Source organism: Colias croceus, chromosome 16, assembly GCF_905220415.1.
Source record: "Colias croceus chromosome 16, ilColCroc2.1".
Taxonomy (NCBI): domain Eukaryota; kingdom Metazoa; phylum Arthropoda; class Insecta; order Lepidoptera; family Pieridae; genus Colias; species Colias croceus.
The window spans coordinates 489,085-609,607 of record NC_059552.1 but is presented as its reverse complement, the minus strand read 5'-3'; the positions used below and the strand labels follow the sequence as shown (position 1 = coordinate 609,607).

General features: G+C 35.8%; 2 protein-coding genes across 4 annotated transcripts; both read left to right on the top strand.

The window, feature by feature from the left end:
• Positions 1-7,653: 7,653 nt before the first annotated feature.
• Positions 7,654-79,768, top strand: LOC123698762 (fibrillin-2-like). 3 transcript variants are annotated; one of them, XM_045645521.1, is made up of 54 exons: positions 7,654-7,763; positions 21,127-21,281; positions 24,404-24,486; positions 25,542-25,658; positions 26,216-26,320; positions 26,659-26,766; positions 28,910-29,088; positions 29,590-29,751; positions 30,123-30,210; positions 30,590-30,745; positions 34,471-34,633; positions 34,988-35,125; positions 35,706-35,822; positions 38,877-39,093; positions 41,401-41,611; positions 41,961-42,065; positions 42,322-42,581; positions 43,193-43,307; positions 44,361-44,468; positions 44,943-45,112; positions 45,427-45,559; positions 45,885-46,046; positions 46,627-46,949; positions 50,690-50,840; positions 51,259-51,411; positions 51,742-51,922; positions 52,405-52,597; positions 59,752-59,925; positions 60,375-60,541; positions 60,933-61,072; positions 61,469-61,585; positions 62,038-62,184; positions 62,447-62,563; positions 62,860-62,963; positions 63,862-64,120; positions 64,650-64,974; positions 65,177-65,294; positions 65,437-65,552; positions 67,445-67,614; positions 67,742-67,943; positions 68,313-68,432; positions 68,922-69,079; positions 69,342-69,442; positions 69,747-69,986; positions 70,386-70,605; positions 71,969-72,142; positions 73,141-73,249; positions 73,762-73,989; positions 74,441-74,733; positions 75,027-75,233; positions 75,534-75,688; positions 75,948-76,178; positions 77,472-77,562; positions 78,056-79,768. In XM_045645521.1, exons 1-54 carry the CDS (start codon positions 7,761-7,763, stop codon positions 78,415-78,417), a joined length of 8,901 nt encoding a protein of 2,966 aa, XP_045501477.1. In that variant the 5' UTR covers positions 7,654-7,760; the 3' UTR covers positions 78,418-79,768. The 3 variants fall into 3 exon arrangements, with proteins under 3 accessions (XP_045501477.1, XP_045501476.1, XP_045501478.1); XM_045645520.1 differs by having other exon boundaries at positions 43,193-43,382; XM_045645522.1 differs by lacking the exons at positions 7,654-7,763; positions 21,127-21,281; positions 24,404-24,486; ... (5 more) ...; positions 30,123-30,210; positions 30,590-30,745 and adding an exon at positions 33,147-33,265 and having other exon boundaries at positions 43,193-43,382.
• A 607-nt stretch (positions 79,769-80,375) lies between these two features.
• On the top strand, positions 80,376-81,380 carry LOC123698545 (phosphate carrier protein, mitochondrial-like). Its single transcript, XM_045645204.1, has one exon. It carries the CDS (start codon positions 80,402-80,404, stop codon positions 81,347-81,349), a length of 948 nt encoding a protein of 315 aa, XP_045501160.1. The 5' UTR covers positions 80,376-80,401; the 3' UTR covers positions 81,350-81,380.
• Positions 81,381-120,523: the final 39,143 nt, after the last annotated feature.

The following is a 120,523-nucleotide window of genomic DNA, read 5'->3' as shown; positions in this document are numbered from 1 at the left end:
AAATGACTATGAATAATAAATGAACTATAGAGCTCTATGGTCTCATTCATTCAGATATAGTCCTTTTGCCAGTGTGTGCCGTCATTTTATAGTATAAGTTATTGCACATTCTCTATCCGTTAGCAGTTCCCAACATTGATTCCATCTAATAGCCTAAAATTAAGTTGTTGTAAGTTCAATGTAACCTACATTTAAATGAAGTAGGTTAAAATACAGGAGCGTTGTGTCACATGGGCAAACATGTAAACAACCTTAAAATATTATAATCTTTAATGCATCATGGAGATAAAGAATGCACATTTTATTTTAATAAACTATTATAAGAGAAGAAAGTATGCTATAATACGGCATTATCAATAAAGTCTGGATTACGCAATCGAATATTCATATCAGATAGATAATTAATCCAATTGAGCCTATCTTACAATTGTATAATGTGGATCGTAACGCCGATTGGCTTATCTGAAACCTTGGATGCCTTTTAACCATCTCTAGTTAAGGTATTCCTAGTTTATGTAATACGTACTGTTCGATACTCTTAAGGATAAAGATAGTTATGGGGCCTTAAATACAACTGGTACAATTTCTGCTTATTTTGTGCTATCACAAATTCATTGTGCAATTCTGCTGGTAATGTTTAGATATCAGGAAATAAAGATCCAAGACAAAATGTCTACCCTAACGAAAACATTCGGAGCATTTTAGTTATTCGTTTATTTTAGTTACATGGTATGCACTCTGAAAATGGAACACATTTTATAATTTTTTATCTAGGTACGTATCAAACTAGTGACTGAAATTCATATTTTTAGACGAACCATTCGATGATGACGAACGCCATCGATCAATGGCACTATTGTTCGCGTTTTGGGCAGATTTTCCGAGTAATAAATCTTTTAATAGTAACAATTAACATAGTTTTCTATAGCACAACGATAGCTTCAACTAATTGGGTCACGTTGGAAGGAGGCTGCGGCAAACAGAGATTAGATATCTCTCGCAAACAGCCTGTGTGATAATGTTGATATAGCGCCGCCGAATCACCATAAATAGCATTTCGAAATGAAAATCTTGAAAATTCTACGATTGTTCCAGTTGTGATCTCATGGAAAGTTGTAGAACATTCGAGAATCACAAAACATAGTAATCACAAGACTCAGTGTAATTATTCTAATTTCTAGGTAGCAATATAACTTCACTCTTAACAAAGATACTCAATTTAGGTGTGGGAAAGAGTTGGAAATTCGTACAATATTTTCGCTAGAGGTCGTATTATTGTCTTATTGAACTATTTGTGGTTATATGAACATTTTTGTAATGTAAAAAAAAATCAAAAATGTATAGAGGGAGCAGCCTCGCAAAGCAATTGCTTGCAGGCTAAAGCTCGGTCAGTGTAGACGTAGCTCGCGGGAAAACGGCGGCACATACGTTTGATATTTACATACAAAGCTTCGTTTGGCGTGCAGTTAAATATTAAAACAATTGTTTATTTATTCAAATTCTCAATTAAATACCATCATATCTCTCTAATCCCCACGTATCACGGGATGTTTACAGTCGGTAACTTGAAACAGAGGAATGTGTTTTGGTGCGTTGACGCTGAGTTCGATGTTCGAACGCAAAGTGTGCCAAAACGATCTCGCATGGCAACCGATCGTAATCTTATCTCGCATTGTCTAGTAATCCCAGAGGTGCGAATTCTTAGCGCTCAACGTAATCAGAGTAATGAGTGCTAATTTGTGTATAAATACGAAGAGCTTCAATCAAAATCAAACCCTGACACGTTATATATGAATTTTACAACACTCTATATTGCTCAGTTTCCCAAATGAAATACATAAATAATATTTTTATATCTTGAAATAATTGGTTTTGTATCATAAAGTATGCAGACGATTTTTGCACGTTGTCAGCAAATGGCATTATTACGGAATTTAAAAATTATGTTTTCAAGTCTAATAAAATTAAAATAATAGTTCAGGATACATCGCCCATTTTTGCAAGTGACTATTATCAAGCTGATTTTCCGTTTGTAGCTTTATTTTGATGAGACACCGAATAATTCCGTGTACGAAACTCTTGATTGTGGTAGCTAACAGAGATAACAAGGATAAAATTTTTTGATTTGATGGTTCTCAAATATTTATTACGCAATTTGTAGGACAATATGTCTGTTGAATTATATAAACATTAACTAAGTGAAAACAAAAAAATCAGCTTGTTAGTAATCGTTTATGATGACCTCGTTATCGATACACTTTGGAAAGGGGGACTCTTTGAACAAACCATAGATTTTGTAGGACAAATATTTTTTCGAATAATTTAGGTAATTATCTTGAGATTAAACAAAAAAAAAAATTTATTCAGTTAGTAATAAATATTTGAGAACCATCAAATCAAAAATTTTTATCCTTGTTATCTCTGTTAGCTACCACAATCGAGACTTTCGTACACGAAATTATTGGGCGTCTCATCAAAATAAAGCTACAAACGGAAAATTTGCTTGATAGTAGGCACTTTCAAAAATGTGCGATGTATCCTGAACTATAAATAAGTAGTAAATATCTACTTCTTATTTTCATGTTATGACTTATGAGATTTCTGATTAGGTCAAATTAATAATCTTTTTTAAATTCCTCTCGAAACATTTGCTGACAACGTGCAAAAATCGTCTGCATACAATTAATGAATGAATGATTGAATTAAATAAGCCTTTATGTCACAATATGAAAATAAGAAGTAGATACTACTTATTTATTTTAATTTTATTAGACTTGAAAATATAATTTTTAAATGCTGTAATTAGAGAAAATAAGTAAAAACGTGGCACAATATTTGTTTCTGATGCTAATATTAAATTCATGGATTTCCCATGCCTGTAATACAGATGTGGACTAAGTACACAAACAATATTACTAGTATGGCTTTGTAACATATTTATGAAGGAAATATCTTGAATTTCATACGTTAAGATTAATAAATCATTGTCTCTACAAAAACTCAGGTCGAACGTTTTTAATAATTCACAATGTATGCTACTTTTCCGTGTTGGGGTTTAGAAGCAAAGAATTGTATTGGTTTATTATTTAACCTTTTTCTATACGCCTTTTATTGATACAAAATTATTATATACACCTGTTCAGGTGTCCGTGAGACGAATCGTCAATAATAATAATGTGGGTCAAATTGTAAGAATAGCTATTAAAATAATACGAATGCTTTAATTATGAAACAGTTGTCACTATATTAGATAGAACCTAACAATTGGCTTACATTAGTTAACATGCTTTCCTTAAAATTCTTCTCAAGGCGCTCTTTTATAATGGCTCTACATAAGGTTTAAAATTATTACATTCCCGAATTTACCTATATTAAAACTATAAAAAACGGGTCACGCAAACGGATACGAGTTATTTCAATATAAGAGGGACTTATATATGGGTCAATCAATTTTTAAAGGTCCCGATCATAATTTTCTCGTATTTTTTTTTTTACTTAATTTTCAGCATTTTACTATTTCATTTAGAAGATAATTCTTCGTAGATTAAGATTATATAAGCAGCAGTGATGTTGATTAAATACATTTGTGGATTTAACTTCATGAACCGATCTATTCACGGGAAATAATGTCCTTTGGACAACTTACACAATAGTACTTTTTTAAATGTTAAATTCCCTTAAGAATTAAAACAAATTCTTCTAATATTAAATAATAAATAATATTTTGATATTTGTTCTATTTACACCCAAAATACGAAATATTTTTATTAAAATTGAAACGAATGATGTCTTTTGAACAACCAAATAATGTTTCATACATAAAAAAGTTTCAGTAAAGCGGAAATAGTGATATTTTTTACAAAAAAACTATTAAGGCGAGGTTGTTACGTATCGTATTATTGATTTTACTTAATTAAAATGAACTGATTCTCGATAAAACTGAATGAATGAAGTTTAATGTGATTTTCATATGGGGACATCTTAGTTGTAGTAGTAGCGTCTTGATTTTTGAAATGTTAAAATTACAATTAAACTAGACATAAAAACGCGTAATAAAAATGTGTTCCCGAAACAGCCGAGTAATAAACAAAACATGAACTATTTAACTGTTAAAGTATAAGTTTTATATAATAATTGTCCTAGGGACAACCAAATTGTCCATGGTACAACCACTTTGGTTGACCAAGTGACTGGTTGTCCGCGGGACATTTTTAAAATTTTGAGCCGCCAAGCAAATACTATTGTTATTTTATATATTAATCTCAGCTCACACTAAAATATAGATGAAAGCGCATCTCGTGTAGTATAATTGATAACAATGCATCAGGTTCTTACGTTTGAATCACAGTTGTCTGACGGACTGACAAAAAAGCCACCCCACACTCACCAACGTCGCTCGGATGACTGTTGCCGTGATTTTATACAAATCAAAATGGCGTTTGAGCCCGACAGTTAATTATAGTGTTTAGCTTGTTGTTTAGGAATCTACCGTGCCATCTGTGTTTTGGTTTCATAACGAAATTACGGTTGTCTGTGAGACCTGTGCCATGTAGATGATTTATAGGGACAAAAGTAAAATGCCTGAAAATCGTATTATATCCAATAAAAAAAAATTGTTTGTATGTTTTTATGTCAATAATTATGTACTGAAACAAGGAATGTATTTGGTATTTATGGTCGTGATAGTATGTGTTCGTGATGCGAAGTTTGTTAATGCATAGTGGCTTGGGGACAAATGTGATAGTACTGGAAAATTGCATTTAGTCTCTGGACAACCATGAAACTACGCACAAATTAATAAAACAAGTAAAATATTGTTCACGATAATGTTAGAAAATATTAAAAGGAATATAATTAAAACCAATTTAACTCTTTAAGATTTCATGTTTATTAATTATCGTTCAGGGACATGATGCGTGTACCGTCGGACCAATAAAAGTTGATCGACCCATATAATGTTTTCAGAATATTGCAATTTTTAGCTTTGTAGTCGAAATATGTGACGAATGCTGCTATGGGGAAATGTAATAAATAATAATTTAATATTTTAATCTGAAATAAATCCATTCGATCCTTACAGCATTTAGAAGAGCACACAAAAAGCTTTAATTGCACGCCTCATAAGCGAAGCGTTGAGGTGGGTACTACTGTCACTTCGCGCAAAACATCTGATTTTTCAAACTTAAAATGTCTTTATGTATCATACATTGCACTTGTAAGATAATACATACACACACATATTAAGAAAAAACACTATTTTTAACATTCATGATATTTTTGATGTCATTTTTGTTATTTAAACTAGTTAAAAAACAGTTTAAAAAAGTTCTGTCTTGGACGTCCGTGTGTCTGTATGTGCGGAGGATTTTCTTGTTAACACGATAGCGACCGAAATACTTTACTAATCGAGTCTTTTTTTTTCTCTTACGCTTGAGTATGCTCAGGAATAGAACCCTTTCATTTTTCAGGGTCTGATTCGATGTGGTTTAATTGTTATTAAATAAACAAAAAAAATATCTTTACTTTTTTTATATTTATAGTGTACTCAAAATTCACCGTTATAAACTCGATTCTTTATACTATAAGCCAAGGTTTAAAAAAATAAGTTGGTAGTCAGTCCCTTAAACCTGCGCAGTTTCACATCTAGGTGGGGCCACAAGAAAAATAGCTCAATTATTACGGTACCGCTTTCTTTACTTTTCCAACTGTTTTGAGACAGTACAAGAGCATTGGCACATGAGAACAAGTGTATCTACATACTTATATTATATACACCTTTATAAATAATCAATTTTATTGTAAAGGATGAGATTATGAGGCGTTCACTTTTGGATTTTCCAAACTTTTTCTTATTCTTTTTATCGGAGGATTTGAGAAAAGAAAATTACTAATTATAATAAAAAATATGTTTAGTTTCCAGTGTACAGTGCACATACATGTTAATTGTCGTGTTCCTTTCATCTAGTGATGTCTTCTGTATTGCGTTTCGTGATTATAATAATCTAGCAATAGCTCGTCAACATTTTACAAAAGAACTACTTTGTTGCGTTTCATACACAGTGCATTTCATATACAATGACACAATATTTGTCCCACAATATCATGTATAATACCTACATGTAAATGTAGTATTAAATGTAATTCTTCCTGTGTTTAAACTAAATACATAAATCAATCTCAAATCACGGTGATTTGTCGGCAATATATCTATTTATAATTGGTTAATTACAATTATCTGCCCACAGTTTAATCTATGCCCAAAACTGAAACAAATAGTTGAAACGTTGACGTCATTCGCACAACATGAGAAGGCTGTTTCAGGGTCGTCATGAATTTACATTGGTACATGTGCATCTGTTATCAAAATTTTGCAAAACAAGAATTTTTACGATATTTATTTTGTGAATAACTGGCTCGAACATATCAGCTATGTGGTATACAAATAGTTGGTTTATCGCGGTTGTTTAATGATATTACTTTGAATAAAATACGAAATTGTGTCGAATTGTTTTTAATTAGATGTAAAATTTTTGTATCATTATAATATTTTAACTAAAATTAAAATTTCAACTATTATTTAGCTATATTAATTATTATGAGTTAAATTTGATAGGTAACGTTTATTATTCTGTTCATTTTTATAGGGGAAAACCCTAGCCTAGAGTTAAAAGAAGAGCTTTTCGAACTCTCCTAAGTGAATGCGTCACTATTTGCAATATTATTCAGGCATTAGTAGATGATATTACAGGATTTGGGAACTTTATTAGAAAATATCATATACAAGTGTCGTATGTCTACTGTGTATCTTGACAACAAAAGTTCAGAATATTTTGAAATTAAGTAATACGTATACGTAGTATATTATTATTAGTCTGTGGTAATACTTACTATAGATATAGAATATGTACATTGAACTTTATAATGCTTCCTAATATCTCTCACTATTTTTGACATAGGTATTTAAGGGGTTTTATTTATTTAAATTAATATTCGATTACAGGAATTTCATAACTTAGATAACTTGATTTTTACTTTTCATTAAACACTATTGGTTACTTTTATTGAATCCAATAACTTGTTCTAGTATTTTTATATGTTAAGGTAATTGTATAAGCAAAGGGTAGAGAAAGTCCAGAAAATAGAGTGAGTGGAAATTGTAATATTAATTTATCAGAAGTAGTATCAAAAGATGTTATTAAATGATTAAATAGTTAGTGAAGTTCTCTATTTGCTCAGTTATCATTATTTATTTTATTTTTTGCAGACATTGAGGCTGCGATAACTCTACATAGTACATACCTACTTGCAGTCAAATAATAATGGATAAATTTATTTAAAATTTGCTCTATATTGATTTGTAGAGCAAACACTTATATTGCTCTATGTTCCAATAGCTAAAACATATCATAGTAGAGTTTATAGAAGTTACTCCCAAAACCTGTTTTACTTGACCCATATCATCAATCAACTTAATCTAACTTATCAAGAAAACAAATGCATCATCGATCGAGATCGGTCGCAATAAACAAACATTAGGTAAAACTGTAATAGCGTAACGGAAGCCCAAGATCTAAGTGGTTGGGTATACGTGCGCGCGCGCTGTTTGCCCATTCCATTGATAAAGCTCGCAATTTCTGCCAGTCGAGAGCGAGTCGCGGTCGCAGACGCTCGCCTCGCGTTACCTCCGCGTTCTAACGCGGCCTACCCTCTGTTTTCGTGACCTAAGAATTATACCCGGATCGACAGAACAACGGAGTGGCATGGTAATTAGTGTTTATTTTAATTTTTTTGGACTTTTATTGTATTGCAATGTGTTAAATTTAAAATTTTGGAATTTATTGTGTGGTTATTATATTTTTTCAAACTTTAGAAATTAACCAGTTTTAAAATTTATTTGGTCCATGTTAAAATTTTCTTAATAATAATCTTATAAGAGTACGTTTTTATCTAATAGGCAAATAAAACAAACAAAAGCAAAGTGTGAACTTATGACGCGAGCGTAAACGACAAGTTAACTATTTGCTCTTATCTCAGACAGCTTTCGCAAATTATCTTTACACACACGTCAAATAACAATATTTGTTAAAATCAAACAATATTGTACAAGTTAATTTATTAGAGCCCTGTTTTACATACCTTGACTCTATCTATGTGTGTGAGGTTGTATTCATATAAATATTTTTTTACAATTAATTATTTTCGAACTGAGAAGAACATGAAATTTACTAGCATACAGAATTCCTAAACTTAAATTAATTGACGATGATAACCTCTACAAGTGCTTAACAAGTGCTCTACAAGTATTACGTGTTTTGTCTCTACATAATTGGCGGCAGAAAAATATCGTTACTTGATTGTAGAGGGTAGAGTCTGTGGTAGAGCGCAAAGTTTGGAATATTTTAGCGAATAATATATAACAATAATTAGTGGTACATCCTCAGTAAATAGGGCCAGGGTTATGTCTGGTTTGTCATGTTATCAGTAGGAACAGCAGAAGGCTAATGTTTTGCGCAATCGTACGTATCGCGTCCGCTAAATTCAGTTGTGTGGGAACTGGGAATTTTCATCTTATATCATTTATTTTAAAGGTACTTTGTCCTTTGTGGCTGAAAATTTCAGCACGTTTTAATTTAAAGAAAAGCTAGAGTCATAAATCTAGTCTGGTAAGTACTTATTACTTACTGACTCTATATACAAACACTTGTAGATAATGTTATAGGTTATAAAAATTATCATTTCTCATGTGTGTATTTGACAATAACTGCAAAATGAATTATCATTTCAGTTAACAATGAAAAGGGATTAGAATTTCAATTTAAACCTTCTTTTCTTTGAAGGTGACTTTTAATTTAAAGCAGCGATGTAAAAAAGCTATTGTTGAAACAGAATATTTTATAAGATCGTCGCAAACATTTGCGAAATCCAAAAAAGTCGTTGAATGGGTCTATTTTAACTTTTTTGGTGTGATCCAATTTTGGCTAACGACGCATCTACATAAAGTTGAGAGAATATCAAATTTGCTATTATTTAATGTATACTAAACGGTCGTAAGAAAATATGATAATGTTTGCAAATTTACATACATATGCATAAATCCATTCATATTTATTTCTGCAATAACAGAATACAGATAGTTTTCATGCATGGTATTTTCTGCCATCTTTGTGACTTAAGAAAAAATATACCGGCCGAATTGAGAACCTCCTCGTTTTTAGTAAAAATATTGAAATATATCCTTTTTCACACAAGCGAAGCGAGCGCAGCCGGTATTTCTTATAGGACTAGATACATGTAAAGGACTGATCCTTAACATTCAACACATCCAAATTAAGCACCTTATAAAACGTGTAGTAAAGCTATATTTTATAAGGTGCTTAATTTACTTAATTAACTTCGATACAAAAAATAACTTTCAGGATAATTATTAACAATTAGGTACAGAGTTGAATCATCCATCATTTTAATTATAATATTTAATCCGATACCGTTATATCTGCTGTAACAATTATTCAATTTGTCTATCAGCTTCCTGTATTAGCGTGTGATGTTCATTATCTAAATGATTCATGTAATTATCACGTCCAGATTCCACAGCAAAGCTCCACTGTTTCACTGAAGCCTTGCTGGAGCATCGCAGATTTATAACTGAATAATTCTGAATGTCTCGGATTCTAAAGAATATGTTGTTTCCTATCATATTATAATCTAGACCATAAAAATGTGCTAATGTAGAGATGACAAGATGTGTATTTAATTGTGAATATTGTAGTAAAAACATTCCGTAATTTAATTCATTTATACTTATAAAAATAATAATGATTTTTATCTCCTTCGTTAATTTAGATAAAAGCTATTAATACAGCGGTTATTAATAGGTAACACATGACAATCAAAACCTCAATTTGCACATTGAGGTTCCAGATCCACTAATCTTCTCTAAACTTTATATTTAACTTGTACAGCAGCGTGAATAGAAATAAAGTAAAGTACGAAATTATCAGTATACTCCCAACAAGAACCTGGACTTGACATATTTCCATTGCTTCGCAAGCTCTACATTCTAACACTAAATATTTACATTATTATTAACATTAACAGAGATGTTGTCATTGGCCCTACACCTTTCCGAAGATAATTCACTATTGTATGCATGATTTTATTGCTTTTCGTATCCATAAAAGGATCTAACAACCTGTAGCTCGGACATCAGAATTGAGTTTTGCATCATGATTGTAAGGCTTAGTTTCGATTGTGTTGAAGTTTTCAGGTGTTAAAGTTGGAGTCGTTATGAATTACAAGTTAACAGTGTCATTGGGTCTATTGTCACAGTGATATAAAGTGTTGGGACAAAATTGCTATTGCGTTAGTGTGTCGGGTGTACAATACCACAAGAATTGATGGTTAAAAAGCAGTTTTAATTTTATTACTTCGAAGCTACTTTGTCAGGTGATTTATCATGAAACAAGTGAGTGCGACAAGTTTTTCAGGTAGCCTTCGTAAATGGAATTTACTTTTGTTTTCATTAATTGACAATTGTTTTCGGGAGTTTATCCAGAAATATTAAGTCTTGGTGTAGTAAGTTTTATTTTTCAGTAGTTATATACGAAATTTTATCACGAATTTGGTTCTTATTTGCCCGGCGTGTGCTCGTTAAAGCTCCTCGGTGTAGCAAGGCAAACATGTAAGATAATTGTGCTATCGTTGTTTGTTCGATCATCAACGTTACTATTTCACGTCCTCCACATTCCTCCTCTATTTGCGTTTGTATGTGTATCGTTATGTCAGTGTTAACTAATTTGCTTGCCTGTTTTAGTTATTTAACTTGGTAGTTGGACAGGTTCTTATCAAAATATATTATAAATAGTATAAAACAGTCTCTTTCTGCCCTCTGTGTTTCTGTATGCTGATCTTTAAAATTACGCAACAGATGTTGATGGGGTTTTTTAAAAGAAAGAGTGGGTCTAGAGGATGGTTTACGTATATAATTTGTCTGTGTGTGTGTTTTTTACAAAGCAGGCGAAGCCGCGTGCGGAAAGCTAAGTAGTAAAAATATTTTTTTCTTCGTACGGTCTGTCTATTAAGCCTTAAAGTTTCGTTCCAAATCGCATAGTGGATTTTCCTTTATCATCCAAAGTATTAATGTGAAAGTGACAAATATATTTGCAGACAAGTCATAAAAACATGGCTAGTGTAGGCTAATTACTTGGATGATGATGGAGTAAATAATTTTGAGTACTTCAACAGCAGAAGTATGCTCAGAGCATTAGTCTTTTTAATATGTTTTGATCTACCTAGGTTGTGCTCTATATTGTTAAACAAATATGTTCTGTTGCCCAGTTTTAGTTTGCTAAGATTCCGAATAATATAACATGCTTATTCTCTTTTTCATTTTTATGTTTTGATTATAAATCAGGTTTTTGGTTTAAATATTTTATGGCTCTATTCAATTCTAATCTCAAAGTCCGTTCAGATGATTCTATGAAACATATTATTACTTATTTTAATTTAATTAATATTGTAATATAATACCACGTTTATTTTTTTCTAAACTTCGTATTAATTTAATAGGTAGGTCCTCGTTGGTAATAATAAGCTTCCTCTTAAAACATAAAATTTTAAGCAATGGCATCAGGGTCTCAGATAACACATGATTTGTGCAAAATATTTTTATATTTATAATTGTTGTACATATTATAAATGTTATTTTTATTTTCAAGGTAACATCGATTAGATAAGATGCACTTTTCACTCTGCACTCAGATTTAATTTATCTAATTGAATTAAGGAAAAAATTATTATTGATGCTATGCCACTCAATATTTATATTATATCATCGAAATAATGTACTTTTTTATTATTATTAAAAAAATGAGAATCATCTGGCCGTTTTTTCGAAAATAGACTGTATACAAATGGGCACAGACGATTTTTAGGTATTCAGGTTCATATACACCAATTTATACACCAACTTTATTTCACCTTTAAAATATACAATATTGATTATGAGGCTCTGGCTCTCTTGCTAGGCATAGCCTGTGTTAAGAAAGCCAGTCCCTTCCCTTAATACATTGTGGTCTAGATAAAGGTTAAAACAAAAAGAAAATTTATACAAAGGCAAAAATTAAAAATAAAAGGGGGATAGCCAACCCAATGAATGTGTGGTGTGAGTGTTTGTGTGTGTGTGTGTGTGTGTGTGTGTGTGTGTGTGTGTGTGTTTGTGTGTGTGTACGTGTGTGTGTATGTGCACGTATGTGAGTGAGTGTGGGTGGATGTGTGTTTGAGTTTTTGTGGGAGTGTGTGTTTAAATTATTTGGGTAACGAGTGAACATGTTGTGTAATCTGTATTATTACGGTGAGTTGAGTTACATTAATAATTTATTTAACTTGTGAGATAAGGAGATTTTCTATGCCATCGTAATCATAGTCGTCTAGCCATGATAAAACCGTTTTCTTGAAGGCGTTCCTATTTAGCTTTTTTACATTACATGTTTAACTTGTTGTATATACGGATTTCTTCAATATTATTTTGTCATAACAAACAGAACTTTAATTTTATCTATTTGTATAGATTACACAGACAAACACGTCGTTATCCAATAATAACCTCGCTACAACCAAACACCATATATAACAAACGGCCAGAACAGGTTCTGTCCTATGAACCCATAATCACTAATTAAAATAATGAAGATGATACAGCCACGAGATATAACACTAAATCAATTACAACATAATCATAAATCCAATATGGCGACTTCATTCGCGTACCTTGTAATATTATAAAGCGGGAAACATACAATTAAATGCAAGTTGTTAGCCGATAGAAGCGCACCGAAGTCCGAATGGAACTCGTTGATACGCCACATACCAATAAACAAAGCACTTCATAACGAAAGCTCGTGTTGCGATGAAAGCTTTGCGTGGATATGCTCATTGCAGGATATAAGTCGTTCACACCATGAATCAAATACACATAGAGCTATTTTAACTAGTAGGTACTAAGATTGTTGTCTAATTGTACATTTATAAAGATGCTTATATTCTTCAGAACTTTCTTCATATTCTATTTAGGAAAATGGTTGTGCAAATACATAATTTTAACGGGGAAATTTATACTGCATTTTTATGACTATATTTAACGTGCAGTTAAAGATACATAAAACGCATTAAACGTCAAGTCTTTTGAATACTTTGCAGTAAAAGATAAACACATATCATTAATAATTTATCTTCCTAGTCATTAATCATAATTAATGAGTACATCCACAAGTTTCGAGCGGGTAGCGCCACGTTCGCGAGCATCTCAAATCACGCTAAGTAGGCCTTTGATCACTGAAACACAACCGCTTGCACTTCCTACTCGCTATCAATGGCTTCTATCATCGCTGTTATGATATCTAATATTGTATGGATTCCGTTATCCCGTGTGTGCTTGCGGGCTGCGGCGGGCGGCGGGCGGCGGGCTGCGGGCTGCGGCGGGCTGCCGGTCTAGCATTGTTGTCTGTTTATGTGTACGGGGGCAAGGGTGCCGATTAGTTTCTTTGATTTAAAGTATCCTATGAAGGTGGAAAATGGTCCTTTGTTTGTATTTTGCCTACTGTAGATAAGGTAGGCACTACATGTATGGGTTGGGGTAAACATCGCGAGGAACATGTGATATTTGCTAAACCGTACTGTTACGGAGATGACAATTCAAATAATCATTTTATAGCAATGTTGATTACAAGTTGTTCCCATTTTTTGTGCGTAACCCATGTGAATAAATTCTGTAATGACAGTTATATAATATCAGCTTCAAACAAGTCGACGATTGAGCTCAAAATATGTGTCCAAATGTAACTCGACACTACTATAGCTGGTATTCAGCAAGATTCACACGTCATTTATTTCACCTGTCAATACAAATATTAGTTCAGTGGACATGCCTCGAGTGCTATTTTTAGCTGCCATTTTATCTTTTTTACAACAGTTTTCATGTGTTCATAATATTGAAAAAGATATAATGATTATCATGTTGTTAGCATACAGTTTTCAATCATGATAATAATTAAAAACAAGTAGGTATATGTAACAAGAGTAAATGTAACACCGAGATAGTTTCGTGTAAAATTCGTGAACGCATTTTGTTTAAAGCCGACACGTGTTATCAAATGTGAAGCTCAGATATCTCTGTACGATTTACAGGAATAAGCGAAATGTGAGATATTTGAGATTGTAAAACATTTGTCTCATAGGAGCAATTTAATTTAAATTTTATGAGAGTTCATTTCCTGTCGTGTTTCTACTCGTGTTGTTGAATCGAGTTGTTGAATATGAATGTGAAATTATTTTTCCATAAAATAACTTAAATTATTCGTGCTTCTGTAAACTATGCCTGAGTCAGTCGGTTTCCTACTCTTACAAAAGTTTACTGCTAAATTATAATAATATTATTATACTTAGCTCCCAATAGCTTTTGCATGGCTCTATCTCTCTGGGCAGTGGGCAGCCATGCTAATCAGCTCTATCGTAACTATGCATATGATTTGGTAAGATCGCGGTTCAATGCCTGGACAATTCTACATAATAAACAAACATTATTAATATAAAAATATCATATAGAAAGCTATTTTGTCCGTCTCCCAAAATTATATTATGAAATAAAGTTAGCAACTGACTACATTTTCGTAGGTAACCCTTGTGATTACGGCCACTAATTAAGAGGGATTTGTAGGTACGAGTGTGCCCTCTATATAGTCCTCTTGAAGTCGCCTTAGTTGGAGTTTGGTCGCCCGTGAGGCCGTCAGTGAATCCGTACAAAGTACCTAATTGGAATTATTTCGTTTTCGGCGATGTGCTGTGTTCACAGGTATAATGTAAGTGCATTAAAATTTACAATATGTTGTCTTTTTTTGGTAGAAAATTTTTAAATTTTTTGGTTGTTAAAATATCAAGCAGTTCTTCGCTTTTTGATAGAGCAGTTTTTTTTTTGTTTTTCCAATTGTTTTTCTAACGCTCTTAGACCAACTCTATCCTAACAAAACAAATCATTTTTTTTTCAAATTTAAATGTAACATGCCTCGTTTTAACAGAATTTGAACATATCTAGAATACGCAATCAATTAATTTATCTATCAAATGAACCTAAAAAGTGAGGTTATCTCTAGCCGAATAATAGGCGACTGAATTCGGTCTAGTTCTAATATTTATCAAAGTCATAATGCACAATTATGTCACGGCCACTTTGCAAAATGTACACATAATTACTGAACCAAATATATAAGAAATTAATTATTAATTTGAAATAAGTTCAGTGATAGCAAGTTGTTTAAGAATTTTTCTTGAGGAAAACATGACTGGATGTCAAAGGCATTTCACCACTAATGAAGTAGCTAAACTAAATAATAACGCGTAATTAATGTTTGGCTTGTGACAATGATTAGTATAGTTTTTGTTTGCAAACATAATATTTTGTTCATATTACACTCTGAATTTTTTATGAAATTAAAAGCTCTATTGCCACCGTATTTTTCTTCTATCTTTAGCATCAAATTTAGCATGTTTCTAGTATAGATATATTTTCTTTAAGCTCTATTCTTCAAAATATGTCCCAATCACCTTGTCCCAGTAAAAGGTTTACGTCACATGTTCCTAACCTATAATCACAATCGGGGTCGTCGTACGTTAGTGTTTGTGTGAGATAAGGGTTATCAATCATCTTGATTGATGCTGCGTTCCAATGCTTTTTTAATTCGCGATTTAATGAGGCCGGTGGCGCTAGTACTTGACAGTTTTTGTTATAATTATTTATCCTTGTGTGTAGTTTTAGACCTATTTGACGGCCTGTTCAGGACTCTAGAAAACATAATCAGTTTCTAATAAGAACGTGTCTGGTTAATCACTGGTTATATAAATTTAATTACGCAGCTCGTAGATATCTTCTCTTCACCATAGTTTTACTTTAGACGGCTATTTCATAGTATCTTGTTATTGTCCTAATCTTTTATAATATTGTCCCCCATGATTTTACAGTATAAAGTTATTCCTAATTGTGGAATGGTGCAGAACTAAAAAATATTGCAATAAAGAACTCATTCATGTTTCTGGTATCATTAAGATTACGCAATCAAATATAAATGGTTGCTGATTATTTATTTATATTAAGCTTTACATTTTAGATGAGGTCATCTTTAGATTCGGTTTGTGGGTTACATCTGGATCTTTCTTGACCTATCTACATGGTAAATAAATTCAAACTATAATATTATTTTGCCTCATAGAACATTTCTTTTATTGTAAAAATGTTTTGTCCTCAGTTTCATTTTAATGTTATTCCTAATTACAATAATTTATCGTTATATTTTTGTCTTTATAAAATGAGTGTGTTGACACACTCATACAAGTTATAAAACAAATTTCACTGATTAGTTTAATCATTAAAATCATTTATTAGTACCTACGTACTATCGACACGCTGCAAGTGCGCATCGATTAATTACTTTATCTCAAAGAAAAACGTCCGTTGCATCGGCCTTACACAATTCGTAGCGGATACAAAGGGTCGGCCGGTTTATCGGCTCAGAGACGATCGGATTATCGGACCATCAATCATTACGTCGATGCGCTGGCGCCTTACCGTCTGTGAGTTCGATGACTTTTGAACTATGATCAACATTTTTGGGAGTCTATTCAAGCCTTTCGTCGGTTAAGTATGGTGATGAAAAGCTCTGCTTAGGATGTAGAGTTGAGATTCATTGTGCATTGGCTGCAATTTGAGTTTATTTCTACGAATTGTTTAAATTGAAACCACGCACGTTTATTTTAATGTCTTATATGTTAAAGTTGAATCGTCCGAAAGCTGAATTCATTCCTTTGGTGTTCTAGCATTTATTGTAGATCTGTATGTTTCATGTTTTTACCATAGTTTAGTAAATAGTTACTTCGTCTTTCAAAATGAACATTTCTAGTACGTATTTCAACTTTTCAATGTTCTAAGAGACTCGAATAAGGCACATTTTTCATGGTTACACGTGCAAATGATGCTCTGCCCTATTAACAAATAACAGGAAACTTATTATTGACAAAGTTAAAGGTCGGTTCCACGAAGATGCATGTCGCTATATTGCCAATATTTTCCATACTAAACTGTTTGTGGAGAAGAATAAAATAAATAAATATTGTTTTTGTACCTCGGAAATTTATCTACGAAAATGTAGGTTTGCTCTACATTTATTTAAGTCTCATGTTCTTGACAAGAAACTAAGTGCATTCCTTAATATTCAAAACATACATGTAGCCATTATAATATTTCGGGAACTAAAAAATAAAATAAATCCAAAAGTAAAGAGGCCGATCGAATAATCTAGTTCTCGGAGCGATTAAGTAACTGGACAAATGGGTGTCAATAAATTTTGTTACAATAATGAATGCACTTGGACAATTAACATGAAAAATAAAAGAGCGGTTATTAATAGCTTTCGAGTGGAATTTAATTAATTTGTCGGGTCCTGTGGAGCTTGAGGCTTGAGCTCGAAGTTTAGGGTTAGAATTTGATTCAAGGAATTATAATTGGATTGCATATAATTATACTTTTGGTCGTATTATCAATTAATTGTTTTAGATTAGAATCTAATGATATTTTGTCGATATTTTTAATCTCAGTAGTTTATTTAGGAATTTAAAATAGAAATTATTTTAAATAATGGTGGTATTAGTTTTATAAATAAATAATCTAAAGTAAGAGCTGTCGCATTGTCAGCATTCAATACTTATACAATCCCTTAACATAAAATAAAATGAGCTGTCATATAAAGTGTATCGGCAGTCAGGGTTGCGCCGCTCTAACAAATGTGGTCGCGGCGTGTAGCCGGCGCGGGCGCAGGCGCATCGTTATTAACCGATCAATTGAGGATCATTGCCGGCTCAGTTTAATATCTAGCTTGAGCTAGCAGTCTAGGATCGTTGTAGTGTGTGTGTAATGACAATGTTTTTGTATGCTGTTTAATCGTAGAGTAACTTTGCACGGATAATATAGTATTTTGACGTAAAAATTGAATGTACTTACCTAAAGTGAATGATTTTTTAAAATTTTAATTTAAATAAGTAAATTTTGCTGTAATTGAAAACCTACACAATACAAGAATATTATATAACTGCATCATATCAATTGCCAAAACTAAAATTTATCTAAAATGGATAAGGAAACTAATTATGGTACCATCTATACTCAATATTACCTTACCAGCAAAAAGACAATCGACTCGCGTGACGCGTCCCAGTCCCTAGATCAAACGGCGGTGTATGCGCGCGCGCACCAGCGGCCAGCGATTAGACATTAGCAGCGCACGCACTTCGGATATGCTCCGTTTTAGTTAACGAGCCAATGCCCACACATGTTGCACTCTATCTGCTCCATATGTTGATTCTATTTTGCTACATTTTTTCTTAAGTTCGTAAACTATTAAGTATAGAGATAAAATTGTTGGCACGTTGATTGTTAACGCTAATTCTGTCCACTTCAATAGTATCATACATAATAATATCTAAACATTTTTTATATTTGGATAGCAAATACATAAGATAAGAATTGATTACTATTATTATCATTTTAAAATATAGTATGCTTTGGCTACATATAAACATACATGGATTTATAAATAGCTCCTTATAAAGCACGCGTATATCATAAATCCGTGATATGAATTTTAATCAAAAGCCTACGAGAGGTTTTGCGGTTTGCATTAAAATAACATGTATAAGCACCTTTTCTATTCACTAAGCTAGTAGCAAAACAACAATATGTCTTGCAAATAAGGTACCTACTCCTAGTATTTTTTTTCCTAATATATAAAATTTATCGTGAAATCTCTTACACTATCTCTATAGGCGCTGTTTTAGTTTTAGTGCCGTACCTTGATGGGTTTCTTATGAACGTTTAATAAACTCCGGTGCCCTATTTAGTGAATCTTGGAACATCGTGAGTGTTTATAACTCGTATATCCTTATCTGAGGTCACTGTTACGAGACATTGTCACTACTATCGGCCTTATTGAAATTATGTATTACGTCGCTGAGATCCGCTATGATTGTAATGTACTAGGTACAAACACTTATTTTTAAAGTTAAATTTGCTATCTTATTAATGTCTGTTTTGTATTGTAATTCTACGTGTATAATAAAGTGAATAGTGGTCATGTGTGTGGGAAATTAAAAAACATATGTTTGAATTTGTATCAATGAATTTCGAGATAGAGTCAATTGAAAATATTATCTAAGCTATTGATAACTTAGTATGCATTTGGTTTTAAGAGTTTGCTTATTTAACTGCAAGCCATTGTATGATAATCATGAATGAACACATACGCAGGATTATTTTTCTTCAATATTTATCTAAAAATGCTTCGAAAAGCACTTGGCTCGACTCTCTAAACAGCGTCCTGCATCAAATGAATGCATTGTAATGAACTTGATTCGGGAATGTAAAGGATTCTAATGCTGTTTTAGGGTCAAGCAACGGTACTGCTTTGTTATGGTATTATATATATCTTTTTACTAACTTCTAAAAAGGTATGCGGATATATTTACGGAATATAAAAGTACTGTTTTAACAAAAATTTGCTTTTATTATTCATCGATGTTCTATTATGCTTATCTTTGCGAAATCGATGATAATTTAATTAAAAAAACTTCATCTATCATAACGTAAAAATATAGAGTTCAAGTTTTAAAGAACTCATAGGCATGATCCAATGATAGCGAAAGCCAGGAGATAAAGCGCGTATAGATATAAAATCACTTGGCCGCGCGTGGCGGGCATTGGACAGTGAATCAGCAGCAGCCCGCCCACATCGCCTTCCTTACTACCGTTGTGACAGAGCAGCTAGTAATATCGCCAGCACAGTATCACACGACCTTGGCCCTAAATATCAGCATTTGTAGCACCCCCTTTAAAATCTGAAGTGTAGAAGATCGGAAAATATAAAGACTATTATAGAATCAAGGATGATGCTGATAACATTTAAAGATGTACTTTCTACCAAATTTATGAGTAATTAAATATCGTAAAATAGTTATTAAGTAGGTATAAGGATTTTTAAGTAGCATTAGAAACTCTTAAAGGAAGTTTATCCACTAAAATAGAAGCAATAAATTTTGCTTAGAGATGACCTGCCATAAATTCATCAATTTGATGTCTCCGTAACGGTGTCTCTTTAATGATCCGAGATCCCATATGCAGGACCGTCGTAAAAATGAGATTGTTTACTAAATATAGAATATGTAATATGGTATTGGATCGGGTCGTCGGCCCTTCTTATCATTTCGGCACGGATTCGTCCCGCGGCGCCCACTCCCCCAGCTCTAGGTCTCTACACTATTGTTTTGTTTCGTGATTGTTCTTTGATATTGTCTCGCAAGATAAACTCGCAGCTTAAATGGCTTAATTAGTATGGACCGGTTAGCGGTTAACAAGTTGAATTTATGTTATGGATACCCTTAGCATTTCATTGTGTAGCAATGATGATGATTTATTCATATATTCGTTATTGTATTAAATAAATAGTTTAATCATATAAACAATAACTAAAGGGATTGTTTAACAAGCAGCATTAACATAAAACAATACTGCTCATGTAACTTATGAGGCGTTTTTTATACTATCTAATGTTTAAATCAACATCAGATACTATACTCGTAATTTATTTGGTTTTAAGTCCAGGTAATCAATGCCTGGATATATTTAAAAGTTCAAGTTCGTAATATTTCTTACTAGAGCCTATGATATATAAAAGAGCTAGATACGTTACCCGCTCTCTATTTTGGCAAGAAAAAACTCAGGTAAGTGCCCGAGTTTCACTTAGTCACGCACCATTCAGCGTCGTGGCTGGACGTTCTTTTTGTATTTTAATCGGCAGTTGTTATTACGAAGTACATGAGTGAGACATGTATTATGTCTCGTGCGTGAGAGTGAAAGAGAGAACAACTGTATTGGTGATAATGCGTTAGTAAGTAGGTATGTATTAATTACGCTGTTTTTTAGTGCAATGATGTTGGCGTATGCCGCGTCTACTAGTATAATAGGTCATTGACTAGAGCTGTCTTTTTTGTACCATAAGATGTGTCGTAATGCTTATACACCGTTTGTTGCAGGGTGATGGTGTCGCAATGAGCTTGCGGCTGGCGACGCTGGCGCTGCTGGTGTGCGCGGCGGCGGGCGAGCCTCGCCTGCAGAGCACGCCGCGCCCGCGCCACTGGCAGCGGGGCGTACGGACCCTCTCTGATCGATCGCCCACACAGTTTGTTGGGTGAGTATCGGTGGAGTACTCTATTTTAATTGAAATTAAGGCTAAAATGAATAAATTGACATGAAAAGGAATCCTTAATTTACGAATTATATGCCCCACTAATCTGACTCTAGGCTATTGAATACGACATGATCAAAGAGCGAAAGTCAAGCAATTAGTTGCAAACAGTCTTGCACGATATCTAGGTACAAAATTATCTTCTAATATCCCATGCCAACTAAGTATGCACAATGCACATGGAATTTACACATATTATGTAAACGTATATTACAAGAAGAAATCGATTCAAACAAAGTTGCCGCTTACGAAGTACTTTTCTTCCAGCTATACTGCTTCCTAGTTGTTTTTTAAGCAAAAACAAAGCTGGATGTCATCTGGCATGAAATCAAACGTGAGTCACTCAATGAGTGCAGGAATGTAGAAGCTCGTGCGAGTGCATCGTTCCCGCTCCGCATATTGACACTTGATGGAATCTCCTGTTTACGTGATAATATGTAATGCTAAATGATGCTATTCAGATTGTATGCTTGTTGCTAGAGGCGGTACTTTTGTGAGATTTATGGTTGTAATGCATAGTAGGGTAGGTTACTTTGTCGGACAAAAATATGTATTTAATAAAGACATAATTTACTTACAATACAGTACATAATTAAATCGATGTACGATTAATTTGTCTTTTGAAAACATCAAATTTTCAATATCCAATTATTAGCTTATAATAATATTTTCACAACTAGAATATAAGATTTAAGCAAGAGCTTATAAGAAAAAACCTCAGCAATCGTACAGATTATGTCCTTATTTGGTAATCTTATAAGCGTCAGCCTTAAGTAGTATTTCAGGTGTGCCCAGGATATGTAATTAGTGTAAATCTATTTTAATGTCACCGTTGTAGGGTTTCTTTTGAGATGCTTGTCGTGTTTAAGTATGTGTTTGTTAAATCATAACTTGTTACTCTATTCAAGCGAAAGATAATTCCATCTACTTTACCGTAAATGTGCCATATTTTTATTTTGGTTTAGAAGACACCAAATTCAATGTCATTTAAAAAAATCAAGTTTGTATGATAAGAAATAGACTGAACCTTTTGACCTTACTCCTGCTGAAAATAACATATGTAAAGTACAAAATACTCCTTAGTACACTCATTCACACGGAGGCGTAACTAGTTCTGAAAAGGCAATTATACTATGTCAGGTTGTCCTTGAATTAAGCCCAAATGGATTGTCCCAGTGAACCCGGGGTCGTTCCGCGTCTCGCCGTGAAACCTAACCGCCCGTGTCCTCTGCGGAGCCCCGGCTTTGTTTGTTAATGTGTGAGCTGCTTTACTGTGGAGAAAATTTTGTCACGAAATTATTGGATGATCTCTGTTGTGTTGGAAAATAGTACTATAGCAGTAATGTGGCGTTCTATTTGGCATTTTTCTTTATTCTGGCTCTCTGATCAATTTGCCGATAAATCTATTTCATCTATTTTTTTTTTAGATAGATTCGTTTGTTTTTGTCTCAAGCTTTACTGCTTAGAGATGTTTACGCACGTATTTGAATATGGGGGATAATTAAGTATAAACATTTTTTACTAATGTATGTTGACTTCTTTCTACGGTCTACCTTAACGCTGATTGCTCGTTCACATCTTACGTAAATAGATCCTTAACGCTCAGCCGAGCAAGAACTAAACCATCTTATTGTTTACAATTTACATACAACATCGTAATAACGAAACAATTACTCAGCATAAAATAATAGGATGTGTGACCCTCTGACCCAAATGCAATTAGTTGAACATCAACAGGCATGGCGAATCGCCTTTGATATGGACGTGAGACCGACAATTACAAGGTTGTACTGATCATTAGTTGTTTCACACTTGTTGTATTTGTGGGTCAGTCTGGTGCGCAGGGATGCAATCTTGGAAAAAGTTATGAGGAAAGACAGGTGATGGAGTTGTACATTGACATACACGTACTATGTTACACCGGAATAGGTATTTGATAATATCAGTAGGAAGTCTTTATTTTATTTGTATATGGAATACGGTTATTACTCTTTTTAACCGACTTCAAAAAAAGGAGGAGGTTCTCAATTCGGCCGGAATATTTTTTAACAATATAGTATAGAAACGTGATTGCTTCTAGTAATCGCGTTCATAGTAAGAGCTAATCTGTGTTACAGGCATGAAAATATTTAAAATTTTCACTGCAATATTTGTTTATTAGATGTTGTGTTAGTCAAAATATGTTATGGTATATTTGTAAGGTATTTCTAACCGCTAGTCTATCAACACAGTTAAGTTAGGCCAGTGATACGGTAGTGATATTGCGACAGGCCGGTGCGGTCACGGGCCGCATTAGAGACGCGTCGGTAACTCCGATCCAGCCTTAATTAGGACATTAGGCTTTGTAGAGCGAGCTTTCGTACCATGAGTTATAAGGTTTCTGTCTTGTGTGGATGATATTTTTTATTATATCTGTAGGGTGTGTTGGGAATCGTACTTGTGATGGGTGGAGGAAATGATGATGAATAACATATCTCATTGATCGTACTTTTAATTCTTGAAGGTTTTTAAACTCAAACTCAAACTCAAACATTTATTATTTATTTATTGAAACGTCAATACATATTTTTAACATTTACCACCGATTCGGAAAGCAGTATCTATGGAGAAGAATCGGCAAGAAACTCCATAGTTGCTCTTTTAAATCATTTCAGTATTACAATTTAATTTTACACGATATGTAAGTAAGTAAGTAGTGTACAAAGTATTAAGTAACAGAAAATATCTAATATATAATAATATTAAATAAATGATAATAAATGTTAAAGATCAACGTGATGATTGTTCAGTAGTAATGATTTTATTTTTGCACATGCATTTTTGTATATCAAGTCGAATTTAAACGTGACGTGAAGGTCAAGAAAATATGTTAATCGGAATTTAAATGTCTATATAATATTGCACTAACAAAATATACCACAATGCTTTATTGTACAGTTGTAGAGTCACAGAGTAAATATTCAAGTGCCCAGATTTTTCGAAAAAAATAGAGCGTACTTCTTGTTCTTTATCAAAATTATAAACCAAATAAAAATATTTGTTAACAATGTAACATTTGTTTGCAGCCCACACGTGTGTCGGAGTCGAAACAGCACGCATTGCTGTCCGGGGTGGACCTCCAGACCCAACTCTTTACTTTGTGTAGTTCGTAAGTATATCTTTCATATGTTATGATAACTCTTTACTTTGTGTAGTTCGTAAGTATATCTTTCATATGTTATGATAACTCTTTACTTTGTGTAGTTCGTAAGTATATCTTTCATATGTTATGATAACTTTAAAAGCTAATACAAGATTAGCTATTCATTGAAATGTTTTATGTAGATAATTTCCTTATGGTACTATTCTCTGTGGTACTACTAGTTTCGAAACTAAATAGATTGAGTTTACATGACATTTTGGGAGTATATAATAGTAGTCATCGTCCATATAATATGCATAGGTAGATTTTTTAATAACTTTCTAAATAGACAGCTATTTTTCAGAATGATAAGAATTAGATATATTTATCAAATGTTATAAATATAAACATGAAATACGAATCGTTTAATGGTAGGATGTATTCGTTAAACCGATTTTAAAAATTATTGCAATAATAGCATTATATATTGTATTTAACATTACCTGTTTTACATTGTTGAGAAAATAAACATAGACAAGTGCATCAAACTGCGTGGGTATTGGTGTCTAATTAAATTAATCACTTTAAATTAGCTTCTTTCGAGGAAAGTAAATATCACAAAAGTCACATAAATTTTATTCAGTTAGATATATTTATATAGGATTTGTTTTGTTAAAAGTTAAAGTCCCCATCTATAGCTAGATTTAGATGTTATGTGTTTATTAAATAATTAAGCATGGTTATAAGTTTTAGCTACGAATCCTTATCACAACTTAGTTTCAAGTTTATTTGTGTGTTAGGAATACATATTTATTATTGTCAAATATGAAAATAATTCATGAATGATTTTGGATTTCTTCTTTGAAGTGAAACTTCTTTAGGCGTATTGAGAGTAAAATTTAGAGTAAGACTGCGATTTTCGTATCTTTGAATCTTGCCCAAGAAGTTTGACTTCTGACACGTGTGATCGGCACACACGTTCTTTTTTATGTTTTTGTTTAACTTTTTTTTATAGCTCTTGTTTCCAACGATGTTCGTTATCGTCGTTTTTTTATGTTTTTTAATAATGATACTTGTAACAGCGTTATGTCGCCCGGACTGCGGGTCCCCGGGCGCGTGCATAGCCCCGAACATGTGCCGCTGTCCCGGCGGCACCGAGGCGCCATCTTGTGCGGGCGGCGGACTCTATCCCTATCCTGGTAAGTTATATTTTATCATATACGGTGTGTTGTTTTGGGAGTTTAATAAAAAGTGTTTGAAGTGAAACCACTTCGAAAGAGCGAAGTAGAAAGATACTATAGATGCAATTTCATTTTTTTTTATCAAAATAGTGATGGACATTCACGTTACCTCATTATTACTGACGTTTTGTGTAAAAAAATGTTTTTTTATATGAATTAATACACCAACAAGCAATGTTAAAATTAATTACTAGAAAGAAAATGGAAATGCAACATCTTATTGCAGAAGTTTTGTGCAATATACAATTAAAGAGACACAATTATATTATAATTTTCATTTCTATTTCATGTTTAAAATGTCTGCAATTTTAAATTAATATTATTCTCCAGCTGTGCAAGCATTGTAATTTACGTAATGCACAACGTGTTTAGATAACCAACTTAAAATTATTAAAATGCACATTACATTTCCAAATATAATCCACATGTATGAAAGAAAAATGTCATTTTTATTGTATGCAAAATATAATATATTTACACAACCATACATATAAACAATAAATAAATATTTGCAGCTCGAACGCGTGGTGGTTGTCGCAGGATATGTATGAACGGCGGCACTTGCACGAACGGCACTTGCGCCTGCGCACCCGGATGGTCCGGCGAGTTTTGTACTGAACGTAAGTGTTTAATTATATGAATTTCATTAAATTCACGTTTCATCTTTATGCCTCTGACTAGAAAGTGTGTTGAATTTAAAGAAATATTTGTGAAGTAGATTTTTATTATTAGTAACTTTTTAATATAGATAATGATCAATTTATTACTTGTAAACATTTGTTAGTTTTGCAATCCACGTGTTGTTGGCAACAGTGCGTATTGAAGAGTTGATAACGCAACATTGTTTAAGAACTGTTTAACAGTCTGAGAAATGTTTATAATGAATGCGAGAGGATAAACAAGAATTTATTTTTGCACCTAATGATCAAGTACTAAATGCAAATATAACGTATTGCAGCGATATGCCGCGAGCCATGCTTGCACGGAGGGCGCTGTATCGCGCCCGACCGCTGTGTCTGCTTCCACGGCCTGTCCGGGACTAGGTGCGAGATTGACAGACGGACTGGTGAGATTTATTCTGTATTGCTTATTTTTATTTTGTGATCATGTGCCTGATAGCCAATGTAACACTTCTTAAGGTCTATTTTCATATCTTATTTCTAACTAGCTTCCGCCCGCGACTCCGTCCGTGCGGATGTCCGTCTTCGCGTGGAGTTATTTCTCCATTTTGTAACTCTGACAATGACATCTTATAAAAAAATAATCCACTGCGGGTAACGCAACTTGTGTTCGCGGTTCTATAGAACAACGTCTATAGATAAAACTGAAAAATTAAGATTTATTTTTTCCACGTATTTTTCCAGGATAAAAAGTATCCTATTTTATGCCCAGGATGATAAGGTTTATCAAAAAAAATTTTAATCACATATTTGGGTTTGGTATCGATCCAGTAACACCCCCAACTATTTATTTTTTCAATATTTCAGAATTGACCCTTCCACAGATTTATTATATATATAGACGATTTTATGCTAACTGGAATATATCAGAAAGTTGTGTTACCGACCCTTAATATTTAGAAGTAGTAGGGGAAACACAATACTTTTTTTTAAGCTCAGGTAGAACTCAACTTTAGCGATATACTACAGCACAACGCTCGTATACTTTAATTGTTAAAAATAATGACACAATATAGATAAAATATTTGTTTAAATTACAAACTAAGGAAGATACATTAAATTTTAAATAAAGCTCTACTAGAACGCAATCAATAAACTTTAGAGGCAAATCAATCAAGTTAAACCATACCTGAATCATACAATTTTGGCAAATATAATTAACAGTTCCAAACGCTAACTAACCTACATTAAGATTTTTGCTAAAATTAGCACTTCCCTCATTATCAGCGATTTTCGCAATTAAAAATGCAGTCATAATTTGCAACTACAACCTTGACACAAGTTTGGAGATTTACGTGATCTCGATTAAACATTATGATGTCATTGAGTGACGTCATAAGTCTTGATTTGTATACTGAAATAAATTTGGGGTATAATAATAATGAAATTCAGTAATTAATCTATAAAATATAATAAAGATAGTAAGAACACGTAATAGGAATTGCGCAATGTTTGTCGATTTTCAGGAAGTCGTCTTGCGTTAAACTATTAACGACGTTTTATGAAAATAAACAGTAGAGTTTATTCGGTGTTTTCATTTCATATTTTATATTGTATATTTTACTCTAGGTCGACGTAAAACCATGAAATAGTAGAATTTTCGTTACTCTACTACATAGTAGAGCCATGCCAAACTGACACTTGTTTTACTCTATCGCAAAGAAAAGATATAGAGTCATGCAATACTAATATTTGTTTTACTCTACTACATCGTAGAGCCATGTAAAACAGTCACTTGTTTTGCTCTACGACATTGTAGATCCATGCAACATTGACACTAGTTTTGCTCTACGACATCGTGGAGCCGTGCAACACAGTCACTTGATTTGCTCTACGACATTGTAGAGCCATGCAACATTGACACTTGTTTTGCTCTACGACATCGTGGAGATATGCAACACTGACACTAGTTTTGCTATACGACATCGAGGAGACATGCAACACAGTCACTTGATTTGCTGTACGACATTGTAGAGCCATGCAATACTGACACTAGTTTTGCTCTACGACATCGTGGAGACATGCAAAACTGCCCTAGTTTTGCTCTACGACATCGTGGAGCTATGCAACACAGTCACTTGATTTGCTCTACGACATTGTAGAGCCATGCAAAACTGACACTTGTTTTGCTCTACGACATCGTGGAGACATGCAACATTGATACTTGTTTTACTCTACGTCATCGTAGAGCCGTGCAATACTGACATTTGTTTTGCTCTACTACATCGTAGAGCCATGAAACACTTTACAGGTATCGTAGGGTGCCTTGTGTCCACCAAATTTACTATACGATATAAGATAGAGGTTACATGGACATATTTTTATTATACGGTGTTTTCAGTGATAGGGTGATGGTAAAGGGACGTCATTTTTATCATATTGTGATATTCTACCTCCATGCTACACGGACACTTACATTACAATACTGCGTATATTATAGTTTTTAAGTTTTATTCTTGTTTAAAGTCTTCAAGAGGGCATTTTTGCTTTGTATTTGTTTTATTATTGGGATTCGATATCCATTTTTAGGCCCGTGCTACACGGACACTCGCGGCGCGTTGTGCACGGGCGCGCTGGAGGGCGTGGTGTGCACGAAGCAGCTGTGCTGCGCGACCGTGGGCGTGGCCTGGGGGCACCCCTGCGAGCGCTGCGGGGACCTCGACTGCCCCTCGGGGCACCTGCGGAACTTGGCCACTAAGGAGTGTCAGGTTCGTGTTACCACAGTATATGGGCACGGACAGTATGGTAACGGCAGACAAAACGTTTGAAACGGTTCACTTGAATAAACATGCATATATTCGAGAAACACACTCATCGAATTGTAAGTAGCGTCGAGTGCCGTCTTCAAAGCGCGAGAAACGTCTTCGCTGCTGCGTATCGCATTCAAGGTAACACCAATAATGATAAATTAAACATGCCAAAGTAATCATAAATTGAAAAGGCTTAATTGCCCTACTAATAATATTCTATTTACTGTGACAATACCGATATTTTCACCAAGAATTAGTTTTTTAACATATTACATTAAAAATTACATTTGCTAGCTTCATGAGATAGCAAAAAATAAGCATTTTTCAAACGACGCGTTTCAACAGCGCTAATAGCACGCGAACGAATAAAATTTTACTTTTAAACATTTGTTGCGTGCCATTTCATTTATAACTTTGTATAAAAAGGAATAAAGTTGAAATATTGATATCTCCATCCAGGACATAGACGAGTGTCTAGCAGTCCCGGGGCTGTGCGAGGGCGGCAAGTGCGTGAACTCGGTGGGCTCGTTCTCGTGCGAGTGTCCGCCCGGACAGCGCAGGCATCGGACCACTAATAACTGCGAGGATATTGATGAGTGCGAGGACCCGGATATTTGTCCTGTGAGTTGTTATATATATTTATTTATTGACCTGAGTATCTTTATCTTGCCTGTTATGTATTACTTTGTTGTGTAAGCCAGTCGAAAATATTGTCCATAATGATTATTTTGTGTCTCGATGTGGTAGTGTTAGGGTAAAAAATTAGCTATGTGGTATTTTTGCGTGTGATTTTCACAATGTCGTGAACATTTTCTTTTAATCCATAAGACGTTGTAAGCTGCTTATAGAATTTTTCAGATTTTCAGTACCTGTAACATGTATAAATGAGAAACGAAAACTTCGATTTTCCGATTTTAGTACAGTTATTTAAAAATGTATTTGTATTAATAATTTAAACCTCACAATAATTCGATTTCAATTTCACATTACAGAATGGAAAATGTGTAAACACAGAGGGTGATTACTACTGTTTATGTAATCCACACTTCATTCCGAGTCCGGACAAGAAATTCTGTATAGGTAAGAGTTTTCAGATATATAACATCACATCAGCAACGTCGTCATTTTTTATAATGAGTTGTAAATTGTAATAAATATTATCCTTTTCCTTTATGAGAGATAATTTTAGAATTGATTCGAAACGAATTTGTTCTTTTTGAAATAATTCGTACTTAATCGCTTTACAATATTATATTCAAGAGCCGTTCCACAGGGACACTTACTTTACATTATAATATTAAGAGCCGAAGGGATAAAATATTTGTACGACTATTAAACATAATTTTACTTCTTATTAATGTAATGATTTTAATTCATAACGAGTGTATATTTTTTTTTAAATTTATAATGCAGTTTCATTAAAAGTGAATTTTTAATTCATGAATTGTGTTCCCCCCAGACGGTCGCGTGGGCAACTGCTTCACGTACCTGAGCGAGACGGGCTCGTGCGGCGACAAGCTGCCGATGGCGCTGTCCAACCGCGACTGCTGCTGCGGGTACAACATGGGCCGCGCCTGGGGCGAGCTGTGCGCGCCCTGCCCGCCACGGGGCTCCAGTTAGTGCTGCCTTTGTGTACTAGATCATATTGTAACGACAAGCTGCCGATGGCGCTGTCCAACCGCGACTGCTGCTGCGGGTACAACATGGGCCGCGCCTGGGGCGAGCTGTGCGCGCCCTGCCCGCCACGGGGCTCCAGTTAGTGCTGCCTTTGTGTACTAGATCATATTGTAACGACAAGCTGCCGATGGCGCTGTCCAACCGCGACTGCTGCTGCGGGTACAACATGGGCCGCGCCTGGGGCGAGCTGTGCGCGCCCTGCCCGCCACGGGGCTCCAGTTAGTGCTGCCTTTGTGTACTAGATCATATTGTAACGACAAGCTGCCGATGGCGCTGTCCAACCGCGACTGCTGCTGCGGGTACAACATGGGCCGCGCCTGGGGCGAGCTGTGCGCGCCCTGCCCGCCACGGGGCTCCAGTTAGTGCTGCCTTTGTGTACTAGATCATATTGTAACGACAAGCTGCCGATGGCGCTGTCCAACCGCGACTGCTGCTGCGGGTACAACATGGGCCGCGCCTGGGGCGAGCTGTGCGCGCCCTGCCCGCCACGGGGCTCCAGTTAGTGCTGCCTTTGTGTACTAGATCATATTGTAACGACAAGCTGCCGATGGCGCTGTCCAACCGCGACTGCTGCTGCGGGTACAACATGGGCCGCGCCTGGGGCGAGCTGTGCGCGCCCTGCCCGCCACGGGGCTCCAGTTAGTGCTGCCTTTGTGTACTAGATCATATTGTAACGACAAGCTGCCGATGGCGCTGTCCAACCGCGACTGCTGCTGCGGGTACAACATGGGCCGCGCCTGGGGCGAGCTGTGCGCGCCCTGCCCGCCACGGGGCTCCAGTTAGTGCTGCCTTTGTGTACTAGATCATATTGTAACGACAAGCTGCCGATGGCGCTGTCCAACCGCGACTGCTGCTGCGGGTACAACATGGGCCGCGCCTGGGGCGAGCTGTGCGCGCCCTGCCCGCCACGGGGCTCCAGTTAGTGCTGCCTTTGTGTACTAGATCATATTGTAACGACAAGCTGCCGATGGCGCTGTCCAACCGCGACTGCTGCTGCGGGTACAACATGGGCCGCGCCTGGGGCGAGCTGTGCGCGCCCTGCCCGCCACGGGGCTCCAGTTAGTGCTGCCTTTGTGTACTAGATCATATTGTAACGACAAGCTGCCGATGGCGCTGTCCAACCGCGACTGCTGCTGCGGGTACAACATGGGCCGCGCCTGGGGCGAGCTGTGCGCGCCCTGCCCGCCACGGGGCTCCAGTTAGTGCTGCCTTTGTGTACTAGATCATATTGTAACGACAAGCTGCCGATGGCGCTGTCCAACCGCGACTGCTGCTGCGGGTACAACATGGGCCGCGCCTGGGGCGAGCTGTGCGCGCCCTGCCCGCCACGGGGCTCCAGTTAGTGCTGCCTTTGTGTACTAGATCATATTGTAACGACAAGCTGCCGATGGCGCTGTCCAACCGCGACTGCTGCTGCGGGTACAACATGGGCCGCGCCTGGGGCGAGCTGTGCGCGCCCTGCCCGCCACGGGGCTCCAGTTAGTGCTGCCTTTGTGTACTAGATCATATTGTAACGACAAGCTGCCGATGGCGCTGTCCAACCGCGACTGCTGCTGCGGGTACAACATGGGCCGCGCCTGGGGCGAGCTGTGCGCGCCCTGCCCGCCACGGGGCTCCAGTTAGTGCTGCCTTTGTGTACTAGATCATATTGTAACGACAAGCTGCCGATGGCGCTGTCCAACCGCGACTGCTGCTGCGGGTACAACATGGGCCGCGCCTGGGGCGAGCTGTGCGCGCCCTGCCCGCCACGGGGCTCCAGTTAGTGCTGCCTTTGTGTACTAGATCATATTGTAACGACAAGCTGCCGATGGCGCTGTCCAACCGCGACTGCTGCTGCGGGTACAACATGGGCCGCGCCTGGGGCGAGCTGTGCGCGCCCTGCCCGCCACGGGGCTCCAGTTAGTGCTGCCTTTGTGTACTAGATCATATTGTAACGACAAGCTGCCGATGGCGCTGTCCAACCGCGACTGCTGCTGCGGGTACAACATGGGCCGCGCCTGGGGCGAGCTGTGCGCGCCCTGCCCGCCACGGGGCTCCAGTTAGTGCTGCCTTTGTGTACTAGATCATATTGTAACGACAAGCTGCCGATGGCGCTGTCCAACCGCGACTGCTGCTGCGGGTACAACATGGGCCGCGCCTGGGGCGAGCTGTGCGCGCCCTGCCCGCCACGGGGCTCCAGTTAGTGCTGCCTTTGTGTACTAGATCATATTGTAACGACAAGCTGCCGATGGCGCTGTCCAACCGCGACTGCTGCTGCGGGTACAACATGGGCCGCGCCTGGGGCGAGCTGTGCGCGCCCTGCCCGCCACGGGGCTCCAGTTAGTGCTGCCTTTGTGTACTAGATCATATTGTAACGACAAGCTGCCGATGGCGCTGTCCAACCGCGACTGCTGCTGCGGGTACAACATGGGCCGCGCCTGGGGCGAGCTGTGTGCGCCCTGCCCGCCACGGGGCTCCAGTTAGTGCCTTTTGTGTACTAGATCATATTGTAAAGGGATCCGGCTTGAAGGACCAAGCGTTTTTGTACAATATGCTAGTTTAAATTGTTAATAGATCCGGCTCGAAGGACTAACAGCATTTATGTAGAATACGCTAGTTGAAATTGTTAATAGATCCGGCTCGAAGGACCAACAGCATTTGTGTAGAATATGGTAGTTGAAATTGTAAATAAATCCGGCTCGAAGGACCAATCGTTTATGTCGAATGTCCTAAATGCTCCCTAGCTTGTGTTTGTCAATGGATCCGGCTCGAAGGACCAAGCGTTTGTGTAGAATACGCTAGTTGAAATTGTAAATAGATCCGTCTCGAAGGACCAACAGCGTTTGTGTAGAATATAGTAGTTGAAATTGTAAATAAATCCGGTTCGAAAGACCAATCGTTTGTGTCGAATGTCCTACATGCTCGCTAGCTTGTGTTTGTCAATGGATCCGGCTCGAAGGACCAAGCGTTTGTGTAGAATGTCGAAAGTTTTCATTTTGAAACAGGCGGTGTCTTGTACATTAATTTAGGAAGACTCGAATGACCATTAAATTGCTATTAAGTATTTTTTTGCATAAATGACGAATTAATTATACAGGGTTAATTTTCAATGACCAGCCAAAATTTAAAATTAAGATCTAGATATTAAACCAAAGGTACATTTGAAACATTACTGTCGAATAAAATAAAATAAAAATAATAGCATTCATTTGAAAATGTCTTAAAAATCGTGAACACCGCCAAAATCAATGCACTTGTGTGCGTGCGCGCATCGCCAAATTTATGTGTGTGCTAACTTCTACCTATCTAGGTTGTTGAACTGAATTGTGCTTTTGTAATGTCCCTTTTTAGTGGCGGACAGGAATGAAATCTAATTAAAAAAAAAAAACGTTTTTTTTTCATTAGATCTAAAATGTTATCGATTCTGAACCATTTCTGAAAATTTGGCCGGTCATTGAAAACTAACCCTGTATTAATTCAAAAAAAAAAAAAAATATTGAATGTGAATTTGTGAATTTTTTTAAGAAAAATAATAGGAATCATCTTCATATTAAACATTTTTTTTCGTCTTTCAAGTTCTACATGTTCTATTGTAGGGTGACGAACGTGATCGTTCACTTGTGATATTTCATGCATTATTTGAACTCTTGTTTTTATTATGTATCTAATAATTGTGTGTAACAGTGGAATGGACGCACCTCTGCGGCGGTGGTGCTATCCCCCCGGACTGGCGCCGCAACGACACGAGCGGGGGTGGGGACGTGGCGCACCCCATCGCCAAGATCAACGAGTGCATGCTGCGCGCCGGCATCTGCGGTCTGGGGGACTGCGTGGACAAGGACGTGGGGTGAGTGGGGGGGGGGGGGGAGTCATGAACAACATTTTTAGAGATAATGTTGTAAAACAAGTATTAAAAAAATCAAAGTTAAGAAACGGTTGGCATGGCCATATATTGAATTGGTGATAAAAATGTTAGTTGTATAATACATATATCATTCAAGTTACACATACTACACACAGACACTTCAAAAATGACACTTCGCACCCGACACTTAACACGCGACACTAAAACAGGACACCTAACACACGACACTTCACATCCGAATTTTTTTGCTCTAATTTCTTGACAATCCTTTAATTCTGTTTTATACAACATATTTTTTTTCAATATTTGCATTCCTATACGTATGTTCACATACAGGTACTCGTGCCAGTGCTGGGAGGGCGCGGAGAGCACGGTGCAGGACGGCAGCCCGACCTGCATCGACATCGATGAGTGCGCGCTGCAGTACTGCGCCGGCGGCACCTGCCTCAACACGCCCGGCAGCTTCACCTGCAGGTGGGCTTGCAAATATATGCTTCGTTAAAAATATTGGCTGAAATAGGTGTCACGTAAACTGTATAGTGGATACACGGCATTAAATAAATTATGAAGCAGACAGCTGCTTCATAATTTATTTAATGCATTTATGAGAACAGTCTCACACAAATAATAAACCTGGCATAGAAAAAATTAAAAATGCCTCAGAAATAATTTGTGACTTATCTAATACATTTGACAATGTATAACATTCCATTATTTTGAGAAAATTGAGTTACGATTGAATTTAAGATTCAGCTTAGTTATCTCATTGCTTATAGTTTCAGAATATAATACAAAACGTCGTTGTTTATGCAGAACGATCTTGCTCTGCCTCGTATTGTATACATAATATAATCCATTCATATTAGTGTTTCTCAAGGATCTGTTTTAGGTCCTTTTTTGTTCCTGTTGTATATTAATCATAATATGTTTGTAGATGAACAAAAATTTGTTGGACAATTTAAATTATTTCAAATGAATTTTAAATTTTACATAATGTAACAAAATAATATACAGAAACACATTAGTTTCATAACAAATTATTGTCTATTTTCAGATGTCCACCTGGCTTCGATCCCGTAGAGAACGGTCTACGGTGCAGCGATAAAAACGAATGCGAAATGACTAACGGAGGAATGTGTACCAACGGTGTTTGTACCAATGTCGATGGAAGGTGAGATTGTAGTTCTCTATTGGAATTTGTCTTTAGTTTGAGATATAATTATAATATTATTACTTTACCAAATAGTTTCTTTCTTTTATTATTGGTATGTGAAAACGATTACTTTACAATCATCTATACAGGGTGTAATCGTTAAGTGTGCACAGGCGATTTTTCCGTAAGTATTACAGATAACAAAAAACTTTAAACTGATATCGAAAGTACTTAACCTTATGAGTAAAATGGCCATAATAAATTTTTAAAAATAAATTGAGAAATATCAAAAAAATTATCTTTAAACCAGGGATGTAACGGAGGTAGTTTTATCGGAACCGAAATCGGAATCAGAGTTTTCAAATTTGGTTTATCGTTATCGGAATCGAAATCGGAATCGAAATCGGAGGCAGGGTCAGTTTGTTTAAGGACAAATAAAACATGATTTATAGTCAATTCTTTTCATTTTTATTTTTTATTATAAAATAAAAAACAACTGTGAAAAAAAATTGGCATAATTCCAAATGAACAAAAGATAAAATTAATGAATTTAAAGTTTAATTAAAATTAAAACCCAAAGTAGCGTGTTACATTTGGTGACATTACAATAAATGAACAATAGCTAAAGCAAATTAAATCAAAATGGACTCCAAAAGTAATGTATTGTACTTTATGAACAAAAGCTTTGATGCTTTGTCCCCATCCAATGTATTTCTTAAAGAGTCGTAAATTAGGCCAGCACCACTAAAAAGTTGTTCGCTAGCTACCGAGCCCGGTGGACATGACAAATATTGCCGGGCAATTGATTGTAGGGGCTGGAATTTTGTACAACTGGACTTAGGTTTAATTATCCCACACAAAAACAGATCACTTTCATTGATAATAAGCCGCAAAAATCAAAACAATTATCTATAACCTATAAACGTGTCTTGGGCGTAACAAATAATAACAAGTGAAAAAATAATTGATGATAGAGTGCACGTAGTGGGGGTCGGGGGATTCCCCGCGCGACATGTATGAACCTGTTCGGCACGGGTCGTCGCGCGCCGCCCGCTTTGTTTCGTTCGACCTCCGATTAACATCCGATACAAAAGTATCGGAACCGAAGTCGGAACCGAAAGTGTAATAATAATCGGAAGTTCCGACTTAACGGAACCGGAATCGAAGCTCCGTTACATCTCTGCTTTAAACCCTCCCATACATTAAGTATGAAATATGAATATCCCTTATACATTTAATATTATGAAAGATTTTAGCTTTCTTTTTCTTTTTTTGGTTTTCTGCTTTAATTACTTCGCAAATTTGAAGTGGCATTTTCCACGCTTTTTCCAGACATTTTCACGCATTTTCCGGGACTTTTACAGGCATTTTCCGGGCATTTTCCGGATGTCCCCGGAAAATGCCTGCGTGAAAATGTCCGGGGAAAAAAAGGAACATATCTGGAAAAATCCCGGAAAATGCCTGGGAATTTCCCGGAAAATGCCTGGGAAATGCCCGGAAAATTCCCGGAAAATATCCGGAAAATGCGTGAAAATGTCCGGGAAAAGTGTGGAAAACGCCTGGAAAATCCTCGGAAAATGCCAGGGAAAAGCCTGGAAAATTATCCGGAAAATGCCTGGGAAATGCGTGAAAATGTCCGGAAAATGCGTGAAAATGTCCGGGAAAAGTGTGGAAAACGCCGGGGAAATGCCCGGAAAATTCCCGGAAAATGCCTGGAAAATATCTGGAAAATGCCTGGGAAATATCCGGAAAATGCCTGGGAAATGCCCGGAAAATGCCTGGAAAATATCCGGAAAATGCCTGGGAAATATCCGGAAAATGCGTGAAAATTTCCGGGAAAAGTGTGGAAAACGCCTGAAAATCCTCGGAAAATGCCTGGAAAATATCCGGAAAATGCCTGGGAAATATCCGGGAAATGCCCGGAAAAGCCCGGAAAATATCCGGAAAATTGTGGAAAACGCCTGGAAAATCCTCGGAAAATGCCTGGAAAATCCTCGGAAAATGCCAGGTAAATGCCCGGAAAATTCCCGGAAAATGCCTGGAAAATATTCGGAAAATGCCTGGGAAATATCCGGAAAATGCCTGGGAAATACTCGGAAAATTCCCGGAAAATATCCGGACAATGCGTGAAATGTCCGGGAAAAGCGTTTTTAATGCCTGGAAATCCCCGGAATACAGGGGAGGTGTACTTATTACTTTACAGGTATTTCCCGGAAAATGAAACTTCCCGGAAAATGTCTGGAAAATATCCGGAAAATGCCTGGGAAATATCCGGAAAATGCCTGGGAAATGCCCGGAACATTCCCGGAAAATATCCGGACAATGCGTGAAATGTCCGGGAAAAGCGTCCCCGGAATACAGGGGAGGAGTACTTATTACTTTACAGGTATTTTCCGAGGATTTTCCGGATATTCTCCGGGAATATTCCGGGATTTTCCCAGACATTTTCCGGACATTTTCCTGGCATTTTCCGAGGATTTTCCAGGCGTTTTCCACACTTTTCCCATTCCACATTTTCACGCATTTTCCGGATATTTTCCGGGAATTTTCCGGGCATTTCCCAGGCATTTTCCGTGAAATTCCCAGGCATTTTCCGGGAATTTCCTACCGTAACGTATATGGGATATTCATATTAATTCATACTTAATGTATGGGAGGGTTTAAAGGTAATTTTTTTGATATTTCTCGATTAATTTTTAAAAATTTATTACGGCCATTTTACTCATTAGGTTAAGTACTTTCGATATCAGTTTAAAGTTTTTTGTTATCTGTAATACTTACGGAAAAATCGCCTGTGCACACTTAACGATTACACCCTGTATATGTATTCAAACTATGTTTAATAAGGTCCCTAAATGAATTCACAATGTTATAAGTGTAGTTAACTATAAAAGCACTAAAAATCAGTCTTTTCGTCATCATAATTATGAATTCAACTATGCTGTATTCGTCGAGAGCTACTGTTTAACTATAATTGTAACGTTAATGTAAGTTACTTATAACTACAAAGACGTTATCGAGCAACGCATGTCGTGTTGCTGTATCCTATGTAAAGTACGTGTGTGTCTGCAGGTTCGTGTGCACGTGCAACCCGGGCTACGCGTCCACAGAGACGGGGCACGCGTGCCGCGACGTGGACGAGTGCGGCGACAACCCGCGCGTGTGCCGGCGCGGGCGCTGCCGCAACACGCCCGGCGGGTACGACTGCGTGTGCGAGCCCGGCTTCGCGCTGTCGGCGGCTGGCTACTGTGCGGATGTGGACGAGTGCGCGGACGGCTCGCTGTGCCAGGTGAGTTGTGTGTGTGTATACATGGATAGGAACGCAGGTAAGTGCATAAATGTGCAAAAAAAGGTAAAAGAACAGATGTCAGGCACAAATAGTGATAAAGTTGTTTATTTCATTTTTAATGGCTCTACTTTGTCTATTCTATGGTTCCTCAATTATCTTTAAATTTCAGGTGGATCATAATTTTACAAATAAAAGCCAAATAATTTGATCAGTGTCGAATGAAAATAATAATCATTAGTTTAGATTAAAAATAAAAATGGACCTAGAATAGAACCTTGTGGGACACCCATTGCATTAATGTGCCCGGTGAGGCGTGGCATTTTATTTCAACTTTGGATTCGATTATATAAATACGCTTATGTTAACTAGATTTCGAGAAATTATTATTGAATCTATCATAAATTGTTTTCTTACTAATGTTTTGTGTTCTACGTTCTACGTTTGAGAAAGTTGTTCATAAACAATTGATGGCATATCTTGAAGACAATAACATACTGCCTGATTTGCAATCGGGTTTTCGTAAGCACCGAAGTACTGCCACAGCACTGACTGACGTGTTGGACAATATTTTGAACGCGCATGACGGCGGCAGGGGGACGTTGTTGGTATTGTTAGATTATTCACGTGCTTTCGATACTATCAACGTTCCGTTGCTCTTGTCTAAGCTTTCTTTTTATGGTTTCAGTTCGCAAACGGTAGCATGGTTCAACAGCTATCTTAGTGGTAAACGGTGCCAAACAGTAGCGGTGAATAAAGAGGATGGGTCTGTTTCTTTTTCAGAATGTACAGCCGTTACGAGGGGTGTACCGCAGGGGTCTATACTTGGGCCGTTATTATTTATCCTATACAGTGCCGATATTTTTAGCTGTATACATCACTGTCAGTATCATGCTTATGCTGACGATATACAATTGTACATCTCTTTCGATCCTTCAGAGACATTAGCGTCCACCGCAAAATTGAACAGCGATCTAGATCGTATATCAACCTGGTCTCGTGAGAACTCACTGGTACTTAATAAGGAAAAAAACGAAATACATGATTTTAGGTACTCCTAATATTGTCCGTAGGATTGAGTGCGAGAATCCGATCGTCACCGTCGAAAATAGTTCAATAGAACGCGTCAACGAGGCTCGAAATTTAGGAGTAGTTTTTGATGAAAATCTTCGGTTCGAAAAGCACGTAAATACAACCATTGCAAATTGTTTTTATCGCCTCAAGCTGCTGTATCGTATTCGGCAACACCTGAACGTCGATGTACGAATCCGACTATGTGAGAGTTTGGTACTCTCTAAGTTTAACTATGCTGACGTCATGTACGGGCCCAGGTTACTATGCCGTAGTAAGAACGCGATACAGCGCGTTCAGAATGCTTGTGCGCGTTTCTGTTGGGACGTTCCCCCACGGTCCCATATTACTCCGTATCTGTTAAAGGCTGGATGCTTAAAAATGGAAAGTCGTAGGCGGTTACACCTCGCGTCTCTACTTTTTGGAGTTGTAATGACAAAGGCGCCAAAATATCTCTATGACAAACTAGCATGGATGGGAGAGGGCAGCGTTTATACTACCCGTTCCTCATTTTGCAAATTAGCTATGCCAAGGAATGTCACAGCTGCTTTCAAGGGAAGTTTTAAATACTCCGCAACTAAGTGTTGGAACAATCTTCCACCACCAATATTAAACTCCAGCTCATTGAACTCTTTCAAACAAAAATATAAAAAATATCTATTGCAGGAGTTTAATTTCCAACCTTAGTTGTGTGATGGGTTTAACTTTCATTAGGTTCCAAAATATTTTATATTGTGTAGGTATATTATCTATCTGTCTATCACTATATTATGTATTTGTTATTATGACTTAAATTTAAACATTTATCTATTTATATGTCATGTTAAATTTATCTTAACTGTGTATTTTCTCCTTTTGCCCTATTTAATTCATATTATTTTATAATATTATATTTATGAACGTACTGCCGCTCTAATCGCCAAAAGACGGGCCACTGAAAATCAGTGTTGCAACTACGTTGCAATTTATGCTGAGTGGCTACCGTTTTTGGCTCCACTTCTTATATTAGCTTCATATTGTATTTTAATTTTATGTACTGTGTTTGAATTATATTGTCATTGTACTGTATTCTAATTGTATTGTGTGTTAATTGTGTTACTTCAACTGTGTGGAGTCAAATAAATTATCTTTATCTTTTTATCTTTTTTTTTACGTTATCGAAAGCTTTAAAAAAATCACCGGAATAACTTTTGCAGTTTATTAATGCGGAGCGTGGTGTTACATTGTGTCGTGTCGTAGGGCGGGCGCTGCGTGAACAACGAGGGCTCGTTCCAGTGCGTGTGCGAGGCGGGCTACCGCGGCACGCCGTCGCGCGACGCGTGCGTGGACGTGGACGAGTGCGGCGAGCTGCGCGTCTGCCGCAACGGCCGCTGCCACAACGCGCCCGGCTCCTTCCGCTGCGAGTGCCTGCCCGGCTTCTCGCTCAGCAGCGACGGCCGCACCTGCCTGGGTGAGTGTGCCCACGTGCTGCCCGCAGTGCTGCCTGCAGATTCACAACGAGCCACGTAGCCGTAGCGAATTGATCTTGTACAGTCAACACTGCTCACACTGGGCGAGGCTACAGAACGACGCTAATAGTCCTACTATCAATGATGGTGACAAAGCGACACACGGAAAACTATGCCATATTAGCGAAGTAGTTCATTCGGATTAATTTCATGAAAAAAAAAACGGAGAATATTTAATATACCAATGAAACAACATTCCAATTTTAAAAGTATTTAATAGCGCTTAAAATTACATTTTATGTGAAACAATCAATTATGAATTTGTATAACAGAAATATTTGTGTATTTCAGACGAAGTGCAAGACTTGTGTTATGAGAAGTACGAAGAAGACGCTTGCAGCGGACCCGGTACCGCGCCCGTCACGCGCTCGCAGTGCTGCTGCAGCGCTAGCAAAGGTAACATATTCGAATTTAACGTGCCCAGATTTCAAGATATGTATACCTTGTATATAAAGTTGGACAGCTCCGGAAATAACAGATGAAATAGATGATTTAATATACGAAATATACTAAAGGAAAGTTAGAAGTGCCAAAAATTTATGGAAGATGATGCAGTTGTAACATTATATAGATGTCAAAATATGTTTATGAGAATAAATGGTATAAAATCAAATTTAAAACGACTCTATCACAATAATGGAATAATTTTCAGGATTACGACTCGGCTGGGGTGTCGCTTGCAAAGAGTGCCCCAAAGTCGGTACAAAGGAATACGACATTCTGTGTCCCGAAGGCGCGAGCAAGGACAATGGGGGCACAGATATCAACGAATGTACCATGATCCCGGGGATTTGCCCTCATGGAACATGCGAGAATCTGGAGCCTGGCTACAAGTGTATATGTGATCCTGGATACCATCCCGATAAGGATGGCATTTGCAGGGACATTGATGAGTGTGATATGTACCAGTCTGTGAGTATAATATCTTCATCTTTATATTATCCTTTTCATTTCATTTTTCACTATGTATGTATAAATAAATTTTCAGATTTATGTATATATTTATGTATTTATTTCCTACTTTTAGTTTTACTTTTTATAATGCTTCGAACTATGCTTCTTCAACTATTCAATTGTTCTTTTCTTCAAACTTTTTCTATATCCTAAGGTTGCCGCCTATTTGTACCGCTTCGTATTACTTTTTTTGTATCATATATGTTTGATTTTGTTTTATGTGTGTGCAATAAAGAGTTTTTTTATGCATTTATTTATATCTGTTACTTGCTGTTATTTATTGGGCAGTTAACAAATCGAAATTAGTCTGTAGTAAATTTCATTCCGTTCTATAAAGAATGAGGTGTATTCCTAACATGATGTTTATTTTTATTTACATATTTTCAATGATAGCAATGAGTTGTAAATTTCATTATTAACTTTATGATTTGTCCGTAAGTGCTTTTTAGCTATCGTATTATCAGATAGATGTAGTTGAATTTTTAATCAATTTTGGTTATTGTTAAGTGCGAACGCAAAAGCACTGTACGAGCAACACTGTGTTCTAAAAAATGTACTGTATGTTGCAGTACTGCACGGGCGGGCAGTGCCGCAACACGGCGGGCAGCTTCACGTGCGTGTGCCCGCCCGGCACGCGCCACGAGCCCGCCGAGCAGCTGTGCCGCGACATCGACGAGTGCGAGGGTGAGGCGCCCGTGCCCCCGCCCCCTGCCCCCGCCCCGCCCCCCGGCCCCCACCGCGGGGACATCCCGCCCGCAGGTGCCCCTTGCCCCACTGCGCTGAGCTGCACGCGGGACGGTGGAACGGTGGCGCTCTCGCTGCCCCAACTGGCTCCTAGTGGCGGCAGGGGAATGTTATAGTTACGGTGTAGTGGTTCTGGGCAGAGGAACAAAATAGTGATTTGAAATTTTGACCCAATTATAGTTCAAATAGACTTAAGTTCATGTATTATGACTTTAGAGTTGTGTAAATTAAAAGTAAACTCTTTGACATGTACTAGACTAGACAGACTTGACTTAAAACCTTTTGACCTAATTATAGTTCAAATACACGTAAATTTACGACAAAGTAGTTTTTTCTTGTAAATAAAAAAATAATAATAACACGATCTTGTGATTTTATGTGATATAAAATCTGCCTTATAAGGTTTCAATTTATTGGTAGTATAGCGAGAGCCCCACTTAAATCTACCTTCTCCATCGACATCTAACTACCAGCGGGCATGATCCATCTTAACGGTATCGTTCTCTAGTTTTAAGTATCGTGCATGGTGTATAGGTAATAATCATGGTATAGAATTTAGACCGTTTTTCTATTTTATGAAATCAGAAATCAATGAAAAATTAAAATTACAATTGAACTGAATGACATCATAAAAAATCGACTTCATTGGCATAATCATTACAAATTGATAAAAATATAATGATTGAACTAAAATGTCATTCACTCATAATTCACGCAATCGAATTCATTGCACTGCTTTATCAAAATGATAATTGGTAATATAAAATTAATAATTAAAATAATATCCTAATAATAATATGGAAAAAAGTATTCGACGCAGCCCCAGAAAATTTAAAGATGAAATATTTCAACTTCTTGAACATGCTGATACAGAATTTTGTTAAAAAGAGGTCTTTCAAGACTTACTATAAGGACTAATTACTATAAACCCTATATTACCACATTTTTCATCACATCACGAACCAATGCTTACAATCTACAAACTATTTGCAGAACAAACGAACCCGTGTGACAACGGTAGATGTATCAACACACACGGTAGTTACGAGTGCGAGTGTGAACACGGCTTCGTGTTGGACGCTACGGCGCAACATTGTCTAGGTGAGTTGTTATATTGAATTTTTTTGATGTGAAGACTAGTGGAATCAGTAAGCTTCCTAGATAAAATGTTCATCAAGACAGTTGTGATGGTCTATAATATTGTTGGTAAAAACATTGTAAAAGTTCACAAGCTTTCTGTGGAAATTAAATACACATTCATTAGAATCTTCTTTGCCGTGTTATTTATGAACAAGATGATATGATCAAGTATTTTACATGAATTCTTCGAATTATGTTTGCAGTTGGAATTCGAGTCATATGATGGTTTAATAGCTTTTATTTTCTTGGATTAAAGTCTATTGAATCATTTATTTTATTTTTTGTTGATTAATGTTAAGGACCGGAACCGCATTTAATAAAAAAAAAAAAAAAAAATTTACATTTTTTGTGGATTAATGGATTTTATTGATTTAGTATATTACTAAATAGCTGCATTGGTGTATTGTATCTTTGAATGTATGTATATGTATACAGACAACCGTCGCGGCTCGTGCTGGCGGCGCGTGGTGGACGGGCAGTGCGAGGGCGCAGCGCCCACGCCCTTACTGCGGCAGGAGTGCTGCTGCAGCGTGGGGCTCGCCTGGGGCTCCCCCTGCGAGCCCTGCGATCCCACCGACTGCCCCTGCCCCAAGGGGTTCGCTAAGGTTACATTCATTAACTTCATGACTTGTCATATCGTTGTCATATGCATCCTTATCGTCATCCTGATTTTTATAAAATATATCATAACCATCTTTATCATTAACATCAGTTTTTTCTTTACCAGTATCGATGTAAAGTAGTTTAAATTTTTAATAGTTCAAAAATATTTAAACTTTAACGCAGCAAATCATAATTTCGATACCCAAGTTTTGCTTGAACTCAATTCTGCTTTTGTTAATAAAATTACAAAATTATGACATCAGAACATTAACGATATTAATGCAGATAAATATTTATATTCAATTACTCTTTCTAGTTGGATGGTGCGACATGTCGAGATGTGGATGAATGTATGCTCGATCCTGACCTGTGTATTGGCGGGGAGTGTGTGAATACAGATGGTAGTTACCGTTGCGATTGTCCTAATGGACTCACATTAGATTCTACAGGTATGTATTCTGTTATTTATTTTATTAATATACAACTGTTAAAAGGCGACGCATTTTTTAAATTGTGATTAAGAGGTCTCAATTTGTCTATTGATAAATAACTTGAAGCATATTAAGATTTCTAACATATTCAAATCTCATTAGATATTTACAAGCTATTGTAAAATCATATACCTACATAAATAATTCCACAAACTCACGACCAGACATAAATGTGAAACTATTTTGTTTTAAAATGCGTTTGTACGTGTAGATTTCATTGGTGTAATTTTGATGTCTTCACTGTGATCTAAATAAATAAATAACAAGAACAATCCGTCGCTAGGCAACCGTTGCGTGGACACGCGGCGCGAGTACTGCTACACGGAGTACTCGGGCGGGCGCTGCGCGGGCGCGCTGCCCGTGGAGGTGCGGCGCGCTGTGTGCTGCTGCTCCGCGCTGGGGCGGGCCTGGGGCGACGCGCGCTGCGAGCCCTGCCCCAAGAGAGGTACGGACCTAGCGGTGAACCCTGTGGAACACCTGGACCTAGTGCTGAACCTTGTGGAACACCTGGACCTAGTGCTGAACCTTGTGGAACACCTGGACCTAGTGCTGAACCTTGTGGAATACCTGGACCTAGTGCTGAACCTTGTGGAACACCTGGACCTAGTGCTGAACCTTGTGGAACACCTGGACCTAGTGCTGAACCTTGGGGGACACCCTATTCTTTTATGCATTACTTTAACTTATTTATAAGTAATCTTTGTTCATTCTTCAGCAAGATACGTTTTTAATTTTGTAAAATTATCTTGATTATTATCTACATCTTTATTATCTACATCATTCCCTCGTCGAAGTCTGCTTATAAATTTTTTGTCACTCATTTCTGAAGTAGCATAAAAATTATATAGCAGTCTAACAGAGATTTCAGTCGCTTTGCGAAACGGCATGATAAATTGCTAATGATATGAAAATTTACATTTAAAAAATCAAATAACAAGTAACAAATTTTCACTTCTATCGGCAACTTTTACTACAGAAGTTGTAAACTTATGCGAAAGCAAATTGAATTTATCCATTTTTTACAGGTACGGACGCATTCCGCAACCTCTGCACGGCTGGATCAAGCGGTCGCCCCAGTGTATGGACCCGCCCTGGCGGCCCCAACGGCACCAGCATTTGGAACCAAGTAGACGGTGGTGATGGCTTCGACGACGGGCGAGTAGTGACCTGGGGCAACCACACTGGGGAGGATGAGTGGGGGCAAGGAGGACAGCAGGGAGGGCCTGGAGTCACGCCTAGTCAAATGGAAGTCAATGAGTGTGCGGCCTTCCCGGGATTGTGCGGTCACGGAAGGTGCAGGAATATGGTCGGCACGTTCACGTGTGACTGCTTCCCGGGTTATGTTAAGGTAATTGAATCAATTATTATGTTGAATAAAAAATCTAGATCGAATATTAACTCAAACATTTTATATTTTACTTGATTTTGCATTGAAGTATTTTTGAATTGTCAAAATACGAAAATTTGGTCTAATATTTACTTTTAATGATATTTGTTATAGTAGAGCCATTTTAATAGGCAACATTTGACAGTTCAACAAAATTCAACAACGTAACCTAATAACGACGACATAGAATAACATGATATTTCGTTTTGTTAGAACTGCACATTTGCTTAACTTTTTTCAATTACGATTACATATTTATAATAATAATGACCGATACAAGTAATTTTAAGATTTCATTTTACTGATAAACCATCCTAAACATAATAAACAATTTCTGAATTGAAGAACTGACGTCGCTACAATTTTGTGTCAATAAACCTTTTTTCTTTTTAAATACTAGAGACGTTACTCTAAAAATCGAAATCTGACATCTAGAATCGAATGCATTGATTACTTGTGAATAAAAATCATCATAAATTAATAAATTCGATTGATAAATGTTTCAAATCCGTATCGATTAATACACTTTAATCGATGTTTTTAAGCAGGTTACCTCTCTTCGAAGATAAAATAGATAGACGTCAAATGTTGCCCATTAATGCCCGGTTCCTATATTTGAAAAACGATCCGTTTTAGTTACGAATAGTAGTATAATTAACCAAGCGTAAGCGAAAATCGTTCCTATAAAAAACGTCTCGTCAAGTAACTTACCGACGGCTTCCTACTGACGGATGGGAGGGTTACTATTAACGAACGGTAAGCATATTGTATGGAGAAGACAGTTTATCGCGTTCCTATAAATATTTTTAATGTCAATAAGCTGTCAAAGTTACTATTCGTATAGCATTTTGTTTACCCGTCGATTTCGGGCGGTTAAATTCTTACTATTTCATTGTTTCCGCTTCAATATCGAAATGTGGAGTTCAGATAGTGATAGAGAAGTGTTTAATATTATATCGAATTTCGGAAGAAGATAGTGGGCGTGAAAGAGTATATATTATAGAGGAGTGGATTTTTTGCGACCCTGGATTCTCACGAATTTCAATTGAGATTTCGACTTGATAAAGAATCTGTTGAACAATTACTTCTTGAAATTTATCCAGACGTACGAATAAAAGGAGCCAGGTTAGTTTAATGGAGGCATTAATATTATACCAAACACGTCTAACCTTATTACATACCTAATTTATGTTGTCATTTCAGGAATCATGGGGTATCTCCATAACATCAATTACTGTTGACGCTGAGGTTCTATGCTTTAGGCACAATATCGATATCAGTGGCAGACCTATTTCCCTTGGTCACGGCATCACGCGTGAACGGGTGGACCGATTTCGATAATTATTTTTTTATAATGTTCCTTGAAGTACGAGGATGGTTATTATGGAAAGAAAACATAAACATGTACCAAGGGCGAAGCCGGGGCGGACCACTAGTATATATATGTGTCTATGTTTGCAATGTAGAAATCAATTTTTTAAACATTGTATTGTAAATAATAAAAAATAAATAAAAGTACATAATAAAATGGAATAAAAGTTTTATTTCTTTATAACTATGTTTAATTTTACATAGTAATATGTAACTACATAATATATGCCAAAGAACTGTCCTGTGATTCTTACGCGACAACCCTCCATCGATTATCATCTTCTATATTATATTCCTTAACGCTGTAATAGGCTCTCTGAACTAAATACATTTTTTACATAAGATTTACATTTAGCACTAACAAATTCTTTTTCTACCGTGTGTCTAGATATATTGCTTAATAATATACAAAAATTAATTAGTTATTGTGTGTTCAGTATTTCAAGGGCGAAGCCGGGGCGGACCACTAGTATATTTATATGTATGTCTATGTTTGCAATGTAGAAATCAATTTTTTAAACATTGTATTGTAAATGATAAAAAATAAATAAAAGTACATAATAAAATGGAATAAAAGTTTTATTTCTTTATTACAGTTTAATTTTACATAGTAATAGGTATGTAACTACATAATATATGCCAAAGAACTGTCCTGTGATTCTTACACGACAACCCTCCATCGATTATCATCTTCTATATTATATTCCTTAACGCTGTAATAGGCTCTCTGAACTAAATACATTTTTTACATAAGATTTACATTTAGCACTACCTAACAAATTCTTTTTCTACCGTATGTCTAGATATATTGCTTAATAATATACAAAAATTAATTAGTTATTGTGTGTTCAGTATTTCAATTATTTCTTCATAATATTTGTCCATCATCCTTATTATGTTTGAATTTTTTGGCTGAAAATAAAAAGTTTTCCTGGTAGGTATTTGACCAATTTTTGCATTAAATGTGTTGGTCAACGAAGTCCAACATTCATCCTTTAATTTATTCGTAGAAGCATTAGTCTCCTTACTGGTTATAATAATTGAGCAATCTCGTCTTTACTCATAGCCTTCTTCGATTTCTGTAACAGAAATATATGTTTGACTTTAAAAGTGTCCGAAGCAAAAAGTAAGCGGCAGACGATTTTAAAGAAGAAATATAAAGGCGTACTTACCGGCGTAATATCCATTTTTAATAAATATATAAACAGTGGTCGTTGTATTGTTATTCTTTAATTATAAAACTTGACAATGGTCAATGAATCAACAGGAATCAACAATGAATGACAATAATTTGACAACTGACAAGCAATGCACGCGTGCGCGAGAAAAACGTTCCGTTTTTGCTTTCTGTGTAACGCATTAGGTTGTTTAGAAGGAAAATTATCACGCAGATGTCTACAAATATATAGTTCTTTAGTATTAGTTCTTTATTAATAAGAAACTTTATTCTTAAAGTTTATAATTCGGCTGTATATTTAACTTATTTTGTCCTGAATTTTGTGTTATTTTAATTTCAATTTGGCTTATAACGAAACGCACATCTGTGAGTGAAGAGGGCTCGGTATTTTTATGACCAACGGATGTCCGTCGATAGCACGTCAAGAAATAAAATTGTGGAACGGTAATAACGACTCGTAGTTAGTTCTAGAAAAACGGATAGTAGCTTTGATACTATGACGATCCGTTGAATATAGGAACCGGGCATAAATTGGCTCGACTATAATATGATTTTCTTCAATTTTAGCTCATTTTATAGTAGCATTTAGAAGGATCTAAAATTTTAAACTGGATTAATGTTTAAAACTCTTCCGTTACTGAGTGACTGAATAACTGACTGACGAATAGCGCATAGCCGAAATTGCTGAAATTGTTATGAATGTTTTTTAGATAGTGTAGGGGAGTAATACGAGATTCATCTTCGTTTTCATCTTCGTCTTTATTTCCATTTTCATTTTCATTTAGTTCACAGTAGTTTTAATTTCAGTAGAATTTCAACCAACCATAAAAAGAAGAATATTTAAATTTAAAATCATACTAAACACAAGTGATAACTGCGTTAAAAACAACCGACTTCAAACTTGCACTTGCAAAATTTACAAATACCTACATACAAAAATGCTCATAAAATAAAAACTACTGGGCCTATCCGAATAAAATTTTTATGGGACCAATTCGACACCATCCCGCATCGAACAAAAAAAGAATCACGTAAATCGGTTCAGAAACCTCGGAGTAATCGGTGTACATACATTAAAAAAAAAAAATATACCGGCCGAATTGATAACCTCCTCCTTTTTTTTGAAGTCGGTTAAAAATGCCCCATCCCCCAGGACTCCAAGAACCACTCGTGCGTGGACCTGAACGAGTGCGAGATAATGGTGAACGTGTGCGGTGCGGGCGCCTGCCACAACACGGAGGGCGGGTTCTACTGCGTGTGTCAAGAAGGGTATAGGACTGATGAGCTTTCCAAGATCTGTGTTGGTGAGTGAAAATAATTGTTTTTAATTTTCGCCATATTTTTGGTTCTCTTTGGTAGGCAACAACAGATTTTTTTGTTACTGTGTTTCATCTCGTAATGTCCTTTGTTATTTTGTGCTAGACTATGTTAGTAATCTTTGTTGTTAATGTCTATGGGTGACGAAATTAGGTTTGCCCGTTTTGGTATCGAAAATTTTTAAATCTGACGAATAATAACAACACACATCATAAAAAAAAACAGCATCTGGTATTGAAATTGTTGACTGATAGAATAATATTACCAAAATTCATCATCAATATTATTTTCAACCTTATTTGAACATTTTTAATAGCTATTCATTGTTAATGATATAAAAGTGGATGTAAAATTTGAATCATTTTCTTTTATTTGTGTTTATTTCAAATATGAAATACCTTGCAGACATCGACGAGTGCGGGGAGGACCGCACGCTGTGCCGCGGCGGGCGCTGCGTGAACACGGCGGGCTCGTTCCGCTGCGAGTGCGGCGCGGGCATGGAGCTCGCACCCAACAGGCTCTCCTGCAAGGATATCGATGAGTGCTCTATTACTTCCGGTACGTGGTTCAATAGTTGGGGAAATTGTTTAAGGACACAAAAACGTCTATGTATGTAAGACTGAACGAACACTTGGATTATGAGATTATTTTTTAAAAATTTGTAAAAAATAACATAAAACATTAATCATGGTAAAGCCGGATCGAGCAACTTGTTCTGAAAATAATTTTAATAATTTAATAAGTTTATTGTAGTGTTGTCTGTTGATAACATATTTCACTGTTAAATGTTTGATGGTATCCTAAACATTACACCAAAAAAGGGTTTTTTTTTGTAAAAAAAAATATTTCATCCATAAATATTTTTTTATAACAACATTCATAATACAGGTATATGCAGCAACGGCGCGTGCGAGAACCAGATGGGCACGTACCAGTGCGTGTGCGACGAGGGCTACGCGCAGTCCACGGTCAAGTCGCACTGCGAGGACATCGACGAGTGCACGGAGGACCCCACGAGATGTCAGCACGAGTGTGTGAACACGCCAGGGTCGTATCATTGTGTGTGCAGGTTAGTGTGGATTTTTTTATTAAAGGAGATGCATAATTATATAATAATTAACTAGTCGAATTTTTCTGTTATACGAAATTGGTGTAAGTGCGGCGTATGAAACGAAATTAAAAGTTTACACCATAGATTAATTATCTACGAGATATGCTCATAATAATTTACAATAATCAACAACACTCACAATCGATTTTTAAAAGGTCATCGATATATGCAAAACGTACATTATAGTTATAAACTTATCTGGTGATAGTAATTTCCAAAGTCTAGTGCATCGATCATTAGAAAATTCCCATTTCTTAGAGTTTGTCTTTTGTGTTTTTCTTAGAGACTGTCATTGTAAATTTAGTTATTTATAGCAATATCAATGTTTAAACGATGCTTGACACTTCAAGAGTGATCTTTGGTATTCCGTCGCATCTGTTTCTAAGTGTTTTCTTGTGTTCGATGGACATCTGCTAGTGTTGTAATGTGTAACGTCGCAGGGAGGGGTGGCACCTGCGCGCGGACGGGCGCACGTGCCGCGACGTGGACGAGTGCGCGGGCGGCGCGCGGGCGTGCGGCGGGGGCGAGTGCCGCAACACGCCCGGCTCCTACCGCTGCGCCTGCGCCGACGGGCTGCTGCCCGCGCCGCCCGACGCCAGGCCCACCTGCCTCGACATCGACGAGTGCGCTGATGTGAGGCGCCTATCATACAATATTATAAACACACACACACGCACACAAACACACTACATCGATGAGTGCACTGTTGTGAGGCGCCTACAATATTATACACACACACGCACACAAACACACTACATCGATGAGTGCACTGATGTGAGGCGCCTACAATATTATACACACACACGCACACAAACACACTACATCGACGAGTGCGCTGATGTGAGGCGCCTACAATATTATAAACACATATACACGCACACAAGCACACTCACATCAACGAGTGCACTGATGTGAGGCGCCTACAATATTATACACACACACGCACACAAACACACTACATCGATGAGTGCCCTGATGTGAGGCGCCTACAATATTATAAACACATACACAAGCGTAACTATAGACACACGCACACAAGCACACACAATTGAATAGAATAACTGTCAAAACACATACACAAGCACAAGTACACACAATATACAGCATATCGCAAGCGTACACAACTCATACAGATGCATATTTTAAACGAACACATTAAAGTCAAAATAACATATTTAATTTGATTTTTAGAATGACAAAACAACAGTCATTGTCTAATTATGTTTAAACATGTCAAGTTACGACAATTAGTTTCATAAGTTACCAATAGATGGCGACTCTTTAGTTTTGCATCGCACTAGCGAAATGTTTTGTTGAATACGTATAAGAAATTTCATGTCAATTATCTGCCTTGTGTATCTTGTGTAACTTGTGTAATATTGTGTTAAAGTAAAAATAAAGTAATTTAAAGTGTTGAGTGTTTAAGTGAATCCCGCGAAATCGTCAATTTTATACATGGTGCCGAAACCTAAGATGGACTTTGGACTTTGAAAGACTTAGAAAAATTTCCGATAAGTAGAACTTGTAAAAATTTCATATTTTATTATATGGACTTAGAAAATATTTGAAGATAATTTATTCTAAGGACTTGTAAAAATTTCATAATTTATTATATGGACTTAGAAAATATTTGAGATTTTATTCTAAGGACTTGGAAAAATCTGATAGTTTATTATATGGACTTAGAAAATATTTGAGATTTTATATTGTAAGGACTTGGAAAAATCTGAGAATTTATTATATGGACTTAGAAGAAATTTCTGGATTGTTCTATAGACTTGGAAGATTATTGAAACTTTGAAAATTTTAGAAGAAAAATTTAATATTTAATTAAAAATGGCTTCAAAAGTAATTAAAAATCAAGCGGATTTGTTGTCAAGATTAGAAAAGGCACAAATAAACTTTAAGAAGAGTCCGAAAGGTAGAATCACTAAGCAGTATTTGGAAACTAGACTAAAAAATTTGGAAGATTTTTATTTAGAATTCAAACGAAATCATACAGAGCTAATACAAATAGTAACATCGGAACAACTGGAATCTTTACCATATTTTATAGAAGACGACTATAATAAGTTTGAGGAGATATACATAGACCATGTGACGGAACTAAAAGAGAAGCTTGAAGAAGTGTTCAATAACCCGATACCAGCATCGAATACGATGACTAGTGACGATGTAAAGCTACCGAGAATTAATTTACCAACATTTTCAGGAAAATATGAGGAGTGGCAGACATTTTACGATATGTTTTTGTCGCTTATACACAATAATGAAAAATTATCACCCGTGCAAAAAATGCATTATTTAAAGAGTAGTATCTCGGGAGAACCAGAGAATTTGTTACGAAATTTTCCTACTGTTGATAAAAACTACCAAGAGGCTTGGAACCAATTAACAAAACGATACAATAATAAAAGATATAATTTAAATGCTGTTCTAAAAAAGTTATTTGGACAAAAACAAATTAATAGTGAATCTGCATAAGCGATTAAGCAACTTCTGGATACAACTACATCAGTATTACAAGCGCTAAATAATATGGGAATACCAACAGCAACTTGGGATGCAATTGTGATTTATTTGGTAGTTTCAAAGCTTGATGTACAATCGCATAAACTATGGGAGAATCAGATAAGCACGTCATGTGCCGATGAATTGCCAACTTGGTCTCAGTTGGTGGATTTTTTGGAAGCGAGATTTCGTAGTTTGGAGATGATAGATTCGGGAAAACAAGCTGTAAGACATGAGACGTCACAAAAGAAGCAATTGGTTAAAAGTTCTTTTCACGGAGCTATCCTACAGAATAAGAAGACAGAGAATATATGTTCAGTTTGTGGTGACAATCATTATATAAATACATGCACACAGTTTAAGAAGCAATCAGTAGAAGAACGAAGGAATCACGTACAAAATAAGGGGTTATGCTTTAATTGTTTGCAACCTACACATATTGTAAGTAAATGTCGACAATCAATTTGTTGCAAGAAATGCGGACGTAGACATAATACTATGTTGCATTTAGAGAAGACAGGATTCATTGAAAACACTCAAAGGACACAAGAAGAAAATGATGGGATTGAGAATAAAACTTCGTCTACGCTAGTAGAATCAAAGATTGTGGCAAATTTTGCCAAAAGAGAGCATAAAAGCTATCATGTTCTGCTAGCTACGACACTACTTAAGGCTCAGTCAAACAATGGTAACTTATTTATGGTACGAGCATTGCTAGACCAAGGCTCGCAAGCGTCATTTGTAACTGAAGCAACTGTTCAGTTACTCGGTCTTAAACGTACATCTGTTAATGGTTTGGTATCAGGTCTGGGAGATGGTCAAATGCATATTAAACATGTAGTAACATTATGTTTAAAATCGCGTCATAACTCAGAATTTTCTATTAATGTTAAGGCTTATGTATTAACTTCACTTACGTCTATGCTTCCATGTGTGAAATTAGATGCTCCGAATTGGCTCGAACTCGAGAATGTAGAATTAGCGGACCCAGGTTATGCAACACCAGGTAAGATTGATGTTTTATTAGGGGCAGAAGTTTATGCTGAGGTTTTATTAACAGGTATGATGAAACAACCCAAGGGAAATTTAATAGCGCAGAATGCGGCCTTTGGTTGGGTTTTATCGGGTAAGGTATCTGATTCACTTTCAGATAAATACAAGGCTAAAAGTTTTCATTTACAGGTTAGAACTGACGATGATTTTTTGAAGCGGTTTTGGGAACTAGAAGCTGAGCCAGATATGATTGTTAAGAAATTTACAAGAGAGGAACAATTGTGTGAAGAGCTGTATGAAAAATCAACTGTACGAAATCGAGATGGAAGGTATGTTGTTACATTGCCATTTAAAAATAAGGATCCTGAGTGCCAGTATGGAGAATCTATAGATATAGCTAAGAATAGATTAGTCGCTTTAGAAAGAAGGCTTAAGAATAATCCTAAATTATATGAGGAATATAGACGAGTAGTAGAAGAGTACTTAGATCTTAATCATATGTCTTTAGTCGAAGAAGACGATTTAGATAATCCAACGGCTGTCTATCTTCCGCATCATGCAGTTGTACGGGAGGATAAAGATACGACAAAGGTTCGTGTAGTTTTTAATGCTTCTAGTAAGGGAACAAATAATGTGTCATTAAATGATGATCTTATGATTGGACCAAAAATCCAACAAGATCTCAGACATATATTAATGAGGTGGAGAACCCATCCCATTTGTATAGTGGCTGATCTTGTCAAAATGTACCGTCAAGTACTTATTAATCCAAGACAGACAAATTTTCAGAGAATTTTATGGAGAACTTTACCGGATCAACCAATTAAACATTTTAAATTGCTCACTCTAACATTTGGAACCGCGTGTGCACCATATCTTGCTGTTAAAACTTTACAACGTTTGGCAGAAGATGAGAAACTTAAATTTCCAGTAGCATCAGAAATTACTAAAAATGATTATTATATTGATGATCTAATGACAGGTTGTGATACATTACAAGAAGCTAAAATTATTTACAATGAAATGAATAAATTAATGAAATCTGGAGGATTTACACTTCAAAAATGGAGCTCTAATTGTAAGGAATTATTAAAGTATATTGGAGAAGATAATAAAGAAAAAGAAGAATCTATGCTAATTAAGGTTGATAATATGGTAAAAGTTTTAGGAATTTCATGGAATCGTAGTTCAGATAGATTTGTTTATTCAATCAATTTACCGGAGATAAAATTTCCTATCACGAAAAGACAAGTTTTATCTAATATTGCTCAAATGTTTGATCCGATGGGTTGGATTGCACCAGTAATCATTGTTGCTAAATTATTTATTCAAAAAATATGGAAGGCGCATTTAGATTGGGATGATGCATTACCTGAAGATTTGAACGAAATTTGGCTTAACATACGACAGCAATGCAAGGAAATTCAACGAGTAGAAATACCAAGGTGGATTTGTTGCACTAGTCAAAGTCATGTTGAACTACATGTCTTCTCAGACGCATCAAGATCTGCTTATGCTGCTGCAGTTTTTATGAGAGTCATCAATCACGATGAATCTATACATGTCAGGTTAGTATCAGCTAAAACAAAAGTAGCACCTATAGAGAAGGAAGTTTCTATACCTCGTTTAGAGTTATGTGGGGCTGTGCTTGCTGCGAAACTCGTGAACGAAGTATCTCAAGTGATGAAGGTATGCAAAGATAACATTTACGGATGGACTGATTCTACAATCGTTTTAGCATGGCTGAAGGGCGGTGCAAGCAAATGGACAACATTCGTAAGCAATCGGGTATCAGAGATTTTAACTATTATGGATTATGATCAATGGGGTCATGTTTCAACCGAAGCCAATCCTTCTGATTGTGCATCTAGAGGTTTGACTCCAACAGAATTACTTTCACATTCACTATGGTGGTACGGACCGGAATGGTTGAAGAACAGAAATATTGAAATGAAAAATCCAGAGATAGTAGATACAGATGAAGAAAGAAGACAAGTATCATTAATAGTAAAACAAGATAAATGTGAAGATTTTGAATGGTTAAAATTTTCTAATTTGACTAAAATGCTAAAGGTTATTTCTTATTGTCGAAGAATATTACTGAAGAAGGAAGAAAGGAAAATTTTGCCGAAGTTTGTAACAGTAAATGAAATGAATGAAACATTAGAAAAATGTATTAAACAGGTTCAAGGGATTGCGTTTGAAGAAGAGATCAAGGTTTTAGAGAATAAAAAGGATATACCGAAGAGAAGTCCCCTTCGTACTCTTTGTCCCATTTTAGATCGAAATGGAATATTAAGAGTCGGTGGTCGGATTGATAAGGCTCACGCAAACCATAACACGAAGCACCCGATAATTATGCCAGCTAAGTCTCATCTTACCCAGTTGTTAATATCGGATGCTCACGAAAAAACTTTGCACGGTGGACCGCAAATCATGATAAATTACATTCGGACAAAATATTGGATAGTACGCTGTAGGGATCTAGTAAAACAACATTATAGGAAGTGCCTCACGTGCTTACGATATTCGAAAGCATCGAGAGTGCAGTTAATGGGACAGCTTCCAGATACTAGACTGAAGCCTTGCAAGCCATTTACGGCAACCGGTGTTGATTATGCAGGCCCAGTCAATATTAAGTTTTCTCCAGGTCGAGGGGCAAAGTCTTATAAAGGCTACATTTGTCTTTTCGTCTGTATGGTCACAAGGGCTATACACATTGAGGCTGTAACAGATTTAACCGCTAAGGGATTTATCGCCGCTTTTAGACGCTTCACGTCTAGACGTGGACGTTGCCAGGATTTGTTCAGTGATAATGGCACAAACTTTGTTGGTGCGGACAAACATTTACGAGAAATGTTTGACTCTGCTAAATCCAGTTTACCTAATGAAATTGCGGAACTTCTTACATTGGAATTTACGACGTGGCATTTTATACCGCCGCAATCACCTAATTTTGGAGGGATATGGGAGGCCGGAGTGCGTTGTGCTAAGAACCATTTGAAACGGGTCATAGGTGACAGCATTTTAACGTATGAGGAATTAGCTACAGTACTATCACAGATCGAAGCATGTCTTAATTCTAGGCCAATTTCTGTTATTAGTAGTGACGCAGATGACCCTCTCCCACTGACCCCAGGTCATTTTTTAATAGGTGAACCGGTTATAAATATAAGTGATCGTAATTATGATGATTGTAATGTAAATAAATTAGAAAGATGGAATGTTATTCAAAAAATGGTTAATAATTTTTGGCGTAGATGGTCTAAAGAATATTTGGTTACTTTAAATCAGAGGTATAAATGGAATTCGAAATTAGAAGAACCTAATATTAATGATATTTGTATAATTAGAGATGATAACGTTCCACCTTCTAAATGGATTTTAGGAAAAATTGTAAACAAACATATTGGATCAGATAATATAACTCGTGTTGTAACAATTAAGTGTAAGAATGGATATTTAAAACGACCGTTAAGTAAAATTAGTATTTTGCCTAAATAAAAGGATTAGTTAATAGAAGATTATCTTATAAAGTTGTTCAATTTTAGGAAGGTCAGTTGATTGAAGTGTGCTAATATGTATTTGTTTGTGTATGAGTTTAACGCCACTACGTTGATGTATCACGGTGGGCGGTAACGTTTTGTTTAGTTATTTTTTGTTTTGTTTAGAGGTATATTTTAGTTGTTTTTTTGTTCCGGACTAGTCCTTGGTGGGCGGAATGTCTAATTATGTTTAAACATGTCAAGTTACGACAATTAGTTTCATAAGTTACCAATAGATGGCGACTCTTTAGTTTTGCATCGCACTAGCGAAATGTTTTGTTGAATACGTATAAGAAATTTCATGTCCATTATCTGCCTTGTGTATCTTGTGTAACTTGTGTAATATTGTGTTAAAGTAAAAATAAAGTAATTTAAAGTGTTGAGTGTTTAAGTGAATCCCGCGAAATCGTCAATTTTATACAGTCATAATTATTGTTACTAGGAAAAATGTTTTCGCCATTAATTATAGGACATTGTTTTTTAAATGTACGTATATTTTAAATTGACATCATAACAATAATATAAATTGAGAAGTAAAAGTAGTTAACGGATTTGAAACGCGATTTATTAATTACTTTATTAACTCTTCGTATATTTCACTTTGTAGCGAACGTGGTTGGTGCGGCGACTGAATTAAATAATTAATAAATTTCGTTTAAAATGTACTAAAACAAATTGAATCAAATCACCATTACAAAAATTTCAAACTTTCGATAAAAACTACCCTCACTTTAACAGATTGAAGACCTCTGCGGTGCGGGTGAGTGCCGCAACACGATCGGCAGCTTCGTGTGCCGTTGCCCCGACGGGTACAGCGTGAAGCCGGAGCAGGGACCCGCCTGTACGGACGATGATGAGTGTGAACTGGGCACTTGTGACTGTCACCCGTCTGCCGATTGTATTAACTTGCCGGTGAGTTGAGGTCCTTCGAGCTGGATTCGTTTTGGAAACAGAATGATGTTAATTTTTTAAGAAAATCATTGAAATATTCTCTTAGCGTGTCGGTTATGGGATTTTGTTTGGTATTGGTGCTTCGAGTTTGATTTATGTTTGGAATAATTTTTAAAAGTTTAGCATTGGAATAATAATACCCTTTACATGATTCACTTTGTTTAACTGTATTTTTAAGGGCTGGGCATTTTTCAATACTTGGTTAAAACTTACTCATCGAATAACGTATTAAACTACCATTTCAAAAATGTATTCTAATTGTCCGTATATTATGAAAGTTTACAGGTGACATTTTAAAATGTTCGTGTAATACTTTATTGGACGGATAAATTTTAACCAAGGATTGAAAAATCGGCCCTAAGTCTTTATCTAGTATCGAGTTGGCTGAGCGGCTAGTTAATGTTTCCCAGGGCTCATTCCAATGCCGCTGCCGTGACGGTTGGCGCGGTGACGGTGCGTCGTGCGAGGACGTGGACGAGTGCCTCACCAACAACGGCGGCTGCCACCCGCGGGCCGCCTGCCGCAACACTGATGGATCCTTCGTGTGCCTGTGTGACACCGGATATAAGGGTGACGGGTGAGTTGTCATACACACACACACACACACGCACACGTAAACACATGCAAATATACGCAAAACACGCACACACGCTCATACACGCAAGCACATGAGATGAGACTGAGGATGTTTTCAACACTAGCTTCGCGCAACCGTCATATATCGCTAATGTGGGTATTGTATCTATGAAAGTATAATCTGAAACGTAAACCCGCGTGCGGGAAGAGAAGCTGGGTAGGTTACCAGTTAGGGGTGTACACATAAAGTTTTAAGATGTCATCTAAGCATCTGGAACTTTGTAATTAATTTTTACGTACTCAGCATACGCAAAACTATATGTGCCTTTGAGCTTATTACACCAACGGTGGGACACCCTGCATTGATTATTATTAATATTTTATTTCCGCAGATATTCATGTGTGGATATTGACGAGTGTGCAAATGACCCAACACTGTGTGAGAACGGACACTGTACTAACACACCTGGTGCTTACGAGTGCGACTGTGACGTTGGCTTCACTAAATCACAGGATGGCAAACAATGTCTAGGTAAGAATATGTGGAACTTATAATGGAAATAATAACAATATTTTTTTTCAAATTTTTGTAAATTTTAGAAAGTAATTTGATTTTCACATAAAATGTGTAATTTTCAATTGTTTTATAAACGATAAAACAATTGAATGATTTACACACTTCGATCACGAGGCGGATTCGAGTTCCGCCTCGTGATCGAATTTATTCTATTCTTTATAAATTTATATTTGTTTTACAAAGTTTCGAAAAACATTTCCGTAACATTTTGAACAGTCGAGTTTCCTTATGAATGTATTATTGTTGGAACAATATGCTTTTGTTTTACTTTCCTGAAAAAGTTTTGGTTCTTTAAAGTTTTCTTTTCATTTTGTTCGAACTTAAAAGAATTATTTTTTATTGTGTTTTCAGACATGGACGAGTGCGCGACGTTCGACAACGTGTGTGTGTTCGGTCGGTGCGTTAACACGTACGGAATGTTCAAGTGTATCTGTGACAAGGGTTATCAGTCTGATAGCATTGATGATTGTGAGTATTTTTTTATTTTATTTGATTCCCAACTTGAAATCAATACATTGATATGTACACATAGACACGATAATTTAAAATTAAATACATTCACGGTGTAATCTTGTATTATTTTCTATCTACAATAAAGATCTAATTTTAATAATGGATAGGAAAGGTATTTGTGGAAGTTGGTTATAAAATGTTAATTACAAAACGTTTAATAATTTTAATATTTTACGTTCTTTTTTAACAATGCACGTTGTCTATCTATGGCTATACCTTTTGGAGTACTGTTTCAAACTCAAACTCAAACATTTATTTATTCAATTGGACTTCTTCGAGAAGCACTTTTGAAACGTCAATACATATTTTTATCATTTACCACATTTACATAGTTTAAAAATCATAGTGTCAGGAAATATGATTGTTCAAATTAATTATTGTATTATATTCAATGCAACAATTTTCAGTGATGCCCGGCTTCAACTGCACGGACGTGGACGAGTGCAAGTCGCCACAATCCTGTCAATACGGAGAGTGTATCAACACGCAAGGCTCCTACATCTGCCGTTGCCCGCCCAACTACGAGCTTGTGTCTGATGGAACTGCTTGTTACGGTATGAATATACCTTTATTTGCATGTAATATGTATGGCAAAGGACCAAAGATAGAACCTTGGTAGACCCCTCTGGAAATAGTCGTATATTTTTGTTTATTGCGCGTAAATAAATCTTAATTGAATATTTTTTATTATGTCTGTTATTATAATTGAAGGTTTAAAAGCTTTTAAGTCGGTTTATTTAATAAAAAAAGCTAAACTTAATAGCATAATAATAAAGTGTACTGAATCGAATGCTTAAGCTACATATTATCTGTCAGATTCGCGCAAAGCTCGTTGTTACGCGAAGGTGGATCTCCGTTCTGGCACAGAGCAGTGCCGGGATAGTGATGAGCTCTCTGAAGACGGCACCATGGCTGCTTGCTGCTGTTCTGTTGGTAAGATACTTGTTTTATCTTTGCTTGTCTTCAAAAACTGGTTTACTATCTTGTTTAATTTTTGTAATTGAATTTCATGATTAATAGTTTCTTTGATAAAATGTTATCACATTTTCAACGCAGAATTATGTACAAAAATGTATCGCTTGATACGTTCTTAGAATAGACGTGGCTAAGTAATAGAAAAAGAAAACAGCAGTTTTTGAAAACTGTTTAATTTGTAGTTTGGTAGTTCAATTTAAGTCTTTAAATACATTCTTGTTTTAATATAATTACAACTTGTTATGTATCTATAGGTGCTGCATGGGGTAACTACTGTGACTTATGTCCGGAGCCCGGCTCTGAGGCGTATCGGCAACTGTGTCCCGGTGGACCTGGATATCAACCAGTTTTGGAACCTGTGAGTCAATTATTTATGAATATATTACTCTTTTTATGAAGTAAAATTTTGTGGAGAAACTGTTCAGTTTCCGGAAAATAAATAAAGATTGTAATACTTTTTATTGGAGAAATATTTTTGAAAGTACATCATTGAATTATTTCGGTATTGGTAGTACGTTAGTAGATATTTATGTTGAATTTTAATTTCACTTTCATTCACAAGCTTTCCTAAGTAAAAAACTAAAATATATCTTCATTTAAAAACCTCTTGCGACGACACTTTCTCACTACTGCTTTCAACTCGGCACATTAACTATGTATTTATATATTATTAACGATACACAGCATGTATTTGTAGTATTTTATATTTGTTTTATGTAGTATGTATGTATTTAATAATATGTATCATGTATTTAATTTATAGTCATATAAGTATATGTATAAATTGTATATATTATTATTGAATTAATTGTATATATTCGAGTGTAGTATATTTATCTATATTATGTAGGTATTTTTATTATATATCTATCTATATGTATATCTATTTTAATTATTATTATTTATTTATTTATCTTGTTTTGTTTTTTTGTTACTTGCCTTTTTTTCTACCTACCATCGTAATTTCAGTAAGCTTGTTACCTTTTGCCCAGGTTGCCTGGAAGAGATCACTTCTAAGTGATAAGGCCGCCTAATAAACTATACTTTTCTTGTTTTGTTTTGTATAAGTTAGCAATAAGTTTCCCATGTATAGTTTTGTTAAAGAGTAATAAATAAAAAATAAATAAAAAGTTTAAATTGTTGTCCGTTTTCTTTCTTTCTTTCTTTTCAATTGTTTAATAATGACATCAGAAGTGGAATTTATATTCGTAATGTAATTCTTCTATTTACTTATGTGTGTTATTTGTCAATGACAGCCGTCATACGTGGTGACGCTGGCGGACATCGACGAGTGCTCGGCGCACGCGGGGCTGTGCGCGCACGGCACGTGCACGAACACGTTCGGCTCGTTCGTGTGCACGTGCGGCGCGGGCTGGCGGCTGGCGGACGCGCTGCGCTGCGAGGACGTGGACGAGTGCGGGGTGCCGGACGCGTGCGGGCCCGGCGTGTGCCGCAACCTGCCCGGCTCCTACGTGTGCCTGTGCCCCGAGGGCTACGTCGCCATGCCCAGCGGCAGTGAGTGACACACTCTCATTCTAATTAATTATCGTGATTCATCACTACATGGTATAAAACAAAATCGCTTTCTCTGTCCCTATGTCCCAATGTATGCTTAAATCTTTAAAACTACGCAACGTATTTTTATGCAGTTTTTTTAATAGAACGAGTGATTCAAGAGAGGTTTTATCTATATAATTTATTAGGTTTTAGACAAAGCGGGCGAAGCCGCGGACGGTAAGCTATTAGGTTATAAGGGTTATTACAATGTATGGGGTGATCCGCTGTGATCTGTCATGGCGCGTCCAATTTTTAAAAATGTTCTACATAGATAATTAATTATTAAACCGATTTATACATTTATATCATTATTATGTTGTTGTTTATACTAAGCACAAAATTAATACAAATCAAATCAAATACAAATTAAATAACAAATACAAATCAAATCAAAACAAATAAAGCTAAAATAAAGCCCTGTGTGTGTGTGTGTGTGAGCGGTAAGGAAATGTCAGCCAGTCCCGTGTAACGCTCGCTGTGTCCACAGAGGAGTGCGTGGACGTGCGGCAGCGGCAATGCTACCTGGAGTGGGACGAAGACCGTGGGACGTGCGGCGGGCCCGTGGGCGTGCCGCAGACGCAGTACCTGTGCTGCTGCAGCGTGGGCCGCGCGTGGGGGGCTCCCTGTGAGGCCTGCCCCGCGCGGGGCTCGCGCGAGCACGTGGCGCTGTGCGGCGAGAAGCCGGGCGAGTACATCAACCCGTGGACCAACGAGACGCGGCCCATCGACGAGTGCGAGCTCATGCCGCAGCTGTGCAAGCCGGGCGCCTGCCACGACACGCCCACCGGCTTCCAGTGCGGCTGCGACCACGGGTCAGTGCTACGTCTCTCACTAATTCTATGCTCTGTCTCGCTTCCTTGCTATAAAACACTAAATTTGGTTCTAACAAGTTTCTTTTTGCGTATAAATTTATCTTGACAAAAAAAAAAATTATTAAAATATTTTTGTGTTAGTTCATTAAAATTATTAAATTATCATGTCAACACCGTATATTGAGTTGTTATAATTTCCCAGCTACGAACACGACAACACATCGCACCAGTGCCGCGACATCGACGAGTGCACACTGCACCACTCGCCGTGCCGCGGGCTCGCGCAGTGCGTCAACCTTCCCGGTGCTTATGAGTGCAAGGTTTGTCGCTATGTTATCCAAATTTAATCTCTAAATATTTGAATGTTTGTTTGTCATTTCTAAAATTTGTTTTTCACTATGAAATCAAATGAAATATGAAAGAAAAAAAATATTTTTGTTTATTTTTAAATTTATTTCCCAGTGCCCAGCGGGCTATCGGCTGACAAGTTCGCTGGACGAGTGTGAAGACGTGGACGAGTGCGATGACGCACGCCTCTGCGAACACGGCGACTGCCGCAACACTGTGGGCTCTTATCGGTCTGTATACTTTATATTATGTACTGTATACTATAACAGGGTGTCCCACCGTTGGTGTGCTAAGCGCGTTTCGTACTCAGCGTATGCAAAACTATAAGCCCCTGCGAGCTTGTATACCTGTGTGTGTGTTATGTGTGAAACACCCTGTATACGTATTGTCTTTACATAAAATTGTGACATATTTTTAAATAATAGACAGAAAAGTGGTCCAGTAAATTGTAGCACTAAAATGTGTTCTTCAAAAACAAAACGTGACGTACAGTAAAATCACTAGACTCGCAATTATGCGCTTAAATAGTCCGTACCAAAATTCTGCCTACGTTTACATTGGGCAGAGTTTTCTAATAAGGTGTTAATTTTAATATATGTTTTATACAACGTCACTGGAAATTATTTCTCCAAATTATTACTCCCATAAATAATTATAATAAAGTTATACCTGCTCATTATTTAAAATCTATCGTAAAAAACTCTTTGTATCGTAAAAAAATCGTTCAAAAATTTGCGTAAAAGAGTAACAAACACACACACACATCCTCACAAACTTTCGCATTTATAATATTAGTAGTATTAAAACTGCTTTTTACATTATCTCTCTGATTGATTTTTTTAATTTATCTATCAAATTAAATACATACTTAATTAAATAAATAATAATATTACCTTCACAATCGCCTAACAACGGTTTAGAGCAATCTTCCGTATCCTCTCCCATCTCACGGAACCGTTGTATTAAGTTCTCTTCTGAATTATTTCTGAGAATCACGAAATATAAGGTTATTTATTATGCATACCATGTTTATATATAAATTTATAGTAGAATCGTTTCTATCGCCTGAAATACGTATTTTATCATAATTTATCTATAATATTATTTTTTATTGACTTATCGAAATTTTCCTGACTTATACAAATTTTCCTTATCTATATAATTTTGCGGCAAAGAGAAATTTTCCTCACGTATAGAAATTTTTCAGCTTATAGAATTTTTTCCGACTTATGGCAATTTTTCCTGACTAATAGAAATTTTTCCTGACTTATCGTAATTTTCCCGACTTATGGATTTTTCATGGCGTATAGAAATTTTCCTGTCTTATCGAAATTTTCCTGGCGTATAGAATTTTTCCTGACTTATACAAATTTTCCTGTCTTATCGAATTTTCCTCACGCAAATAAATTTTCCGGACTTATGGAAATTTTCCTGTCTCAAATACAAGGAAATTTTCTTTGCGTATATAAATTTTCCTGGCTTATAAACATTTTCCTGACTTATACAAATTTTCCTTATCTATATAAATTTTCCTGACGTATAGAAATTTTCCTGACTTATATAATTTTTCCTGACTTATACAAATTTTCCTGGCGTATAGAAATTTTCCTCACGTATAGAAATTTTCCTGTCTTATAGAATTTTTACTGACGTATACAAATTTTCCTGTCTTATCGAATTTTCCTGGCGTATAGAAATTTTCCGGACTTATGGAAATTTTCCTGTATCAAATGCAAGGAAATTTTCTTTGCGTATAGAAATTATCCTGGCTTATAAACATTTTCCTGACTTATACAAATTTTCCTTATCTATATAAATTTTCCTGACTTATAGAAATTTTCCTGACTTATAGAAATTTTCCTGACGTATAGAAATTTTCCTGACTTATAGAAATTTTCCTTGTTTATAGAAATTTTCCTGGCGTATAGAAATTTTCCTTTCTTATGGAAATTTTCCAGCTGATAGAATTTTTTCCTGACTTATCGTATTTTTTCTGTCAATCGAAATTTGGAATTTCCTCATGTTTTAACTTGAGTACATTTGCTATTCCTAATTGCGTTAATCTCAATACAAAATTCCCTCTAAAACAAGCGCTATAAGGTTGAATATCACGTGTGTGTAGATGCGAGTGCAAGCCGGGTTACACGCTGCGCGACAACGCGTGCCGTGACGTGGACGAGTGCTCGCGCCCGCGGCCGCTGTGCCGCAACGGCACGTGCGAGAACCGGCCCGGCTCCTACGTGTGCCACTGCGATGAGGGCTTCAAGCCGGGTGCTAATAATGACTGTATTGGTGAGTGCGGGTGTGCTCCACCCAGGGCGTGCGCAAATCACCTGTAAGACCCAAGTGGTCTATTCGCGACCCGTGAATGATGAACTTGAATGACCGATGAATTTGAAATTTTTTTTTTAATTTTCAGACATAAACGAGTGCCGTGAGGGTGGCATGGTATGCCGAAACGGGCGCTGCCGCAACACGGTGGGCGGGTTCCGCTGCGAGTGCGCGAGCGGCTACACGCTGACGGCGGACGGCCGCAACTGCCGCGACGTGGACGAGTGCACCGAGCTGCCCGCGCCCTGCGGCCGGGACGGCTCCCCGTCCTGCACCAACACTAACGGCGGGTGAGTGCACGGTGGGCGGGGCCGCTGCGAGTGATAATACAAACGCCAAAAAACAAAAAAGAAATGACAAAACACAGAACATTACAAAATAATAATTAGGAAAAAAAAATAATCACAAAATTGACCGCTATTTGTGAGGCTGTCAGTCCGTCCATCACCAGGATTTATCTAATGAACCGTGATAATTAATGAAACATTATTCAGAAACAAAATTTCAGAGAAAATATATTTTCTATTGCCGCTACAACAAAAAATAGTAATAAGAATAAAATTACTTAATGGAGATCCCATACACGCGCCTCTAATTAATATAACTAATTTGACACTTATACACCAAATGAGTACCAAATCATCAATATGTTTGCACAGATACGAGTGCTCGTGCGGTGCGGGCTGGCGGCTGGCGGGGCGCCGCTGCGTGGACCGCGACGAGTGCCGCGAGCTGCAGTACGTGTGCGCTGGCGGGGACTGCCACAACTTTAATGGCGGGTGAGATATGTCAAAAGCTTTCGATCTAGTTCTCCATCAATTATTATTGAATAAATTCGAGGTATATAGTACACAGAGACTATGTTTTGATCGGTTGAAAAATATAAAGCAGTATTGGAATTACTCAAACTTTATTATTATTAATTACTTTCTGATCAATATTTGATCAGAAAGTAACCTAAAAATAATAAAAATTACGCGTACTTGTATGGTGTACCGCAAGGAAGTGTCTTAGGACCGATGCTATTTTTGTTTTATATCAATGATGTTATTGACCTTGACATAATAAGATAAATTTATAATGTGACGTAATTTTTGATTATAAATTTTGGCGTTGACGTTAAAAATAATAAAGAGAAAAAAAATTTTTTTAAAGATCATCGAATCAATCATCAAATCTCATGGATTATCTAAAGTATGACACACAAGAAAAGTTCATTTTAGATATCATTTTAGTTACAATTAATTCAAAATTATTGTGTTCCCCAGCTACCGTTGCGACTGTCCAGCCGGCTGGCGATTTGACCAAGCAGCTGCACTGTGCGTGGACGAGCGCAAGGAGCTATGTTACGATGAGTGGTCCAACGGCCGCTGTCATCGTGCGCGCCCGCTGCAACTGGGCCGGCCGGAGTGCTGCTGTTCTGAAGGTAAGGATAGTACTGGGAGAGGGAGGGGTGGGGGGGAATAGGCATTAACTAATGGAAAGGACGTATAGATATAGAGGTCTAAAACATTCCCATTGCATGTATTCAGCCAATCGAAAGTCGACCTATGCAGCTAGAAAGAAAAAAACTGAAAATATAAGATAGATATTATAAATATATAAAAAAATAGATGGAGGTGACAATATAGCTGTATTTTGTGGCCATAGTTCTATTGTGGTGTTAAATAAATGATTAACTATTTCAGGTGCTGCATGGGGTAGATATTGTGAACGTTGCCCAACACCTGACTCGCCGGAATTCTTACGTATTTGTCAAGGTGGAATGGGAAGACCTAATCTTACACAGGTAAAATTGTTTTATGAGTGGAAAAATAGTTTCAGAGTTAAGTTTTTCATAAGATACAATTCGTCTATTTGTTAAACTGACGGAATTTTGTAATTTGGTATTTATTTAAATGAGAAGTACATGCTTTTATTACGACAAGAATAAGCGTGTGTCAGGAATACTTTTCTTTACTTATTATTCTAGTGTAAGTAAAAATCTTAAATTAATATTTAGTGTTCGGTTGTGCGTACTTTCGTGCGTGCGTGCGTATCAACCTGCGTGCATGCAGTATAACCTGTCCATATCTAATGATATAATGGTTTAGGACCTGGACGAGTGCGCGGTGCGGCCGGACGTGTGCCGCGGCGGGCGCTGCGTGAACACGGACGGCTCGTTCCGCTGCGAGTGCGGCGCGGGCTACGCGCTGGACGCGAGCGGGCTGGCCTGCGTGGACGCGGACGAGTGTGCGGCCGACCCGCGCGTGTGCGGCAACGGCACCTGCACCAACACGCCCGGCGGCTACGAGTGCCGCTGCAATATGGGCTTCACGCAGGGGCCGCAACAGGTCAGTTACAGTGCTTAATACAATGTTGTTAGCGATTTTTCTGTAATCTTTTATATGGTACAGAGATATATTATAACCAGCTTTGCGCTCACGATTTTGTTCACTCGGTCAAAGAAAGTTAACAATTGTTATGCATATTACATTTTTAATAATATAGTGTCATATGAGTATCGCAATTTATACGTTTCGGAAAAATTCAAATGCGCATCGTATTGGATCTTCCCACAGGAATAAAATGTTTTACAAATCACATCACTAAGAGTAACCTATAATTTTATCTAGCCTTCTAAATACGACGTAACGTAAAATATCACAAACACTTTCGCATTTATAAAAAAAACATGACTTTTCACTAAACTTCCTTTTAATTTCATTTAAAATTGGAACATCGGTTTCCAGACGTGCGTGGACATAGACGAGTGCGCGGAAGGGCGCGCGATGTGCTCGTTCCGCTGCCACAACACGCTGGGCTCGTTCCGCTGCACGTGCCCGTTCGGGTTCGCGCTGGCGGCGGACGGCGTGCACTGCCGGGACGTGGACGAGTGCGCGGCCGACGGGGACGTGTGCCCGCACGCGTGTGAGAACGTGGTCGGCTCCTATATCTGCAAGTGTCCGGAAGGTGAGTGTCGCTACTGGTGGTAGGAGTCTAACGTGTAACGTTAAAAATACTTCTGGTTGTATATTAGAAAATGTTCTGAAGGAGAATGGAGGGTGGTTAAGTATAAAAACTATTTTTATTGTCCATTGCATACTCTTATGTTTTTACAATTGCTCAAAATTGCAGTTAATTTTCATTTATCGAGATTAAGATTAATAATGATTGCAATTCACAACGATGCAACGTATAAAAAAGAGATAAAAGTTGATATGGTAATTCAAATAAAACAAACAAATAAATTAATATTCTTTATTCTTATATATCTCAATATCTTACAATAAATGCAAACATGTCCGTTTTACTAAAAATATAAATATTATTCCATCAAAATTTAAACTAGGAGAACACATTCTTGATACCGATTCTACTATTCGTGATTTAGGCGTCTATCTTGATGCTAAACTCACAATGGACGTACATATTGACTACATATTAAAGAAAGCTTACCGTATGTTAGGTTTCATCACTCGAATTACTAAGAATTTCAGACGAAAGGACACATTTATTTGCCTCTACCAATCATTAGTTAGATCACACCTCGATTATGTATCTCCTATATGGAATCCATTTTATAATTGCTATGTAAATAAATTGGAAATGATACAGAAGAAGTTTCTGCGCACACTTAACTATCGCTTATGCTCTCCCAAATGCTCATACAACCAACTCTTAGAAAAATATAACATGATGTCCTTGACCAACAGACGTTCAGTAACTGATGCTGTCACTTTAAGAAGCATTTGCGTGGGTGAAATTGATTCTTCGAACTTACTAGCCGACTTGTCCTTTCGTGTGCCTTCGCGACCAACTCGTACGAAATGTCTTTTCCATTTACAACATACCAGAACCAACGCAGGACAACGCGCGCCACTTCACAGAATGTGTGTCTTACACAATGACAAACTGAATGAAATAGATATGTTTTCATGCTCCCGATATAGTTTCAAATGTACAATTAGCCAATTATATGTATAATTTTTCTAACGTTGGATAATGTACATGCTTAGTTAATGCTTTCCCTTAGTTTAATATTTCAGAAATCTGTGTTAGTTTTAAGTATTTGGCTCCCTTGCAACAGATACCTATCAATTATTGTACAAGTGAGTTTTTTTTCTTTTACTTTTTCTATTTATGTTCACTGTGAGACGTAGAGGAACAATTGTTAATGTTACCATTGTATGTCATTAATTTATATATTACACGGGTTTAATTGTTTCTGTAAGATCTCCAAATAAATAAATAAATAATAAATATTCATTTCAAAACAAAAGTAAACTTACAAAGTTTAAAAATCAACTCACTCAAGCATTTCTTATCATTACAGGCTACAGACGCACATCAGCACCGCACGACGCGGAAGACGCGTGTGAAGACATCGACGAGTGCGCGGAGAGCAGCGAGCGGTGCGCGCCCGGCGTGTGCATCAACACGGACGGTGGATACACGTGCGACTGTGATGCTGGCTACGAGCCTAGTGAAGACATGCACGCGTGTATAGGTAAGCCACGAGTCACGACTCACTTGTAGTTGCAAAAACGCTATCATACGCAATCACACGCAATGACACGTAATCTGACGCACTAACACCATATCACATGCCATCACACGCAATGACACACAATCACACGCGCTAACACCCTATCAAATTTCATCACACGCAATGACACGTAATCACACGCGCTCACACCCTATTACATGCTATCACATGCAATGACACGCAATAACACGTAACATATTATGCTATCAAATGCAATATTACTATATGGCATGCAGTCACACAAAATGACACGTAATCTGACGCGCTAACACCCTATCACACGCAATAACACACAATCACACGCGCTAATACCCTATCACACACGCTAACACACATTATCACACGTAATCACACGCGCTAATGCACTATCACATGTTATCACACGCGCTAACACACTATCACACGTATTCACACGCGCTAGCACCCTATAACACGTTATCACACGTACTGACACAAGATCACAAGCGATAACACACTATAACACGTAATCGTACGCGCTAACACACTATCGCAAGTTATGACACGTAATCACACGTAATGACACGTCATCACACGTTATTACACGTAATGACACGTCATCACACGTAATTGCACGCAATCACATGTAATGACACGTGCCAACACTATCACACGTTATCACACGTAATCAAAGTTGATGACACGTAATCACTCGCGCTAACACCCTATCACACGTTATTATACGCGCCAACACACTATTACACGTTATCACACGTAATGACATGTAATCACATGTGTTTACACCCTATCATAAGTTATCACACGTAATCACACGCGCAATAATATGCAATATCCAAAAATAAACCACGGTAATGCTTTTTACCAACTTTTACAAAATTAAAATCACAAAACAGTTAACGACATTTCATGCCTGAATCGCTCTACTTTTTATCAAGTTATAATAATTATTATAATATGTAATTTAAATGTTCATATTTCAGACCGCAGAACGGGCACGTGCCACCGCTCGCTGGTGTCGGGCCGCTGCGTGCCCGAGCCATGGCCCAGAGCTATCGCTTCTACTCCTGTGCCAGCTACACAAGTTACCAAGTATGTTGACGTTGTAATTTCCCTTCAATTCTGTTGAAATATAGCTGTAAAAATAGTTGTTTAAGATTTGTAGTGAAATCTATCTATCTATAAATGATGTTTCTAACTTATTATTATCCTAAATGTCCTGAAAGACGAACTTAAAAATGGCATTTATCAGTTTACCTGTTTTATTAACTGTTAAATGTGTGTGTGTAATATTGACATGATTTTAAAAGAGCAACTATGGAGTTTCTTGCCGATTCTTCTCCATAGATACTGCTTTCCGAATCGGTGGTAAATGTTAAAAATACCTACTTATGTAATGACGATTCGAAAGTGCTACTAAATAATAGTCGAATAAATGAATGTTTGAGTTTGAGTTTGAGTTTGAGTTAAAAGATTTAATTGTTTGCCATTTTTACGGCAATGCGCAAATATTTTTGAAACTCTGGTGCAAGCTTGACATGGCTAGCTCCTGCGATGCGATGCCCTGCGTCCAAACATACTCAAGTTAATTTAAACGTTTCCAGAGCGCAATGCTGCTGCACGCTGGGCATGGCGTGGGGCCCGGAGTGCGAGCTGTGCCCTGCCCCGGGCACATCAGCCCGCATGGAGCTGTGTTCTCGCGCCAACCTGTTGCCGCGCCCCGACCTCATTGACAACGAGCTGGTGGCGGTTGGGGACGTGCTGGATGTGGACGAGTGTGCGCTCATGGCTGGGCTGTGCGCGCCTGGGCGCTGTGTTAACACTATTGGCAGGTGCGTTAAGGTTTAAGACGCACGATTCATTTTCGTAAAAATATAAGGAAGTTGGTTGAACAGCGTTCTTGTTTCATATGAATATTGATTGTTGGTCAGTTTTAATAGATATAGAACGTTGATTTTATTTTGTTATATTTGGATTTATTTTAGTGTAAACGTGATCACACAGTTCGAGTTATAGTGTTTAAGTACATTAATTTCAATCGTTTGCAACAGTAGGAACTTTAGTTCTTCATGATCTATTTTGAATAAAACTTCAGTTTTATAAGTTTATTTATTTAATCTTTTCTAATCTTTAATAACATTGCAAAATCATTATTAAAACTAATATGAAGGTCACAACTTATCAGGTAGTTTTCACTAAGTACAAAAAACGTGATAGAGATATTTCTTAGCATTTAATTTTCCCATTAAACCTTTGTTTTCTATGCACCTTTACTTCCTACAGTTTCCGCTGTGTCTGCGGTCTGGGCTACAAAGCAGCCGGGGACGTGTGCGCGGACGTGGACGAGTGCAGCGCGCGGCGCGCCCCGTGCGAGCAGCTGTGCCGCAACACGGACGGCTCGTACGAGTGCCTGTGCCGGGCGGGCTACGAGCTGGACGAGGACGGTGCCAACTGCCGCGACGTGGACGAGTGTACTACCGGCGCGCACACTTGCCAACAGACGTGTACCAACACGGAGGGATCGTTTGAGTGCTCGTGTCAAGAGGGTTATGAGAAGCGTGGTGATGCGTGTGTCGGTGAGTTGCCTTGTTGGATTTTGATGGAGGACATTATCAGGTCGAATTATTGAAATATGTAGTTTTTTTTTAAGTTTAAATAATAAATTTTGAACTTTGAAAGGAGTGAAGTTAATTTTCATTTATATATACTGGTGTTTAAATAGTACAAATTCATAAATAACGCTATTCTTGCTGTTATTTTGTTTTTTTATTTTACTTTCTTACCTGGATAACTTATTGAAATGTAATAATGTTAAACCGAAAATTAACAATCATGTTTTTCTTTTAAAAACTTTGTTATGTTATGTCAGACATAAACGAGTGCCACGAGGAGGGCATATGCCCGCCGCCGGGCAAGTGCGTGAACCTGCTAGGCTCGTTCCGCTGCGTGTGCCCGCGCGGCTTCCGGCTCGACCTGAGCGGCGAGCGGTGCCGCGACCGCGACGAGTGCGAGGATGGCCGCTGCCAGTCGCCCTGCCGCAACTATGCGGGTGGTTACCGCTGTGAATGTCCACCTGGTAAGTCTCTAACTTTTTCTTCTTTAACTACTTCTTACTTTTTACTCTACTTATGTTACTCAAACTACAAAGTGGAACAAATACGCAGTTCTACGCTATTTTCATCATTATGTTAACCAAACTGATTTATTGAATTCGATTCCTGCTTGACGCACTTTTGAATCGTCGTAACAGTTTCACATTAAATTTACAATCGGAAAGTATTTTTTACAGAGAAAAGCTGATAAGAAACTATTTTGTTTACAGTTTTAAATTACAGCTCATAGTATATGCACTTGATCATTTTTTTTTAATTTTTAGGCGAAATCCGGTCGGCCAACGGGCTGTGCGCGCCGCAGGACGTGTGCGCGGGCTCGCCGTGCGGCGCCGCGCCGTGCTTCCCGCTCGGCGCCGACTTCCGCTGCGGCTGCCCCAGCGGCTACGGGTGGGACGCCTCGCACGCGGTGTGTCTGCAGGTGAGCACGCACCTTTACAACATAAATAATTCAAGCATAATACAAGCATAATTCAACCATCATGGGCGAAAAGACACAACTAAATCAAAATGTACCTAAATAGCCGCATTTCGATACCCTTCTTTCGGAGTGATAATAACCTACACCTTTTTACTTATGATATTATAATTGATTGTAATACGTGGTCGTAGTATGGATGGGCATTATGATTGTGAGTTAGATCATGTATAACGTGATGTGCGGGTATGTGCGGTGTCAGATGGCGGGCGGGTGCGCGACGGCCAGCTGCCTGTTCGGCTGCCGCGCGCAGGGCTCGGGCTACCAGTGCGGCTGCCCGGCGGGCTACGAGCTGGTGGGCGCGGGCCACTGCGTGTCGGCGCTGGACGGGCTGGCGCCGGGCGACATCGGCGCCGCGCCCGTGTTCCCCGTGCGCGACCAGTACAAGCTGCCCGACGACCTGCTCTCCACCGAGGGCTGCTTCAGCTGCAAGGTGACACACTATACGAAAAATAAAACATTTTCATAAAAGTACACACGCCAATAAATTATCAGCTACAATTACTGATCTTCTATCGGAGACTAAAAATATTGATAACATTAATAAAGTACACACGCCAATAAATTATCAGCTACAATTACTGATCTTCTATCGGAGACTAAAAATATTGATAACATTAATAAAGTACACACGCCAATAAACTATCAGCTACAATTACTGATCTTCTATCGGAGACTAAAAATATTGATAACATTAATATTAACATAAGAATATTCATATGCGTCCTCCACACTACTCGCGAAGTTCCTCGGCGAAGTACTCGGCCGAAGTTGACTGAAGTCCGCGGTGCTACACTACACACTCGTTCAACTTCGCGAAGAGCGCATTCGTGTAGCGTTACCGGTACCCTGCGGACGTTTATTAAAATTCTTGTCCTTATGACTTTTCTCACTGGGGTCCCAAATAAAAGGCTCTGCTTGAAGTGTTTCAAGAAACAACATAGTTTGCTCCTGTGACCACTGTATGCCGCTCATAATAGTCTCGCATATCAACGAAAAACACGTGAATTCAAAACGACCGCGACGTCTTGACGCGTAGTCGTACTGAAGTCGGCCGAGTAGTGTAGAGAGGCACTTCGAGAACGCACTTCGGGTAACTTCGCGCCCTTTGACTCGGGCGCAAAAACCGACAACAAATGGAAGTCGACCGAGGCGAGGTAAAGTTGGACGAAGTAAGCCGAAGTGCCCCTCTACACTATTCTATTCGTCTAACCTCGTTCAACTTCGCGAGTAGTGTGGAGGACGCAATAGATTTCAAAAATGCATTCGATGTCGTTGATCAATCCACTCTGTCACAAAAATTAAAAAGCATTGGAATAATTGATAGTGTCCATAATAAATGCATTATTATTACTTAAGCAATAATAATGCATTGCATTGCATATTATTACTTAAGCAGGGTTCAGTTTTAGGGCCGTTACTTCTTTCTATTTATATCATTCATTAAGTACTATTAGTAGCAATACATTGCTGGGACACTATTATTAATACACCTGTCTTCTTGTCAGTAGTCTTGTTAATCAATCTTTAAATATCTGGTTAAATTTATCGAATTTAATATACAAATTCAAGTATCAAAACTTTTTATGAATATTTTGTGGCAAGTAAAATGTTTCAGATTCGCAATCATAATAATAATTTGTATTGTATAGTAAAGAAACACACAATTCACTAGTTACACACTTTTGTTATTATTTGTGCTAATAAAAACTTGTATCAATTCCAGATGAATGGCCGAAGAAGAAGAGCTCCTGAAGAAGGCATCGTGTACGCTAATGGAACCACGCTTGTTAGGAGGCGCAGGAGACGCAGTAGACGTTAGTATTGCACAATTTATTCTTCCATTACTAGTCTCTGAACTTAAAATTTTAACTCCTTTCATTTGTCTTTCTATCTATAGGCATTGAGATATTCTGAATGGTTGGTTTTATATTGCAACTAGCTTTCCGCCCGCGGCTTCGCCCGCGTTTTCCAAGAAAACCCGTTCCCGTAGGATTTCCGGGATAAAACTTATCCTATGTCCTTTCTCGGGTATCAAAATATCTCTATACCAAATTTCATGCAAATTGGTTCAGTAGTTTAGGCGTGATTGAGTAACAGACAGACAGACAGAGTTACTTTCGCATTTATAATATTAATATGGATTGGTTATTCTTTGGGAGGATAGCAAATAAGGAGAAAATTATTCTAGATATTATTTATTGACATAATAGACCAATCAAGTAAAAAAGTAATATTTGTATCATATTTGTAAAGCATAAATTTTAAATTTTTCCTTTCCGTATAAAAATAATTTCATTTTAATTGCAGGTCGCCGTTCGCTCCTCGAACCGGAAGCCGAACTGATAGTCCTGCGCACCACACCAAAGCAAACTTGGGGCAGAGTCCCGCTCCTGCGACTGATCCCCGCGGAGGGCGATGGCCGACCGCACTACCGCATCGCGTACGGTGACGACCAGAAAGACTTCATATTGAACAAGAAAGACGGCACTTGGGCACTCAGATTGCGAAAACATCTCAAGTCCCAAGAAGTTCTGGAAAAACAATTAGAATTAGAAGCCAGATTCGTCACTCCACAGTCGAGTAAGAAGAGGAATAGACGGCACGTGGAAGATATCCCGGCGCCGCTCAGACTGTACGTGTCTGTTCATATCGCTCCCACGAAGCGCTGAGCCGTAACGCGTGAGACTCTCCTTGCAAGACAGTCGCGTTAATAGACCTACTGATTGAATACAATTGACTCTTTCTAGTTTATGTTCGTATTGTAAGTTAGAATGAGACAGCATTATATCTTAAATTTTATGAATAGAAAATTTTTTTGATATGTAAACGGTCTATTAATGCGTGTTAATATAATTATATAATAAAGTACACTCGTAGGAATTGAATTGGTTGTAAATATGAATTCTAAAACACTGCCATGAAATCAGTCATTATACGCACTGCCATATGATTCGTTCTCATTAAGTATTTGTACTACAGATGCTTAGGGCTTATAAATTGGTAAGGTTTGTCTCACTGCACCTTATTTAGGGTAGTCTAACATTATGTATGCGATTTATTACAACGCCATCTATGGGAAAATTTAAGTAACTTTTTTTATTCAAGGAATTTGTACGAAATCGCATGCGACAATCGTAAGGTCGTCGTTAAACGAATCCTGGACGATCTCGGCAGTATTAATAGTGTGAGGTGATTGAATGCATAATATACTAGGGATACATATCGATTATTATCTACTAAATATAACGTAAGCGACATTTTTGTCTGAGACAAAATTACGCTCGAAAACTCGACTTCGTTTACTTCTTTTAAATTTTAAGGAATAAATGCAATAAACATTATTTTTATAAACAAATTAGTATGAATTCATGGATCATGGTATGGTTATGGAACATAGTGTAGGAGATGATAATCTTTACATATAAAATAACACGACTAATTACTTATTCCGCCATCTTTAGTGCCAGTGTAGCGTAAGGCGTATAATATTTAAGAGAACTATTTATTTTCACTTATATAACAATATGGAGTCTAAATATATGGCGTCGTATGATAGTTGTTTAAATGTTGCCATAAATATGTCAGATTTTGGCGGGAAATTTTATATCTCGTTAATTTTAAATTATGGTATAAATACAGTTTTGTTACAAATTCAATATTATCTTTATGGAGAAATATGGCACTAATTGTGTTGCAAAATATCTATTTTTGAATAAAATGTATTGCATATATATTTTGACGCTAAAATCTTTTTATCAGTTTTTACAGCTGTCAACAATTCAGGCACCTATCTATAGGATATCTAAAGTTTATCTATCTAGTGTTTACATCTACTTATTTTTATATAGAGCCATTTTTATAGATTTTTTTATGTTAACGCTTTTTGGCATTATTTAGTCGTTACACACTTCAATAGACTAGTTTTATTTTGTAAATATGTGCATACGATGAAATATTGAAAATGTGTTATATTTTAACTTAGGTTAAGGTAAAATGGTAATTTTAAAATAATAATAAATTTTTAATAATACAACATTTTGTTTTATTTTTTATTGATATTGTTACCCTACTAACAAATCAATTAAGATTCTTTTGATACATTCATCATGAAAAGTCAAACACTTAATTAAATAAGCTAGTATACCTTTTTAATTATTATTACAAGACTGTCTTTTTTTGTCGTCATGGTACGGTGAAACGTGGGTTCGAATCCCGCTTTACTGAAATATACTCAATTCGTTGATCTTGGAAATTATTAATTATGACTTAAAAATATTAATTTTCAAGTTAGCCTTATGAGCTATAAGTGTTATTTATTCTTAATTAATTCATTCCTATTGAAATAGCAATAGCTTATTTCCTGATTAGGTTTGTATTTCTCCAAAGTATGAACTCTTTATATTATACTCTTTATATTGTACGAACATTATTTATGTGAACTCTGTGTGTGAACTCTTCAAAAAGCAAGCAAACTCTTCTTTTTATCAAAATAAATAATGTAGGCTAGATTGTCTACGCATGCTAGGGACGAATGTTTTTCTGTCACCATAAAGTCAAAATGATCAAAGTCATGACGTGAATCTATATTTTTGAATTTAATTTTCCAATACTCTTTCTCGTCGCTCTATCTGTGTAAAGTATAAATAATTAAAAATGTCGAAAGGTAAAAAAGAGGAGGTCTCTTGTGAGATGTTCAGCAACAAATTCTTCATGTTGTGTGCGGCGGGCGGCGCCGTTGCGTGCGGCACCACGCACACCTTCGTCACGCCGCTCGACCTCGTCAAGTGCCGCCTGCAAGTCGACCCCGGGAAGTATAAGTCGATCTTCAAAGGTTTCGGGATATCGTTCAGAGAAGGGGGCGCCGCGAATCTCGTCAAGGGCTGGGCGCCCACGCTGATCGGCTATTCCCTTCAAGGTGCCGCCAAATTCTCGGGTTATGAATACTTCAAGTATAGATTCGCAAATATGGTCGATGAGGAATCTGCTTATTTATATAGAACCTATTTGTATTTGGCCGCATCTGCATCAGCTGAACTCGTAGCTGATGCATTTCTGGCGCCGTTCGAAGCTACCAAAGTGAGGATGCAGACAACGCCCGGTTACACTTCCCAAATGAGAAAGGCCATGCCACACATGATGGCGACGGAAGGGTTCGGCGTGTTCTATAAAGGCTTAGTTCCGCTGTGGGGACGACAAGTTCCATATACCATGATGAAGTTTTCTTCGTTTGAAAAAGTTTTGGAGTATCTCTATGCAAATGTAGTGCCGAAACCGAGAGAGCAGTGTACGAAGGTCGAACAGTTAGTGCTGACGTTCACGGCGGGATACATAGCTGGAGTTCTGTGCGCTATCGTGTCGCATCCATCAGACACGATCGTTTCAAAGTTAAACAAGGATCCGAGTGCGTCGATCGGGGGCATTTTATCTGAAGTGGGTATAGTGGGGATATGGCGCGGGTTGGTCGCGCGTATCGTGATGATCGGCACGCTGACGGGTCTGCAGTGGTTTGTGTACGACGGCTTCAAGGTGTACACGGGCATGCCGCGCCCGCCGCCCGCGGAAATGCCTGAATCGCTTAGAAAAAAGTTGCAAGGCAAATGAGTTGTACAGTTCAATATTTGGTGGTAAAAGAACTTATTTTGTTGGTTTTATTGTGATTCTTCAATAAATTATTGATATTTATACAGTCATATACATTTTTAATTAACTTTTACCGAATTCATGAAACACCATGTGGATAAAAAAAACTAAGGAATATTCTTAATAAGTAATATTATAAATGTAACGATATCTCTATGTTTTCCTATTAAACTTTCAGTCCCTAATAACTGAACTAAATTTGATGATATTGCCATAATCGAATAAACCTTTGACACAGGCTTGTTACACAATCAAACTTGCAGAAAATAAAATAGAGATTTGCAATATTATGTACAGTGAAATGTAGCGCAACATGTAACGTAAGTAAAATTCACGCGAACACAAAGCTAGTATATAGTGAAGTGAAAGATCATCCATTTTAAAGTTTGTTAAAAATATAACAATAAACCACAACAATTTCAAATTTATTAAACATGTTTCCCTGCTATTTCAAAACTGAGCAAAATTATGACCTGCCAGTTTTTCATTTGGCAGAAGCGTTAGAGCTATCCGGGACGCAATAACAATAATATGGGGATTTATCTGAACATCGTGGCGCACTTACCGGCTTTATCCGGGTCCGGTTAAGACCCGGCCAAACGGTTACTCTATGTTTTATAAGTGGCCGCTCGATCGCAGACACTATTCTGTCCATTTAACATAATCTCGGACTTATCTAAAGAGCCTTATTTGTTTTGCTCGTGTAACTTATGAGATGGAGTAGAGGTCATTCTCAGGTATCGCTTCGTATGAATAAGGAATGAGGGTATTCGAAACATTTCGGCATTTGTTTTTGTCTAAGCGTATTTTGTGAGAAAGTGTTTTATTATTGAGTAAAGCGACCTATAGCTTGGATCATAACATCTTGATATAAATGGTTTAGGACCCTTGAAATGACAATAAAATCGTATTTATTTATTTATTATTATTTATTTATTATTATTTATTTATTATTATTAAACATACATACATACAATAATTACAATTACAATTTATTACAATTATAGGTATACAATTAATATACATGTAAAAGTATATAAATAAAAAGGCTACCAAAACAATTATTTATACAAGCCAATGTTTCCCTAGCTAGGTTACTGGGCAACCTGTGTTTAGGAGAAACAGCTTGCCTCTAATATAAATACACAAAAAGCCTCTTAGCAAGTACTTCATTATTATAAATTAAAATTGGTTACAATAGGGAGTAAGAGAAAAAAAAAATGTGTAAAATTTAAGGTGTATAAGAGAATGCGGGTGTGGCGAATGAAACTGTATCTTATGAATGTATATATATTTGTGTGTGTGTATGTGTATGTGTGTGCGTGTGTTTGTGTAAGTGTGTGTGTGTGTGTGTGTGTGTCTGAAATATTATATTATAGATATCTAAGCAAGATCAGTCACGTTTACACTTAAGCCAGTATCTCAAGAAGTTGTTCTGTCTCGTCATAAGTTTTTCCTAATAGAAAGAAGCGTACGGTTAATTTACATTTAGAATACGGTAAGGCATAGATGCTATAGAGACTATCATTAATTTTGTTATACAAGTAGGGTCCGAGGAAGTAAAAGAACCTCTTGGTGAACATGCTATTAGGCTGAGGAACAGTGCAGATTTTGTTCTTTCGTCGAAACGAGGTTGTAACTAGAGGTGTTAATCGGTGTTGTAAAATAATAGTCTGTAAAATAAAATGTTGTCTAACGGTGAGAACTTTCCAATCTTTAAACTCCTTTGTATTTAAGCGAAATAGAATATTGTATATTCAACAAGATGAGCTGATATTATGAATGTTCGCCGATCTTGTATATTGGATAACCATATAGATAAGGTTTAATATGTTTGCGGGGAAATTGAAGAATGTAATAGGAAATCAGGCAGGAACTTTGTAAGCAAATACGTAAGATAGCGGTAGTATATAGATTGCCAGATATGCGAGTACTAGCGATGTATAGAATTTGGACGTTTAAAGTTATGTGCTGAACGTGGTACCGCGTGTTGAAACATTTCCTCGTAAAGTTCAGACTTAGAAACAAATTGTACGTGAGGATGTTATCAACGTTTCCTCTTTCAGACTGGTGCCAGGTAATAATTTTTGCTTTTTCCTGGTAACTGATTTAAATTTCAGACTTATCTTTTATCGTTGCGGTCGCAATCTGAATAATATTTTTGTAACTTACCCACTGGAAGGTACTCCTGTTGGCTATTAATATTCAATCAACTTTAAAACAAATTCTGTGGAGGATACATAGCTTTTATACATCTGTAGGTAATTACACAGATTTGCTATTACATCAATATCTGGATTTATTTTTCGAAGTTCAATTATGCAAAACATTATATTTTGTAAACACATCTAGTATCTACGTAAATGAAAAGAAAATAGAAATCTATATCCTGTCTGAAGCTGAGTGAATCCACAAATAAGGGTAGTTCATATGAATTCTCAGAGCTTACAGCAACAACAATATGAATGCACAATAAACATGTTTACCCGACATTCTACTGAGAATTCTATGAAGTCTAAGAATTTTTACATTCCAAGTGAAATGTTTTCTATTGCCTTATTTCATCCATCAAGTTTTTCAAATAACTATAGCAATCGGTATTAGCTGAGCAACGCTAAATATTGGACGAGCTCATCCCGACATCGAATGCACGCTATTGCACGCACCGCAGACGTCTAACTTCTCAGCCGTCTACCGCACTACGAAAATAAACCCTATCTCCTACGCTAAAGGTCCTTTTAACTAAACTGGAGGGCACAATAACAAGCCAGACCGCCCAACAATTTACAGATTCCAAACTGTTACAATTTTATAAACTGAATGCGAATTTTTACCCACATCTCGTATATACATCATTTTTATTTTGAATATTACTGCGTTAAAGTTAGAATAAGTTTGAAATGTAGTAGAATTTAGGAGCTGCCGATTTGTGGCAGCTTTATGATGCAGCATTTGAAATATGATTTGAAAAAATAATGGAATGAACTCGACAACGAATCATAAAATATATGTGACCTGACAAGGTGTAAAACTAAAGTAAGTATCATCACAGTATCTTATTGATTGCATTTAAAAAGGCACTTTAATTATAAATTCATTTGAACTAACTGACAATAGTTACATCATCAAAGAGCGCATTTTACGTACACTGTTTAATATTTCATAATCTGCTTATTAAAATGCACGTCGGCAACGCTCAAAGAGAAAATTAACATCAGTTTTCAGCTCCTTATACAAAGCGTATTAGATAGTTGAAGTCACAACTAATATTCACAAACAAAGCTGTGAAGAGGCTCTGCTAACTAATTGCTGCCACCTCATAATCACTCGCTGTAATTAAAGATTCAGACAATACGATGTGTACGGTCCGGGAGGACGATACAAATAAAGGAATTTAATTATTTCCTTGTTATGTGTAACGTAGAAACAGTAAGTAATCTACTGGTGCTTAAATTCCTTTTAGTGTGTAATTGTGATTATTGTTTGAAAGGATACTAAATTAATTGTCATAAATAATGGCTTTTTCTTTCTCATTTCCCCATAAATGATACTGATACATTTTAATGAAGTAATTATTATTTATCGGTCAGTAAATAAAAGTCTCAAACCAGAATATTTCAACATAGCACAATATTATGACTGGCTGATAATATGACTCTATGAGAAACGGTAGCGAAAAATTTTGTTAATTCATTCAGGCGCTCTTTTTTTTAAATAAATAAAACTAAAAAAAAAAAAATAATATTATTTTAATAATGACAAATGAAATTAGATGTTCTCATTAATAAAAAGTCAATATAAACACGAATTGAGTTTTAAAAGTGCAATTAATTTGATAGTGGCCGTAAATGTAAAAGTCACATGTTTCGTCACAAAATAAATCGCACGCAAAGTGTACAAACCGACATATTAAAATGATTAACGATATCCATTTCCTCTGGCAGGGCTTTGAATTAAAAATTTACTTTTATTATTGTACATTACTCGTGGTGAATTTTGTTTTTAATATATGCGAAATGCTACATATTAACCATTTTATATATTTATTATTTACTAGCTTTTGCCCGCGACTTCGTCCGCGTGGAATAGTGACTTCCGGCAGAAAAGTATAGATAGCTGTGCCCGCGACTACGTCAGCGTGTAACTCCTTGTGTATTATTAATTTAAAATGTATTGGTAATATTATTTACATCAGGTTCACATGAGGCTTAAGGACCTATAGAATCAAAATACTTTAGCGCAAAGCTTCCGGGTAAACTATATTGAAAGTTGACCCGTCCGGCACGTGAACATAAAGATTTCTAGAACTGCTAACACGGGAAAGAGCAACGTATAACTGACCATGCGAGAAACAACTGACACCGAGATCTACTCCGGCAACATGAAAAGTCTGCCCTTGAGCCTTATTTATTGTCATTGCATAACACACCGATACTGGGAATTGCGTCCTTTTAAATTGGAATGGAAAATTATTTGGTATTAAGGGTATTCTGGGGATAAAGACGGTTTCTCCTGCACCGCAACCTGTTAAAATTTGAGCCTCGATTATATTTTGTTGCAACTGGGTTACTTTTAGTCGAGTTCCATTGCAAAGTTGTGGTGGTCTTAAATTTCGGAGTAGAATAATCGGAATGCCAATTTTTAAACAAATTTCGTGAGAAGGAAGTCCGGGCATATTTAAAGAATTTAAAAATTCTATCGGGTAATTAGTTGCTTCTTGTTCATCGACCATTCTATTTATTGATCTATAAACTTTGCTTTCCCCCTGTATATTCGACAGTATTTTGTTATTAATCTCAGATGCCTGGTCATTGCGAGGAGTTAAAATAGATCTTTCGCATAGCCAGGAATTGTCCCTATTTAATATATTTGTTACGTCACCGTAAACCGACGATATAAGATGTGGTTGAGATTGCACTATACAACATAATTCAGGCGTCAGAATAAGTTTTCCTTGGTGTAGTTGTGGATAGGTACCTTCACCAATCTTTAATAATGAATCAGAAAATTGACTATCATCCGGGTTATCTCCAGTTCTCACTCGCATGTTTATAGTCAAATGCACCGATTGTATATCACGCCACAAATAAGAGCTTTTCAGGCAAGCCCTAACCTCATCAGCTCGGGTTCCCCGTGGTATTACCGGTAAGGTTTGTCGGAAATCACCACAAAATAAAACCGTGATACCGCCCATTGGTCGATCATTTTGTCTTATATCCCTTAAAGTTCTATCTACCGCTTCTACTGCTTTTCGATGGGCCATCGTACATTCATCCCATATGATTAAATTACACTCGCGTAATACCTTTGCTTTGTCGCTATTTCTTGAAATACTACAGGTTGGACTTTCCGTGCGATCTAAATCAATTGGTATTTTGAACATAGTGTGAGCCGTTTTACCTCCTGGTAGCAATGTTGCAGCTATCCCAGATGAAGCTACGGCAAGAGCTATTTTACGCTGATTTCGAACATAAGCCAATATTAATTTAGTCAAAAAGGTTTTCCCAGTTCCTCCAGGTGCATCTAAAAACCATATTGTTCCCAAATTATTTTGAACACTTCCGCACACACGGTCATAAACTGAACGTTGTTCTGCAGTCATCATTGGGACACCGTTTTCTAATGTTGTCAGCAGTTCCATTAAGTTGTAACCAATCTCTGCGGAATATTCCCTATTAGTTACCTCTCCGACTGAGGTTGGTGTTGGCAAACCATATTCACATAGTGATTTACCGCCAACTGCTGTTAACTCATCCTGAAGAGCTAATAAGCACTGATTTATGGCAAGATCACGGAAATTATCATTAGTTGTGCCTTCATCATTGTTAGATATATTTCTAAGAAAGTCTTCTGAAAATTTGTCTTTATATTTTTCCCATAATTGTACAGCATCTGACAAATTACAAAATGTAAGTAATGTTACAAATAAATGACGTAACCGTCTTGGATTATCACTAACACAGGATTCTGCTAAAGCGTCATCCCAATGCTGATCATTTTCAAGCAAATGACGCGCTTGGCAAGCTGCATGATAACTGGGATAAACAACATTGTCTACTTTTCTCAAATCTATAAATGAGGTTGGTCCTCGCACAGTATGTAATAATAATCGCAAATAGAAACACTCAGCGTTGTTAGGATGAACGGTGTATACTCTACCAAGAACACAGATACCTCGTACCTGTTCATATTATGTACGATTTGACATGGTAGAATATGTAATAACTAATAATTGTGAGAATATTGGATGTAATAAAATTGTAGAGTTTTTTGAACGAGTAGTTACCACCACGAGTCTATAGGTTAGATATTAATAAACCAATTTAAGAAATTCTCCAACCAATGAAATACATAAATACTGATTATATAAGCTTTACCACAGCTTTAATTCCATATAATATCAACGGGTACTTAGTCAACGACGAAAGCTTCAATAATAATTAATATCATTAAGCAATACCTAAGCATTTCTAATTACAAATCACAATTAACAAGTACACGCCGACTTTGAATTGCAGTCAGAGTTTTGCCAATTACCAGAACAAATGTAGCCCGGTGCAGGCCGGTCTTAATTCACTTCCGATGTCGGACTGCGCCGTGCGGTCAGCCGCGACTCGCTGCGACCGTCGGAACTTGCACTTACAACTTTTTCAATTATCCGCGTACTTTACAAGTTCTTTAAAAAAATCTCAGCTATTTTCGAATGCTATTTTGAGTTGGCAATGAGATTGTAACTTTGAAGCTGGAAATTTAATATTCGCGCAGTTAGTTCGAGGGGATTAGTTGCGCTCCGTTGATTTGAATTGAACCTCGATTGATTGCCAATTACTTGCTATTATTTAAATACGACCGTCTCTTTGGAGAAGTGGTTGGTTTGTATAAGTAGGCTTGTAGGCAGTTCGATAAATTCCTGAGTAATATTAATGGTCTTGCGTGGCTGACCATGTAGTTTAAGATCATTTTGCAATAATTATTATTTTTCCAAGTATCATTGAAATACGCCAAAATATTTTATTTGTATGCATGCATATTGCATACATTATTTTTATAATGCCCTGTAAAACTTGCAGTGTTCATAAAAATACAACTTACAAGCTTTTTAATAAATCGTCACGGGTGTCGGATATGTTTCACAACTTCAGTGAAATCCAGAGAAAAGGTAAGAAAAACTCGGAAAAATGTGAGAGGGATGCTTTCCGGAAAATCAGTAACATCAAGGAATACCTTACAGCGGAAAAACGCCGTACATTCCATACAAGTTGCTTTTTGTGAAAGTTATCGCACCGATCACATCTCCTTCTTTTATTTTGCAAGTTTAATTAAATGTTTAAACATTTACGAAGAAGAAACATGACGTTATGTAATCTAATTTTTTCATTAAAGCATTCTTTGGCTTCTTTTTTGTGAAACGGGAAATTATTAAGCTATTGCATAGCTTCTATCGCGGGCCTTGAGCGCGGGGACCGAATCGAGAAATTCGGTAACGAAAAAACCTCACGCTCCCCTCTCCGACGGGCGGAGGTGTGGCTTGAAGGCATAGCATACAATAGCTTTACCGCGGCAGTCCCCAAGTGCCACACGTCGTTTTTTTTGTAGCCATCATCATCATTATTCTGTTTAAATTTTGGTATCATGGATCTAGGTCATGATGCAGGCTGGTCTATTGAACTGAGGATTATAACAGATTTTCATAGATAAAGGCCCTATGGCCTATGGTATGGTATCTAACTATCTATATACACATTTACATTTACGAGAGATTGCATCCATGAGTAAAAAATAAGTGGCGAAAAGTGTGTACATATTAATTATTTGTGTCACTGTTTCAATCAAATACGTTATATAACTACATTTTACGTCATTAAAAAGTAAATAAAATACAAGAAATTTGCAGCATGATTTGTTGTTGTTTATCCTCGAATAGTTTACAAGAGTAGTGCAATGATTGGTCGAGTTGGGTTGAATTTGGGGACACATCGATAGCGGGCGGACATGTCACCGGTGACCGGAGCGGCGCGGACACAATGGGAGCGGAATTGTGTAGCAACTCACTGCTAGGGCTGCCACTTACTTTAAAATTAAATTTTATTAAATACTGTTTATCTAATTTTCTCAGTAATTTTATTCCTGTCGTCAATCCTTTGTAAATACTTCCTTAAAAGCATGCAAGATAAATACCTTTGCAAATATTGATGGGTGGTGGAGTTTGTTCCATTAGACAATCCACCAATACAATTACCTGCAGTAACAATAAAAAATAAAATCTAAGAAAATTCGCTTTTCTCAGGATGTTCTTTTTCATAGATTGCATTGCATAGTAGGCTAGGCTAGCAGATGTGAGTAATGTGCTTATAAATTTGAAAATCAATTTAGTTTTGCAAGCTTGATTAGTCCACCACTCATATTTCACAATATAATCCACATTTAAAAGAAATCTTAGTAAATGAACAAACAAAAAAAAAGTAGAAATTCGTCTTCTGTTGATACAATGTATATTATTACAATATAAATGGAAAGGACTGATTTTAAACACTAATATTTATAAGTATACTAGCGGTCCGCCCCGGCTTCGCCCGTGGTACATATTCACGTTTTCTCTACATATGAACCATCCTCGAACTTCAAGGAATATTATAAAAAAATAATTAACGAAATCGGTTAAGCCGTTCTCAAGTTATGCGCTTACCAACACATTTTGCGATTCATTTTTATATATAACAAGACTGTAAACATAATATTAAAGGTTTATTCTTTTAGGATAAACCCAACAATCTTAATAGTTAACAATTATTATACCCATATAAGTTACCAGCATATATATTATATTAAGATAATAATAACAAACATAAGAAACAAACTCGTATATCCAAACTAACGTGTGCCAGCCCTACCTAGTAATGTGTAATGAAACAGTAACAGTGGACATTGTGCTTACCCAGCAACTCTGTAGTGTCTGGACATTGGACACTAGACACTCGTTAGATTCACTCCATTATCTATGAAATCAACGCTTTTATAACGAGCGGTGGAGCGGCTAATTGATTGTTACGTGCATTGTCTTTTGGAGAACTGGAGAGATGTCTTGTGTAAACTTTAATACAGTTTTCAATAGATTTGGGAAATTAAATTAATTTTATGACATGTTGGAAGCTTTTCGATACGGAGAAAAAACTGTGTCATTTGTAGATAAGTTTTAAAGATGTAATTAATAATAATGTTTTATATTATATATTTTCCAATCAGTTTCACTCTTTATTGAACATACACGTTCGATATAGAGTGAATTAAATAATTTTCATCGTTCCTCACAAAACTTTTAAAGAACAAGTGCATTCCATTAAAATAACACTACACACGCTCTACATTATAAAAATACCACATAAAATTATGAAATATGGATATTTGAACATTTTATTTACTCTATAGGTAAAAAAAAACAAACAAGAGACCTAGAATAATGCTTTAAAAGTAAATAATTAATAGTTAATTTGTGTGTGTTGGAATAAAATAATGGTTTCTTTCTTTCTTTAAATATTATAGTATATCAGTGGTTATATAAATAACTGCATACTTCTTGAACTTTACTTTTAAAACATGACATAATATAAGATTGATATCAATTACCCGCCTCAGATTCTATTCATGTCCCATAATGACATGCGCGTGCATCGGGGACCGTCGCCATTAGGGCGATCGAGTTACCGACGTCGAGTTGCCTTGTTATACTTAATAAATAAATTTGCTGGATTTTTTTTTTGAGTATACTTAATTGACAGATGTTAAAGTATGTACCAGTTTAACAGACTATTATGATAGCTCATTCAATATTCTTAGTTTAAACTAAGGTATATTTTGTTGTTATTTTAACGAAAATAAACGCTACTACTAATTAAAAACATTAAAAAATAAACCGCTCGTACTTTCAGATGGTAATCTTAATATATAATATTATAAAGGCGAAAGTTTGTAAGTATGGATGTATGGATGTTTGTTACTCTTTCACGTAAAAACTACTGAACCGATTACAATGAAATTTAGCACACATATAGAGGGTAACTTGGATTAACACATAGGATAGTTTTTATCCCGGAAATCCCACGGGAACGGGAACAATGCGGGTTTTCCTTTGCAAACGCGGGCGAAGCCGCGGGCGGAAATCTAGTAATCTAATAATTATACAACAAAAAGAAATAAATAAAATACATGACGTTATAAATAAAGTAAAAATAAAACCAAGGACCGTTGAGAAATAAAATTGAAATACTGAGATATTGTATCTCAGTATTTCATTTTATTTGTGATAATACTCTAATACCTGTATTATGTTATTTAGCAATCATTTGTCGAATGTTTAATTTTAAGAAAATTATCAAAAGATGACAAGGATCTTAAAGATTTTATAAATGTACTTAAAACAGTAGGCGGTTGATTTTACGATGAATAAAAGTCCAATTAACTAATTAAAGCTCCTGCAAAGATTTTATTTGATAAATAAAATTAAACATCTAAAACAATAATAATTAAGGTTGTGGAAATTACTTTGGAAATTACGATGACAAAAATGAATCAAATTAAATAATGGAAGTGGAAAATTTAAATTGTTTAACATTTTCCTTGACTTTAAACGTTTTTATTAACGTTCATCTAAAACATTATTTAATCACTAGCTGCGTTTCGCGATTTCACCCGCGTGGCTCCGCTCCTGGTGACCTTAGCGTTGTGATAGATAGCCTATAGCATGCCTATAGCCTTCCTCGATAAATGGGCTATCTAACACATAAATAATTTTTCAAATCAGACCGGTAGATCCTGAGATTAACGCTTTCAAACAAATAAACAAATAAACTTTTCAGCTTTATAATATTAAAATATAGATATCACTTGTAAATACACTGATTAAATAAAGGTATCAAACGAGTTAATCGCATTTCCAGTACATTTGAATTTAAAATCTCAAGAATCTGCGAAAATTCCCACGTTTAGTGACCACGGAGTTATTGCTCCTATTTAGCATTGTGCTGCATTTTACGCGAGTTTCGGTTAATTTGAAACCAATAGAAACATAACTAGTCTGCGGTAACAAACGTCGGTTAAAAATCTAACGACCGCAGAGCGCGCGCTTCGGGAAAGTCAGTTTTGTTTTTAGCTTACTGCCTTTAACAGAAATGTTCTTTGCATTTTGTGGATAGATTATAGTTTTGGAAATAAATATAAGTTTTTTTATTATAGATTTTGAAAATTTATATACGTTTATTTGGTTTGATTAAACATTCTTGACACGTTGTAAAATTTCTTAAATACGTGATTCAAAAGATCATCTAGAAAAATATAAATTTTCAAAGGATGCAACTAATAAGTTACGTATATGAACAATAAGTACTTTTTAACATAATAATTATAATACTTATGCCAGGTAAAAAGGATAATTTCTGTTAATGAGATGTTTTTATTCACAATGCGACCGGCAATTATTTAGGGATACAATTTAGAATTAAGCCATTACCTTCCTGCTTCATGAAACTGTGAGTAACGACGTTGACTCTACCTAGTTCTGCGGTTTATGTCGCAAGATACTAGGGCTGGCAAAAAATTCATTGCATTGAGGTAATTTAAATATTAAATAATGTGATTACGCAATGAACATAAGTTTTGCATAAAACTTTATATTTTTGACTAGTATTTAGTGTTGTCAATTTAAAATAAATGGACCACTTTTTAAATAACCTTCTGACATCAAACAATTATCACGTGCAACAGATTTCTTTGATTTTAAAAACGATTACAAAAAAAGCATCGTAGTGGTATGATTATTGTCTTAGAAATTGTAATTGTTAATAACATTTTAGATGATTATTAGTAAAAAAGTCTATAAAAATTACAAGTAATTATTAATGTACTAAAACATTATACTTTTCACAGAATAAAATATGCAAAAAATATTATGTAAATATTCTTGAAAATCTGCAGAATATTTTAAAAAGCGCATGTCATTTTACTGCAATGTGTGCCACCCCTACGCGAGAGAGGCTCTGACGAATTACTCAAGAGATTGGACCTTTTAAAAGAATTCAAGTGTGAAATTGAATTTTTTTCACAAAAATAACCTCGTGTGGCCATGGGTGTGTGAGTGGATTAATTTATACTAATTTATTAATTTATTAGACGTATTTACGGAAACGACACATTTAGAAGATTCGTGGTTATTAAAAGCTATATTGTTCGCTTTCATCATACTTTACAGTAATTGTTACTTTTGATAATAGATTGTTTTGTGAGATTTATTATTGTCATAACTTTTAAAACTAGTATTGTCTCTTTATGATGGATTTAGAAAACAACTGTTGGCTGTCTAAAGAAACTAATAAAATTTGTTTTAGTTAAATCTAGATGATTATTATCATTCTAGCCACCATTACACAGAAAAATAGACAGTCTATCTGCATTGTTAATATTGTTAAGTAAAAATATAAAGTATCAATAAAGGTTTAACTCACATATATTTATATTTAGCTAGCTGTTGTTGTTGACCCTAAACATAATCACGAAGTTAATCTATTTATTCTGATTACGCTTCCTATCTCAAGGTAAAACTTCGTCCAGAAACAATTTCTTAAGCAGATTTCATCCCTTACATTATGATTGATGGACGGACAGTCAGGCCAATGTAAACGCATTATATCTTTCCTCTTACATCTTATTTCGTTTAGCTTTTAATTCCCTTTGTGGAACGAGTTGGAACACGCGATGTGGAGACAGACATATTTGTTAAATTTTCTTCTGACATACATATTTTACTTGTAATGTATTGCTTTCACAAATATTGAGGAGTAAGGCTTGTAAATCGACTGATATTTGGTTCAAATAAGTTTTATATAATAATATGACCAAAATCAGCCAACGATTATACGTAAAAGTACTATTTAATAAAATTATATTCACTAATTAACACGCTATCCCTACTTTATTTGTCCATAATTCATTAATTAATGATATAATTTAAATCATCATCATCATCATCAGCCCATATTATACGTTCCCACTGCTGGGACACGGGCCTCCTATGAGGGTACAGGCCATAATCCACCACGCTGGCCAAGTGCGTGTTGGCGGATGACACATGTCGTCGAACTTTTTAATTCTTCGACATGTCGCTTTCCTCACGATGTTTTCCTTCACCGTTCGAGCACTGGTGATGTTACAACATGCGCAGATAAATTGAAAAATCAATTTATTTCCTGCACGCTCGCCTGGTCTCGAACCCCGGACTTATCGATTCGAAGTCCGAGGTCTCACCACTGAGCCACCACTGCCATAATTTAAATGGCTCTTACTAATGAATGGTAAGTAGGTAAGTACTCGTATTATGTACTATATAATATTTACTTAAGGACGCGTTTACGAATCTGACAAAAATAAGCAGTTTTTCGGTACATTTTGCGACAAAATAATACAAAACCAAATTTAACTAATAATAATTACTATAGATAGATTAATCCTTAATCTTTAAATGGTAGCAATTTTTTAGTCGAAAATTTTGGTTTATAATATTATAAAAAATATTTTCCGTTGCCCTTTCACACAAAATTGACAATATCGTGCTGAATAAAGGAACATTTTTCTTGTATTTAATAAAATAAATTTATTGATTTAAAAATATTTTAAGTAAGCAGACATGTCCAACTCAAAAAGGTAGCAAAGAAAACTATCAAAATGTTACAAATAGGCTGAGAAAAAAATTAAAATAAAACCTTATTTTTTCACATATTTAGTTGTAACGCGTGATACTTATTGGATTGAAATAAGGGTTATTTTACTGGCTCATCTTGATTTATTGCACAAAAATTTGTAATGAAATATTTTAGTCTGCTCACTCTGCGCTCGGCCGCCGTTGTGAGTGGACACTGTGACGCTTGTAAGCAGCTCCTCGTTTACGAAAAGATCACTGTACGAATACAAAATATTTGACCTAATAAACTTGATCCTTCACGCATTCATTTTATTTATAGATTTTATACTTATGGGATTATAAATTTCATATTTAGTTTCTGCCTTGATGGAGTGACCTGAAGGTGTACTTCGAAGACTGCTACTGGAACTAATAAACGATTAGAGCTAGGTGTGCCGAGTTTGGGCTCATTTTGTTAGTTATGTTGAGACCTTACCTCCAGACTTGATGGAGTGACCTGCAGGTGTACTTCGAAGACGGCTACTGGAACTAATAGACGAGTAGAGCTAGGTATGCCGAGTTTGGGCTCGTTTTGTTAGTTTCGTTGAGACCATACCTCCGGACTTGATGGAGTGACCTGATGGTGTACTTCGAAGACTGCTACTGGAACTAATAAACGATTAGAGCTAGGTGTGTCGAGTTTGGGCTCATTTTGTTAGTTATGTTGAGACCTTACCTCCGGATTTGATGGAGTGTCCTGAAGGTGTACTTCGAAGACTGCAACTGGAACTAATAGACGAGTAGAGCTAGGTGTGCCGAGTTTGGGCTCGTTTTGTTAGTTATGTTGAGACCTTACCACCGGACTTAATGGAGTGGCTTTCAGGTGTACTTCGAAGACTGCTACTGGAACTAATAGACGAGTAGAGCTAGGTGTGCCGAGTTTGGTTTCATTTTGTTAGTTATGTTGAGACCTTACCACCGGACTTGATGGAGTGACCTGCAGGTGTACTTCGAAGACTGCTACTGGAACTAATAGACGGTTAGAGCTAGGTGTGCCGAGTTTGGGCTCATTTTGTTAGTTATATTGAGACCTTACCTCCGGACTTGATGGAGTGTCCTGAAGGTGTACTTCGAAGACTGCTACTGGAACTAATAGACGAGTAGAGCTATGTGTGCCGAGTTTGGGCTCGTTTTGTTAGTTATGTTGAGACCTTACCACCGGACTTGATGGAGTGACCTGCAGGTGTACTTCGAAGACTGCTACTGGAACTAATAGACGGTTAGAGCTAGGTGTGCCGAGTTTGGGCTCATTTTGTTAGTTATGTTGAGACCTTACCTCCAGACTTGATGGAGTGACCTGCAGGTGTACTTCGAAGACGGCTACTGGAACTAATAGACGAGTAGAGCTAGGTATGCCGAGTTTGGGCTCGTTTTGTTAGTTACGTTGAGACCATACCTCTGGACTTGACGGAGTGACCTGAAGGTGTACTTCGAAGACTGCTACTGGAACTAATAGACGGTTAGAGCTAGGTGTGCCGAGTTTGGGCTCATTTTGTTAGTTATGTTGAGAGTTTGAGACCTTACCTCCGGACTTGATGGAGTGTCCTGAAGGTGTACTTCGAAGACTGCTACTGGAACTAATAGACGAGTAGAGCTAGGTGTGCCGAGTTTGGGCTCGTTTTGTTAGTTATGTTGAGACCTTACCACCGGACTTGATGGAGTGACCTGCAGGTGTACTTCGAAGACTGCTACTGGAACTAATAGACGGTTAGAGCTAGGTGTGCCGAGTTTGGGCTCATTTTGTTAGTTATATTGAGACCTTACCTCCGGATTTGATGGAGTGACCTGCAGGTGTACTTCGAAGACTTCTACTGGAATTAACAGACGATAAGAGCTACGTGTACCAAGTTTGGGCTCATTTTGTTAGTCATGTTGAGACCTTACCTCCGGACTTGATGGAGTGTCCTGAAGGTGTACTTCGAAGACGGCTACTTGAATTAATAGATGATTAGAGCTACGTGTACCAAGTCTCAATATAACTAATAAAATGAGCCCAAACTCGGCACACCAAGCTCTAATAGTCTATTAGTTCCAGTAGCAGTCTTCGAAATACACCTTCAGGTCACTCCATCAAGTCCGGAGGTAAGGTCTCGACATAACTAACAAAACGATCCCAAACTCGGCACACCTAGCTCTACTCGTCTGTTAGTTCCAGTTGAAGTCTTCGAAGTACACCTGCAGGTCACTTTATCAAGTCCGGAGGTAAGCTCTCAATATAACTAACAAAATGAGCCCAAACTCGGCACACCTAGCTCAAATCGTCTAGTAGTTCCAGTAGCAGTCTTCGAAGTACACCTTCAGGTCACTCCATCAAGTCCGGAGTTAAGGTCTCAACATAATTAACAAAACGAGCCCAAACTCGGCACACCTAGCTCTACTCGTCTATTAGTTCCAGTAGCAGTCTTCGAAGTACACCTGCAGGTCACTCCATCAAGTCCGGAGGTAAGGTCTCAACATAACTAACAAAACGAGCCTTAACTCGGCACACCTAGTTCTACTCGTATAATAGTTCCAGAAGCAGTCTTCGAAGTACACTTTGGCAAGTAATTGTTTACCAATCAATCACTGTCCAATGAAATTAGGTAAATGGTATCTACTTTTGTGACCATTCAACGTTACAAACAAATCAAAGTAAAGTTAAAAAAAAACATGGCAATAAAAATAAGTTCAATTATCAAGTCGTGTCAGTTTAGTCATAATTTCGTCGTTTCTCGCATTTCGCTGTGTGTGTGAGCCGTGCACGTGTAGTAGTAAGACTCAAAACCTAAAATTGATGCGCGTCAATTTGTATATGCGTCCTTAAAATTATTATCTGACCGAGATATTCACATCAATATCTGGGTAACCGCAAACTTCGATTCTCTACACTGCTCTATGAAATCTAATGGATATCTATAAATGTAAAAATAATATTCATGTTCATTCTAACATAGTTACAATTCTAACACTTTTATTTTTCATTCAGCTTTTAAAAAATATCAAAACTTGGTTTGTAAATATCTGAATGCTCTGTTGCAAAATAATGTTCTTAAATTAATAGTTTTGTACGCAAATTGTTGGATATTTTTGTGATGCGTAAATAAAATGTGTGTAACAATATTCGTCTCTAATAAAACATATACTAATAAAAACATTTGCCGAACCGGAGACTGCGGCGTCCCAAGCATTCGGGGCGCGGGCCAAATGTGAGAGTTTCGAAACATTTGCGCAAAAATTAAAAATTCCCTGAAAAAAGTTGGGTTATGCGAAATTAAAGTATTTTATTTGAATATTCTCGCTCAAGTATAAAGTTCTTGTTGCTGGCAATTTTGTAACGTTTTACATTACAGCTATATGTGGTGTAAATACGGGGAGCGAAAATATAAAAGTTGTTTTATTCAATTTCAATTCGACACTGAATTGACTATAGAACTTTTGTACAACAGAACCAAAAGAGTATTTGCGATTTTAATAAAAACAAAAATAATTCCTATTGTATTTTATCGTATAGTAGGTAAGATTTTTCACAGTCTGAATAACTAGCACATATCAACGTGAAAAACATTCTACTCGGAGTGTAAAATTCTATTCATTTTTCACCCTATATTCTATATCCATACCTACTCTTGAATAACACAGTTTATTGATAGTTGTAATCTAAGATTGATAGAAATACTTTCATTTGTTAGTGTTATAGTTGCTTGCTTATTAAGATAAGCATTTATGTCATGTACTAACTTTCCGCATGTACCCGCATAGTTCCCGATGTGTTAATACAAGTTATCCTCTATATATTATGTGCTAAATTTCATTGCAATCGGTTCAGTAGTATTTGCGTGAAAGAGTAACAAACATACATACATATTACATACATCCTCACAAATTTTCGCATTTATAAGTAGGAAGTAGGAAGTACAATAGGATAGAATTTTAATGTGTGCTTATAAAATTTAAGGTTCATATCATAATCAGGTAATCTTAATAGAATATAGAGTTTCCCTGTAGGCAGTCTGATCCAAATACTGTAGCGTGTATTAACTGTGTCAAAATATTTTGTACTCTGTGTAAAAGAGAACATGGTAATGCCTCGAAAGAGTATTATTGCCTACAACATTGATGACTCTCAGAGTCCACGAACAATTCCCATTGTCTCTTCAGCGACTGAATGGCATCGATCGCCGCTCAAAGGTTCGTTCTTTGTTGTCAAATGAAAAAGTGTTCGGAACGTCATTTCAAGGTGCAAATGAAACGGCTTTTTGTTCTTGTGCCGCGTCTGTTTTTATACTCTTTGAGGGGAATTGAAATGACGTTTCTAGGAATATTTAAACTAGAAATCTGTAGTTTTTAAGTATATTTAACTAGAATAATACTCTGAAACTGAGAAATATTAAGATAAGAAAAGTTAATTAGCAAATAAAAATAATTAATAAAGTAATTTTCTCGAAATCTATACATATATATTATAATAAATCTGTAGAAGGGTCAATTCTGTACATTGAATATATTGAAAAAATAAATAGCATGGGGTGTTACTAGATCGATACCAAACCCAAATATGTGATTAAAAAAATTTTTGTCTGTCTGTCTGTCTGTATGTGAAGGCATCACGTGAAAACTAACGGTTCGATTTCGATGAGACTTGGTATAATTATACCTTACTATCCTGGGCATAAAATAGGATACTTTTTATTCCGGAAAAATACGTAGAAAAAAATTTAATCTTAATTTTTCCGCGCGGACGGAGTCGCGGGCGGAAGCTAGAGTACTACATATACCTACAATTTATACTGTATAACAGAATTATAAAAGCATTGAAAAATTTTACACGACCATAAATATTCAGTTTTAAAATTAATAGCACAAGCCTTTATTTATTCAATGTGCCTTCAAGACTAATGGTGTAGTATATTCGGGCCGGCCGTATCGGAATTGTGGCCGTCCACTGAATGGACCGCCTCAAGGCGTGTGCAGATTGAGGTTTAGTTAGAGAATATATTGTTATTGTATAGTTTATAGATAACCTATAAATGTAAATATTTAAGTAAAACATGAATGGGTATAATTTAAATTAATTTCACTCAATCAATATATAATACTAGCTGTTCCCCGCGGTTTCACCCGCATTTCCTCCTCCTTTTCCTCCGCCAAATCGGACCACTAGTTCCTGAGATTAGCGCGTTCAAACAAACAAACTCTTCAACTTTATAATATTACTAGCGGTCCGCCCCAGCTTCGCCCGTGGTACATTTTTACGTTTTCTCTCCATAAGAACCATCCTCGTACTTCAAGAAATGTAATAAAAAAAGAATTACCAAAATCGGTTCAGTTGTTCTCTAGTTATGCGCTTACCAACACATTTTGCAATTCATTTTTATATTATAGATTAGTATTAGTATAGCTTTTACGTATTGTATATGACGTGGTTTTATAATTTAAAGGAGGATTATCGGTGTAAGTAATTTGATCATGCAATTTATGTCGACGATATTTGTTGAAGATGGTTTTAAGATCGCTCTAGATAGTAAGTTAAATTATGATATTTAAGTGTTTACGCTATAAGTAAATCATTATTTTGATAATTTCCTCCAATCGATCCAGTTCTCAAGTTATTTTAAGTAATTTCTTTTTTATTCATGTAGAAGATGATAACGGTGAAAAGTTCAAGACTTTAAACGTACAAATAAGTTTATTTGAAAAGTTTTCGTATTTCCATGCCTTGAATGTGATTCAATTCGAAATGGCAGCGTGTGGAATGGAAATTAAGCGGCTGAGGGTTTGTATTGGAAATGTTATAACTTTTGTATACTTTTTGACAATTTTTTATCATGATAAGGAAGATAAAGATAAGTTTTAAATAGTAAAGAAGGAAAAAGTATTGTTAACTTGTTGATATTTTTTATGTAATCGAGGCAATTTAGTTGAGATGCTGAGTGAACGACATTCGTAGAGCGTAGGTGTTCATTCCCGGACTAAATACCTAAGGTTAAGTATTTTTTCTTATGAATTCGTAATTGTAAGTGCTGATTCTTTCAATATTAATGTCATAGCTAATATATATAATATAAATACTAATATAATAAATGCGAAAATTTTGTGAGGATAGATGGACGTTAATTATTCTTTTACGCAAAAACAGCTGTTCGGATCCGTAGAAATTTATCACAAAGATGGATTATTATATAGTCTGGATTAGCAAATTGGCTAGAATATTATTATTGTTCAAGTTTTATGAAGTATGTTTTTCATGTATCAGTAAATAATTTTATAAGAGATAACGATATTTTTTTAGATTATACAAAAAGGACTGAAAAACTGAAGTGTGAATGTGAAAAGCAGCACAAGACGTCTGAAATAGTGATCTCCTGTCTGTCTGGTATGTCAATGAAAACCATTTCATTGTGTCTCTATGTTCCGAAGACATTCGTTCATTTTCAATTGGTATAATATTTTATTTAATACAAATCCAAATAATAATTGTATCCTGTTTAAAATACAAAATTATTAGAAGATTATTCATCAATCAAGGAGTTTCGGTTTACAAATTCGCAAACATCCAGTCTTCCGTAATTTATTTGGCTTTTTGATCGATGAGGCGGAAGGATGGTCACTCGGAAAAACTGTAACTCTTCTGTACTTTAGAATTTACACTATTCTAATGTTTACAAGGAAGTTTTGTAAACAATTAATAGGAGGAATAGTTTTGGCGGGATGAAAGGTTTTACTTTATTAAAAAAATCGAATCACGTCTGAAAAATGTAACTCTGTATATCTCCGCTAGATTATATTAACCTAAATATGCTAGCAAATTTAATAATTTATTGTTATTTTTTTGATTTAAAACTTTTTTTAACTTTAACTTAAATTTAATTAAAATATTTATTTATTTTCTCATCACAAATGTACAATCAACACATATACATTGTTAATCTATATATCTTAATACTAACATTTGTGAGAGACTGGTGCCCGCGATAAGTACAAAATACTTGTGTTACGGGTCACCAGGCCCCCAAGCATTATCAATCACATATATCAGAAAAACAATGAACGTGAACATTTGAGAAAGAATTAATCATAATTAAAGTTAAATGAAAAATTAATATCGAAAAATTACCAATGGATATACCTATTATAAATTACTAGCTTTCCGCCCGCGGCTTCGCCCGCGTTTTCAAAGAAAAACCCGCATAGTTCCCGTTTCTGTGGGATTTCAGGGATAAAACATAGCCTATGTTACTCGTGGATAATGTAGCTTTCGAATGGTGAAAGAATTTTTCAAATCTGCCAAGTAGTTTCGGAGCCTATTCAATTCATACAAACAAACAAACAAACAAAAAATCAAACCTTTCCTCTTTATAATATTTGTATAGATTTTATAGATGAGATGAAAGGTTAAAATGAATTAATATAGTTAGTGTATAATGTGAGTGTTTGTGTATGTGTGTTAGTGTATGCGTATGTGAGTATGAGTTTTAACTTTAACTATCTATCAATTATTTTTGAGAAAGGAAACTTGTATAAAGTATTTTTGTAGGTACACTTAGGTAGGTAACTGTATAAAAATAAAAAAAACAATTGTAATAAAAGTCGTTTCATTCATCCAACCGCAAATGTAAAAGTTTTAGATATTTCATAGCATTGAGAGTTAGAAACATTTTAACGAGGCGCGGAGAGCAGAGAGCCAATGAAATTGATAAATTGCTTTTGAAATTACGAGAAATTAATAAAAATGATCAAATTATGACTGTGCGAGCTGTGCAGAAATCAACAATTCAAATGAAGTATTATGAATAAAATCATAAACTTCGCAACATTCACGCGATAACGAAGCGAAACTTTTGATTGGGATAAAATTATTCAAATTTCATTTAACTTAATTATTATTTTATAAAGGCAAACGAGTAACTTTCTTCATGGCTGCACGTGAAATTTATAAATAATATCGCTTTAGCTTTTTGTCAGTAATGCGAGCAATTACCGTAAAATGTGCCGTGTTGAGACCATTACAATACAATAAACAGCCGTACTCTCTTGAGCCAAATGTTACATAAAAATAAATTCGTTTGGAATCCCATGTCTTTTTAATATAATATCAGAAATCGAATTTTACGATTAACTAATATTTAAAACACCGTAAAGAATGAACTGAAAAAGCCTAATAACCGCTGGCAAATTCAACTGAAATGTATGGCCCCAAACTCTTTCGCTACCTCATGATTTTAGCTCAATCGTATTAGCTAAAATAAGCATGTTGCAGAACATACAAAACGGAACATAGCATGTTCATGTTCAAGTCCTACATATTATTTAGTCGCTTAGTAAAAATACTTAACTCAAATATTTATTTATTTATTTATTTATTTATTTATTAGGTTTACCAGTAATTGTTACACAAAATAAACAAGTATATATAAAATTAATCTTAAAACTAAGTGTACAATTTAAGGTAGGTAAACACCGCAAGCATTACAAGACCTAACGCAACTTTTATCAAATAAAACCATTAACAGTTTGACTAGAACCGAGCTTTATTAAATAACCGTAGATATAACGAATGAATAAATATTTTCGGTCATACATTTAAAATTTCGCGGCATCGCGCGGAGGCCGCAATGTTTGGAATTCACTAAGTTATTTCCCCTCGTGAATATATACGCCGATAAAAACGCACTAAATCCTAAACGATTTTCTATATTTTTTACGTTTTGTTTTTTGTGGTGTTCTGATCGATTAATTGCTTATACACCTGCTCTGTGTCTGTATTGTCCTGCATTATGTATATACATATTTATGACGACGTAGGTACGTAACTCATATTTGTATGCAGTGTTTATATTAGTGGTTATAGTTAATTTATGACTAGCGAAATTGATTTAATTTATATTTGTCGAACAATTTTACGTTATTTACAGAAAACGCACAAAAGGCACACTTCGTACATGAAATGCATTTCATAGAGACGTTTGACTTAAGATATATTTCAAAATCGATATCATTATCCAGAAAATACACTATGTACTACGAAACTTTAGCTAAAGAACGAAGAATGGCAAAGCGAAAGTTCGATCACGACATAAACAGCGATATATTTTGCTCGAAGCACTCGCTATACAACACGAAGCACGTTCGTTTACATGTAAATTTCAAAATAAATTAGACGTGGAGTGAATTGTTACAATTGTAAGTCTAAACGATTTATTAGCTGAGCTCTTTCTGGATCGCGGCGTTGCGACAAAGACGAGTCTAGCAAATTAATTTATACAGTGTTGGGCCACGGTGAGCGCGTTATTATAGCAATTTATTAATTAGTAGCATTTAGTAGTAAACGAATACATTAAGAAGTAATATATAATGTATTAGCGAGTAGTTGTAGCCAAATTTGGTCCAGGCACTGTGGAGAAAGTAAAATATGGTCATTATGCACTATATTTTGTATATTTACAAAATAATAGACAATGTCAGCTTTTTATTCAAGGGCACGCCATTGGTTTAATTATTTAGCTTTGCCTGCCATAATGATGCATACATAATTACATAGTACATAATTTATTAATCACGTTTAATATGTAGGTACCTATGGAGAGAAACTGGAAGCTGGCCTTCCACTTATTGACTTGAAAATAAACTGTAATTTTTTTCATCTGTAATCTATACTAATATTATGAAGCTGAGGAATTTGTTTGTTTGTTTGTTTGAACGCACTAATCTCGGGAACTACTGGTTTGATTTGAAAAATTATTTCGGTGTTAGATAGCCCATTTATCGCGGAAGGTTATAGGCTATATTTCATCACGCTACGAACAACAGGGGTGGAGCAACGGGGGTGAAACCGCGCGGAGCAGCTAGTATAAAATATTATCCAACTAAGCCTGCTTTATAGCCTTACACACAACATAGTCAATGTTTATACAACTGATTATATTTTATTTATAAATGTACCTACGATCAATTTATTTACAAATTAATATGTCGAATAGACAATCTTAACTATGATTACTGAGAGTAAATTTCATTAAAATTAACTAATTAGATCTTCCTATTATATTATGTTACTAAAATAGCGATTTAATGTAATAAAAATTCGAAATAATTACTTCACCACCAAGTTTAATTAAAGAGTTAATTTTGTATAGCAATTGTTCCCTGCTTTACGTGTATTCCTCGTGCACTGCAGAGTCTGTAACGAGATTATGTATAGTGGTAATTAATTGCCTTCGTTGAACGAAACCGTAAAAGTCCATAATTAACTTACGAGCAGCCGCATTTTGCCTAAATTTCACTTTGAATTTTCGAGCCGAATAGATATTTGGCGCCATTTGCTGATAGAATATGTCAGCGGCCATTTTGTTGCATATATACATACTTTCGTTACTAAATTTCATTTATGCATGGGTGCATTTTATGACTATATTTTGAATTAGAAATTTTTATAGTGATAAAATTATATCCTATGTAAGTATATCCTCGCTAAGTAGTTTTATATTTTCATCATTTATAGTAGAGCTGCAGTATTCTGAGAAAGATTTATAAAAGTAGAATATTAATTGGTATAATTTTTAAAGTAATAAGAGTTTAATAGTAATCATTGATTTTGTGTAAGCTTAAATTTAGTTCCATAAACGAAGAACGAACGGACGAGACTTTAATTTCTTTATAACTTCTAAAGCATTTATAGATAAAGTTATAACAGGCTAAATTGTGTGTATTATCTATCCAATAATACAGAGTGCATGCAGGAGTTTGCGACACAGTTCAAATAGCTTTTGTTGCTATTCGTGATATTAGTTTCACGAATTAAGCGAGGATTTTATATTATATTTTAATTTCATGACTGTTCTCAGTTAATGTTTATAGACGTTTATAGACGAAGATATATTTATAGACGAAATCCAAAATTAATTTAAATGAGTTTAATAGTTTTAGTTGCCGAAGTAGATATGGAATGGGTAAAAATGATGCATTGTAGCACGAAAGCTTTATTATTTGTAGTATGCGTCTTTAATACTGTTTTCTTGACTTCCATATGGAATGATATGTTTTTTTCATGATTTATGGCAAAACAACATTTGGTTCAGTTGAGGGCAACAACATTTAACAATAATTTTAATGTAAGAAGCACAATACGAGCACAACTTTACATCCACTCAAACACACACACACACACACACATTCACTTACACATACGCAGACACAAACATACTCAATACACACATGCACATACACTAACTTATGCCCACACATAATCACTCGACTCCTTTCATGTTCATAAGTAACTTAAGATACCTATTAGTTAATTTCTTTTATATTATCTATGTCCCAATTTAAAAAAAACAAATTCGTTGACTTAATTACCTCTATTGTGATGACCACCTGAGATGTTTTTTTTTCATATTATATACATTATATGGGGAAGGAACTGTCATCTTTAATACAGGTTACCTTCTCGGTAACCTAGCAAAGATGCCAGTCTTGAACCGATGATTGATACATACCTATCACTAAACATAATATGTACAACACCTAATGTATTTAGCTCTAAGGTTAGGTTAAGTTTGATTGAATAAACGAATTTGAATTTGAATTTGAACTAATATTTTTATTATGTGACTATGATTAGTTTTATTATGTTTTAATGGTTGAATAATAAAAATGTTTGTAATTAAATTTGTTTCTCTTTATAGAAGTGAAGTAAGGCGGTTTACATATATTATATTTATTTGCTCGTACTAAGCGGTAACAGGATGAGAAGTCACTCGAAGTTGGAAACCACGAAGTTGTTTGGCATACGTCACGCCGTGTGTTTATTTAGTACCTACCTACTGGCGGACGCTGTAAGCAGTTTTCTTGACTACCTATCACTTGAAGGAACGCCAACCTTTGTAAATTTGGACTTGAATACATGTTTTGTTGAAGGATTTAAAAATTTGCGCCACGTTTAACTACAAAGCAATAAAATTGCAATACATCTTACATTTGTATTTACAGTACATTATAGAGATTAGAGATAAAGGCTTTAAAAGACCAATAAAATTCCAGACAGACATTTTTTTCACGACAAACAAGAAATACCTAAAATGCATAATATGTGATATTTTAGTGTTTTAGAACAAGGTATTCAAAAATTGTAAGTAAGTAATTCAAGAGTTTTATCAAAGACAATTAGAATCGTTTCTAGTGTATAAAACTATTTTCTTATTAGGTAATTTATTGATAGAGCACATGCATATATTAGTAATCGGTGGCTCAATGGATACGGCACAAAATAGTCGAAGGGAAAATAAAACTACCTATATGGTGAACGAAAACATCTAGAAGAAATCGGTAAAATGTTAGAATCAAAAAACTCAAATTAAACTGGAGTGGGAAAAAATTCTGGATAATTTTTTTAAGCAAATATATTTCTGTAACTGTTTAGCGTTTCTGTGGTTTACCATAGATAAGAAGCCGATAGATTCTCCACGAGTCGGAGTTCATTTGTTCAAATCGCATTTCAAGGAAATTCCGACTCTATTTTCTACAATCCACAGTTTCTTTTTCAGTGTAACACCGCGTATTTTCATTGAAGATAATCTGAGCAAACAGATGTAATGATATAATTAGCAATCAGTGGCTCGGGTAATAAGGATCGAAAATTACTTGAATATTAACAAGTAATTAATAATTGGACGACGTTAAGATAATTTTCTAAGGTGAAAGATAACTTCGTTTATTTTTCAAAGGTTTACTTTGATTATAATTAGTGTAAAGCCCTTTAAATTTTCTAGAGCAAATGTTTTATTATTTATAAGTTAAATATAAATTTGGGTATCAGTTATATTGTGATGGTAGAGAGCCATATAAAATAATATGATTTTTCATGGAAAATGTTAGGGCGGCGAAAAATGTCCTGTGTATTACACTAAATTTCCACCCATTCAGAAACTACTAAAATTGGATAGAAGTTAAGAGTGAAGATTAGGAAGTAATAACTTACAATTTAATACCTGTTTTATTGTATGTTTAGAAGCTAAAATATAGATAAATTTTATTTATTTTTCTTTTCATGCGAAGCCTATCGTGTCATTTTTGACAACAATGTTCCTATTGTTTTTCAACGTATTTTTTAAGTCTCTACAATGTAATCAATATATGTCTATCAGTTTTTATGATGGCTGAATGAGTGAGTGATACCTATCTAACAAAGGAAAATAAATATATGCATTCAATAAAACTGTAGAAGATTACTCCTATACAGATTTTAATGGAACCAGAATAACTGTGCATATTATGTTAAATATGTAGGCATATTATTTATTGATGAAATTTGTAATCTTATTTTCCTTTTTAATTCTTAATCATAATGCCCAGATAGTCGGAAGAATCCAATACCTAATCTAAAAAAGTTGTAAGTGCGCAAGCCAAGCCACGTGCTGCAGCTAGTTGAACATTATCTTACAGACTATTATACCCAAGGAATGTTTCTGTTGTGAGCTCCGAACAGTAAAACATAATTTGTGACCGCTATCGACACGGAGATGGGACCGTTCGATTCAGTTCGAGTTTAATTTCTTTGCCGATAGTTTCCTCTCCCTTTCTTATTGGTTACGTAAGAAAGAGGCAACGTAGGGACATAGACGTATATTTGGAACGGTGTTGAGCGTTGAAACGTTATAATGGCGAACGACACAATTTAGTACTTTTCATTGTTTTACGTGTATAGTATTGAGATTGTACGGGATTTTTAGAATATTATAGTTGTATTCAAGAATGAAATTTATTTTAAGTACATTTAGGCGTTTAGATAAAAATCAGACGACTCCTTACGACGAAAGTACCTAAATTAAAGCACCGTCCAAACCACTTGGATGAATGGCGCTCGTCTACTGTGCGTTTCTCAAGACATTTCTTGCCAAGAACTACGCAGTTGTGGAATAAGTGACCTGCTTCGGTGTTTCCAAATTATTATGACATGAGCACATTCAAGAAGAAAGCCTATTCATTTCTTAAAAACCACCAAAAAGCTTGTAAAATACCTGACACTGCGAACGCTCATGGGCGGCGACAACCTTGCAGAAGGTGAGTCGCCTGCTCTTTTGCTGGATTTGATATAAAAAAAAAATGATTTCTGTAACAATTATTAATCCTAAACTTCTTAATATAAATATGGAACCATCACCGTTTGAAAAGCACAATTTTCTCTATAATACTCGAGTAAAATAAAATAAGTACTCAAAGCTTTTAATCCTTCTAACTTCTCTTATTTGCACCAGTACGGCAGTACATGGCGCGTGATTATGTACCAGTTATATTATCAATAGATGAAGATAATATAATCTATATATCGCTAGTACGGTCGTTAGACAAGGAGCTCGACTGATTAAATCTAAAGTGACGAGGAGTGGCCGGTGAAGAGCTCGATTTAAGTACACCAACTGTGACACCGTACTGTAACCTGTAGAATACGTGTGTAACGAATACTGCAACTTATCAAAAAACTGTGTTACTAACACTGCTACTGAAATTTAGAATATTTAAAATACTTTATCTGCCACTTTAACAAACAAAAGGTACAATAAAAGCTAAACCTATTATAGAAACCTTAAAGAAGGCAGCTGTATCACTTACACTTGATCTGTTCCAAGCATAACCAACGGAACGTGTAAAAATTTTCCTGTCACATTTGCAACATTGTAATTTGCATCACTATTTACTATTTTAATGTTTAATATTTTAAAGAAAAACATGGCTATGATTGATATGTATTTCTTATGTACCAGAAATTGGCTGTAACAATGCCAAATTTTATCAAAATCCATTAAATAGTTTTGTATGCATGATTCAGTAATTAAAAACATACATGGATGTACAATGTACACCGTAAGATTGAAAATTAGCATACTACTACTTTACTTAAATATTTTCCTAAATTGTTTCGAAATATTTGTTACGCGGCGGTGTAATAGCGAGCCATATTCAAAGTTTAATCTAGGCGACCAGGTAGTTTCTGGACAGGGTTTAATTTAGAATAGCTGCGGTCTCAGAGATACGACAGGTCAGCCATCTCACTACCAATGTACTCCAATTGTTATTTTTGGCAAGTTTATTCAGACCACCGTTTGTATCGATGTTATTTGTTACGGTTTTTGTTTAATACAATTTGTTTTGTCTTTATTTAGCTATAAAATTAATATATAATTATAAGATATTTTGAAGGATTTATTAATAGAGAGCTTTACTTTTAATACTAGCGGATGGCGCAGTTTTTTCTGTTTTTTACTTTATTTTAAAGAACATAATCTCATGCCATTAGCAAAAGCTGTACATTGAACTAAGAATTTCTCCGTGTCGATTTTATTTAACCTTTTTTTATTTTGTTTACAAAATATCTAGTTACATAAACAGGTAAATAATTGTCCGTATTTATGCAAAATGGAACCACTCGACAAATTTGCTTTTTTACGTTTCTTGAAGAATACTCATTTAAAAGTGGTCTATATTCTTATACAAACAAGAACCACATGATTTTTACCTTGGAAACAAGGTATACTAAAAGCAGAAAGGAACCACCAGCAACAACGAATAATACATATGAAGCAAAACCGAACCACAGCACCACGGGACTGCTTTGTTCAAACAAATAAACGATGTTACTATCATGTCATTTTATACAAAACAGATCCGCACATACTTGGTACCATTATACATTACACATATTTCTATTAATAACAATTATTTTTAATACACAAAATGGAACCAGGTTTCTGTGGTATGGTTATGCGTAAAATAAATTCATAATTTAATTGTAATTTTTTATTGCAAAATAAAACCACAAGCATTCGGTTCTATCATGCATAAATAAATATTGTAAAACATCCTGAAACCCATCATCGCTATACGGTACCAAATGCCTTGACTTGTGCACAATGCAGAATGCTTCTCATCTTTAAACAACGTATTTCATTACCTCTTAAATAGCTCAAAGTGCAAAACTCCAATTTTTAAAGTAAAACGTCAAACATCTGTAAATATATAGTATGGGAAAATTAATTTATTCAGATCGAATAATTCGTGTAGTTTTGAAAGTTGCTACAGTTATTCCTAAAGATGTCCAGATGAATATACTAAAAGCCCCCGAGGGAGGGACACAAGCCGGCGGCGGGGGAGGGGGGGAAAGGTCTCTTTTTCAAGGTTTTTGCTTGTAACTCGAAATTTTTTTCATAATATCTCTTTAGTGACTTCTACATTAATTATCTACATTAAATTTCCTATAAATTACGTCTCAACATTTTTACTGTACGATCAATACTTTAGGAGATACAGAGTATTAAAGGTAAGAAAAATAAGAAACAACATAGTTTTACAAATTTTAATTATAAAAAGAAATAACATCTTTTTTTGCACGAGTATGCCGACTTATTAGTCAAATTGTGTTTCATCTTCGTCATCTTTATCACTAACATCGATAGGGGGTCCATTAGTACAAGCTCCTAGGCAGCCGTTACAGATAAGACTACACATAATGCCCGCTTTTCGGCAACTGCATTTTCCGGAACATCCACTTTTACATCGGCAAAAAATTGAATTTAACAACGCTTCAGGAGCAGGAGGATCCAAGGTCGTGATTGGTTCTAAGTATCCATCGACTCTTCGCTTCCAACCCCATATTTCAGGAGGCAGTTGGTTCCCAAGCCACTCCTGTACTTGATGGAATACTCTGTAGGCGTGATATTTTGCTGACCCTTTGGTAGGGGGGAGGGAAGAAAGATCCGGTTTGGGCTTGGTACAAGATTTCAGAAAAACTGTGAATCGATGTCTGTTGATCTCAGACTGAGTACAGGGCGCTCGGTATACTGCAAGAAACATTTTTTCTCCGGCTTCTGCTATAACCTCCTGAGTTGACGTTGGGTCATAAAATACAGTTGCTGTTTCCTTTAGTGACGGCTTTTGATCAAAAATCTTGATAATTGATGTTTTTCCCTTCCTGTAAATAGCTGAGGTTGTATCACACCTTTATCTTTGTAGCGCGACTTATCTATCATCTTAGTCAAGTCAAGTACCTATAACGATGTTGTTTCTTATTTTTATCACCTTAAGTACTATGTATCTCCTAAAGTATTGATCGTACGGTAAAAATGTTTAGACGTAATTTATAGGCAATTTAATGTTAATAATTAATGTAGAAATCACTAAACAGATATTATGAATAATTTTCGAGTTACAAGTCAAAACCTTGAAAAAGAGACCTTTCCCCCCCTCCCCCACCGCAGGCTTGTGTCCCTCCCTCGAGGGCTTTTAGTATATTCATCGGGACACCTTTAGGAATAACTGTAGTAACTTTCAAAACTACACGAATTATTCGATCTGATCGACGATTCTGAATCTAATTTGCTGTGGCTAATAGGTGACATTCAGCGAAGTATTTCGAATACGTGACGGCCGTTTTTTTTCTCCACGAAGTAAGTTCTATTGTTTTTGTTAATTACCTTTAAAATTAAATGTGAAAATGTTTAGATAGTAATAAATAAATAAGGAAGCAATTGGTAAGAAAAGCATTGGAGACGAACACCGAAGATAATAATGAAGATACAACGGGTAAGTAGTTTTATTTAATGCATTTAAGTAGGTACTTATCAGTACTTATATTGAATCTATGAGATGCAGGTATGTACGCTTTATCCACTTTTGATTCATTCCCGATTATGGAGTGATTTTAAAAAGATAGTTCATTAATTAGTAAGTAAGTACAAGAGGAATCCTGTGTGGATTTACGTATTTTAACGACACTGTTGTTGTTCACGAAGGCGAGTCGAATTATTAAGAGTCATTTTGTTACGATTCATCTGTCATTGTGAGATGAAACTACTAAACCCTGTTTTAAAAACAACTGTCGATGATCTAGGTACCTACCTACTATTTTGGTAAAATACGTTTAGATTCAGATTCAGTACAGTAGGTACATTCAGCGCATATTTGTTTGATTTTAAAAGTCGCGCTACCACTGTTTTGACCGAAACAAGGCCCTAGCCCGCGAAACTCAAAATTTTAACAAGTTTATTTAATTTTTTGCTAGGTTTGGTCACTGTTGCGTGTGATTTTTAGGGTTCCGAACTCAAAAGGTAAAACGAGACCTTATTACTAAGACTCCGCTGTCTGTCTGTCTGTCTGTCCCTCTGTCTCATGAACTGTGATAGTTAGACAGTCGAAATTTTCATAGATGAAGTATTTCTGATGCCGCTGTAACAACAAATACTAAAAAGAACAGAATAAAATAATATTTAAGAGGCTCCCATACAATAAAACCGATTTTTTTGCCGTTTTTATAGATAATGGTACGGAACTTTTCGTTGCTCGAGTCCGACTCGCACTTAGCCAGTTTTTTGTACATGGCGCATGTATCTACAACAAACTTATTCGTCTAGTAGGGACACGGCTTTATAAGAACTAATAATATTTTGCTGTCGCCATATATTTACGTATAAAAGCCACGCGGCTTTATTGTTTTGATTTAAAGCTTTTTTCTTTTTATTACAGAAGATAACGAAGAATCTTATACGTCGATGCCTCTGGAGAAGCTTTCTTCACCTTCAAGCGATATTCAGGCCATATTACATCTCATTCCACAATATGCACAGAGTTTTTATAACAATCTTATTAGTGATGATGCAATAGAAGACCACATAGATGGACTAGACACGGTGGATTTCGAAATCCAATTTGATGATAACGTCGAATAAACGTCCTCTATATGTATTATTTTATATATCTTTTAAATTAAAGCTTTATTACGATATTATAAATACATAGTTTCATTTATATCATAAAATCCCTGGGTTGTGGTTCTTTTTTGTATAAGAGAAAACAAGGAGAAAACCTATCAATTGATAAATGTTAAAAGGAACCACATGCACATTTTCTTAATTATTTAGAAAATTTAAGAGTATTCAGAGCAAATTTATATACACATACTTAAATAAGTAATTTATCAATAAATTTAAATAAAATAAATATTAATTTTACTTCATATAACTGAGCTGCAAATGTTTTTGTAAATCCTTTGATATCTCAGAAGTGCGTGTTTGCTGGGTGGTTCCTTTTTGCTTAAATACGGACAATTGTTTTAAACATTCACAGATCATCAAACTGTAGTGAGATCGCCACACCACGTTTTTACAGCAGTCATTAGGAAGTTCTCGATATTACTGCAGTTCTAGACAGCTCAATTTATGGCCTGTAACAAGAACTAAAACACCTTACACACTATAAATCTAAACACCTAAGACTCTGTATTACTTTGAAAGCTTGTTATCAACGAAGTGGTGAAACGACATTCAAGCTTTGAAAGTAAATGTCCTATGAAATTAATGATAATGTTTGCATGCACTATTAATTGTAGTGTGGTAATAGAATATCGTTCATGCATATTTCAGTAAATCTTTATTGAGTTTTTCAGTTCAATGTCCTTTTAAAACGATTCGTTAAAAAACATAGAGTTTTAAGAGAAACTTTTTAAATTATTTATTAATATTATTTATTTCATATTTTTCTTAAGCTTCTAAAAACATGTGTATTTGGAATTTTATGATATAACTAATTAACACGTTCGCTTGCGCCATCCCTTAAATTCCGTTTTACATCTAATAGTCCTGTGATGTACTTCACAAAATCGACTTACAAACACCTCTGTGTTCAAATGAAACCCATTTCTATACCTTGCGCATAGAGTACAAATTCCAATGAAACACCTCTCCGCTAATGGATTGTAAATACATTAAGGTTGTCTCAAGTTGAAACGAATATAATTTATTCAATTGAAATCAAGTCATTAATCAAAGTAAACTGGAATAGTTTATGATCGTCTCGCTTTAATGATAGTTAAAATTTTATTGTTCAGTGAATGCGAGGTTTTTATTGTTCAATAAGTTCGATCTGGATCTTTCATTGACAATCAATTTGGGAATTGATAATTAATTTTATTAAACTTGGACTTGACGATTTAATGAAGTTTCAACAGTATAAAATTTAATGATAATTTTTCGATTTGGTAAAAATGTATAAATCTAACGACATTTTGAAGTCGATATCATCATTCTTAGTAAATAACAACTGTGTTGCGTTTTTTTTTATTTTGGCTATACGTAAAATGCTTCTTACATATAAATTCTAGAAATTCTTCATAAATCTTACACATTTTATTCTAAACGTTTTTATTACAACGCACGTAATAAACCTTGTTGTATGGCATTGAGTAATACTAGACTCTACAGTTATTAGTCGAGCAAAATAGAAAGGCTTTTGAAAATATACGAATGTACGTCAATTTAATATTACTAAACATTTCTTCAACATCAAGAGGGAACAATATGAAAAATTCTTTCTTCATGATGCATATTTTGTAATGTAAAATTTACATTATCATCCTATCAAGCAGGCATATTTTTATTATAGACCATAAGAGGCCTTATTATTTAAGCTTACCTACCCATAGGCTTAGGTATTAGGCACTATGTTGGTGAAATGCAGATTGGTAGACTTTATAAGATATCAAACATAGCTAGCAATTATAGCAGTTGGATTATCGACATGTGATTTTATTCAAAACTAGCTGATCCGCGCGGTATCACCCCCGTGGCTCCACTCCTGTTGGTCGTAGCGTGATGATATATGCCTATAACCTTCCTCGATAAATGGGCTATCTAACACCGAAAGAATTTTTCACATCGGACAAGTAGTTCCCGAGATTAGCGCGTTCAAACAAACAAACAAACTCTTCAGCTTTATAATATTAGTATAGATATGGCACAATAAGTGAGACTTGCTCAGTCCAGATTACGATTCCAATACGTGCCAATACCTACACGTTCATCACTAAAAATTGGCAAACAAAATCGCATTAAAATACTAGTTAACCGTGTTCCCAGTTATACGAGTTATTCACTTTGAATGTGATGTAAATGTTTTAAATATTACTCGAGTAATTAGCGAATGGGGCCGTTAGCACCGTCGCATCTCAGTAGTCCTAATGAGGCCACGTCCTGAATACGCCTTTAAATTTTACGTTTTAATCCATTTTGGATGCAGTTTGCGAGTTAACGTAGTGTGTTAAACTGATTTTGTTTTGCAGTTTGGAATGTAAAAATTTAGATATGGGTTTCGGTAATGCTGTTAATTAAATATCAGTGTTTCTAGTAGGTAGGGAAAGGTTTTATAGTGACACTTTTTGCAGCTAATGATGGAGGAACTTCAAATGAATACCCATTACCATTTACGTTATATGCTCTTTTCTTTTCTCTCTTTTACGATTTACATTTAGAGACAGTTTAGAATAATTTGCTTTTGTACTACTACTAAATGAAAATGTAAGTATTTTCATCTCCTCTTAAGCCAATCAGTCAATGAACTATAAATGTATTCTGTCAAATTATATTTTTGCATGCAAGAATACATTTCCTAATAATGATAATATTTCAAACAAACATAAGCAATAATCCAGAAGAATTTTCATTTTCGTAGTCTCTAAGAGTAATATCATTAAAATTAAGCCCGTAACAAGATAACTTTTATAATAAACCTAAATTATTTCAAGTTTTATTAAATCTCGTTAGCCATTAGGGAGGCTGGAACATTTCGATTTCTTGCGAAGATTCAATATTATTGTATATTTACTGGTGGTATTTACAAAAGTTTATTCAATGGAACATACCTAAGCATGTAAGTATATAATTACGCATGTTTTGAGTAAGTATATATCTATATTACTTTCAGGAAGTAAGTTACAGTGCAAAACCTAAAATTAAACCTACGCGGCCTAAAACTTCGCTTTAAAAAGTAGGACACAACTAAGCTACATAATATTCAAAAACAACAACATGAAATGTACATTAAACATAAGTCGCATTTTAAGAATTTTTACGTCAGTTAACTGAAAAGCTATTACACAAAGTCTTTGCAATAAAATTGTCAGTTGCCAGTAACTAGTGAATACGGAATGTCACAGAACCTTTTAACGGACGGTTAAAGTGCACTACTTTTTGTTCCAGGGTTGAACCAACGGACTACGAGATAGTTTTGTGACTGGCGTATAATTTGAACATCGTGAGGTTGAATGAACCAAGCCGCACGTTTTAGTAAGAAAGTACGTGTTTTATTCTATGTTCATAGCAAAGATCATGCTGATATTGTTCTTGCTATTATGTTAAGGTAAAAAAGGTAGAGCTAAGTCTTATACTATTGAAAACTTAGATCTGGGCTCTTATGATTGCAGTACCAACATCATGTTACACGAATTTAAAGATAACTATTTTTGATAATAAAGAAAAAAGCTTCGGTAAATAGTATCAAGTAAATAATTTAATTTAATTTTTACACGGGATGCTATATTTCAAAACGCATGAAGAATCATCAAGTGTTGTTGTTTTTAGAAATGTAGCTTGCTTTTATAAAATAATAATATAGAGTCTTTTTTAACATGTTATATTTTTTACATTAACAAATTCTGACTGTTAAGGTACATTTCAAAATAATATTATTAAATCAAAATAACGTTTAATAATATAACAGTATCTATGTAATAGTCTTTTTTTTGTTTCTGATACAATAGTAAAAGTTGATTATATTGCTAAATGTAATTATTGTCAATAAAAAATATTATTATAACTTCAAAGTGGCAGCCCTAAACCGTTCAACATTTTGCGTGTCTTCACACTTGTTCCATTCAGAATTATAATACGTTGGGAGTTGCGATTCCTGCGTCATGTCCTTTGAATTGCAATGGTTTTGTTTCCTGTTTGAGGCACGTAAGTGATTCGCTTCGTGGTGGCTTATGTACAGGATGGACGGTGCAAGCTTTAATTACAGACATTTGGAACTATGTTTGTGTGGTAAATCCTGTTTGTTTGGAACTGTTTCGTTGCATGGAATGTAGGTTACTGACTGATTGGGGCTAGGTTTTGACAGTGCTATAAAAATGCTCTTATGCTCAAGAAACCGCCTGATATCTGACCATGTGAAAGCACTACTAATTCCAGTATGGAAAAACGTCTTTCTTTGGTTTAGTGGATTAGCAACTGAGAATTGTAATGAGTTTACGATTTAACGCGTAGTTAACACATACCCACTAGTCAGCTTAATAATAATTAACCATAATTTAGTTTTATATTATCTGTGCCATTACATAGCTAATAGTAGCTTAATTGTACATACCCAGACACAATGAAGCATTTACTTCCATAAAATCAATTATATGCAAAATGTTACCTTAATTCGTAGATTCATGGAGCATATCGTAATTCAATGGAAAATTAACCTCTGCAGCTGTAATTTCCCAGACTTTCAACAGATGTGTTTAAATCGAGATAATGAGTGCTGAAAATATCCTTCAAACAACCATTTTAATTACTTCCACAGAGACATGGTTTCCATTCAGAGGATTCTATTTTTAGCTGCGCGTCTATGTGCATGTATTGACTCGCTGCTTTGTCTGTGTGCTTTGTAAAATTAGATACAATGCTATGTTTTGTTAGTGGAAAATTACATGCAAAGTCAATAAAACAATTATGAACAATTATTATTGTCAAATACAACAATAGCATTCCATGCGGAATTTATAAATACTTTTAATAATTGCGATTTTTTTTAAATTTATTATTTGAAAATTTATGTTTAGCTTTTAATAGCTTCATTTATAATATAAATGCCCCTCATTAACCACTGTTGGATAATTAAATTAAAAAAAAATTGCACAAGGACTTGCAAATATTGTTCTCAGCTGTTTTCTTCTTGCTAGTCGACGATGTATACAAAGTAAAGATTGAATATCGGCTTCATCCTAAAATAACTATTACACCGTATTTCCAATTCCAAAAATCGCTTAAACGCTACAGTCTCTGCCTGCAACAGTTAATACGCGAATTGTCGTACTTTCTCTATCTATTCTTGTTTGAAATTTTGCTTTTAATATTTTCCCAAGTGCAAGAAAAGGTTGAGATTGGAACGACTCTAATCCCGGGAACGTTCCGACAACATTTGCTTTCACTTGTTCTTCGCAATCTCATTGAATACTCCCCTTGCTTGTCTTATTTTTAATCTTGACTTTCACTAACAATTGTTGGAAGTAATATTCTTTCGAACTAAAATAGATACGAGCAAATCGGTTTTTCACGGTAATAGTATCTATGCTGATATTGTGAAGCGGGAAAATTTTGAATACAAATTCGCAAAGTTAGTTAACTTGTGAGTTTATTTATAAAAGGGAATCTCTGAAACTATAATGCCAATTTTGAAAATTATTTCAGAACTAGTAAGATTATTTCTGAGCAGCTTAAACTGCATTCGTTACTACAATTTTACTATTGTTTACCGCCGATAAATATGGCAATTACAAGTTCATAAATATTTCTCACAAATGGGATCAACTCTTACTCGTTATTACAGAAGAAGAGCGTATAAAATGAAAGTTTTCATTAAAAATTCAACATACTCAAATCCGCAGCGACCTCCACGCCCTACAGCGCTAATGAAATTCCAATAGACTTATAAATATGGGTCGAAGTATTTTTATGGGCCCCTTAATGGGCTCCAGGGCTACTTCGTGAAGTAACCTATTTATTATATCAAAGATAGTATCTTAAATGAAGGCGCTATCTAAACGTTTGCTTGTTAAATTAAAATCGTTATTAGAATAAGCTTTTTTATACATTTTTAAACGTTTTTTATGTGGTGTTTTGAAATAAATTGTATGCAATTTAATTGTGTTTTTATTTTCCGTAGTTCTTTCACACTATAATACTGTTTACTATCAGAGTATCTACAATTATTATAGAATCTGGTTTAATCGATACTTTGTTCTAATTGAAGCGAATACTATTTTTGAAACTATGTTAAAAAAAATATTTTTATATTTACCTATTAAAAATAAATTTATTTTATAAGATATAAATAAAAAAGACTGCTTGTCTTGTCAAATTATAGGCTTAAAAACTACGTATATACACATTACACACCTTGGGTGATATACGCGTCTGTCTTTGTTCAGAATGGCCGTGTATTATAGTTTTTTTACGTTATTTATGATGAATTATCTATGATCTATTATCTATTTTTTAATCTATTATCTATTTTTTACGTAAATATTTTTTTCCATTTACTACAAAAAAGGCTACAAGGAAAATATCTTTAGGAAATTGATTGTAAGTGATCGCCTCTAGCTCAAATTACCAATTACTGGGGATGAAGCGATATCAATGCTTTATCTTTTGAAAGATAAGAAAAATCTCAATAATATAGTTAATGAACAATTAACACGTATTAAATTATTATCTAGTGTATGTAGAAAAATCATTTCAACATTGCTTTGCTTTTGATAGCAATTTTGAGTGATGTTGTTTTCCAAACAGCCTACTTTATACGAGCTTGGATACTTTTTATTTCAGTTAATTGTAATATACACATTACAC

Bases quoted from the DNA above. Each gene is read 5' to 3' on its own strand.
- LOC123698762 (XM_045645520.1), top strand. The intron at 25,659-26,215 runs GTAAGTTATATT...AAATATTTGCAG, and splicing joins CGGACTCTATCCCTATCCTG to CTCGAACGCGTGGTGGTTGT. The intron at 77,563-78,055 runs GTTAGTATTGCA...TTTTAATTGCAG, and splicing joins GCGCAGGAGACGCAGTAGAC to GTCGCCGTTCGCTCCTCGAA.
- LOC123698545 (XM_045645204.1), top strand. From the start codon at position 80,402: ATGTCGAAAGGTAAAAAAGAGGAGGTCTCTTGTGAGATGTTCAGCAAC.